Source organism: Sturnira hondurensis, unplaced genomic scaffold (assembly GCF_014824575.4).
Source record: "Sturnira hondurensis isolate 20B ecotype Veracruz unplaced genomic scaffold, ASM1482457v3 Scaffold0015793, whole genome shotgun sequence".
NCBI lineage: Eukaryota > Metazoa > Chordata > Mammalia > Chiroptera > Phyllostomidae > Sturnira > Sturnira hondurensis.
In genome coordinates, this window is record NW_028088424.1 from 3,318,501 (window position 1) to 3,437,438 (window position 118,938).

A 118,938-nucleotide genomic window follows, 5' to 3' on the forward strand; every position below is an offset into this window, starting at 1 on the left:
TTTAAAGATGTCCTGGAGGTTCCTAAGCCTCTCCTCATTTTTTTGAATTCTCATTTCTTCATTCCTTTCTGGTGGGATGTTTTGTTCTTCCTTCTGGTCCATTCCATTGATTTGAGTCCCAGTTTCCTTTCCATCGCTATTGGTTTCCTGGACATCTCCCTTCATTTCAATTAGTTTAGCCTTCATATGTTCCTCTAATTTGTGACTATGTTCCTCTAATTTGTGACTATGTTCCTCTAATTTGTGACTATAATCTACCAGTTCTGTGAGCATCCTGATAAATAGTGTCTTGAATTGTGCTTCTGAGAGGCTGGCAATTTCTTGGTCTCTTAGAGTTATTGGCTCTGGGACTTTGAGTTCTTCTTGCACCATCTTTGGGGTTGTTCGTGCCTGTTCCATAGCAGGATCAGAGCCCTAAAGTGTTCACTAGAGCAGGGCAACTAAGTCGCTGGGTTGTGACGTTGTATGTGGGGGCGGGGTCAAAGAGGGACAATGGCTTCCCGTCTGCCGCCTGCCCCCGCGACCCCGGCGCCGCAGCCACCACCATCACCAGGCCCACACGTTTTGTTCCACTGCACGCGAGTGTGCCACCGCCATCAGCCCTCCACCACTGGGTTCGCCCCCTGGGGCCTGTGTGGTCCATCTGTACGCGAATGTGTGACTGTGGTCAGTCTGCCCCACACCCTGACTGGTTCTGGGCTGCCTGCACACCTAGGTCGGGGGATCTGTCCTGCCCGACCCAGCTCTGCTGCTGGCTCTGCCTCTCTTACCGTCCCGTTGAAAGGTTCGTAGTTGTCGGACTTCCGTATAATTCCGTTTTCTGGTCTTTGGGTGTGTCCTAGTTCTCCAAACCTTTGTTGTGTTCAAACTTGGTTGTGGGAGAAGGCACAGTGTTTCCATCTATGCCTCCATCTTGGCGGAAGTCAGTTCTGTGTTTTTCTAGATGCTCCAAACTTGAAAAAAGTTTTCTTCAGAAAAATGCAACAGTACCCTGAAGGTACTGTTAACCTTACAGTCCACAGATAAGGTCCTCCAAAATCAGTCCCAGATTTCACTGTAACCCTAATGGCCATTCTAAAAGGTAAAGGACATAGAGTTTACCAGCTCTACACCCTGATTGGAAAGGAGGGAAGTATCCCCAAAATACAAAGGCAATTCTCAAATATCAAATGTCACCCTTTTTGATGAGAGGCTATTTCTAATGTTATACAAAGGAATATCTGTTCTGAGGGCTTATAGTGGCTACTCTGGGAGCATGACCTTTTTAATTTAAAATCCAGTGTACATTCTTGTTAACATACTTAGATTTTTTCTTTTTAAAGCAAGGTGGTAAGCTCCATGAAGGCAAGGATTTTTGCTTGTTTTGTTCACTGCCCTACCCATGTCCATACTGAAGCTCAAAAGTTCGTTGAATGAGTAAATGGGCTGACTTTGCTAAAGTAATTAAGTGAGTTACAGAAATTATAAAAATAAATATGTTTTGGCCACAAGCACTCTTAATGCAACCCCAATAATAAAAAAATAGGTTTGAAATATACCATCCTATTTTAGGGAGTTCAAGAGCTTAAAAGGAAGAGGTTGGGGTGGGAAGACTCGCACCCCAGCTTTTCGATATTGGATATTATACGCTTTCTCTAAGATCACATCAGTCTGGCAGCCACAACAGAGACCCACTTACATCCAATACTTTGTAGACCTGTATTTTCTGTGTACCTTTTAACTCCTTCCCTCAAACTCCTTCCCTTGCTTTTGAGTAATTTTTAGATACTTCACCTTATTAATTCACTGTATTGAAATTGGAAGGCAACTGAGTCTGGGGCTCATGCTGCTTGTCACTGTTCAATCAAAAAGCAGAGACAGAGATTGGACTATAATTATACTGTTATTAATACCAGAGGCCAGCAATCTGAGAAGGTGGTGGGTAAAACCCTAACACCCACCTTCATCTTGAGCTTTAAGAAGCAAGTTTATATAGAGGACACATGGGAATTCTGGAGGGAGAAATTTCTAAGGGGAGCAGACTTGTCCTTTCTCTTGGAAGTAAGGGGAGGAGGAGCTGGAAGAGGAGTCCTGCAGCTTCTTCCCAAGTTCTCTCCCTCTGTTCCGGTGTTGTCTCTCCGTTGGCAGCAGCATTCCTCTCCTTCCAGCACACCTGTGGTTTGTGGCCAGCATCTGTAAGAAGTATCAAAGGAAGCTGTCAGACCAGGGTGGTTTAAGCCATGTATCTCTGGTTAGGCCAGCTTTCAAATGTCCTAGATTAGGGGACATAAGGTCTTGAAATTCATCAGTTGGCCACGAGTTACTCAAACTGCTCAGTCTTGTTTAATTTTCTTGTCTCAGTTCCCCATTCCATTTGCCCAGGAATTTTCCTAGCTTGTTACCATCCTATCACATTATCATTTGTATCATATTAAACCTTGGCCTACCCTTAAAATGTTAAAGGAAAGACATTACTGTAGTTCTCAATGAACACACTAAACCTTTCTGTATAAATATTTTAATTCAGCTCCCGTAAAGCCAGCAGATGTTTGAAAAAAGTTATTGAATATGAATCAAAGAGTCTAGTTTTAAGAAGTTAGCAATGAATAGGTAAGACTATTAACCATTTAACATATTCCCCAAATGAGTAACGAATGTGTAAGACAAAAGGAAGGTCCCTTAGAGTTTGAAATTCTTCTGTTACACCAACCTGTCTGTGTCCTTTGGTCAAGAAGTTGTAGTCATTTTCAGAAAACAGTCCAGGAGCCAGCTTCTCAATGCAGGTGTCAAGTAATCCACCAAGGTCACAGGTACAGGAACAGGAGAAACACCACCCCTACTCCTACACTCCTACACTCCAGTAGGAGTGTAGAGCAGCCAGTCCACCAGGGACAGAGACCACACCTGATGGTCTGACTTGCAGGTTGCCTCTGCCTTGCAGCTCCCAAGGGCGCCCTGGCTGCCTGCAATGCCCCCACCTCCCCCTGCCCGCCCCCCCCGCCCCGGCGGGCTGCACACTTCTGCCTTCCCCAGGCCAGAAAGCCAGAGTTTAGGCTTTTATATGACAGCGTTTCCCCACAATTTTCACTGGTTCTGGGCATTAGTCCTGCTAGGACACTCTCAAAACATAATTTTAACAATATGTATCTTAAACTAAATGAGGCCTTTTTTAAGAATAAAAAATTCACTGATAAAGTACCAGTAGAATTCATTTTCTGTTTATAAATACTTAAAATATAAACGTATGTGATATTTTTCAAAAATTTATTGAGAATCAGTTTCATAAGTTTTTTTAAAAAACTGCTTTTAAACTTTTAGTCAGCAAGCACTGTATTGAGCTTCTTTTATGAGTTAATCAAGAACAAAGTACCTACATACCTTTTAACTCAATATCTCACTACTTTAACCTTCTCTTATCACCACAGGACAGAGAGAAAACCTCACGAGATTAGATGTGGTCTTCTGTCAGCCTCTCTGTGGAGAAGTGAACTAACCAAAGGGAGGCTCTGACGGAGGAGAGGCTGTAGAGACGGTCTTAAGTTAAGTAAGACCCGAGGGAGAGAGCGGAGATGAAAATTCATTAAAAAAATCATACTTATCTGGCAGGGGAGGCATCATGATCACGAAGGTGGTTTTCCCAGGGCGAGGCTTATCCGTTGCACTCTGGATGTGCTGACACCTGTGAATTCCCCAAATGTGGGAAACTCGACTGCATGATTTGTGGTAGTAGGGGGCTGCATTCATGTTCTCCCCTGGAAAAAAAAGAAAACTTTATAAATCACAATTTAAGGTCTGTCTGTAGACAAAGAATGATACAGATTGAACAGCAGGGATTCAGGAGCTGCAGCACTCAATGCCTATATCAAAATACTGTATTTTGCTGTGTAAAATGCACACCCATGTTTTTGGCCCAAATTTTCAGAAAAAAAAATTCTTGATTTAATTTTTAAATTCAATTATTTATTTACTTATATTTAAAAGCAAAACCAGTTATATTCCAGGGTATTATTTTGTATACAGAGATCATTATTGCTTTCTAGAGTTATACTTTTAATGCATAAACATAAAGAGAGAATTTAAAACATTTATATAGATATGGAATTAGAACTGCCCAATATAATGCATAGCTTTATTTTTCTCCAAAAACTTAGGCAAAAAGTGCACATTATACACAGCAGCATATGAATATGTCCAAGCCTTGCTATTTATTCTCAACTTGTCAAAGGGAGATGAAAGTGAAAAAAACTTTTTTTCTTCATTGAATATTTCCTTATTGGATGCAAATTACTATATTTTGCCATGTATAATGTCCACCCATGTTTTTGGCCCAAACTTTCAGGAAAAAAATCTTTAATTTTAATTTTTAAATTCAATTTTTTATTTACTCATATTTAGACACTATTTTTTGTATTTTGCAACAAAACTTTAGCATGTATTTTTAAACATATTATGGTATAATAAATTGTGTATAACAAAGAATTACAAAACATAAGAACAGATACAAGATATTTCAGGTATTACCCATGTATAATGCACATCCTTATTTTTCCATAAAAAATTTGAGCAAAAAATATGCATTATACACAGCAAAATATGGGTAATTGATATATTGACAGTCTCTCAGATGTAGAAATAAAGTGATTCCATTTGAAAAATAATTCATATTCTGTATTATGTTATTTTTAATCTAGAATATTTTATAATTCTTTTAATAATTAAGATTTTTTATCCTTTTTTTCTTGCCACTTGTGCTTACTTGAAAATAACTAGTACAATAGCTATTGAAGTGTTATGGGCAATGGGTGTTGAGAAGTTATCACAGGCTAGCAATGTAAAGATCGATTTTAGCATTAGGGAAAGCATTTTTCTCCAAGAACTTTGAAGGCATAGCATGAACTTATTGGAACCTTACTTCTAAAAGTGACTAAAAATACCAAAAGTGAGTATGGAAAAATGTGGCCTGACTTTAGAAATATATCACAATATGTTTGCCTTTATAAATATATTATGATATAGATATATATTACAAGAAAAGAATTTGAGCAAGATTTAGCTGGTTTTCACGTAGTAATCAAAGATAACAGAGTTTAAAGGTGACAGCCTTCCAAATATGGAATAGTAAACTTCATCTGAATAAAAGGATTATTACTTAAAGAGACTGAAGAACCCAGAAAACAGGAAGCCTCAAAGTTATGAATTAGCTGTCAGATTGAGAGTGTTATCCCACAAAATCCTATGTTTTTATGAGTTTAGGATAGATGCTAGTAATTTGTGTGTGTGAGAGAGAGATAAAGGCAATGAATAAAAAATTAAATAAAACCTATTTTAGAATTATATACAGAAAAGAAAAATCAAAACTTTGAATGTAGTTGCTGACATACAAGGCTTAAGAAAAGCAAAGATATTGCAAGCTTACCAAATTATTGTGGGAGTTACATTACCAAATGCATCACAAACCAGGAAGAAAAGCAACTCTTCAGTGAGCTTTAACATAGAATTGAACCAGCACATAGCTCTGCGTGCCACAAAAAAGACATACTTCTGAACATCCATACTTCTTGCCATCCACTTCCGAAGTGATCAGGTAGGATAAATGCCTAAGAAAGTATGTCTTATAGATGAACTTCTCATTGCCTTAAGTCCACTCCTTGTGTGCTGGGCCTCATCTCTTCTCACTTATGGGTACATTCCAGTTAGTTATTTCTTCTGCATTGTTAAAATTTCTTCTTTACTGTATTATTGCTATTAGCCCAAAACATGATTATCCCTCATTAAATAAATATGTACAAGAATATATACATATATTTAAAATAACTTACTGTTTCCATATTTCTGTGGAATATATCTTGTTTCTGTCAGCATTATATGAAAAATTATTTGTATAGACAATGGTCTATGATCATCATACCTTTCATTTTGTTTCCTTCTGCACTCATCTGAATCCATCCACTTCAATCGGAATTTTACCCCCAATACTATTGGAAAAATAACTTTCTTCAAAGTTTCAAATGACTTCTATGTTGCTAAATCCAATAGGCAGTTCTCAGCTCTCATTGCACTTGTGAAGACTTTGGCCCTCAGCATTTGTCATAGGTGCTCATTGTTCCTCCTCTACTTTCTTCCCTTTGCTCCTAAGATACCTTTCTCACTTACTTGCCTGGCTTCTGTCTTTTACATTCCCCTCTGCTCTTGCTTCCTGACCTCCTGGCCCCTATTCCTGGAATGCCCATACCTCAGTCCTCAGATGTCTCTTCCCTCTCAGTGTGTTCTCAACTTAAGCCATGGCTTTAACCTTGCTTGTTTCTCTCCCTTCAGCTCCAGATTTGTGTGTTATTTTTAGTTTGGCTTTTGCAAATAACATGGCTGTGAATAAACTTGTATATACTTTCTCATACAGAGTACAAGAGAATCTATAGATTTAAGAGTAGAATGACTGATTCAATGTACACAGAAAATGCAAGTGTTCCAATTTATTCCAACTAATTTAGCTTTAGTTATGTAAAGCTAAATGCCCACTTGACATATCACTTGCGTGCTTAATATGTTTTTAAAAACTAAATCAAATTTCTTATTTCCATAATTGGTCATTCTTATTTTGATCCAGAAAAATACAACTAGGGTTTTTGGGGTTTTTTTTTAGCTTTTCTTGGCACAACTCCACAATTTTCTTTTACTCATGCCATCTTTCCTACCTTAAATCCAAACCTTCAGGAGTGGCACATAAGCCTAAGGAAAGAAGCTCAACCTCACTTAAATCAGAAAAATACAAATTCAAACCATGAGACCATTTTATACCCAACAGATGTCAAAAATTAACATCCTTGAAAATATCAAGTGTTGAATATGTCCAATATAGAGACATTATGCATTATAAATCATTCATTACACATTGTTGATGGTGTTGCAAAGTGGTGTGACCCTTGAGAAAACAATTAGCTTTACATAAATTGGAATAAATTGGAACAATCGCATTTTCTGTGTACACTAAATCAGCCATTCTACTCTTAAATCTGATAGATTCTCTTGTAAACTGAACTGGAAAACATATACAAGTTTATTCACAGCCATATCATTTGTAAAAGCCAAACTAAAAATAATCCTAGTAAGTATACTTTAGAAAATAGACAAGTAATGTGCATTGCATTTATAATTTAAGTATAATATATGCATAGATTGAATAAAGATGAATGAAATGAATTACAGCAATGTGCCACAACATGGATGACTCCTAGAAACTTTATGTTGAGTTAAAAAACCAAGTCCCAGAAACTGTTATAACATTATAATACATGCCCTGGCTGGTGTGGCTCAGTGAATTGAGTGCTGGCCTGAGAACCAGAGGATCACTGGTTTGATTCCAAGTCAGGACACATGCCTGGGTTGCAGGCCAGGTCCCCAGGAGGGGGCACTCAAGAGGCAACCACACATTGACGTTTCTCTCCCTTTCTTCTTCCCTCCTTCCCCCTGTCTAAAAATAAATAAATAAACTCTTTAAAAAACAGTACAATATAAATTGTACAAATCTTACAAATAAATAAGCAAAATTAAACTTTTTGTTGTTTGGAGATATATTCGTATCTCCATGATACAGGAATGGAGATGGCCACAATATAGGAATATTTGTTGCTGGTGAGAAATCAGAGTAAGGCCAGGGATAGAGAGAAAATAAGTACTGGCATTCTCCTTGTTAAATGATAGGGTGATTGGTGCTCATTTTAATATAATGTTTCATAGACATTTTTATCCTCACCAAGGACATGCTTATTGACCTTAGAGGGGGAGAAAGAGAGAGAAGGAGAGAAACATTTGTGTAAGAGAACATCAATTGGTTGCCTCTCCTCCATACCCCAATAGGACACCAAACCCACGGCCTAGGCATGTGCTTTGACTGGAAATCAAACTGGCAACCTTTCTGTTACAAGACTATGCTCCAACCAACTGAGCCACACCAGCCAGGGCTATAACTTTGCAGCATAAAATTTGCGAAGCATTGCCCACACCAGTGTGTGGCTTAGTTGGTTGGAGCATCATCCTATAAAACCAAGTGTTGTGGTTTTGATTCCCAGTCTGGGCACATGCCTAGGCTGTGGGTTCTGTCCCAGGTCTGGGTGCACATGACTCCCAGTCTTGAAAGCAAGCAATTGATACTTCTCTCCTGTATTGAGGTTTCTCTCTCCTTTTCTCTCTTCCTTTCTCTATCTCTAAAAAGCAGTAAAAAAAAAGTGTCCTTGGATTAAGACCAAAAAAAAGTTACATATACAAAAAATGTTTTCAAGGAGTGAGGAAAATATAAGAAATTCATGGGAAATATAATTGACAAATCAAGTGATGAATTAGAACCAGTATCCAAACAGATCTTGTGAGAAGGTAGTTATGTTAACACTACTTTTCCATTTGGTTGAGTATTTTTCAACAAACCTGTCTCACCCAGAAGTAACTTGACTTTTGTAATTAGAAAACACTTTTAAAAAAGAATGAACAGGGTTGCTGTAATTTATTCATGCATTTTCTAATTACCACAAATATATTGGTAGCTGCTGTTGCAAGTTTACATATTCTACACATTTTTTAGCCCTTTTATCCACCAAGCAGTGTGTCATATGCATAGCAGGATTCTGAAATTGTTTCATTATCTTCATATACCTTTAAAAAGCAATTTTTAAAGAAACATAATATAAATATAATATGTTGAATTTAATGTAGTTTCAAGATTTCATTTATTTATTTTTGGAGAAAAGGGAAGGGAGGGAGAAAGGGAGAGAAACACCAGTGTGTGGTTGCCTGTTGCACGTCCCCTACTGGAAACCTGGCCCGCAACCCGGACATGTGCCTGACTGTGAACCTAACCTGCGACTGTTCGATTGGTCATAACGGTCAGAATGTTGCAGATTGGCACTCAATCCACTGAACCACACCAGCCAGGACTCAAGATAATAATATTTTGTGTTTAGATTTTGCCACTGATTTTGTAAAGTCCTTATGGTTAGTTGTATGTATGTGTACAACATTTATGATAAAACTTTTATTTTCCAAGATTAATGTTTTTAAATCTGCATTTAGTGAAGAAGATTATGTAGAAAATCATTAAATAGGACTTCCACCAAGATGGAGGCATAGGTGGAAACACTGTGCCTTCTCCCACAACCAAGTTTGGATACAACAAAAGTTTTGGAGAACTAAGACACACCCAGAGACCAGAAAACCGAATTATATGGAAGTCCGACAGCTACGAACCGTTCAACGGGGACGGTAAGAGGTGGAGCCAGCAGCGGAGCAGGGTCGGGAAGGACAGACCTAGGAGCGCAGGCAGCCCGGACCTAGTCGGGGTGCGGGGCAGACTGACCAAGGTCGCACATTCGCGCGCAGTGAGACGAACCACGCAGGCCCCAGGGGGCGAACCCAGTGGTGGAGGGCTGACAGCGGTGGCACACTCGTGTGCAGTGGAGTGGGGCGCGTGGCCCTGATGATGGTGGTGGCTGCGGTGTTGGTGGGGGTCGAGGCTTCGGGCGCCGGAGGGAAGCCATTGCCCCTTTCTGACCCCGCCCCCACATACAACGTCACAACCCAGCGACTGAGTTGCCCTTCGGCACCGGTGAGGGCTGGGGTGGCAGGCGGCAGACCGGACGCCAGAGTCCCTCTTTGACCCCGCCCCCACATACAACGTCACAACCCAGCGACTTAGTTGCCCTGCTCTAGTGAACACTTTAGGGCTCTGATCCTGCTATGGAACAGGCACGAACAACCCAAAAGATGGTGCAAGAAGAACTCAAAGTCCCAGAGCCAATAACTCTAAGCGACCAAGAAATTGCCAGCCTCTCAGAAGCACAATTCAAGACACTATTTATCAGGATGCTCACAGAACTGGTAGATTATAGTCACAAATTAGAGGAACAAAGTCACAAATTAGAGGAACATATGAAGGCTAAACTAATTGAAATGAAGGGAGATGCACAGGAAACCAATAGTGATGGAAAGGAAACTGGGACTCAAATCAATGGAATGGACCAGAAGGAAGAACAAAACATCCCACCAGAAAGGAATGAAGAAATGAGAATTCAAAAAAATGAGGAGAGGCTTAGGAACCTCCAGGACATCTTTAAACGTTCCAACATCCGAATTATAGGGGTACCAGAAGGGGGAAAGAAACAGCCACGAGTGGAAAACGTATTTGAACAAATAATAAAGGAGAACTTCCCCAGTCTGGCAAAGGAAATAGACTTCCAGGAAATCCAGGAAGCTCAGAGAGTGCCAAAGAAGTTGGACCCAAGAAGGAACACACCAAGGCACATCATAATTACATTAGCCAAGACCAAAATGAAGGAGAGAATCCTAGAAGCAGCAAGGGATAAGGGGACAGTCACCTACAAAGGAGTACCCATCAGACTGTCAGCGGATTTCTCAAAAGAGACCTTACAGGCAAGAAGGGGCTGGAAAGAAGTATTCCAAGTCATGAAATCCAAAGACCTACAGCCAAGATTGCTTTATCCAGCAAAACTTTCATTTAGAATGGAAGGACAGATAAAGTGCTTCTCAGATAAGGTCAAGTTCAAGGAGTTCATCATCACCAAGCCCTTATTATATGAAATGCTAAAGGGACTTATATAAGAAAGAGATGATGAAAAATATTAACAGTGGAAGGACAGCAAACACACAGTTATTAACAACCACACCTAAAACAAAAGCAAACCAAGAGGACAGCTAGATCAGGAGTGGAACCATAGAAATGAAGAACACATGGAGGGTTAGAAACAGGGGGGTGGGAGGAGGAGAAGGGGGGAGAAGGCACAGAAAATAGCATAGATGGTAGGTAGAAAATGGATAGGGGGGAGGTCGAGAATAGTGGGGGAAATATAGAATCTAAAGAAGTTGAGACACGTGGTTATAAACTAAGGGGGGAGAAGGGTGGGGGAGGGAGTGTGCGGGTGGAGGGGAATGAAGGGGGGAATAGAACAACTGTAATGGTATAATCAATAAAATATATTTTTTAAAAAAAGAAAATCATTAAATAAGTTTCTTGAATACTTTATTTTTGTCTTTCAAATGTTAGCCCAGTTAGTATTATAATCATTTATAAAATTAATGTAAATTAGAAATTTTAAATGCCAGTTTTGAATTTATATATACTTGTGAATATTTTCTATGCAATACCATTGAAATGTGTTCAATATTTCTAAAAAGGCAATCTGTGTATTTTGTTTACTGAACCAGAGTGGGGGTTTGGTTGCCCACCATCACCAATAGGCAATTCTAGAGGCAGAGGCTGTTGAGAAAGGAAAGAGGTTTTCAGTGAATGCTGCATGATCTGGGAGAATGGCAGAGTCTTGTCTCAAAGCCCATCCCCTCCAGGAAACCCAGGGGAAAGCCCAGCCTGTCCTCCGCCAGCCAAAACCAAAGGTAGCATCCAGAGTTTCTTCTCCCATTTAAGGTACCATCCTTCAGGAAACACAGGCAGCTGCGGAGTGGCTATCTGACACAGACACCAGCCCGCAATGTCTGTGGCATTGTGGATGAGACATGAGACAAATTCACACAGGCTACCAAGTCCTGTGGAAGAAAAGGGAAGGCAGGGCTCCTCCCTCAAGGGGAGAGTGCGCTGACCCTTTCCTAGACAGACTTTTATTGGGTTTAATTCACACGGGAATACAGGTACAGCTCATTAATCATTGTCAGACAGTGAGCATCAAACAGTAGATAGCATACAAAGAACTATTAGGGCTTCTTCTGAGTCAGGGTCTATCAGCTAAAAGGCTACAACACTTTGGGAAACAAACTCATTTCCTGCTGAGCCTTTATCATTTAACTAAGAGCATTCTTAGCAAAGCAGACTTCACAGGATTTTACATATCCTTTCTTAGGCCTGATCACTTGGGGAGCCCACCCTTTCAAGCACAGGGCTGCACCATCCTCTGTTATTTTTTCAGGCTTAAGTCAGGCAGGGGAGGCAGATAGCCAAGGAATTAGTAGAAATGAGGACTCAGGCTTCATCCATCACCTCCTTTCTCCATAGCCCCTCCAAGTCCTTCCCTGGGGCCTCCACATAATCGTGCCGGTCTTAGGTGGTTCCCCCCTTGGGGAATCTTACCCGTCATTGGCTAACTGATCAAGCATTGAGGGCCAGTTATGAAAAAAAGGAGCAGAAGTAGCATTCCTGCCAGGGAGATAAGCTTTGTCTCCTTAGTGGCTTATGGTCCAAAGGTCACTCACTCAGCCTTAGCCATGGGGAGTTTACAGCTCCTGAAACCAGCCAGGGTGGTTCCCAACAGCCATCCAGGCAGCTCAGCTCACTCCCAGTCACTATCTGGCTCCAGGCTTCATCCAGGAACTTGTGTCTGGGGCAGGCACCACCTTTGGCCATGCAGCTCCCAGGACCAGAATTTCAGTAGGTCTGACAGGTGGGTCAGAGCCTGTCACTTCCTTCCCATGGGGCCATACTGACTGCCTTGGTGCATGTGCCTGCCTTCCCCTGATCCCACTCCTAATCAGATACACTAATGGGAAAGGAGGGCTTTCCCTACCCGATTATCTTGGAGCCTTGTTTGTGCTCAATGCAATACTTCCTCCTGCTGCCTTCTTGCCTGTGGGCAGAAAATCTGCAGAGGGAAAAGGATGCTTCCCACAGGGGGAGCAGTGGGGGTGGGGCATTCACTGGGTTACCCTGACACCCATGGTTTTGCCCGCTGCCCCCAGGGATTCACGATCTCCTTCAGGGGCACCTCCCCTCCTCTGCCCTCCACCTGCTCCCAGTGGCCTGGCCAGACTATTGGTATCATGACTGAACTTAATCATTACATATTTTGATACATTTAGTTCTTTTAATATGTGGCCTTGATAATTTCTAGGTATCTCAAGAATATCAAACTTTAAGCATTTATGAAATAATAGTTTTTATGTAATTATTTTTATGACACAAATATGCTTTTGGATCTCTGTTATGTGATAATAGCAAATAGGTTATTTTCCTGAAAAGTGGACTCTGATATAAATATGTGTCCTTTAATATTCTTGACATTTAATTTAGAATTAGTAAAATGACTTTATAAAATAGTAAATAAAAATTATCTGATTCCATTTAAAGTATCTAGTCTATCACTCCCAAAATTTAATACTTTAAAAATGTAAATAAATATAACTAATTAAATGTGCTCTGAGATATTTAGATTTAAACTTATTCTCTTAAAAACCTAATTTTGTGATCTTGGAGAAGTTATGAATATTTCTGAAAATTTAATATTTTCATCTGTGTAACAAGAGTATTGGAAACAATATCTAAAATGATGTTATGAGAATTGTATATAAATGACATACAGTGTGTTTTTAGAAAATGTTAGTTTTTAACCAATAACAGAGTACTTATAGCGTCTCTTAGAATATCTTATACCAACAAATCTAAAAGAATTTACAAAGAGTTAATTCTGTAATGTCTAACCTAAACTTCATATTCAGATGTTGAGATTGCTATATGAAATTTTTTGTTGTTAAAAACATTTATATTTGTGAGAAAAAAATTGCCCTAAGATAATCAAATAGGTATTTTGATTATGTCATTCTACTGTTGGAAAAAGTGAATATTTATGGAGAGTAAGTGACTTGCAGAAAAATCTCTAGTGGTTTATTAACACCATTGTAGTTTGCTTTTAGAATATTAATGCTCTTTTATTGAAAGCAGAGTAACAGTAAATGTTTCACAAATTTGCAATAAAAGATTAAATAATTATTATTCATGGAACAAAGCATTTGTACTTGCTTGTTGGCATCTTTTGTTTTACGTTTTAAACTGTTTTAATACTTCAGTCTGCTTCAGTAAAAGCCATCTCAATTTTTTTTCTGGCAACATGCCTAGTACAAATAAATGGTTATGTATAATCTTAAATCCTTGCCTTACTCAGAGTTCAACTGCCTCAGCATTCCTGTAATGATGATGTATTACTCTCTAGGTGGACTTTCATGTCAGGCTGATGTGTGTGTACCTTTTAAAGAGATTGTAGAAACATAGCAGAGTTGTAACAGATTTGTGTATCACCAGGGATTGTGGCAGACTCCAGCCAGCAGAGTCGGCCTGTTGTGGCTGACGGCAAGAATGAATGCACAGGCGACAACAATCCTGTGTGGAAAAGGGGAACAGGCACGACTACTCTCTCAAGGGGACAGTGCCTATGGTGTCTCGGCCACTCCTCAAGAGGGGAGTGCCCCAACCCTTGCCTAGACAGGCTTTTATTGTTTTCCTTGGGTCTTACATTAGAGAAAAAATTATTATCTGTTACATAGAATATTATTGTCTACATTTTAGGTACAATCAAGAAAATGAAAATAACATGCAGAGGGGAATAGCAGCGAGTTGATTAGCTCTGCCCTTGAAAAAATTCACACAGGCTTTGGATTGTACCTTGAAGATAGACAATACACATCTGTTGTTTTAGACCAGGGTGATGGAGTTTTAGCAAGAGCAAGCCATAACAATCTGTATGCATTTTCTAGGCCTGATTCCCACAAGAAAACTCAGTTTGAAGATCTGGCTCCTGCCCACCACCTTGCTTCTGTAGGTTTTCCATACAGAGCTGAGTCACATTTGCCAGACTAAAAGAAACCGGTCCCCCACAAGGGATGGAGAAAATTTTCAGAAATTGAGAACTTTTTATTTCACAAGAATTTCAATATTTTATTCTAGAAATGATTTATACTAATAACTTGTTATCAAGTTATTTCACTGTATCAATTTTCATAATATTTTTATATTCTCTACTCCCTTGAAATATAAATAATTCATATTTTCATATAAAACAGCTTTTGTCTTAAAATGTAATGGAATGTATAATGATGTTGCATATTATGTAGCTCTTTATCGTCCTATAGGACGAATATATAGGAGGGGCACCCTCCAAAACTGGAATTATCTTCGGGAGGGCAGGTTCCTTATAGTACAGGCTCCCCCTGCAGGTGAGTGTTCTAGGAACCCATGTGTATCAGTATATGAGCTAGCATTGTTGTGAGAGGCTGCATTCAATTTCAGTGAAGTTTTCTGAAGACTCTTTCAACACATTTGCCCACTTCATGATGGGTGATTTACAGGCACACCTACTCATACCACACTGAGTGTTGATCAATTTTTGACCTGAAAAGGCATAACCCTCAAGCCCCGCCTTCCCGGTTCACCCTATCTTACCCTAAGTGACTTTTTTTGTTTCCTGGGATGAAAAAAGTCCTCAAAGGGAAACATTTTATCAATGTGGAAGAGATGAAACAAAAAAGGCAGGAGCACTAAAAGGCATCAGAATCAGTGAGTTCAAAAACTGTTTTGCACAGTGGGAAGAAGTCTCGATAGGTGTGTTGCATCAAATGGAGAGTACTTTGAAGCTAACTGAAGTTTAAACATGTAATAATAAATACACAATTTTTAAAATTTATTTATCTTTAGAGGGGAAAGGAAAGAGAGAAGGAGAGAAATATCAATGTATGGCTGCCTCTCATGCATTCCCTGGTGAGAACTGGCCTGCAACCCAGGCATGTGCCCTGACTGGGAATCGAACCGCGATCGTGTGGTTCGCAGGCCCGCGCTCAATCCACTGAGCCACACCAGCCAGGGCTAAATACACAATTTTTACATATAAATTCTGTTTTGGGGGTCTCCCTTTACAACTCATGTTGATGTTTACTGTATTTACAGGGTTGTGTAGCCATCACCACAATATATTTTAGGACATCTGTATCACGTCTCAATATAGATGCTTCTTTCATATAATTGCAGCCAGGAAATTCATGGTCTTGTGTTACTATTTTACTGTTTCACTGTATTCTTAGTTGTTTTTGAGGTCCATCCATGCTATGACATGGACCAGTAATTCATTTCTTTATTAGTAAGTCACAATCCATTGTATAGACATACCAGATTCTGTAGTTCCATTCATCCCACAGTGAACAGTTGGGTTAGTTATCATCTTGTGTGTATTATGCATAACTCTACTAGGAACATTTGTGTAAACATCTTTGTTTTCTTTTTTCTTTTTTGTAGAATCATGTTTTAATTTGGGGGAAACATATAGGAAGGCAATTGCTGAGTCATATGGAAACTTTATATTGTGTTATTAGAGGAACTGTCAGATGTTTTCCAATATGGCTGCACTGGTTTATATTTCTACAATATATGAAGGTTCTAAGTTCTTCTCATCTTCACAAACAGACATTATTCTCTCTCATTTTTTTAAAAATATATTTTATTTATTTATCTTTGGAGGGGAAAGGAAGGAGAGAGGAAGGAAACATCAATGTATGGTTGCTTCTCGTGCGTCCCCTGCTGGGAGTGGGCCTGCAGGGAACCGGCCTGCAACCCAGGCATGCGCCCTGACTGGGAATCCAACCGCGATTGTCTGGTTCACAGGCCTGCGCTCAATCCACTGAGCTACACCAGCCAGGGCTATTCTCTCTCATTTTTATCCCAGCCCTTCTAGTTTGGGTGAAGCTGTATCTCATTGCAATTTTGAGTTCCATTTCCCTAGAGATCAATGAAGTTGAACATCTTTTCATTGCTGTATTGCTTTTTCCAAGTTGTAAGCAGCTCTCACCATTGACTTTAAGAAATTGTAGACCTAGCTATTGCTGAAATAACACACTCAACTTTCTCAACTTCAAAACAGCATAATATCCTTGTTCAGGAAGAGAACTTTTCTCAGAGATAACGAACGGACAGCATGAAGCCAATCTAATCATGTGAGGACCGTAAGACAGGAAAGTCCTGTGGATTCAGCCTGTGACAGGGACTGCAGCCTCAAGGCTCACTGGCTATTTTCCGGGATAGTGTCCTTGTGAGCACGTCTCTACCTCAGTCACCAATTTATACAATACCAGGCTCAGCCTGTGTCTTGTGACCCCTTAGCCAAGGCCACTTCCCTGGGAACCAGGAGGTGGGTGGGGCCTGACTGTAGCGCCCTCCACTGCAGTGCGTCTTCACTAACCGCACAGCCCACATGGACTCCTGACGACCACATGACAAAGAAGGCAAGTGGACGTTTTAGGACAGAATAAAAATTCCTGCAAAGGGGAAAAAACAAACCCAAATAAATGTAGAAATAGAAGTGTTGATGCAGAAGACTGATTAATATCCAAAAAAGTCTGACAATTTTCTTATTTGTCAATATTAAAAGTTTATTTTAACTAAAGCCAGTCAGAATTTTTGGGAAATATGGTATTTTTTCAAATATTTAAATTGAAAATTTTATATCTGGGAGTACTGGTTGCAAATACATTTTGCATATGAACAAAATGGAAGTAAAAATATATAACATATTGAGATATATTTTAACACAAAAACAAATTAAAGGTGTTGTGACTGTTTCAGAAACCAAACAGAACAACCAACCAAAAAGTCCCATGTACAGTGAATGACAGTCATAGTATCAAGGAGTCAGACCATAGGTGTATGAATAGAGACAGCAGAAAACTGAGCTTCCAGAGTTTAGGACCCAGGAAAATGTGTGCCCTGTGACCCCTAGGGGGCACTGTGGGAATAGCCTTCAGTTCCTACATAGGTGCACAGTGAGGATTTTTCTTTCATTCAAAGGCGTCTGGGCCTGGGGGCTGGGCCAGGTGCCCATAAACGAGGACTCACTAGATGTGTCTTCTCTAGCCTAGCAGAGCTCCTTGAGCAGATTCTTCCTCCCACAACTCTCCCCAGGGGTAAAGCTGACCTCCATCCTCCTCAGTTTGGGTGCTAGCTGAGCTCCAGCACCAGGGCTCAGGGAGGAGCTCAGCAGTCCCTGGAGGGACACGTATTTGCATGGACAGCCCTTCCTCTGGCAGAGACCTGGGACAGCCCAGCCCAGCCCAGCTGTCAGACTCAGGGGCTGTGCATCCCATGGTCTGGGCTCTGCTCCACCTCATGCTTCTCTCTCACTGCATAGATAGGGACAGGCCTCAGGGACAAGGTATTAATTCTCAATTTTATTCCTTACATGCTTAGTTTCCTAAGAAAGTTTACCCTGGTTCCTGCTCCACCTCTGACAAGTGTCTTTGTTGGCAGTTTCCTCTCTCAGTCTATGCTGACTCTGTCCCCCTTTCCCTCTGTATCTAGGGGAGCAACGGCCAGACTCACATGCACCATGAACACCAGTATCAGTGTTGGTGACTTTGCTGAAAGGCAGTTTAAGCAGAAGCCTGGGAGCCCTTCCCAGTGTCTTCTGTCATTTAAAGCAGACTGAGATAAGCACTGGGTCTCCAGGGTCCCTAGCCAATTCTCTGGATCCAAAGACACCTCAACTAACTCAGGTGTTCTGCATATAACTGGGCTGCAGGCTGAGGATGAGGCTGACTATTATTTTGATATACGGATTGGTAACTTTTAAGACACAGTGTTCTAGATCCACAGAAAAGTGAGACCCAACCTCCTCTCTGCCCATCGTTTCTTGGGCAGGTGTGCTTGGTTGGGGCTCTGACCAAGTCAAGCTCAGCAGTGACTTGCGTTGTCAAGACCTTCATTCAGGATCTGCTTTTTGTTGGGCCAGCAAGTCCTGACAATGTGACAGCCTTCACTTTAGTCCAACTTTTAGGTTGATTTATTACTCATATATTGTCACTTTGCTCATGTTTGCTCAGGCAAAATTTTTTTGCTCAGAGAAAACAAATTTCCAATGGAGACATTGTATTTGAAGAAGTCAAAGCAGCTTGATTCAGGAATACCCACTCTGACTTTTTTTAAAGATTTTATTTATTTATCTTTAGAGAGGAAGGGAAGGAGAGAAGGAGAGAAATATCAATGTATGGTTGCTTCTGGTGAGTCCCTTGCTGGGAACCGACCTGCAACCCAGGCATGTGGCCTGACTGGGAATCGAACCGCAATCCTGTGGTTTGCAGGCCCGCACTCAATCCATTGAACTACACCAGCCAGGGCAACTCTCTGATTTTTATTACTTCTTTTCTTTTACTCACTCTGGGCTGTTTGTTCTTCTAAATCCATTAGGTATAAGGTTAAATTGTTTATTTGAGATTTTTCTTATTTCTGAGGTGTGCCTGTATTTCTATGAATTTCCCTCTTAGGACTGCTTATGCTGTGTCCCATTGACTTTTGGGTTGTGTTTTCATTTTCATTTGTCTTGAGGTATTTTTTATTTGTTCTTTGATCTCATTGTTAACCCATTCATTGTTTAGTGACAGCTTATTTAGCCTCCATGTGTTTGTGTGTTTCTCAGTGTTCTTATAACTGATTCCTACTTTCATGTCTTCATGGTCAGAGAAGATGCTTGATATGATTTCAATCTTCTTAAATTTATTGTGACTTGTTTTATGGCCTAACATGTGGTCCATCCTAGAAAATGTTCCATGTGCACTTGAAAAAAATGTATATTGTGCTGCTTTGTAAGGAACTGCTCTAAAAACATCAATTAAATGACTCTAATGAGTCATTTAATGCCACTGTTTCCCTACTGGTTTCTGTCTGGAAGATCTATCCATTGATATCAATGGGGTATTAAAGTCCCCTACTATGACTGCATTACTATCTATCTCTCCCTTTATATCAACCAATATTTGCTTTATATATTTAGGTACTCCTATGTTGGGTACATACATTTTACAGGGGTTATATCCTCTTGTTGGATTGATCCCTTTATCATTATGTAATGTCCTTGTTCGTCTCTTATTATAGCTTTTGTCTTAAAGGCTATTTTGTCAAGCACTGTTATCTCAGTTTTTTTTTAAATTTGTTTCCACTTGCATGAAATATCTTTTTTATTGAATTTATTGGGGTGACATTCACACCACCATACAGATTTCAAGTGCAGAACTCAACAAAACATCATCTGCAGACCGCATTATGCATCCGTCACCCTGCATTTCTGTCCCCATTTATGTCCCCTTTGCCCACCTCCACTTCCCCCCACCCTGTTTCCCTCTGGCTATCACCACCCTGTTGTGTCTATGTAGTAAATATATGTGGGGTTTTTTTGTGTAATCTCTACACCTTCTTTCATCCAACCCCTTAACCTCCTCCCCTCTGATAGCTGTCAGTCCGTCCCGTGAACCCATGCCTGTTTCTATTTTGTCAGTTTATTTTGTTCATTAGATTCTACATAAACTGAGATTATATGGTATTTGTCTTTCTCTAACTGGCTTCCTTTTGAACCAGCAATCCTACTTCTGGGAATTTACCTGAAGAAACTCAAAACATTATCTCAGAGTATATACATGAAATATATTTATCTTTTTGCATCCCTTTACTTTCGAAGTGTTTCTTGTAGTCAGCATATGTATGGACTGTTTACTTATACACTCAGCTACCCTGTGTCTTTTGACTAGAGCATAATGCATTTATATTTAAAGTGATTGTTGATAGGTACATAGTTATTGCCATTTTATTATTCATATTTCCCTTTTTTCCTTTTAAAGAATTCCCTCTAACATTTGTTATAATACTGCTTTCATGGTGGTGAACTGCCAATTTTTTCTTGTTTGGGAAACTGTTTACCCTTTGATTCTAAGTAATAGATTTGTTGGGTTATCTTGGCTGTAGGTCCTTGCTTTTCACCATTTTGAATATTTTGTGTCAATCCCTTCAGGCCTGCAAAAGCTTCTGTTGAGAAATCAGCTGACAGTCTTATGGGAGCTCCCTTGTTGGTAACTTTCTCTTGATGCTCTTAAGATTCTTTCTCTTTAAATTTTGCTATCTTAATCATGGTGTCTTGGCAAGGGCCACTCTGGGTTTATCTTGTTTAGGACTCTCTGTGCTTTCTGGACTTTTATTGTAGGTCTATTTCCTTTGCCAGGTTGGGAAGTTTTATTCAAAGAGGTTCTCAATCTCTCTTTCTTCTTCTGGTTACCCTATGACATGAATGTTGTTATGCTTGATGTTGTTCTAGAGTTCCCTAAACTAACCTTATTAGTGATGCTGACCATCTTTTCATATATTGGCCATCTGTATGTACTCTTTGGAGAAGTGTCTATTCAAATACTCTGCCCATTTTTAAAATAGTATTGTTTGTTCTTTTGGTGTTGAATTGTATTAATTTTAAAACATAAATTTGGATATTAACCCCTTATCAAATGTGTCATTGGCAAGTATCTTCCCCCAATCAGTAGGTTGTCTTTGCATTTTGTTGATAGTTCAGGGAAAAGTAATGTTAATGACTGAATAGCTGAGAAGTTGAGCTGTGAGCAAACTTTAGGAAAATGTTGTATTTATGGAAATTAAAGGAAAGGTTAATTATACAAAAATATTTTTCTATACTTTATCAAAGTTGATTTTAACATGAGCCATGTGTCAAAGATAAAACATTAATTCAGAGAGCATGGAAGCCTGTAAACTATTATTGAAGAAGGTTCTACAGTCTTTTAATAAAACCACAGAATTCAGTGTGTTGATGACAATGTAAAAGCCACTTTCTTAGTAGGCATAAAAGTTCTGTGAAGTAGTTTCAGTCCTGACTATCAGAATCATCGTGATGCTTCCTAAGCATGAAAGCACCAGCGCCCCAGCCCAAACCTAACAAGGCCATCACAACTGTTTTTTAAAAGGGATAGAGCTGATTCTGGATTGGTGGCCCAGGTTAAGAATCACTGAGGTGCTTTGAATTAAAACAGGTGGGGAAAATAAAAACCGAGGATAACGAACATAGCTCTTTGAAAACACCAACTAAGGCCCTGGCTGGTGTAGCTCAGTGGATTGAGCGCGGGCCTGTGAAGCTAAAGGATCAAGGTTCGATTCCCAGTCAGGGCACATGCCTGGGTTGCAGGCCAGTTCCCAGTGGTGGACACATGAGAGGCAACCACACATTGATATTTCTCTCCCTCTCTCCTTCCCTTCCTCTCTTTCTGAAAATAAATAAAATATTTTTTAAAAAAAGAAAACACCAACTAAAACCATTCCTACAAAACACACAAACAATTCTAGGTGCAGATGGCTTCAATGCTGAATTCTTCCAGACATAAGGAAGAAATAGCTATACCTTATCTAAACTCTTTCAGAGAACAGAAAATGGGAGAGCAGTTCCCAAATCAGTAAGGCCAGAATAATCCTGAGGACAATATAAGAAAAAAAATTAAAGGCCAATCTTTCATGAATATACACACAAAAATTATAGACATGAAAAATAAATCCCACATACATATAAATTATATCATGATCAAATTAACTCTGGCAATGCACAGTTTAACATTTAAAATTAATAAATGTAATTCACACATGAACAGAAGGAAAAGGTCCATGTAATCATTTCAAGATAGAAAGAACATCTGATAAATTTCAACATCCATTTATAATTTTAAAACCCTTTGAAAACTAGGAATAGGAACAATTAGTCTTTATCTAATAAATGGAATTTATGAAAAGTCTATGGTATACTTATTAGTAAAATATTGAAAACTTTTAGTCTGATATTAGGAGATGAGGAAGCCCACTATTACCACCTCTATTCAGCATTTTATAGTAAATATGACTATGCAAGAAAAATGAATGTTGTAAGAACTTTAAAGAAATAAATAAAAGTAATTCACAAATAACATGATTGGGTACATAGAAAATCTAAAAAATACTACTGATGAACTATTATAATTCATAAGTGAACTCATTAGTCTTTAAATACAGAGTTGATATAAAAACATCACTTTGTTTTTAGATACCAGCAGCAAAAACTAAAATGGAACTTTAAAAGTGACATTTACAATAGTTTGAGAACATCCAGAAATAAATTTTATGGAAGGTGTAGACAACTTTTAACAGAAGTTAAAGAAAATCTAAATAAATAGAATATACCATGTTTATAAATTAGAGAATGTTGATTCTCTCCAAATTATCTATAGTCATGTAAATCTAGTAAGAATCTCTGGAGATTTGTGTGTGCATATATGAAGCTGACAAACTGATTCTAGAATTTATATGGAAATACAAAAGACAAAGACTAGACAAGATGATCTAGATGTTCAAAACTTGATTCATTTATTGTACGGGAAATCAAGACTCACAAAGCTGCTCTAGTTAAGACACTGTGACATCAGTACACACAGACCAATGGGCCCATGGAACAGACATGCAGACATGACAGCCCAGGAACAGACGCCTCCACAGACGCTTGATTTGTGCCAAAGGCAGAGCACTGGGAACTGGACAATGTTTTCAATACATTGTGCAGGTCAACTAGCTAATTGTGAAATGTAAAATAGCAAAACTTGTGGAAGATAACACAGGTAATCTTCATGGCCTTGGTAATTATTTCCTCAATGGGGCATAGTCGGCACTATGAAGGAAAGTACTGATAAATTGGACTACATTAACAATAAAAATTTGTTTTCATCAAAATATATCAAAAGTAAAAAACCAGAGCTGGAGAAGATATACACAATGCATATAACCAAAAGTTTACATAACCAGAATATATTTTTTACTCCTATTAATCAGTAAGGCAGTAAATCCAACAAAAAAGTGGGCAAAAGATTTAGACACAGCCAAAGGACACTTAGTATAAAAAGAGATGCTCAGCATCACTAGCACCTGGGAAGTACAAATTAAAACAATACCATCACATGTTTACCAGAAAGATAAGTTTAAAAATATGGACAAAAGACTTCTGGTCAAGATGGAGGCATGGGTAAGCATGCCTCTTGTCTCCTCATACAACTATAGCAAAAATTACTACTAGACTATAAAATATGTATCGTCCAAAATTGTCAGAAAAGTGAGCTGTATGAAAGTCTGATGACCAAGGATTTAAAGAAGCCACATTCATCCAAATAGGTAGGAGGGGTGAAGCAGAGAGGCACAGAGACAAGGATTAGGCAGTCCCACATCCACATGTAGTAGATAAAAAAAGGGAGGGATAGTTGGAGAGTGAGGGATCCCAGCCACAGACCAGACTACCCCTCAGGATTCCAGCCCAAGAAGATAAGTGCCCATAACTTACGGCTGTAAAAACCAGCGAGGGTCAGGGTGGCAAAAGAAACTGCAGTATTCTGAAGAGATTCCTCTTCAAGGGCCCACAATGGACTTGGGACTCACGCAAAGCCACCCCCTCTGGGGATTCAGCACCAGGGCAACAGCTGGAAGGGCACCAGTGGTATGTGAGGAGAAATGCCACTTTAAGTGACTGGCAACAGGGTAAGTGTTGAGAGATAGCTTCCTCCAGAGGTCAGGCATTGGCACTGTCCTCTCTCTGAGCTCTCCCCCATATAAAGCCACAGAGCAGTGACACAATGCACCCCACCCTGGTGATTACCTAAGGCTCGACCCCATACAACTTACAGGTGCACTTTCCTATAGTAGGCCACACTACTAAGACAGGGAGTAAAAGCCACTCTACCTAGTACACAGAAACAAACAGAGGGAGGCTGCCAAAATGAGGAGACAAAGAAGTATGGCCTAAAAGAAAGAACAAAACAAGAGAGAAAGAACTACAAAAATGGAGATAACCTATCAGATGCAGAGTTCAAAACACTGGTTACCAAGATGCTCTAGGAACTCATTGAGTACTTTAAAACATAAAAAAGACCCAGGCAGAAATTAAGGTTACACTAAGTGAAATGAAAAATTTACATGCAACCAACCGTGGACGGGATGAAGCCAAGAATCAAATCAACAATTTGGAACACAAGGAAGAAAAAGCATTCAATCAGAGCAGTAAGAAGAAAAGATAATCCCAAATAAACAAGGATAGGCTAAGGAGCCTCTGGGACATCTCTAAATGTACCAACATCCGAACCATAGGGGTGCCAGAAAAAGAGGAAGAGCAAGAAATTGAAAAAACAATGAAAGAAAACTTCCCTAATTTGGTGAAGGAAATAGACATGCAAGCCCAGGAAGCACGGAGAGTCCCAAACAAGATGGATGCAAAGAGGCCCACACCAAGACACATCATAATTAAAATGCCAAAAACTAAAGACAGAATCTTTAAAGCAGCAAGAGAAAAACAGAGTTACCTACAAAAGAGTTCTCATAAAATTGTCAGCTGACTTCTCAAAAGAAACTTTGTGAGCTAGAAGGGACCAGCAAGAAGTATTCAAAGTGATGAAAAGCAAGGACCTACAACCTAGATTACTCTATCAGCAAAGCTATCATTTAGAATAGAAGGGCAGATACAGTGCTTCCCAGATAAGGTAAACTAAAGGAGTTCCTCATCACTGAGCCATGATTATATGGAATCCTAAAGGGAATTATGTAAGAAAAAGATCAAAATGATGAGCACTAAAATGAAAATAAATTCACAACTATCAACAATTGAATCTAAATAACTAAGCAAACAAGCAGAATAAGAACAGAATCATAGAATACAGAGATCATTTGGAGAGTTATCAGGGGAGAAGGGGGAGTCTGGGGGCAAAGGTGCAGGGATTAAAAATTATAAATGGTAGGTACAAAGTAGAAAGGGAGAGGTTAAGAACAGTACAGGAAATGGAGAAGCCAAAGAACTTATATGCACGACCCATGGATGTGAACTAAGGTGGGGGGCTGCTGCAGGGAGTGGGGGTGCTGGGTGGAGGTGACAAAGGGGGGAAATTGGGACAACTATAATAGCATATCAATAAAATATTTTTTAAATAACATAAAAATGTTGACAAAACAAATCTTGACAAGAATATGGACAACTGGGACTCATAAACCATTGGTGGGAGTTTAAATTGGTATAAGTGCTTTGGAAAACTGTTTGGCAGTAGCCAATAAAGATATATCTATCTATTCCCATGACCCCATAATTTCACTCACAGAAAATGCATTCCTGTGTGCCTGAAAAGACAGATACATACGTAAATGTTCCTGGTAGGGGTGTGGGTAGTAGCCCAAAACTGGAAACAACTCAAACAACTAGTGAATAAATTCTGAGGTTATCCATACAATAAAATACAATAAACTGAGCAGTGAAAATGATAAACTATAGCTACAACTAATTGCCCTTCCTGTCCTAGCCCTGCTATGTCCCAGCCCTTCGTTCAACACTAGCCTCCAGATCACTTGTTAAATTGTTCTATGTATCCACTTCACACCTTTCTGTAAGTGGGTAGGGTAAAAACGCGCTTATATGCCTCGTAGTTAAAAGAGGACTGCAATTCTAGTTACGCACAGCGTCTAAACCCAGTCTCAGGAGAATTTATTCAAAGGTCAAGTACCCTGCCCAAACTCTTTAATCATTTTAGGTAATTGTCACTAGGGTTTCTCCTCCCTCCCCTTCCGTCTCCAGCCCTCATTCTTTTTACACCCTTTAAACAGGTAAAAGCCATTCTTAGCCTGAGGCAGTATGGGAACTCAAGTGTAAAAACCCAGACTGAACCTAAGGCAGTCAGCTGAGATGAGGAAAAAAAATTACTTCTCAGCACTCCCCCTGGTGGTTTCAGTGAATCTCAACCTTAGAAGCTACTTGGCACTGAACACTCGATGCCCATCTGTTCCTTTCTTGGCCAACTGTACATTCCCAGGAGGTGACCAGGAGATAACGAATGTGGAAAGGCACAAAGCAAAAGACTTTACGAGACTATCAAGTACAGGAGGGCAGTTGGTAAAAGCACAAGTGAGACCACCAAGGGTTAGTGTCCTGGCTCCACTACTTAGGACACATACGACCTTGTACAAACCACAGTCCTCATCATCTCAGCAGTGTTGCAATAAGTAAAATAATATTAACTGTGCACAGCACTCAATAATGACAGGGATTTAGAAGAGACAATTGGTCTAAAATTTTAAACAGTAAAAGGTAAAATGGGTAAGAAAATTGACCGATTTCCCATGAAACGAATAGCTGCAGAAACTTTAAAACACAAAAGATACTTCTGAATATGTGGAAAAGATGACCAAACCATTAATGGAACCAAAACACAAAAAATTTAGTTAAATTTTTTTTTGCCTTCTAAATTTGACAGATTACACAGTGGTTCCATGCAATACAACTAGCAAATGAGATAAAAAGGAATTGGTCCCCTCTAGGTACCACTCAAGGACTGCCCGGTGCTGCTCTCACTCCATCCCTCCCCATGAAGCTCCTCGCCCTTTAATCTAACCCCTGTTTCTTTAAAAAAAGAAAAACTGAAACATGGCAAACGCTTACCGAGTTCATTCATTTCCAAAATAAAAAGGTGTATTTAAATAAAGGCCATACTCCACACCAAAGGTAAAACAAATACTTTTATTGCACATTTATAAAATCTGCATAGTTGTATCAAGTGTTCTTCCCTCCCACACTTTCCTCATTCATTGTAAAATTTCGTTAAAACACCCAAGCTGGAGCCAAAAAGGGTCAATGGGACATTCCTCTCTCTACACATATGTAGAAGGTTTTTCCCTCTTTTTACAAACCCATATCCCTTCTTCTTTCGAAACAAAAAGGGTAAGGGCAACAAAATTTTCTTTCGGGCTAGCAACAGCCTTAGATATGTTTCCGACAATTTTCACACCCTAGAAAATTTTACCCAAATGATTAATGACAAAATGCTGCATCATTAACCATAACTTTGATCTCTGTTTCTATGAGTCTGTTTCTGTTTTGTTTAGTTGGGTGGTAGTGGGAGGGATGGGTGAAGAAGGAAAAGGGAAATACAGTCAACAACGTTGGGATAAGTTTGTACGGTGACAAATGGGTACTAGGCTTAGTATGGCGATCACTTCGTAAGGTACAAAAATGCCAAATCACTGTATTGTACACCTGAAACGAATATAATATTATACACCAACTAAACTTAAATTAAAAAATAAAGGCTCCCCCACGAAAAAAAAAATACTACCTTTAGTCAAGTTTCACAATGTTATTCCATCTAAAGTCCTTAATGCTTTTCTTTCTTTCACTGAGGACTGAGCATGAGGTTTTCTGGTTTATTTTAAAATATAAAATGAAAGAGAAAGAAGAAAGAAAGGAGAGGCAGCTTTCATTTGACTTTTCAGCATTTTACTGCTACCTAACTTTACAGTCTCCCCAATGCAAAGGGCAGCGGTGTATCAGCATCCTGGTCTGTTGTCTCCTGCCCAGGGCCAGGCAAGGTTTACATTTTTCATCTCTTGCAGTTAAGAATTTTCAAATGTCATCTGTATTAACTAGTAGCTATTCATCTGGTTCAGGTTCTGATGAATCACCCTTCTACTCTGCTGTCAAAAGTATTTGTGCCTGAAGGATAATTTAAAACGTGGTAAAAGGCTTAGAAAAGCCTGAGCATTCTCATAGGTACAAGAGGACATTTCAGGTCTTCTGTATAACTCAACACTTTCATACATTGGCTCCTGCCTTTTTCAGTAAAATTGCTTTAGTTATTCTGTTCCTAAAAAGTGCAATTTTATTTTCAGTCCTTTGTTACACACACACACACACAGCATGGCTGGGGTCTAGATCTGAATCTTACTTTTTCACCTAATTCCTTCCCCAAGGTAAACAGCATGATTAACAGACTTCTGTCCAACAGGGAGGCAATCAAAGGACCAGGACGGGCCTTGAACATGTGACGGCTCATTTCACTGTCACAGTCGAAATCCCTTGAATTGACTCCATGACAGCGGCAAACCGGCTGCAAAGGTCATAGGGAGAATTGGGTCGAATAGTCGGAGGCTCCTTCAAGACAATGATTTCTGCAGAAGGGTCCAGAAGCCTGGGTAGAAACTCCCCTAAGCACAGCTGCAGATTTTCTGTGGAGAGACAACGGATGGTTACATCTCAGGCAGCTCAACAGACGTCTGAGTGAAAACTAAGTGTACAACTGTATGGGAAAGCCCTGCGTACGGCTTACTATCCAACCTCAGAGCATTAGTCTGGCCAGCTAACAAGTGGTGATTCCTTCAGACCAAACTGGGAGCAAAGACCTACTTGCCAAATACACCAAAGCTTTATTTTAGGCCACTGCTTTAAGCCATCTGACATCCGACAGACTAACACTATATATTGACTTCAGTACGAACACATCTTCCAATCAACCATCCTTTTAAACTTTGAGAAGTAGATATAAAGCTCTGTGTCATAAATATAATGGAGCTATGTTCTTTCAAATGATTAAAATACAGTGTGTACACAGAGCATTAAGTAAATCTATATACCACACATGGTCTAAATAAAAACTGAAGACATTAAAAGGAAATTCATACCTACTAATTATAGTAGAATTTTTAAATAACTATAAACTTGAACACTTGAACAAGTCAATGGGATATCTTTACATCAGTGAGACACTGATGAAAAAATCATATTAGAATATACACCAACTTTCTAAGTCTACCAAACTCACTTAAAAATTACTAGTTTTAGGCTCTCCCCCTAAAATATGTTGGACAAGCAACAATGTTCCATTTACTAATTTATTCATCTCAAAGGCATCATAGTTCATATGACTGTCTTGCTACTTCATACCTGAGGAAAATTTAGTGATGGCACCATAATCAAGCTGCCTAAACAGATTTTGATTATCTTTTTTTATCCTTGCCTGAGGACATGCTTATTGATCTTTAGAGAGAGAGGAAGGCAATGAGAGAGAAACGGAGAGAAAAATCAGTTGGTTGCTTCCAGTACGCACTCCAACCAGGGATGAACCTACAACCCAGACATGTACCCTGGCTGGGCATCAAACTCAGGACCTTTCAATTCACAGGATAATGCCATACCGCCCAGGGCTTAGATTTCAGATTCTGGAAAACGGAATTCCTGGAGAGCAGTGGTGCTTTCCAACAGGGTTTCCTGGTCTTCTGTGAAGATGCGTCAGCAGCCACCAAAGAGGTAAGGGGTGGAGGCAGTGGGGAAGAGGAACAGAGGCCCGGGCCCCTAGCCTTTGTTTTAATAGAGCAGATCCCCTTTTAACTCACTTATATCCCAGGGGGTTCCAATAATCCCTTCAAAAATCTTGGCAACCAGTGCTATAAAGTGCTGTAATTCTCAGAAGCCTTCAACAATTATACCTGCAATATCCTGCCCAAGGTAAGAGCACCAATGCTTTCTCATGATCTCAATGGCATCCAGGTCATCCTTGGAGATGTCATTATTGATGATAAGGTGAATACAGGGAATGATCAACTCATTCATGACATTAATACCCTCTGTTACAGAGTGGTCATCATTCGTTTCAAAGAGAGAAGCTGCTTTGGCATTCAGCTCCTACAAATAAAAGGAAAAAAAGAGTCTGAGAAAGGTAAGTGTCTATTTTAGAAGATCCTAGCAAGTGCTGCCAAACTTTACTGCACATTCGAGTTGCCTAGGGAATGTCTCTAAAAATCACTTTGTACCCGGGTCCCACTCCATATGCTGATGTAACTGGAATGCAGGGGACCTGAGCACTTGGATTTTTTCCAAAGCTCCCAAGGTGACTCTCGTGCAGCTGAGCCTCTGACCCAATGGCCTAAACTTACAAGATTGTGCCTAACACCTGCTTCCACTAAAAGGCCTGTTCAATGGTTCTCAATCTCCACTAAGCATCAGAATCACCTGCAGAAGACACTCAGCTGCCCAGGAGCCAGTTTACCGGCCTGGGGAGGGTCTGTGCATCATCTTCACGTGGATGTTCCCTAGGGGATTCTGACCCGCACTGAGGGTAGAGAACAAGCCATGGAAATAACCTAAATCACTACTGCTGCCTACCTGTGGAAACTGAGCAGGATGGTTCACAAGTATTCTGCATTTGGTGATTTAAAAAATAAAAGTATGACTCTAATAAAATTCAGGTCCATCAAATATACAAGCCCCTTTTCTTCAGCTTCAAAATGCCCCGCCACACCTTAACTAACACAGAAATCAAGCATAAATCAGAAAATGAAGCTCTTGAGGTCACTATACGTTATGACTTCATCTGCTCCATTCGGTGTCCACAGGGCAGAAACACTGGCCGGACTGCCCCTGTGAGGGCCCCACTGCTGGGGTCAGGGAAGATGAACACGAGCACACCCCGAGGGCAAGCCCCCTCTTCAGTTTTCAGAAGGACAAGCGCCTCTTTAAATCCGTAGGTCGGCAGAGGGGATACTGGTCTGCTCTCCTATGTGGCTGTCAAATGCAAAACAGGCCAGGAGGCCTCCAGTGATGGCAACGATAACAACAGAATGGCCAGACCAATTCTTGTGGTTCATACTTTTAAAAAAAACTGGAGTGTCTTTAGAAGTCACTAAAACTCTCATCCACTAGCAAGAACACAGAAAAAATACTGCACTCCTCCTACACACATTTATTTATTACATGCTTACTATCTTTCAGACACAGAAAACAGCTAAGAAAACTTGTGCTCCAGGAACTCACAATCTAGTAGAAAACCAATGTGATGAAATGCAGGCATACATAAAGGGCACAGAAAAAGGGACAACATTCACATCCTGACTTCTATCAGGGATTGAAGAAGAATGATATTCACTTAAGTAATTTAAAATCATCTGTTTCCAATGTTAATATCCTCTTGAGAGTTTGGAAAAATCTAAAACCTGCTGCAGATTTTCAAGTTATATTTCTTCATGGCTTCAAGGAGCAGAGGTAAAGACAAAACCATAAAGATAGCAAGGCTTTACAAACAGTACAAACCAGAAGGCATTTTCTCCGGTACAAAGCAATGACAGACTCCTTCACCCCCCGGCGGGGCCCCTTCATCAGCAGAGTCGTGTTGCTCTGGTAGGCGTACACCAAGTAGGAAAGGGCCTCTTGGTACCTTAGAAAATGGCAGATAAATGACAGCTGACTGCTCCTTCTCCAGAATCCAAGCCCAGACGTCACTGTTCCCCAAGACAAGCATTCATGTGGCTGCAGTTCTGGGAAAGTCTTAAAGGTGGAGGTGGTGCTGGGAAAAGCCTGGGGGCCTAAAAAACTGCAGCCAGTCTCAGCTCTTCTACAAATTGGCCCAAAGCCCAAAACAAAGATAAAATCTCCCCGGGCTTCAGTTTTTCTTAACTCTAAAACAAAGACGTTGACCAGATGCTCACTAACTCTAAAATTGATTTTCTGAGCTCATTGTCATTTATCACAAAGAAAATCTGGCCATTATCTCTCTCTACTAATAAATCTATCCTTAGGTAAAGGATGAAAAAACAAGTGTGACATCCAGAGCAAAACTAAGTGCAACTCTGGGAAAAGTAGAGGCACACTAACATGCAATCAGGGGGCGGGGGGGGGGGGGGGCGCACACCTGTGGTTCTCAGTACTCCTTGGTGGGTATCAACAAATAACAGGGCCCCCACCCCTGACCTCACTGGCATAAAGGCCAACATACTTTCCTTTCTGGTAGAGTTCCAGGCCTGTTAGGAGGTACACAGACACCTTTCGAAACAAACTATAATCTTCATGCCACTTCTGGAAAGGAATAACTACTATTAGTGATTATGACCACAATAAACTATTTATCTACTTTCCACCACAGTACGTTTTAAACTCTGTACAAATATTTATCGAGCAGATATGGCCTGGCACAAAAGCAAAACAACACAAAAACTTTCAGTTAAAAGCATATTCAACATTTAGAGTAAGTCTAATATTGACCTCAACTTTTAATGTCCTCCTGTTCCTTCATATTTATTCTTACATATTTCAACTTCAGTCATCTTCAAAGAACTCTCCATTTGATGCAGTACAATCCTTGGGACATTTTTTTCTATTGCTCAAAACAGTAGAAGAATTATGCATTTTAGTGCTTTTGCTATTTCGTGTTTCACCTTTTCCATGTTGGCAAAACATTTCCCTTTCAGGATTTTTTTCATCCAAGTAAGCCCCAAAAAGTCACTCAGGGCAAGATTGGGTGAATAGGGAGGGCAGGGCATGGAGGTCATATTGTTTTTCATCAAAAACTGCTGAACACTCAGAGCGGTGTGGGCAAGTGCACTCATAAATCACCCATCATGAACTGGGCAAACACGCTGAGTCTTCCAAAAACTTCACTGAGGCCTAACACAGCCTCTCATAACAACACCAGCTGGTACACTGACAAAGATGGGTTCCTACAACATTCACCTGGTTGGAAGAAGTCTGTACTACGAGGGGCCTGCCCTTTAGAAGATAATTCCAGTTTTGGGGGATTTTCCCCTCATATGTATTTCACATGAACTTTAGAATTTATCATCCAAATTGGCAACACCCATGTCAAAGTCATTGGGCTCTGGTGTAAATGGATGACCTCTCCAGTTCTGATGGAACCACCCAGATGTGAGGAAGACAGAAGGTCAAGGCCGCCCCAATCATGCAGGACCACACTCAAACTCAGTAAGTGTGGTGGGCACCCCTTGGGTGGTAGGTAACACTGTTTTATATACAACATGTGCTTTTAAAAAAACTGTGTAGTTATATATGCATTTTAATGGAGAGAAACTTAATCTCCAATAGACACATTAGAAAACTATATTATTTAAAATAAACCTAAACCATGAATTAAGAGTTTTGTTGCCTAGAATCAGGCTAAAGCACATATTTAAGAAAATGAAGTTTTGATTCACTCTCACAGAAGAACGGAATGAAGGAACCTGCTACTCTGAAGGTAAGAAAAGATCATTTGTACATTGTACCCAGTTTTTGGGGGGTGGGGTGGGGGAGGAGTTACAGAATGGTCAGTTTTGCCTCAGAAATTAATGTTTGTGGCTTTGAGGATTTAAAGGAAAGACGTCACCTTGTACTCCTCCATATTCATGTCATCTGGACCGATCTCCTTCAGTTTGGCTTGGGCCACCTTCATGATGCTGATGGATCTGCGGGGCCAAGTTCAGGAAGCAATGAAAGGACACAGTGTGCGGCTTCCCCACCAGGGTGTGAGTCGAGCCGGACCCAGGAGTGGGCGTCCCTCCGGGGAATCCCTTCTCACCTTTCATCATAGCTAAGGTTTTTATCTGCAAACTGTTCCAAGAGGGTCCGCTCCACTACCCTTTTGGGAGCTTCATTTTGGAAAAAGTAGACCAGCACATGCTGTAGTCGAGGATCACTGTGCGGGGTGGGGCTCTCTTTGGCAAGCTGGTAGAGCCTGGAGTATTCCTCGTGGAATGCCTGTCAGAGACAACTGGTAGTTAGAAGAGGGTGCGCTCTGGGCTTCTGCGAACAGAAACTGATCCCTGCGGGCTACAGAGGTTTTTATAACTCTAAAAAGACCTCTAAGAAATCCTCAGTAAGAGATTACAGAGGCAACTATGGCGTGTGTAAGGTCCGCACATCATCAGGGACAAAATTCCTCCAGCATTCCGGCACCAAAGACATACTACAGTCATAAGAAACATTTTTCCATAACGTTCTCAGAAAAAAAACCAAACACCGTGTTTTCATTATTTCAGGCAATCCTTGAGTCCCATGGACCCAAATTTTTAAATCCACATAAATACAATTTATGCATGCACCTTGAATTTTATTCAAGTACCTTAAAAAACAAGGCCTACTTTCTTATATTACAGCTCCAAATTACAAAGGCAACGTCTCAATAACGGCTTTATTAACAGACATTCCCGAAGAACAACAGGCCCTCCAGTGGGGGTGCGACGAGGGACCACACCACTCCTCAGGCCCATTGGCACTGGCCGGGGAGGTGCGGTCACGTGATGGGGCATCTTATTCATCGGTTGGGCAGGAAAGGGAGTTTTACTTCAGTGAAGGACATTTTTAATCCTATTGTTTAGCATCTAATAAAATTATTGCCTCACTATTATGACACCTGTGGTATAAAAATGAGAAATTAGAAAACAGCCTGGCTGGTGTAGCTCAGTGCATTGAGTGCCAGCCTGAGAACCAAAGGGTCACTGGTACAATTCCTAGTCAGGGCACATGCTTGGGTTGCAGGTGAGGCCCCTAGTTGGGGGTGTGTGAGAGGCAACCACACATTGATGTTTCTCTCCCTCTCGTTCCCCCTCCCTTTTCCTTTCTCTAAAAATAAATAAATAAAATCTTTAAAAAACAAACAAACAAACAAAAAAACCACTCCACTCAGAAATACCTTTATAAGCCCTGCTTCAGACCCATCTCGGTCAAAGGTCTGACGGGCTTTAGCTATGGCCAGGATGACCCCCTGCATGGCAGGGCTCAGCATCACCTACCACAGGAGGGCACAAAACACAGAGAAAAGGAGAGAAAAGGTTCAAAAGAAGAGTGTATGACAGATAAGTGAGCAGACTGTTAAAGGGAAGCATGGCTACGCTGCAAGTCAGGTTTCACACACTCATTCCTACACACTCCAACACTCCCACACGCACCCACGCCTACACACACTTGCAATCCTGCCCTCAACACAATGCCCCAGACCAGCTATTTCTATACAGGCCCCGTAAATTAGCAGATGGAAAACTATGTAGGTCTAAAAATATCTATTCTGGCACTGCTAAAGAATCAAGTAAATTAGAACTCTCAGTGGGGAAGTCTCCGAGGTGAGAATTCCAATTTAGTTCTATAATTTGGGAGTATAGTCTCAACATATAATTATTTTAGACGTTTACTAGGACAAATAATACATTTAAAAGAGTCTGGAGCTAGGGAATGCACAAATATAACTTCACAAAAATGAAAGCCTTTCAATGATTTAAAAAATATCTCGCGGCCAAAGTTAGAAATCTGAAGGACTAGACTCATAACTGGTTGCGTGTGGTGACAAGTGTAAAGAGGATATACACCAACCTGGGCTCTGCAGCTTCTTAAGCATTAGAATTAAAACAAGTCCACTTTACATTTCCTTTGCTCATTAGACACCTGAAAATTTTACACTTCTTGTAAAAGCATTAACTAATACTACCGAAGACAAAGACTCCTAATGTAAAAGGCAATTTTTTTGTTCCTAACACCAGAAAAGGAATTAAATTCTCTTTCTGAGCCATGTAAACTCTGAGGTGGCCCCCATAAATATAAGCCTGGGTAGATGCACACTGGGAGCAGTATACAGTGGGAACAAGTTATCTTTTTAAACACAGTAACTAAAGCCAAACCAGATAGGCTCTCTTGTCCATCACCTGTTTCAGTAAGAAAATATTAACCATTGCCAAACACCTTGAAGTACACCAAGCGACAAGGGAAGGGAATGTAAGGCTGACAACAAACAACTAACCCCTGCACTCATCTCTGTACCTCCTCATCATATCCATCTGCATCAGATCTAACCAGAATCCTTCCCACACTGGGAATCTCGACTTCAGAGACCTCAGAATTAGGCTGGGCTGCAGACTCTGCATCATTAGCCTTTTGGGGCTGTTCTGACTGCTCTGCAAGGTTTGCTTCCGGGGGCATGGGCTTCTTGGTTTCAGGTTCCTTAAGCTGTGGCAGCAGAAGGGAGAGAAAGAGTAAGAAAAAAATAGGAGAAATAAAGGGGGATTGGGTTTAATGCAGCAGAAACAGAATAATATCGAAAGGTGAGAAAACTGGAAACCACTGCTGAAAGCCTGCCCCTCTGGGATGTGGGCTCCTTCAGTCACGCTCACCTCACTCAGGGCTGCTTCCACACCACTCTTCTCATAGGCACGCGCGGTGTTTGCAATGGCCTGGGCAGTCTGCTCCTTGACGATCACGGCGTGCTCAGACGACAAGCAGCGAACCCCATGAGAAGCGGCTACTGAAGGCTCTGATAAAGAATTGTACACAGGAATTAGCATCTGATGATAATTAACTTTGCAAAAGGTGAGCAGGATTGACACGCAGTTTAATATACAACCTTTCTAACAAACCTTTTAAAAAAATCTATGGAAGTTTCCCCTAGAAACTGTGACTAGAATAAATGGCTACTTTAGCAAAGCCCCAATGATGACCCCATAAAATTTAATGCACTCCCAACTTTGTCATATTCCTTTATGCCAAGAAGGCTTCCCACATACAACCAACTGTTAGGAAGATAACCCTTTTTAAAAAAATTCATATATATATGTATACACACACATTTTAAAGTTCCTGAGCTTTGACACATTCACACATAGCATTACAATTAATGATGTTATAAATTCTTTTTAAATTAAATTTATCAGGGTATCATCCGTTAATAACATTATAAAATTTTCAGGTGTACAGGATTATAATTTGACATCTGTGTACTCTATTGTGTGCTCCCCACTCAAAGTCAAGTTTCCTTCCATTACCATGTATTTGACCTGGTGAAGGTCACTTTTGGAGAACTGTTTTCATAAATTCTACCTATTAATCCTAGCATAATTTCTCTTACAACCTGGGAAATAAGCAAAACTAACCAGAGTAAAAGTAAAGAGGATACACAACAACCTCTAGTAGCTAGCTAGTCCTTCTGCCAGTACTTCTACTCATCAGAAATCACATTCGGAAGCCATGAGCTATTCCATCAGGTCGTGCAACACCAGCTACATGGGGCGACGCTGCGGCTGCACACTGCGCCGGTTCTCCCCAGCTGATGCGCACTGTGCTGGCTGACAAAGTGCAGCGTGACTACCGCTGGATCACTGGCATACTGCCCTTCTCCAGTACCTTGGGATGTAGAGAAATCCTGTGACACTGAGTTGGTAGAAGATTCCATTTGAGGAATTTTACAAGACTGCTCTTCTTCCCACTCTTCTACTTCCTGTTCAAATCTCCAGTTATCTTCCTGAATGTAATGCTTAAGTTCAACAGATAAGGCTTCCAATTCTCCTAACATCTGGTCTGATTCACTTGGGGCTGCTGCCTCTGAGAAAGAACAAAGGTAGAGAAATCAAAAGGTCCTTCCCAATGAAAAATACATAATCAATCAGAAGTATTGATAATATAAGGCCAACAGAGCACATCAATAATGGTGCCTAGCGTTTGTAGGTAGGCACACACTTAATATCTGTTAAATGAATATAAGAATGTAGAAATTTAGAATAGATGTCAATCACTGGCAAAATAATAACAGACCAAATATTTCTGGGATAAATTAGGAAAACTATTATATCCAAAGACAATTTCAAGTGAAACGGTTTTGTCAGTGTAACCACTGCTTCTATGATTGAAAAGAATACCTACCTCAAGACGGTTAGAGTTGAATTCCAAGACACTTATACTGTGTCAAGTTTATGTGATTAAGTGAGATTACAAAGCAATCTGATACAACATTTAAATGGCCAATAAGACCTGGTTCATTAAAAGCTATGATGAAAAACAGCAGGATATGAAGCACATACTAACTTTCATTCCTAACCCTTTTCTGCTGTGACCAACGCAAAACAAACAAACAAAAAACACCCTACAGCAGGACAACACATCCACTTACTGGTTGCCATTAACTAGTCTTTTCACTAAGCAAATGGCAGTTTCCATTTTTGTGTTTCTATAATACAAAAATGATTCAAAGAGTTAAAATCTCTCCTCAAACTAGTCCAAAAAATTCAAGAGCAGGGAAGACTCCAAGCTCATTTTATGAGCCAGCATGATCATAATTCAAAAACCAGATAAAGACACTAGAAAGAAAGAAAATCATAGGGTCAATATCCCCGATGAACTTGGTAAAATCCTCAACAAAATATTAGGAGACCAGATCCAGCAATATATTAAGAAGATCATATGCCCTACTAGAGTGAGATTTATTCTCAGGATGCAAAGTTGGTACAATATCCACAAATCAATGAACATGACACACCACATAAACAAAACAAAGGATAAAAACTACATGATCATATCAGTAAAGGCAGAAAAAGCACTTGATAAAATCCAGCAGAATGACAGAGGGAACATATCTCAATAGAATAAAGACCGTATGTGACAGCCACAGCTAACCTTACACTCATACTCAATGGTCAAAAACTACAAGTGTTTCCCTTAAGATCAGGAACAAGACAAAAATGTCTGCTTTCATCTCTCTTACTCAACACAGTACTAGACATCCTAGCCACAGCAATCAGATAAGAAAATAAATAGAAGGCATCCAAATAGAAAAAGAAGTAAAACTGCCTTTATTTGCAGATGACATGATACTGTGTACAGGGAACCCTAAAGCTTCCACCTAAAAATTAATAAATAAATTGATATTAATTGACTGATAAATAAATTCAGTAAAGTAGCAGGATACAAAGTAAATATTCAAAAATAACCAATAATGAACTATCAAAAAGAAAAAATAACAAAACAATTCCATTCACAATTGCTTTAAAAAAAGTTAGCAATAAATTTAAACTAGGATGTAAAAGAACTGTACTCAGAAAATTATGACACTGAATAAAGAAACTGAAAAAGGTACAAATAAGTGGAAGCTTATACTGTATACATGAATACGAAGAATCAGCATCACGAAAATGTTCATACTACCCAAAGCAATCGACAGATTTGACACAATTTCTATCAAGATACCAACGGCATATTTTACAGAACTAGAATATTCCAAAAACTTACATGGAACCACAAAAGACCCCAAATAGGCACAGCAGGCTTGAGAAAGAAAAACAAAGGTGGAAGAATCACAGTAACTGATATCAAACTACACTGCAAGTCTATGGTAATCAAAAAAGCTTGCTACTGGCATAAAAACAGACATATAGATCAATGGAACAGAATAGAGAGCACAGGAAAAAACACATGCCTTCACAGTCAATTAATATTTGGCAAAGGATGTAAAAACATAACATGGGGTAAAGACAATCTAGTCAATAAATGGTGTTGAGGAAATTGGACAGATATGTGAAAAAAAGTGAAACTAGACCACCTTCTTACACCATAAACAATAAATTCAACATGGATCAAAGACTTAAATGTTAGACTCAAAACCATACAAGTCCTAGAAGAAAACATACACAGCAAAATCTCAGACACTGCTAGTAAAAGTATTTTTTCTGATATAGCTCTTCCAGCAAGAGAAACAAAAAAAATAAACAAATGAAATTACATCAAAGTAAAAAGTTTTGCATAGCAAAGGAAATCATCAACAAAATGGAAAACTCACCAGAGTTCCAGCAAGATGGAGGCATAGGCGGAAATACTTCACTCCCTCGCACAACCAAAAAAAGGACAACCAATTTAAAAACAATAAACCAGAACTGCCAGAAAATGAAACTGCATGGAACTCCGACAATCAAGGAATTTAAGAAACATTCACCCAGACCGGTAGGAGGGACAGAGATGTGAGAGGGCAACCTAGCGGAGAGCACAGCTGGCAAGGCAGCAGGCCACATGGGCAAGGCGGGGCTGGGTAAACCAAAAACTCAAAGCTAGCTGTAAAATACTGCAGGGGTTGCCACAGTGGGAGAAACTCCCAGTCTCACAGGAGAGTCAGTTGGAAAGCAGGGCTAGCGTGGAGCAAGTCAGCCGCATTGTTCCCGCTCTGATCCCTCTCCCACAGACAGTGTCAAAATGCAGCAAACAGGGTTGCCCCGCCCTGGAAAATATCTAAGGCTCCTCCTCTTACAACAGAACAGATCAAAACTCCAGAAAAAGAGCTAAGTGACGAGGAGATAGCCAACGTGTCTGATGCAGAGTTCAAAACACTGGTAATCAGGATGCCCACAGAACAGATTGAGGTCAGTTGCGAAATAAAAGAAGAAATGAAGGCTACCCAAAGTGAAATAAAGCAAAATATACAGGGAACCAACAGTGAAGGGAAGGAAACCAGGACCCAAATCTACAAGTTGGAACAAAATGAAGAAATAAATATCCAACCAGAACAGAATGAAGAAATAAGAATTCAAAAAATTGAGGAGAGGCTTAGGAACCTGTGGGACAGCTTTACATGCTCAAACATTCAAATCATAGGGGTGTCAGAAGAAGAACAAGAGCAATAAATTAAAAACTTATTTGAACAAACAATGAAGGAAAACTTCCCCATTCTGGTGAAGGAAGTAAGACTTCCAGGAAGTCCAGGAAGCTCAGAGAGTCCCAAAGAAATTGGACCTAAGGAAGCACACACCAAGGCATACGCTCATTAAGTTACCCAAGATTAAAGATAAGGAAAGAATCTTAAAAGCAGCAAGAGAAAAAGAGACAGTTGCCTACAAAGGAGCTCCTGTAAGTCTAGCAGCTGATTTCTCAAAAGAAACCTTACAGGCAAGAAGGGGCTGGAAAGAAGTATTCAAAGTCATGAAATCCAAAAACCTACATCCAAGATGAGTCTATTCAGCAAAGCTTTCATTTAGAATGGAAGGGCAGACAAAGTGCTTCCCAGATAAGGTCAAGTTAAAGGAGTTCATCATCACCAAGCTCTTATTATATAAAATGTTAAAGGGACTTATCTAAGAAATAGAAGATCAAAAACTATGAGCAGTAAGATGACAACAAACTCATAACTATTAGCAACTGAACCTAAAAAACAAAAACAAAAACTAAGCGAACAACTAGCACAGGAATGGAACTAGAGAAATGGAGATTACATGGAGGGTTTTCAGTGGGAAGGGGCAGGAGAAGGCACAGGGAATAAGAAGCATAACTGGTAGGCATAAAAAAGATGGGGAAGAGGTTAAGAATAGTATGGGAAACGGAGAGGCCAAAGAACTTATATGTACAATTCATGGACATGAACTAAGGTGGGGGAGAGGTTAATGCTGGAGGGTGAGGGGTACACGGTGGAGGGGAGATAAAGGGGAGAAAAAATGGGGACAACTGTAATGGCATAATCAATAAAATATACTTAAAAAAAGAAATCTACTAAATGAGAGAACATATTTGCCAATGACAGATCTAAAATTTATAAAGAACTTACAAAACTACAACAAAAAAACAAAATAATCCACTTAAAGGATCTTAATAGACACTTCTCCAAAGAGGATATACAGGTAGTTGACCAACAGACATATGAAAAGATGCTCGAAGTCACTAATTATCAGAAAAATGCAAATTAAAATTTCATGCCTGTTAGAATGGCTATCATCAATAAATCAACAAACAAGTACTGGCAAGGATGTGAAGGAAAGGGAACCCTTGTGTACTGTTGGTAGGAATACAGAGTGGTGTAGCCACTGCAGAAAACAGTACAGAAAACCTCAGGAAACTAAAAATGGAACTGCCTTATGATCCAGCGATTCCACCTCTTGGAATATATCTGAAGACACGTGAAAGGCTAATTCAAAAGAACGTATACACCCTCATGTTCACAGCAGCCTTATCTACCACAGCTAAAATTTGGAAGCAGTCCAAGTGCCCATCAGTAGATGAATGGATAAAAAACTGTAGACATTACACAATGGAATACTACTCAGCCATAAAAGAGGAAATTCTACTCTTTGAAACAGCATGGATGGACCTGAGGAGCACTATGCTGAGTGAAGTAAGCCAGTCAAAGAAAGACAAGTGCCATGTGATTTCACTTATATGTAGAATCTAACAAAATACACTAACAAAATAGAAACAGACTCACAGATGGAGAAGAGAGGGGAGCCAGGTTGCAGAACTGAGTAGAAAAGGTGAAGGAATTAAGCAAAAACAAAACAAAACCCCAAACAAATAAATAAGAACCCCAACAAAACAAAACAAAAACAAACAAAAACCAAATTCATAGACACAGACAACCATATGGTGATTAAAAAATACAAAAGAGCCCTGGCTGGTGTGGTTAAGTGGATTGAGTGTCGGCCTGAAAACAGAAAGGTCACTGGTTCGATTCCCAGTCAGGGCACATGCCTGGGCTGTGGGCCAGGTCCCCAGTTGGGGCATGCAAGAGGTAACCAGCTAATGTTTCTCTCACACATCAATGTTTCTTTCCCTTTCTTTCTCCCTCACACCCCTCTCTAAAAACAAATAAATATTTTTATAAAATAAATAAAAATGAGCCCTACATGTAATATCAAGGCTCTCATACACTACCAACAGCCAGTACCACTATTTGTAGAGAAACACCCACAAGCAGCTGTTCCTACTTTCCCACTGCAACTATGAAATTATGAAGATCGATTACCGTTAGGTGACCACTCCTTCACCTCCCCGCCCTCCCACCCTAACACTCTCATTACTGACTCAGAAAGACAACATGCTGCCTGGGCAAAAGGCCTCACCCGTCTTCTTGCCTATCAAACACAGTCAAGTTTGAGTACTGAAAGAAAAGCCTTCTATGATCTTAGATGTGAAACGCTGGCCGTAAGACCTCTCAGAGAAGATGTGAAAGGAAGAGAGAATCATGTATATGGAAAACAGTACAGAATTTGGAGTCAGAACTGGATTTGAATCATTTGCCTGCTATTTACTTTTTGGACAGCTAGAGAATCTTATCTGAAAAAGGTGGATAATAAGAATTTCCACCCTGCCTATCTCCCTTTTAGAGTTATAAGTTATTAGAAAATTAAAAATTGAAAGCATGCAGTAAAGAGTAAAGTACCAATATAAATATGAGTGCTCTTAACATTAATAATAGTATTATGAGAAGTATAAAATTATTTAGGCAAATCAACTTGTAAAATGTAGCTATTTTTCAAAGCATACAAAACTATGCATACAAAAATGTCACTAAAAAAGAAAAAAACTAGACAATTTAAAATTTTATTAATGGAAAGTTGGTTTAACAAACTAGATATAGTTCCCATTCAATGGAATTATTATGGAGTTGTTAAAAAGAATGCGTCAATTTTATTTATGGAAATACAGGTCACCAGGACACACAATTAATGAAAAGGATGCAGACCAAAATGGAAAAATACCCCGTGTGGGGAAGAACATGGCGGGGGTGGGGGGGAGATGTCAATGACTAAAGAAAGTGTCTGCAGAAAGTGTATCTGGACACCACATGAGAAACCTGACAGCGGGTACTCGTTGGGAGCTAGGACAGAAGCTGGAGAGCAAACCTGCTCTTCCTATTTATTCTCTTTTGTACTGTATTTTTAAAAATGCATTATTACCTTATAATAAACTTTAGGTTAAAATTGTTTTAACTCTTTCCCCTTTCCTGATTAGTACATATTTGCCCTATCTTTGGTATCTGCTAACATGTTTTTACCTGTATTAAAGTGGGGGAGCTTGTCGTTAATGTACATCAGACAATAAGCACTAACATTTCTCAGGCCTCCATATGAATCTCTTTCAAGTTCTTCCCAGGAAGATTCAGTAACAGAGATGTCATTGTACTTGAGCCAGACTTGCCGGGGTTGATTATACACATAGGCCCAGTAGTGTCCGGCATTTGCTTGTCCTTCATGAACAAGAACTGCGTGCAAGCGATAAGGCACCTGCAAATCAGAAAGCATATTTGAGTTAGATTAAGCAAAGTAATCTGACAAAGTTCAGCTTACTAAAATAAAAGTTTATGCCCAACTATCAGACATAAAAAAGCTAACTATACATGTATTTGTTACAGGGCTCACATTGAAACATCTTGGTGATACATAGCCTTGGAACTTACCAACTAGGTCTCAGTTCCCAAATCTTTAAAACCAGAGAGCTGAACTAGGTAACCTCCTCTGAGACCTCGCTCAACTCTCAACTGTCATGGTTACAGATCTAAAACCAAAGATAACCCAGACTTACCCCACAATCCCAAACTCAATTCATGTAAAAGCAGAAGCACCCTGACCACTTTTGCTGAGAAATGCTTATCACACTGGGACCTACAGCAAGATTAGTGGCTGTAGGTCCCACTATCTTGTTCTGTGCCTATTTTATTTTTGGCACAGAACCAACATTTAAGTTAGCATATTTCATTATGAATCAGTCACACAGTTCTTACATTTCTTCTTGGAATTGTACACCTATCTGAGGTGAAGACCCTTTTAGCTACATACTTGTTTGTCTCAACATTTGAAAAGCATTTCTTGTCACAATTAAGCAGAAAATAAAGCAATACTTAAGTGTCAAGTAACTACTGGTGGAAAAAAGGAAAGTCAGCCATAGAATCAAGTTAAACTTACATTTCCTCAGCACCTTGACATGACTTTACTAGTGGAGAGAGGTCTGATATACTCAAAAGAAAAAATGGGGAAAAGCTAGACTGACGTGACGCACTCCTGCCCTGCAACCCTGGGAACAGAGCTCTTGTCCTCCCGCCAGGTCCGGAGGGCCACTAAGAGGTCGCCCTGGACTGGAACCTCCTTCCCTCCACACCCAGACTGCTACTCTAAGCAAAAATCTGTGGGGATACTTAGAATTTCTACCCTGCCTACCTCCCTTTGACAGTCTTCACATAAAGAACCTTGAAGGCAGGCTGGTAAACAAAGGGTCGTGGGACTTTGGAAATGACAGGTAACCGATCCCTAGTTTACATTTCCCCACTGTACTACTTAAATTACCATTATATGAGAAAGTTTTATTAATATTTGAGGGCAAACCTATTTAATATATCAAAAAATAACATGGCAGAATCAAAACAAATATATTTTGGTTTCTACTGATGGCAGAAGATATACCACTTTTTTTTAGCCTAAAATAAAAAAACAGAATACTAACAATTTTCCCCCTAAGTTTGTATCTTATATTTCAGGGAGGTTCCCATCCACTTTCAAAGAAAACCCCCAATTTTCTTTTTGTATCTACCATTAGCACCACTAGACTACTCTGTAGCTACTTTCCCTTGATTTCATTCTACCTGACAAAGGAGAGGATCACAGTACATCTGCTCAATAGTCTGGGTAGTGCTTGCAATACAATTCTTTAAATCTGTTTAAAAAAAAAAAAGGATACTTAGTTAAAACAATTCCATTCCATGTCATGGCCCCAACTAAACAAATAGTATGCTTATCTGTACCCCAGGGATCCGGTGATTTTAACCTCACTCTATAAACCACACAGTTAGTGCTTTAGGTTCTAAAGGCTTTTAATTTAATTACATTAAGATTTTAAAAAATTATCTCATCACTGGCACCAAAATTTCTTAAAGAAAAAAACATCTACTTAGAAAAAGACTGTAATGCGTCACTTGGGTATAAAATAAGTGTCCCAGAGACAAGCCCTGAAAGAAGTTGGCAGAGCAGGGCAGAGGTAAGTTTCTGTGACTAAGAACCTGGCACAAATCTGACTGACTTTATTTTTAGCTCCCCAGATAAAAGGATAAAGTAAGGGGAGGGAGGAGAAAAGTGAGCACCAGGGCTATGACTGTACAGAAAAGCCCTAGCCAAAGGTGATCACGAGTGTCTAGGCCACCCCAGAACCCCCAGAAATGCGTAGGAGGGAATCCAAGAAGGATCTTTCCATGGCTGTGTAACGGGTGTGTGACCCAACAGGAAACCTGTAGGGAACTGAAGAAGGAAGTGATCATCTCCGGGACCAAATTCCACAGTATATATGGCAATGCAGCAAGTGTGCCCATGGTGCATAACTTCCAAATAGTCAAAGACAGGAGGCCAAAGAATAGCTGTTTGACAAGTTTTAAAGAGCCAACCTTGTATATCTTGTTCTATCTCACTCCTCCACCTCTGAAGACAGGTCTTAACAAAGTTCATTTCCTCATCTGTGACTGTTCGAGGAGCTGGGTGTGCAGGCATTTCCATAGGAGACCGGGAAGATGTAAGGGGCTTATCCACTGTTGTAGGCTTGTGGAGACAATCTTCAGGAAAGGTACTTTCAACATCCTGAGAAGAGCTTTCTTTACTTGTTCTGAAGGAAGACAAATCATGCTTGTATGATAGTTTCCAAAATATACTTGGCCTAAATTAATATGCTTTGTAAAGTAAGCTGCTATGTGGAAAAGTACAACTGTAAGTTGGTATTTACTCTGTACATGTACTGAGCCAAATCTTTCCTTTATATGCAATATCTCATTTAATACAACTTGCTTATATGACAGATACTATTACTACAGAGATACTCTCTCTCTTAACCAATTACAAACCTAAGGTTTAGAAAAATTAAGAAACTTGGACCCAAGTTCACCTAGCTTGTAAGCGGTGGAGAGGTATCAGACCCAGGTCTGCCTGAGTCTCTGGCTCATGCTCTCTCACCACTTGTTATAAGGCCTTCTTGTGCAGGGAGAAGGAGGGAACCCGGAAAAGGAGGGAGAAGAGGGAACCCGGAAAAAGGAAGAATTGAGGTATCAACTGACAAGTTTCCAAGATGCAACCTACCAAAGCGGGATGGACAGGTGAGTACAGGAACAAAATACACAGAGCGAGAAAAACGAAGTACCCGCCGAACATCTGACTGACAGGAACACAAGCCAGGTGGTGCTGTGGGAGGGCAGCAGAGGGCTGGGCAATCCCAGATCTGCCGCTGTAGCCACACTACTCCCAAGGGAGCCTCTGGTAAGTTTCTAACACTCAGCTCTAAATCTAAACGTTAACTTCTGTACTGCGCCACTGTCCTAAACGAACTGAGAACAAAGTATGTGAAAGTAAAAGTTTACTGCCATCGTCAAACAAACTGCACACAGATAAATCAGCAGGAATAGAAATGAAGTTTCTAACTGTACTTAGGTTTCTGTTTCTCATTAAAACTGAGTAACCAAAGACACTGAAATAGAGAACGGGCTGACAGGGACCAGAGGAGAGAGGGGAGGGAATTTCAGGGGAAAAGGGGAAGGGTTTACAGGAACAGGTATAAAGGACACATGGACAAAAACTAGGGGGGCGGGGAACGGGAGGGAGGGTGGAGGGCTGGGTGGGTCAGCGGGGATGGGAGTAAAAAACAGAAAACTGTACCTGAACAACAATTAAAATAAAAAAGGAAAAGAAAAAGAAAAAAACAACAAAAACCCCCCTGAGTAACATAAACTTCCTTCAGCTTTGACTTACAAGAAACTCAGAGATACGATGGGTATGTTCTATCCAGATGTGCACTAATATGCATACACAGTTATTAATATGGGGAAATGGTAAGCTTCTAACCATCAAAACCTAACCTTTTTTAGTCAGTAACCAGGAGGCCACAGAGCGGGGCTGGAGCTTCTGGGAATGCCATGGCCTGGATTACTGCCCGTGCAACCCCACCCCACCTGCCCCAACCGCTGCAGTTCCCCTGCTTCCTAAGCAGGCGTCACATGACTCTCCTTGGGAGCTGCTGTATTCGTGGACATGCTCTCGGTGGTGGAGAGTGGAACGGATCCCCAGGCTGCCACCCTGGTCAGTCATCAAGAAGCAGCTAGCAGGATCCATGGAGGCGCTGCAGGTACAGTCCATGTCCTTGGACACAGTGATCACTACCAAAGACGAAGATGCCACACTGCGCAGCACCCTAGAGGCCATTTCTGCAGGGCCTGATGCCGAGCACGTTCGAGCAGAGGCCGGGGGTAGGGGGTAGGAGAAGCGCATACCAGAAACCTCTGTCTTCTGGCCCCTCTTGAAAGCTGTCACCCAACAAACTCAGGATTGGAGCACCTGGTCTTTGCCAGCAGGAACAATGGCCCAATAAAGGGCTACCTGAAGCTGCTCTTCCAGGAGCAGGCTTACCTGTGTGAGTACTAGCAGCCCACTTCTCTGCTTTGGACGCTGAGGAGAGTGAGCTTCTCAGCTTCCCATAGGGACTAACATTCTTATCCCGCGATCTCTCCTGTAAGTCTGCCCTCTTAAACACGCAGATGCTCACCCCACTGGCCCTCACCTGGCTGTGCCCACTCTCTGAGCTCAACCCGGTAACTACCTCTGGTAAAGAACTACAGTGGATGGAGTATCTGGATTCTGCTTCCCGTTCCTCGGGCTCAGAGGACATCGAGTTCAGCACTCGGGGGGCCATAAGACCTGATGGAACAGGAAGCACACTGCCTCCTCCCTCAGCCTGGACATGGCCAAGTTCATCCCAGCTGTCCATCCTAAAGCTTAATCTCCGAGAGCTCCCTACTTCAAGAGAATGGATCCAAGAGTCCAGGTCATTCTGAGGAGCCCACATTATACAACTCAGACCTGGGGACAGCAAATGCTCATGACTCAGACCCATCGCTGCAGGTGGTGGTGTCAGAGTTCAGCAACACCCAGGTAAACTCTGTGCCAACCAACGGACTGAGCGGGGAATGAAGATTCCCATACTGCAGTCTTCACCCTCGCTCCACGGCCTCTGCCTCCACACCAGCAGGCGCCTGCACTTTGATGTGCCTGCAAAGCCCCTCCCTGCCCCGCAGTCTCTGGGACTCAAGGTGGTGCACACAAGCAGGAGCCACATTCCAAGTCACCTGGCACTACGGGCTTGCCAGCATCTGGGCCCTGCCTAAGCTGTCAGTTTGGGGAGCACTTCGGACGAGCATTCTAATCCCATGAGAGCAGTCAGCCGAGGGAGCCTTCGGTGGATGATGGAGCTAGACTGAGCCTCGTGGTTTCCTCACCCACCAGTTTGGAAATGAAGAGCTGGGTCTCAGAACATGACTTCTCCTGGCTTCTGCAGGAACAGCCACGCCCCAGAGAGTCCTTCAGATCACTCTGTAGCTTCTTCCAGAGGTACTCCAGAGTCCAGGCCTGGTCTCCTTAGGCATTTTTTCTCAGGACCAAGAAAAAGCTCCTCCACGGGGGCCTTAGACAAAGCTTGTGTGTCTTCTCCAGGAAGCAGGAAAAGCAAGGCAACTACAGCACAGGAGCATTAAGAACTTCCGAGTGGTGCCCTACAGGCAGACGGGCAGGTACCTGCAGAGTTCCAGGCAGCACCACTGCTGGCGCACTGCCTTTCAGAGCGCAGTTCTGAAGTTGTCTTTTCCATTTCCAATTGGGTGATGTCTTCTTACAAGAAAAACCCTCATCCCAGAACGTAATAAGGAGTACCCTTGCTGAGTAATTCAAGAAAGCATTGCAGGAAAAGTATTATATTTTAACATGTAATGTTAATAAAGCAATGCCCCAAACTGCCTACAGAGTACATAAATACTGATTCCCCAACACTGCTTTATACATCTTGTGATACGGCACTCTTGACTCTGTCTGTAGCCCAGTGCAAGCCCTGCCTCTTGAAGGTCTGGAAGTTCCCAGTGCTCCTTCCCAAGGCCTCGGTCTCAGATGGTTTATTTATCAGCTGCTTGCTTAGTGTCCTCCACGTGCCATTTCCAATGAGGCCTGCTTGACCCCTCCCCACCACCCTGTGAAATGCAAAAGGAGTTAAATAACCATCTCCAAATTTTTCTGTAATTCTCATACATGAGTTTCCACTTTCAAACAAACAAAAAATATGCCCTAGAGTTGGTCTCTTTCTCTCATTCTCTGTTTGCAGTGACCCAGCAGAGAATTCTGGTCAGGTTCCTGAGCCCTGGTTAGGCAGTGTGGGTTTTTCTGTCAGTCCATGTGATGGCTATAACCATGGTGGAGAAGGTGTCCTTTGTTGGGTCCCGGCTGGTCCAGGCCAAGAGAGAGAGAATTGTATGGCCTTTGGATGTCCTAGTTGGTGGCAGACCCCTGGGGGCGGGGGGCAATGGGCAGTGTGTGGCACACCGTGTACTCACATGCTCACTCACTGACTCACTCAGCAAATATTTACTGAGCACCTGTGATGTCTCAGGCACTACTCTAGGTTCTAGGGACACAGAAGAAAACAAAGCCAAATCCCTATCTTCATTAGATTTATATTCTAGTGGAGAGACAGGAAATAAGAAAATTAACAAGAAAAAACACGGGGTTATAGGCAGGTAACTGTAATGGCTATGGATAACCCGGAGGGTGTTAAGGTGGGGGTGTACTGTCTCACACAGGGAGACAAGGGAGCCCCACAGATCAGGAGACATCTGAGGAGATGTAAAGGGAGGGAGAGAGGAAGGCATAATGCAAAGTCTGTGGTTCAAGCAGGAAGATCAAAGGCAAGGACCCTGCGAAGGGAACATCCTTGAAGCATCCAGGAAAGAGCTGAGACCAGAGTTGCTAGAAGACAGGAGTGGAGAGGAGGCAGCTGGAGATGAGGCCACAGTGATGGGGGGCCTGGGGGCTACAGAAGGGACACTGAATTGTGGTTTGAGGGAAACAGCAGCCAATGCAGGGTTTCAGGCACAGGGACAGGATCTGACATATTTTAAATGCAGGAGTCATTCTGGCTCATATGGTGAAGGACTAGAGGGGGCAACTGCCATAACCCAGGCCAGGGACATCAGTGGGCTGAGCCCGTGAGGTGGTGAAGGTGGGGAGAGGTGGAAGATTCTGGATATGCCAACAGCATATGCTGACAGATGTGATGTGCAGTGTGAAAGAAAGAAAACCCAGGACAGCTCCTTATCCCCGTCCTACCCCCCCCCCCACCCCGGCAGCATTAATGCTCCACCACAAACACAGCCCAGATTATCCCAGATCCCCGAGAAGGCAGGAGCTCAGCCGGGGGTAGGCAGTACAGCCTGAACCTGACCCTGTTTTCCTGAGGCCTGTGAATATAGTCCATGTTCCAGAAGGTGCTCTAGGAGGCAGGAGGAGTGAGGCCCTAGAGGGGCTTGCTTCAGTCCACCAACCCCAGCTCTCTCAGAGGTTAGGAGCATTAGAGCTGGCCCTCTCCCCATCATCAAAAGCTGCTGATGCTTTCAGATGAGCTGACTTCACCCCTTATCTCCACTGGAAAGCTGATGCGAACCCCGGTACTGGCCATAATATCTTTTAACCATCATATCACGCGAGAAACTGTTTGCAATGTGGGTCCCTGGCCCTGAGAAGTGCTTTGCAATGTACTGAAGGAAGTACTGCTGTTGATTGAACAATTCTGCAGTTAAGACTTGATCTTTTTTTTTAATTCCCACCTGAGCATATGTTTATTGATTTTAGAGAGAGATGGAGGGAGAGAGAGAAAAACATTAATGTGACAGAGAAACATCATTCAAGTGCCTTCTGTACGCACCCCAACTGAGGATCATACTTGCAACCTAGGTTATGTGCCCGGACCAGGAATCAAATCTGTGCCCTTTTGGTGTATGGGATGACGCTCCAACCAACTGAGCCACCTGGCCGCGGCAAGATGCTCTTTCTTAACTCCCCCCCCAAAAAAAAAACCAAAAAACCTAACCTTTTAATAAATAGGTTCTAGTGTTTTTTGTTTGTTTGATTTTTAAATGAGGACATACACATCAAATCTAATGCAAGCTGACCCTCCAGGCTACGGAGGGTGCCCACTGTGCCTCAGCCAGAGCAGAACCAGAGGGCTCACAAGACTTCGCTTCCCTGCTTCTCCCCTGGATAATCTCCCTAGGCCGTCCTCTTCAATTGCTAGCCAGTTCTTTCCACGTTCTAATTTTCTATTTGTGAAGAAGCCTCCCTTTCCTTGAGGAAAGGAAAGGGAGGCTTTCCTTTTGTGCACACTTCACTCAGTTTACTTAGTCATGCACACTTTCAGTAGGAAGAATAAGATGTTTAGAAGAGCAAGAGCTGAGGTCTCCTCTCATTCCAGATAACTCAGGGAGCATCTGAACCCCAACCGTCCTGTGGGCAAGGTGAGTGCCTGGTGGAAATTTGCACAGTCTCCCAAGCGACAGTCGGCAAAACCCTTTCTTTGAAGACAGAACGCTCACAGACCTTGAGCTCATATGGGGTGAGTGTTAATCAGCTGGAAAGATGGTGCACAGTTCAAATTAAACACAACAATATGTATATATTATTAAAGAATTCATTACCTTTCCTTGGATGTCAGGTCAGAGACGGGGCAGTGCACTGGAGAAAGTGGTAATGTCATGCTTGTGTCACTTTGAGACACAGAGCTCTCCGAGCACGGTTTTGTACTAGCAAATTCAATCACGTACTTCAGCATGTCCGGGAGTGGGAACCGAGCTGGGCCTGAGCCATACTTCACATACCTAAGAGGCAAAGACAATGGTACTCTAGTGGCCGTGTCTGTCTTATATTTCGAGGCCGACAAGAGATCTGTTATTGTGTGAAGAGTCAATGGAAAAGCTATTGCTAAAGCCTACACAATATTTAATACATTACTCAAAAAATCTATAGGGCAAAAGAAAATCTCTAACTACAAAAGTAAAAATTCTTAACCTAAATTTCTATACCTGGCAGAAAACATTTCAAATGGGCTCCTAATCAAAGTCATGCCAGTTATTCTTTCTCCTACTATCATATCCCATTTAGGCTCCAATCCTAAAAGTAAATGCTATTTCTTAAGGGAAAATAGAAATATTGCCAGTACTCAAATCTGAAAATTATGCGGGTGAACTAGTACCCAAGAGTTTTCTTCGCCGTCCTGTACATCAACCACTTCGCAATTATTAGGGAAAAAAGGAAAGAAAGCTGGAGAGGGGAAGTGGGCATTGATAAAGGTTGAAGTTTGAGAAAACTAGCAAATCTTTCTTTTGCAGAGCCCTGAGTTCCCTGTTATTCACACACTAGACAGCACAGACCAGGCATGAGATGTTCAAGATTTCTTTGGGATTAGTAACTCATAAATATCTGAAGTGTGTAGCCAAAATAGCTAGCAAATTTTAATAATACCTAATATTCTGCCATTATGAGCCCATTTTAGACTCAGTAAAGAAATTTACTTTGATGAATTCTACAGTTCACTGGAGTAGACAGAGTTTAAATGGTACAATAATTAAGTTGACCAACTGGTACAAGTAAAGTCTGTAATTCTGAGAGTCTATCTACATAGAGTCACTCCACATTTTTCTTCTCTGAATAAAGCGAAAAAAAGAAAACAGCTCTAGAACTAGGAAGAAGGAAAAGTGCCTGTTTCTGTATCAAAAAAAAAAACCACTATGAAATGAAAACACCAGTGGAAAATAAGTACAGTGCAACTCAAAGTCAACCACATGTTAGAGGATACAGAGCAAATACACTTTGTCTTCACTAACAGAGGAGAAACGGAATGACTGCTGCTGTGGATCCGGATACTGCAGAGAGTTCCAAGTTTCATTAAAAAAGGATATTGAATATGCAAAGCTAAAGGAACCTCAAAGAACTGTTCTATTCCTCGGATATATTTCCTTGCCTTAATTTCTATTATCAGCTTATCTAAACGCTTTCTTTCAAGATCTACTTTCTCCATGAAATCTTTCCCAATATGTCATCCTCCCAATGCTGGAAAAAACATCTTTTGTCTCTGAACTCCTATAGTATACAAATCAAACTTCTAATCTACCCAATAATGTATCTTCTTAAGCCCTAAGTGTTTGCTGAATTAATTAACACACTACTGTCCTGGACCAAAGGAAACATTTTCTTACTAGCAATGCAATATTAATAATCTGCCACAGGATTTTAAACCATCATTTTATATGTGATTCTGCAGGTCTGCTGTATTTTAATATGATACTCATATAAAATTTCAGGAAAAAATTTTCTCTAAGAAACATCTCTTCACCCCTGGCTGGTGTGGCTCAGTGGCTGAGTGCTGGACTGCGAAACAAAGGACTGTCAGTTTGATTCCCAGTCAGGGCACATGCCTGGGTCATGGGCCAGGTCCCCAGTAGGGGGCACACAAGAGGTAAACACAACACACTGATGTTTTTCTCCCTCTCTTTCTCCGTCCTTTCCCCTTGCTTTAAAAATAAATACAATTTTTTAAAAAAGAAAAGAAACTTATCTTCAATTTTATGACATTATTTTCCTGTTTTTTAATTGAATTCCGTCATATCAACTACTTCATACAATGCAGCATCTGCATTAATTTAGTAAAGTTGGAGCAAAGGTTGTTTTAAAAAAGATACCTACACTGTATGTTTAAAAAATCTTATTTTTAATTTAAATTTTTAAAAAATATTTTATTTATTTATTTTTAGAGAATGGAAGGGAAGGAGAAAGAGAGAGAGAGAAACATCAATGTGTGGTTGCCTCTTGTACACCCCCTACAAGGGGAATCAAACCAGCAACCCTTTTGTTTGCAGGCCAAAATGCAATTCATTGAACCACACCAGCCAGGGCTTATTTTTAATTTTATATCAAGGTTATCTTAGAGAAGAAATGGTGAACTTGTTTTTTAATAATAAAAAACCACCTAGAAAGAAAATTCAAATACAAAATAGTGTAAAAGAAACCACAGTCCTGGCTGGTGTAGCTCGGTGGATTGAGCACAGGCCTGCGAACCAGAAGATCGCGGTTCGATTCCCAGTCAGGGCACATGCCTGGGTTGCAGGCCGGTTCCCTGCAGGCCAACTCCCTGCAGGGGACGCATGAAAGGCAACCATACATTGATGTTTCTCTCCCTCTCTCCTTCCCCTCTAAATATAAATAAATAAATAAAATCTTAAAAAAAAAAAAAGAAACCATAAAAGTCACCCACCTCCATCTCAGTCCCACTACCTAATGGTATTCATGAACAGTGTCTTGTATATTTATTTTCCCAGGAGTATGTCACACATAAACAAGCACTTTTTTAAAAAAAAGATTTTATTTATTTCTAGAGAGAGGAAGGGAGGAAGAGAGGGAGAGAAACATCAATGTATGGTTGCCTTTCATGCGTGCCCTGCTGGGAGTTGGCCTGCAGGGAACTGGCCTGCAACCCAGGCATGTGCCCTAACTGGGAATCGAACCGCAATCCTCTGGTTCGCAGGCCTGTGCTCAATCCACAGAGCTACGCCAGCCAGGGCCAAACAAGCACTTAAAAAAAATTACCCAAGTTAAATTATCTGAAATTTAAAACTCATTTTATTTATAAAAGACCAATATCATACTACAGAAAATGCTCTGATACACTGTTTTAAAATCTAAATAAACCTGAATGTCTTGTGGGTTACTGGTAAACTGAATATTTTGAGCTATAATACATCAGGCATATTTCATTCTATAAAAACAATTAAAACTTTCCGGTCTTAAAAAGTATCATTAAAACTTTAAAAGTGGCCCTGGCTGGTGTGGCTCAGTGGATTGAGCGCGAGCCTGCGAACCAGACGATTGATCGCTGTTCGATTCCCAGTCAGGGCACATGCCTGGGTTGCAGGCCAGTTCCCAGCGGGGGACACCCGAGAGGCAACTGTACATTGATATTTCTCTCCCTCTCTCCTTCCCTTCCCCTCTAAAGGTAAATAAATAAAATCTTAAAAAAAAACCTTAAAAGTGAAATACTGTTGCAAGGAGAATTCTGTAAATCATTCTCAGGACAAAATTTGAGAAATCAATCCTCAGCTTAAACACTAAGACAAAGAGATGATCCATCACAGTTGTTTTGGGTAAGTCCTCCCTAAGTGAGAGAGGGAGCTGGGAGCAGAGGGAACTACAGGTACTAGGTCTATCACAGACTGGTATGCAAAGCACTGCCTTTCAGAAAAATTAATGACTGAGCAATGAAGTTGGGTAGAGGTGGGGTGATGACAGCGGCAAAACTGTTAAGCAGATAAAGGGGAAAAAAATACTGACAGTGTATGAGATTCCTTCCTAAATGCTAAATCAATCAAATCTGTCTTGACTAGAAAATTACATTGGCTCCTCCCTTAGGAAATCATAGGGGTAATGCCACAGAAAAAGTGTAAAATAAACAAACAAAAGGGAGTGATTTCTCTATAAGACAAAAAACTTGGTATGTATCAGAAATATTAACCCTTTTAATCAGTTAGCACTGCTCTGGGTAGAACAGCACTTTTATTTGTTTGTTTTGCTTTTCGCCTTTCCCAGACACTTCAGAAACTGCTTTCCCAAGACAAAGGGAGAGAAGTACTATGACAACTACCTCCCTCATGCTTGTGAAAAGGTGGCAAGGCGGGAGGCAAAAGCAAAGGGCTATGAAATCAGAAGGTGCGCCCCCTGCGACGCACTGCCAGCAACTGACTACGTGGCTCAGGGTCGCTTAAGTCCCTGGGTACGTGAAGACTGCTTGCACACTTGGAAAAAATTTTTCTTACTTTATAATACACTAGCTAAGACTCAAACTCTGAATTAATTTTACGAACAAATTATCTGAATTTAATGTTCCACTCCTATACCTCTAAGCACAGGGGTCCTTGATTTACCTTTCCAATTTTTGCTGTAGGACTTTTACTTCCTCCTTCAACTTCCGAATACACTCTCTCTTACTTCGAACAAGCTCTTTGTTCCTGTACATGTACCTAAAAAAAAAAGGCCCCAAACACAATTTACATTTAAAAACATTGATAACACTAAGTCTCAGCAAACTAGGATACAAGGAAACCCTCAATTAGACTAAGGGCATCTATGAAGACATAGTTAACATCATATTTAAAGGTGAAAAATGTAAGGTTTCCCCTGGAGGCACAGCCTGGAGCTAATGAGGTTAAAAAAACCAATTACAATAAAATTAAACATGAATTTAAGGATAAACAATTAAATATGTGCAAGAACTGTACAATAAAAACCACAAAACAGTGAGAGAAATTCACAAAGCATTAAAGAAATGAAGCTGTCCTACATTAATGGATTAAAGGACTAAAACTTGTTAAATCAATGTCCCCAAATTGATCTACAGATTCAATGCAATCCAATCAAAATCTCAATTGCTATCAGGTTGAAATTGACAAGCTGATTCTAACTTTACACAGAAATGCAAAGGACCCGGGTAACCAAAGCAATTTTGAAAAACAGAAAACAAACTTGGAGAATTTATACTGAGGTCAAGATACGTAATAAAACCACAGTAATCAAGACAATGTGGCACTGACATAAGATGAGACCACACACAGAGACCCCAGAAACAGACCCACAAATATAAGTTGAATTAATTGTGACGAAAGTCCCAAAGTAATTCAACAGGGGACGGGAGAGTCTGTTCGACAACCGGTGCGAGAATAACTGGACGGCCAAAGGCTGCCTTCCCCTCTCCTGGAAAAAAAAGAAAATCCCTTTACCTCCCACTGCATACGAATATAAACTCTGAAAGGGTCACAGACATGAATCTAAGAGTTAAAATTACAAAACTTTTAGAAAAAAATGGAAGAAAATCTGTGTGATCTTGGTTTGGCAAAGATTTCTTAGTGAGAAGATAAAAAGCACAAACTGTAAAAGAAAAACTGGTATATTTCACTTCATCAAAACTCAAACTCCTGCTCTTTAAATACACTGGGAAAAAAACAGAAGAGACAAGCATACAGGATACATCTGAATTTGTATCTAAAACACATTTTAAAAAAAACTCTTAAAACTCAATAGGAATAAAACAAATCCAGATAAAGAAGTGGACAAACTACTTGAACAGACACTTCCCCAAATAAAATATACAAATGACCATTAATTACATACACACAAAGTATGTAATTACATACTAACACCATTAGTTATCAGGGAAGTATAAATAAAAAATAAGACAGTCCTATAAACCCATTATAATGGCTAACGCTAAAAAGACTGATAATTCCCCGTACCAGCAAGAATTTGGAGCAAACGGAGCTTTCATACACTGCTGGTAGAAATACAAAATTATGCAGCCACTTTAGAAAACAGTTTGGGAATTTCTTATGAACATGTACTTTTCATACAACCCAGCAATCTCACTCCTGGGTATTGTACCCAGAAGCACTAAAACCCATACCAAGACTTTTATGCAAATATTTACAGCAACTTTACTCATAATAGCCTAAAAGTGGATACATCCAAAATGTCCACCAACTGGTGAATGGAAAAAATACTGTGGAACATCCATGCAAAGGAACATTACTCAGTAATCGTAAGGAACAAATCACTGATACAGGCAACGACATGGATGAATCTCAAAATCATAATCATAAACGAAAGAAGATAGCCACACCAAGGTATACACTAAATATTAATGTTCTTAATTATAACATTATAGAAATGCATACCTAAAGGGCTAGAAAACGCGGGGTGGAGCCAAGGGATGGACTGCGAAGGGCACACATAACCTTTTGGGTGATGGAAACGCTCTGTATCTTGACAGTGATGGCAGTTACCGGGCTACATACATTTGTCAAAACTCATTGGCTGTATACCTAAAAGTGGTAACTTTTTTCAAATGGAAACTATACATCAATAAACCAGACTAGAAAGAGACTGTGGGTACTCCACATACTGTTCTTCACTCTCAAATTGCAGGTCTTCACCTAAAACCTAGCTCCCCAAATTGTGGTACAGAGATAAGCAGCAGCATTACCAGCACCCTGAGAGCTCCTCAGAAATGCAAATGCTTATTCTATCCTGGTGGCTCAGTTGCAATTGACTGGAGCACCATCCCATATACCAAAAAGGTCTCAGGTTTGATTCCCAGTCAGGGCACATACCTAGCTTGCAGGTTCCATCCCCTGTCAGGACACATATGGGAAGCCACCAACCTATATTTCTCTCTCTCACTGATGTTTCTCTTTCTCTCTTCCTTCCTCTCTCTCTAAAATCAATAAACAAAACTTATTCTCAGATAAGGATTAAAAAATGATTTATGGCCCTGGCTGGTGTAGCTCAGTGGATTGAGCTCGGGTCTACGAACCAAGTCAGGGCACGTGCCTGGGTTGCAGGCGAGTTCCCAGCAGTGGACCCAAGAGAGGCAACCATACATTGATATTTCTCTCCTTCTCTTCCCCTCTAAGGATAAATAAATAAAAAAATTAAAAAAAGATGACCTATCTGAATTTTTTTTAAAGATTTTATTTATTTATTTATTTATTTATAGAGGGGAAGGAGAGAGGTAGAAAACATCAATGTATGGTTGTCTTTTGTGCATCCCCTGCTGGTAGTTGGCCTGCAAGGAACCGGTTTGCAACCCAGGCATGTGCCCTGACTGGGAATCGAACCGCGATCGTCTGGTTCTCAGGCCCGCGCTCAATCCACTGAGCTACGCCAGCCAGGTTGAATTTTTTAAAAAATGATTTATATGCATAATATACTTAGTATGGGCTCACTTCTGCTGCAATGTATCAAGAAGACACACTTCCAGCCAAAATGGAAGCATAGGTAGACACACTGTGCCTCCTTCACACAACCAAAAGAAGGACAACAATTTAAAAGCAAAAAAACCCCAGAACTGACAGAAAATCGAACTGTATGGAGGTCTGACAACCAAGGAGTTAAAGAAGACACATTCATCCAGACCAGTAGGAGGGGTGGAGACCAGCAGCCGGGTAGAGAGAACTCGCAGCAAGGCGACAGCTGGAGGATGGGGGCAAGTAAGTCTGCCCCTCACAGACCCAGCCAGGCAGCAGATTGGGGACTGGGCAGTCCCACATTCACATGCAGATAAACTGGGAGGAACAACTGGGGAATGAGACAGACGTGCTATCCAGGGTTCCAGCCCAGGGAAATAAAGCCTCAAACTTCTAATTGAAAACCCCTGTGGGGGTTGAGGCAGCAGCAGGAGAAACTCCCAGCCTCACAAGAGAGTTCATTGGAGAGACCCACAGGGTCCTGGAATGTACACAGCCCACCTACCTGGGAATCAGCACCAGAAGGGCCTACTTTGATTGTGGGTAGTGGGGGAAGTGACTGAAAACCAGCAGAAAGCAGAGCAAGTGGCACTGTTCCCTCTTGGCCCCTTCCCCACATACAGCGTCACAACACAGCAACATGGGTTGCCCTGTCCTGGTGAATACCTAAGGCTCACCCCTTACTACATAACAGGTGTGCTGGAACAAAAAATATGGCCCAAATGGAAGAACAGATCAAAGCTTCAGAAAAAATACAACTAAGTGATGAAGAGATACCCAACCTATCAGAAGCACAGTTCAAAACACTGGTAATCAGGATGCTCACAGAACTGGTTGAATATGGTTACATGAAAAAATGAAGGCTATGCTAATTCAAATAAAGGAGAATGTACAGGGAACCAACAGTGACAGGAAGGAAACTGGGACTCAAATCAATAAGTTGGAACAAAAGGAAGAAAGAAACATTCAACCAGAACAGAATGAAGAAACAAGAATTCAAAAAAATGAGAGGCTTAGGAACCTCCAGGACATCTTTAAACAATCCAACATCCAAATCACAGGGGTACCAGAATAAGAAGAGGAAGAGCAAGAAATTGAAGACTTACTTGAACAAATAATGAAAGAGAATTTCCCCAATCTGGTAAAGGAAATAGTCTTCCAGGAAGCCCAGGAAGCTGATAGTCCCAAAGAAGTAGGACACAAGGAGGCACACACCAAGGCACATCATAATTATGTTACCCAAGATTAAAGATAAGAAGAGAATCTTAAAAGCAGCAAGAGAAAAGGAGACAGTTGCCTACAAAGGAGTTCCCATAAGACTGTCAGCTGATTTCTCAAAAGAAACCTTGCAGGCAAGAAGGGGCTGGAAAGAAGTGTTTGAAGTCATGAAAGGCAAGGACCTACATCCAAGATGACTCTACCCAACAAAGCTATCATTTAGAATGGATGGGCAGATAAAGTGCTTCTCAGATAAGGTCAAGTTAAAGGAGTTCATCATCACCAAGGCCTTATTATGTGAGGGTGTAAGTCCCTTTAACATCCCCTCTATGTAAGTTAACATTCTGAAATGTTAAAGGGACTTATCTAAGAAAAAGAAAATGATAAAAAATATGAACAGTAAAATGACAACAAACTCACAATTAACAACCAAATCTAAAACAAAAACAAACTAAGCAAACAACTAGAACAGGAACAGAACTAGAGAAATGGAGATCACATGGAGGGTTATCAGCAGGGGAGTGGGAGAGAGAGAGGGGGGGAAAAGGTATAGGGAATAAGTAGCATAGATGGTAGGTAGAAAATAGGGGGAGGATAAGAATAGAACAGGAAATGTAGAAGCCAAAGTCATATATATTACCTATGGACATGAAGTAAAGTGAGGAGCATGTGCAGGGCAGAGGGGAATAAAGGGGGGAAATGGGACAACTATAATAGCATAATCAATAAAATATATATATTTTTAAAAACTAAATAAATAAATAAAATCTTTTCAAAAAATCAGTTTGTCAAATTCTGAATAAAAGCCTGTTGAAATTTGGGGGGAAAAAAGAAGACAATCCATCAGCAGCACTCACCTGTCCATGTAAATGATCTGAGGAAATTCCAGTTTATTGTGAATTTTCTCTGGCTGACCAAGGGATTGATTGAACTCGAATCTTGAGAGTTCAAAGGTCAATACTGGAGGTAGTTTTGTAAACCAACACTATGTCAGGAGTAGAAATGTGGGAGAAAGAAGTTATTTTTAGGAAATGGCAACAGCCAGATTTAAAATACCCCTCATCAAATTTGTTCTTTTGGTATAGAATTTACATTCAAAATAAACTCACACTAGAGCTTTTGTTCAATCTCATATCCTAAGGGAAATGACGACTCAGAATCATGCCCTCACTGGGAATATGGTTGAGCGTTCCTCTATACTCCAACTCCACTATCATCCTCAGAAATGACCATCCTTAAATAAGTGAACTGCACCAAGCACCTATAACTCACTCATTAAGCCATCAGTACTCAGGAGATTGAAAACCTGAAGAAAATGGCTAGTCTAACCAAAGAATTAGAAATTATGATCTAAATAGCATGTAAATAAGGAGATAACTATCTCTGTGAATCAGCTAAAAAGACTAATATGTGTACATATATTACAAACTATTTATTTATAGTCTATTAACCATAATTTGAATCCTCTTTATGTCTAAAGAAGATTCAAAATGAAACCTGAAATAGCCTCATGATTATGAGTTCTCAACTTTCTGAGAAAACTTCTCCATTCCAACAATACAGCCTTCTTCTAAGAGACTCCAACAAATGAACCCACAATGTTGCCTTGAATTTCAAGAAAAGAAAGCCCTAACTTATAAAAAGATCTCAACTGTCACTCCTCATAGACGAGGAACAGCTAAACCAGGAAAGGCACTTCTGTTCAATTCACCTGTATGCCGGAGGTCTTTATGAACAGCTTTAAACTGCCCCTTCACCAAAGGTACAGACGGCCGCACTCCCTTCACATACCCTTGTCGGCACGAGGTGAACCCGATGGCCTGAGCCCAGAGGGCCAAGCCCAAGCAGGCACAATGATTTCATATATATTTACCTATTTAAAGAGTCCACACCCTTGAATAAAGGTCTGCAGAGGGCTGAGTAGCTAATAAACACGCCCCATTTTGTAAGCACATTCATCACAGAGCTCCGCTCAGCTCTGCCAATCAGGACTTAGAACATGTTAGGCTCCCTACTTTAATGCAAAAAAGCTTTTCTTTCTCCTATAGTAATTATTGAATTGAACTCATCAAATAAGCTGCAATTTTGTCTCAAAATGTATGATGAAAAGAGAATAATCCAAGCTGTGTGGTGTTGACACCACTGCGGCAAATGCAACTCACTCGTTCTTCACCCAGCTGGAATTTTGAGATATTAATCACCCTTGTTCTCCCTTCAATATCCCTTTTTCTTTCCAACCCACAAAAATAAATAAACGAATACAAAATATTAAGGCAAAGGCAGAAGTTACAATCGAAAACAGTAAATACTATAATAGGGAAAATATTCTAAATGGCATACCATAGGAGTTAATCACTGTACTTTTACCCTCCGAAAATATGGAGGCAGTGGGTTCTCCCTACTCAGGTACAGGTAGGCTTCAACAGAAAGAGAGAAACTTGATCATACTTGAAACATCAGAAGCAGCATGCAACCTTTATACGATTAACTCAAATTCCAAGTTCATACTTTGGTAAATAATTTATTTGTCAAATAGTTAAGACTCAGTAACTCATATCAACTCATGACAAACTTCAGACTAGTTCAAGTTCTGTTAAGTGTAAAGTTATTTGACATGTGACTGGAAAACGAATGGCCCAAACAGTCAGTCCTAGTGCACTGGCTTTGTCTTTGGCAAACCAAATAAAAATAAGCAACTCACCTCTTGTCCATACTTCACTGAATGATCAGAAGGAAGCAGCTCGACATCACCCTCCACCATGGCCCCTTCCAAACATTCGTCTAAGTTGCGATAGCCATTTACCTGAAGGGGATACTGGCCGAAGGTCTCATTGTTACAAAAGGACTTTCCTAAACAAAGAAACAGATTGCTTTTTAAAAGACATCACTACCATAGCACTATCTAAAGCCTTTTTTTCTGGTACCACAGGGACATTATCTTCTTAATTCAACAACAATCTGCAAACTGATGTAAAGTGCAACCTGTATGAACCAGTGAATCCAGGCACTGATCATTAACAACAGCTAACATTGCAAAAACAAGGGCAACCAGACATTAAATGCCTCCAGGTCAAGACTATCCCACCACCTGTAAATTTCGCTTGCCTAAAAAAGCCTTACCTGAATCCAGTTTCTAGATCCAACTACTAATTTATGACAAGAGGAGTAGAGAAGAACATGTTAAGCTATATCACAGGTATGCAAGCGGCAAAATTTCAGAATGTGGGGATATAAATACTAGAGAACAAACAACCCAATTTCTTTAAAAAAATTCAAGGAAAAAAGACTGACAGATGAGGGAGAGGCTATAGATGTTGAAAAGATATTTAAGCATATCAGCCAATCATAAATGAACCACATTTGGATCCTAATTAAAAAAAACTGTACCCTGGCCAGGTGGCTCAGTTGGTTGGAGCATCATTCCACACACCAAAAGGCTGAGGCTTCAATACCTCGTCAGGGCACATACCTAGGCTGCAGGTTTGATTCCTGGTCAGAGCACGTATGGCAGGCAACTGATCAATGTTTCTCTCTCTCTCTCTCTCTCTAAAAGCAATGAAAAAATGTCCTCGGGTGAGGATTAAAAGAAAAAGAAACTAAAAAAAACACCACTCACATTCTCCCTCCATATATAATTATACAACAAATTAACAATTTGAATACTGACATTTCATGTAAGAAATGCTATTTTCTTTGGAGTGACAGTTTTGTTTTATTTTTTTTAAAGAATATCAGAAGGGTAAGAGCAGGCAGGGGTTACATGGGGAATGACTGGCCATGGGCTGACAGCTGCTGAGTTAATGGAAGCTTTTATACTAGTCTATCCATATGTATTCAAAAATCTCTACAGTCGGAAAACAAAAAAAGCCTCATGTGCCCACCAAGTGGCTTCTTTAGTAGACAAACATTTTTGGCAGCCTAACATAATAAAACCTTTTGAGATTAAATATTACATTGGAAAAAGCCAACAGAGAAAACTGAGTTACATCACCGTGTGTCTAAAATTAATACTAGATTTGAGCAATGCTAATGTTACACAATTTAATGTAACAACACTGAGATAACGATCAGGCCCATCTTATAGGTGAAGAGATCAAGGATCCAGGAGCTCACACAATCTGTCCATGACAAACACAGTATATATACTAAGAGGCAGAGCCAACATCCAGACCTGTGTTTGTCAGATTCTCAAGCTTTTTCACTACACTGCCTTCCCAAATTGATACAGTCATACAGAGTTGGTCACAGGACTAGCATCAACATTTAGAGCAGAGAATTTACCTTCACGAACCCCTTCAGTGAGGAAAGTACCGTAGAATAACTGCACCATTGGATTTTCAGATTTGTTCCTGGGATTGCTGCTTTTAAAAAAGGAGACAACTTGGTATCATTTGGATTAGGTAAGCACTACACTAAACCCAACCATCACTCAAAAGCAAAAATAGGACATGTTCATTAAACTCCAAAGAGCCATGTACTGTCTAAAATAAGTAATGAATTATTTCAATCCAAACATTCATTGAACAAGTATATGCTAAAATCTGAAAACACAAAGATAACAAGGCATGATCCCTGACCTTAAGGAGCTTAAAGTCTAATACATGTATTTGTATACATTCCATATATATCTCTCTCTCCAAGGTAGACAAGGTATAGAAGTAGTACATAGATAAGGAGGAACCCTCTTGTGCAGATCGGCAAATACACAGAAAAAAGTTTTCCCAGTGGCATAATAGTAATGGAATGAAAACACAGTTGACCCTTGAACAATAAGGAGGTTAGGGGGAAAGGTGAAAATCCATGTATACTGCCCTGACTGGTGTGGCTCAATGGACTGGGCATCATCCTGCAAACCACAAGGTTGCCGGTTCGATGCCCAGTCAGGGCACATGCCTGGGTTGTGGTCCAGGTCCCCAGCTGGGGGCATGTGAGAGTCAAGTAATCAATGCTTCTTTTGCACATTGATGTTTCTCTCCCTTCTTTCTTTCTCCCTCTCCCTCTCTCTAAAAATAAACGAATAAAATCTTTTAAAAAATCTATGTGTAACTTTGATGCCCCGGAAACTTAACTACTAATAACCTACTGCTGACCTGAAGCCTTACTGACAAAATACACAGTTGATTAGCACATATTTTGGATGTTATGTATTATATGCTTTATTCTTACAGAAAACTAGAGAAATTATTAAAAATCATAAAATACATATATATTTTCTGCACTCATGACATACCTAAGTTTTTCTTAAACTTCAAAAATAAATCTAAAATGTGGTTCATCTCTAAGTTTTCTCAAACTATCACAAATCTCCAAAAAGCTTTTCTAATATATTCAATGAAAAAAAATTAATGTGTATATGGACCTACACAGTTCAAATCCATGTTGTTCTAGGGTCAACTATAGTTTATATCTATAAGCCCATCTTAGATTGTTATTAACTATGTATGTTTCTACATACACAGCTGTCTTATAATATACTTTCTTCTACATAGAGTTCTAGCAATTCAGAAAATAAATTTCCCAGCACCTGTAATGGGGGAGGGATACCTGTATCTTTGTACTGAATTTCACTTCTTTCAGTGACTGATATGACTAAACACTATTCTCTAACAGTCTACATAGATTTCAAAAGTTGTCTTAGATTAAATTTTATGTATCTATATTAGACCACCATGTTACATGACAAGACACATAAAATGTGTCACATCCACACATTTTATAGCACAGGCTATGACTTTGACAAAGTTAATGTTTTGGTAAAAAAAAATATATACATATACATGAGTTGACATGATTACCTATATCTTCAAAAAGAAAAGCCAAAGGCAATGGGATACACAAGGACAAATATATGAGTGGTTACCCATGAAGTTTTGTAAAAACCAGCAGTCTCTACTTGAGATGAGTAATCTTCCCCCTTATCATAATTCTCACTGGACCACTGTGAGTAAGTAGGAGGTACAAACAAATCCTTGACACTCACTTAGTAGCAACAGCTAGCTGGAATGCATCCTCTAGCCAATCCAGAAGCTTGTGTGTGAATTCACTGACATCTTGCTATAAGAGAGGAAATAAAAATTTGCATTTGAGTTAGTCTCAAGACTACACTTAGGGAAACAAACATTTACTCTTACCTCACCACTGACTAAGATTCTATTACCATAAAAGCATTTCTATTTTAGGGCCAGATATCATAAAGATACAAGCAATACTGGAACCCAACTACTACAGATAAAACAGAAGGTGTGTTAGGCAGTCTCTAAGATGTGGCTAGAAGGAAACTAGAATTTTGCTACTTCCAGCCACATCTTGTAACAAACTAACAAAATCTTCCAGTTAGGCCTTTAAAAAAAAAAAGGTCGAAAGAACACACCGTACTCCTGTAGAATTTGTGTGAGATCTGAACAGAGACAGGACACTTGTGAAATATTTTGAGATCTTGTAGAACTGTAGGACCTTTAGAGAAAAAAATTAATTCTATGAGGAAGAAGCCATTCTAATAGTGAGAGCTTTGTTTTTTAACAGGAGGCGGTGCAAAGAAAGTACTAACATTTAGAGGAATGCTAAGAAAAGCTGCTGAACTCAGGTTCAGATAGTTTGACAGATAAGATTTTTATCTGCACCATCCCCAAAGGGGATGTCTACAGAGGTGGAGACAAAGGACTTTCCTTTTCTCAGTGACCTTTTGCTAGGATTCACAGAGACGTTTTCCAGTCTCCTACTTCCGGAGCCTCTGTATAATTCTATCCTGTCTACTACTACTTCTTCCCTTCAGATTCCTTTGTAGAACTACCAGCCTACCTGCGCCCCCAACACACACTCTCTCCTTCTCTCCCTCTACCACCACCTGTTCCTGAAACACAAAGGGCAAAGGCAGGCTCCCACAGACCTGTTCAGTCATGTTCACAGTTTATTATACAGTTAAAATAAAGCAACATTACAGTATTATTAGTTATGATTTTGAATGCTTCAAAGTTTAAGGGAAAACATGCAAACAGCCTTACGCACCTGCTGTTCCTCAGGTGATCGGAATGCTCCCTTTAAGAGATCCAGGGCTGCTGAAGGGTCTACAAATTTGCGATTTGATCCCATCATCAGAGCAAACAAATACTGAAGCTCTTGCATAAACATGATATTCCTCTTTTCCTGTAAAAAAAATACAGCAATGTTCACTCTTACAACCTCTTACTTGGAAAATTAACACATACAAAGAGAAAAGTTGTCAGTGATCACTCCCTAATTTATATTTACCTAGATCTAGACCAGGGGCAGGTCTCAAACTATGTTACAAGTGCTCTGATTTAGTCCCTGTTGGAGACCACCCTAAACTGAAAGAACATCAATGTAGAAGCAATAGAGAAAACAGTGTCAGAAAAGCAAACATGTTTGTTTTCTGAAGCTGTTGTCCTCCCTCCTGTCACCCAAGTGAAATACTGGGAAGGGATAGATCACTGGCAAGAGGCTTCATCCTTTGGCAAGAAACTATGAAAGCCTCTTCTAGGAAGGTCCTGACCGCCAGCATCTGGTCACCTTTTCTGCGTCACTGGGTCTGAGTGGCTACGTGAACTGGAGGCAGTGCAAAGAAAGTATTCACATTTAGAAGAGCGCTAAGAAAAGCTGCTGAACGCAGGTGAAAGAGGGCCACGGTGAAGAGGCCACGTTGAAGAGGCCACGGTGAAGAGGCCACAGTGAAGAGGCCACAGTGGAGAGGCCACGGACAGAACAGGGATCTCTGCATCTCCCAGACGCTGAGACCAGCAGGATGACACATAATTTTCTTGGAGCCATTTTTCTAATTTTATTGCTACTTAACTTTATCTTTGTGCAAATCCTTATTTTCTTGTCACAAAGAAGGAAAAAGAACCATTTGAAGTGAAAATAACACTAGCACAAGCCAAAAAGCATCATAGTTATTAGCTTTAGCAAAAAAATGAAAAGCTTTGGGGGCAAACGGGACTGAACAACAGTGAAGATTCCTCAACAGCAACTTACTGTGTGACTTGGACAACTTTCAAGGACATTCTGTGGCAGACTATAGCTGAGAACAAGTCTTCGAAATTCAGGCAACTGAAAGAGAGACTGAAATAAAGAAAGAAAGGAATTCATAGCATTTCTTCTAAATAACTCACAGCAAAAAATACTGTCAACATAGTAATTCCACTTCTATTATGTCAAAGGAAATAATAATGGCTATGCATTAAAACTGAGCTGAAGGAATGTCAATTCCTTTAGTAAAAACCTAAAAAGAACCTAACGACTAACAAGAGGAATAGATTAAATAAACTACAGCACATTTATACAATAGACTACTATGCAGTCATTAAAATAATTTTGTAGAAAACATGTTTTCATAAAATGGACTGCTAGAAAACAGTGAAAATGAATTGGTTAAGAGCTACAAGAATCAACATGGATTTCAGACACATGAACTGTGTGAAAAAAATTACAGAAAAATAGTATTTTTATATTAATAGAGTGTACTATTTATATTAAGTATCATTATATACAAAACTATATTACATACTGTTCAGGACTCATACATATGTGATTATATCTGAGTGGAGGGAGGACAGGACTGGGGATGGGAACACAGAGATTCAATAGAACAGAGACCTGTCACATTTATTTCTAAAGCTGGGTAGCAAGTATAGAGAGAGAAGCATTCTTTCCATTGTTTTGTAAATCATACATTTTTCTACTACGAATATCTTCAGAGGTAATGTTCTTGAAGTTCCTTATACGACTGACTATAACTCCTTATCACAAACCACCCCTTAAATGAAAACCCCTGAAGCCTGCATACTGGAACTTTTTTTTTGCCAAATGTTCTTCTTAAATTTTCATGTATTTTTTAAAATTGTTGTTCAAGTATAGTTTTCTGCCTTTTCCCCCTGACCCCAGCCCACCTGCCCAGCCCTCCCCACTGCCCCATTATTGTCCATGTGTCCTTTATACTTCTTCCTGCAAACCCTTCCCCTTTTCCCCTGAAATCCCCTCCCCTCTGGTCACTGTCAGCCTGCTCTCTATTTCAGTGTCTTTGGTTGTATTTTGCTTGTTTTTTTTTTTTTGTTTTGTTGATTAGGTTCCTGTTAAATGTTTCATTTTTTAAATGTAGAAACAGATCCTACATTGAGTTTTACCAAAAAAAAAAAAAAGTATGGCTTCCAAACAGCATTCAATGTAATGGGGTGTAAGAGTGACAATTACTACAATTCAACTGCTTTGACCTAAACACTTACTGCTTAAGAACATCCTACAATAGAGCTTGAGAAAAGCTAAAAGCTGTTTAACAGTTACAGTTCACTCAACTTAGTTACATCCTAGATAAATATTTGTGTTCAAAAATACTGAACCTTAAGTCTTTAAAACAGTCCTGACTTCTACTTAAAGCATAAATCGCAAGCTCATATTACAAAACTGTTAAACTTGCTTTGTAAAAATAACGTTGACCAAGAGTCAGTGATAAGCATCAGTTACATTCCCCATCCACCACTCATACTGGACATGCTAGACAGCCCTTCCATTCCATTCGCTCCCACGGATGCACGGCTTCCACTAATGTAGTAGCTGCTGTTCACTGCTCCTTGGCTGCCTAGGCAGCATCCTGGGTAGACAACTGGTCTCCAGCTTCCCTCACTGGATCACAAGGCCTAACGGGATCCAACCACTAGGGTGAGTGTATAACTGGACTGGGACTATCAGCTCACTGTCTTCTCCTTCCACCTCAACTGTCTACCTAACCCATCTCCATTCCTCTCAGTTACATTCCCACTCTACTTACCACCCTGTAATTTTCCAGGATTTCAGTTCTACCATGAGAAAAATGGCTTTCCATTTTCAGTCATGTCACTCCATCTCCTCACATTCACCAAAGTCAAGCTTTCCCAAAAAACACCGTTCTTAAAACCCACCAAAGGGTACTCCCATTTCCCAATCCAATATCTACATGATCCTCCAGCATCGTGGCTTCTCCTGTATTCTCTGTATCACTTCATCACATCCTTTCTCCAGTTATCAAAGTCAGACATTCACAGTTATCTTTGAATCCTTCCCCTTTCTTAACCATCCACATCTAATAAGGAAGAAGGCCCTGGGGCTCATCCTCGGGGTGCTACAACCACCTCCCCCTATCAACTGCTCTAACTGAACGCCCATCACTGTTCACCTGGATCACTGCACATGGTCACCCTACCTCCAGAAACCCCCCTGTACCATTTACTTGCCATGCAGGTTCTTCTTTCTAAAATGATCAAACAATGAAGATCATTACCTAGTAATAGTTCTTATGGTTAACCCCCAGTCCTGTCATCCTTCTAGGAAGCGTCAGTCAACATTCAATCCATGGGGCATCCTGTTGGCTCTACCTCCACAATAAATCAAGAATCCAGCCTCTTCTCTATTTCCACAGCAACCCACCTGGTCCAGGCCACCATCACATCTCATGGAGATGACTGGAATAGCCTCCTCAACAGGTCTTTCCACTTGTACCTTTGCTCACAGTAGCCAGAGTAGGCTTTTAAAACTCAGGTCAGAGTTCATCATTCTTCTGTTCAGAGCCCTCACTGACTCCCCATCTCTCACAGAAGAAAGACATTACCTCTTCAATGACTCTCCCTCCACTCTTAGCATTCCTGCCACTTGGGACTCTCAGATGTCCTGTGGACATTCGTGTGCACTGGGACCCCCGGTTTCCCCTACTTGGAATGTTCTTCCTTCACAGCCACCTGGCTCACTTCTTGTCCTCCTGCATAGCTGGCATTCGTTCCTGTCTCATCTCCTCAGCCTAACATCATGGTTTTACATTGCAATCTGCTCCCATCTCTCTTGCAGCAAGTACAATCACCCCTACCCTGATCTTTTTTCTATCACACTGATTGTTGAGAACCGCTCTCCCTGGTTTTAGGAGTTGTAACTACCCCCCATGGCTAAGGCTGAGTGAGCAACCTCTGGAATGCAAGCCACAAGGAGACAAAGCTTGTCTCTGGTAGCAAACGCTGCCTCTGCTTCCTCCCCCTGCCCCCAATGCTTGGTTGATGGTCGATGATGGGTAAGACTCCTCAGAAGAGGGGCAACCTAAGCCAGACACAGTCACTTGGGAGGCCATCATGGAAGGACTCCGGGGGCTGCAACAAAGAGGGAATGATGGACCTTTGCCCCTTGGCTATTCTGACATAGCCCGAGCCCCCATGTCCCCTGGGAGAAGCTCTTCTTGGCTCTAATCCATTTAAGCCTGAAAACCAATGATGGGGGATGCGGTGCAGTCCTCTGCCAGCTAGAGTGGGATCTGTGGTAACCTGGTATAAGAAAGAACCCCAAAAGTCCTGTGAAACCTGCTTTGCTGAGGAGGAAATGAGTATGTCTCCCAAAGTTTTTGCAACCCCCTTTCCTGACAGACTCTGACTCAGACTCTGAAGCCCTCAGATTTCTTTGATATGTTATCTCCTGTTTGATTCTTGTCACCTGTATTCCTGTGTATTACAACCCAATAAAAGCCCCTGGAGGAAGGGGCTCCTGGCCTTTTTCCTCTGAAAAATTGGCCACTTCTCCTTCCCAAGCAGATCATGTCTTTATAGTGTTACTTTCATCCGTGGCGGATGGGGGACTTGCAGGGAAAGTCACCCCCACAACTGATCACAGTGTAACATATTATATAAACGTATTTAAATGTTAATTCCATAAGGGTAAGGCTCTGTCATGGTGTTGTTCTCTTCTGGATCTCAAGGGCCTAGAACAGTTCTAGACACACAGTAGGTGTTGACCTTATTAGCACATATTCATCCCTTCAGGCTAGTGACCCTCTGTCCTCCTGAGCATCCTCTCTCTAGTAACATATTCCTCCACTCCTTCTCTAAACCCAGACCCAAAGCCAAACCCGGGATATGTCCATGCCTGAAAAACTGCCAATTCTCAGATCACAAATTCAGAAAGTTCCACTCTAGAACCATAACCTGTCTTATAGCTCATTTGTTCAACTACCCACAGGATGCTTGTCCTTCGATTTCATCAGGCCCCTGAGCAAACTGACCTCTCCTTTTCCCCATTAGTTCTTTCCTGTCTTCATTTTTGCCCTTCTAGTTTTGATTCTGTGGTCTGTAACCACCCCTCATTAAATTCGCTAACTGCCCTATGTTTTTCATCATACTCAGCAAGTCCTCCAACCTAAATGAATTTAATTTTCCACTTAAGAGTTTCAGAGCACTGCTAAAAAGAAGTTCCAATAAAAACAGGACATATTGATATCACCATATGTTCAAGGTCAACAACCTCAAGTAGACTTTCAAATTTTTGGAAATTTGTTTCCAAATTGTTTGTTTGGAAACAATTTTGGAAATGTTGGAAATTTGTTTCCAAATTCTATTGTTTCCAATAGACTTTCAAATTGTTGGAAATCTGGTGCCAACTGGTTTCCCACTGCCGGCAACACCTCTTTTAAATTTTCCACTCCACTTAAAATCTGACTGTAGGACTTCTGGCCAAGATGGAGGCAGAGGTGGAAACACTGTGCCTCCTCACACAACCAAGTTGAAAGACAACAAAGTTTTAGTAACAAAAACGCAACCAAAACAGAAAATTGAACTGTACAGAAGTCTGACAACAATGAGCCATTCATCCAGACTGGTAAGAGGGGCAGAGTCAGCGGCTGGTGGAGAGGGATCCCGGCAGAAAAAAGCGGCCTGTCCGACCCAGGCACGCAGGTGGTAGTTGGCAGACCCCAGGTGTGGGGTGGCAAAGGGCGGACCCAGTGAGGGCATAAGGCGGCTGGCTGACCGTGGTCACATATTCACATTCAGATAAATCAGGTGAAGGAGCGAGCAGTGAGATAGACTGCGCAGGCTAGGGCCCCAGTGACAGGAATTAAAGCCTAAAAGCACCAATTGGAAAAACTTTCAGGGGCAAGGTACCAGGAGAAGCTCCCAGGCTCACAGAGAGATCGTTGGAGAGACCCACAGGGTCCTGGAGGGTGTACAGGCCCACACACCCGGGAGCCAGCACCAGAGGGGGCCAGTTTGCTTGCGGGAAGCAGCAGAGGGGACTGAGGTCTGAGAGAAAGCGGAACAAATGCCATTGCCCCTCTCTGACCTCCCCCCCACATACAGGTCACAACCTAGTGACTGGGTTGCCCCGCCCTGTTGAACACCTAAGGCTCCACCCCTCATGTGTAACAGGTGCTAACAGACCAAAACATTATTGCTCAAGAACAGCTCAAAGCCCCAGAGTCAATACTTCTAAGCGACCAAGAAACAGCTAAACTATCAGATGCACAGTTCAAAATACTGGTGATTAGGATGCTCACAGAACTGGCTGATTTTAGTCACATATCAGAGGAACAAATGAAGGCTAAACTAACTGAAATGAAGGGAAATGCACAGCAAACCAATAGTGATGGAAAGGAAACTGGGACTCAAATCAAGGGAGTGGACCAGAAGGAAGAAAAAAATGACCAAACAAAAAAGAATGAAGAAACAAGAATTCAAAAAAATGAGGAGAGGCTTAGGAACCTCCAGAACATCTTTAAACGTTCCAACATCCGGATTACAGGGGTACCAGAACGGGGAAAGAAAGAGCCACGAGTGGAAAACTTATTTGAACAAATAATAAAGTAGCAAAGGCAATAGACTTCCAGGAAGTCCAGGAAGCTCAGAGAGTCCCAAAGAAGTTGGACCCAAGAAGGAACACACCAGGCACATCATAATTACATTAGCCAAGATGAAAATGAAGGAGAGAATCCTAGAAGCAGCAAGAGGTAAGGGGACAGTCACCCACAAAGGAGTGCCCATCAGACTGTCAGCAGATTTCTCAAAAGAGACCTTACAGGCAAAAAGGGGCTGGAAAGAAGTATTCTAAGTCATGAAATCCAAAGACCTACACCCAAGATTGCTCTATCCAGCAAAGCTTTCATTTAGAACGGAAGGGCAGATAAAGTGCTTCTCAGATAAGGTCAAATTCAAGGAGTTCATCATCACCAAGTCCTTATTATATGAAATGTCAGAGGGACTCATCTAAGAAAAAGAAGATGAAAAATATGAACAGTAAAAGGACAGCAAAGATCAGGAGTGGAACCATAGAAATGAAGATCACATGGAGGGTTAGCAACAGGGGAGTGGGAGGAGGAGAAGGGGGGAGACGGTACAGACAATAAGTAGCATAGGTGGTAGGTAGAAAACAGACAGGGGGGAGGGCAAGAATAGTATGGAAAATATAGAATCTGAAGAACTTGTGACACATGGACATAAACTAAAGTGGGGGAAATGGTGGAGGAGGGGTGCAGGGTGGAGGGGAATGAAGGGGGGAAATGGGACAACTGTAATGGCATAATCAATAAAATATATTTTTTAAGACTCTATCACTTCTCCACCCTATCTCCAAAAAAAAAAACTGGCTGCTTATTTCACAGGAACAAATGATTATTAAAAACGATATCAACTTTAATTGGCAGTCATCATTTCTTTCCTCTCCTTTCCCCTACCACTCTCTTGCCCTTTTCCTATTCCCTCCCTATGTGACCTCTGATGCTTTCTCAGAAAGCTCACTTCCTTATCCCTCTATCTGCTGGTTCTTTTCGGCATCTCTCACAGGAGGGAAGGTTGAAGGGATGTCAATACAGGAAGAGTCCTTAATCCCTGTTTCTAAGAACTGACTGATGTCCTTAATTCTACATTACCTTCCAAATTCTATTCTCAGCCAGATTCCAGCGATCCTCTTAAAATGGAAGTAGGACCACATTGCTTCTTTGCCCCAAAGTTTCCAACACTTTCCCATGTCATATATAATCCTAAATCCTCACCATGACCTAAGATCCCCACCCCACCTCCACCTTTCTGACTTCATTGCATCTGTCCCCCTCTCCCCATCACTCAGTTCTAGCCTTTTCCCCTATTTCTCAATCCCTTAAGGAAGCTCCTGAACCTGGGTCTTTGACTTGGCTTTTCCCTCTGTCTACAATGTGTTTATGTAATTACATGAAATATTCTTTATGTGATTATATGGCTCATTCTCTTGCTTAATGCAGGCCTCTGCTCACATGTCCACCTCATCAAAAAGGTCATACCTAACCACCCTCTATAAATAACAGCCCTCCCTCTGTAGCCGAACCCTTTCTGGGCCCCTGTTACCCTCACTCACTTGTCTGTAGAGCACTTATTACCACCGGATACATATTTAGTTTACTGTGTTTCCCACTCTTTTCAAAGTAAACTCCATGAGAGTAAGGGTTGTTCAATTCACTGCTGTTTCCCTAGTGCTAAAACAGTGCCTGGCACATGAATGCATGTGCCTTGGGTTTTGTGTGGAAAGGGAGGGTTCGTTCCTGGCTGAGTCACGCTCGATGATGGAGTACACTGCAGGGGTAGGATCAAGTGCTGCCGCGTGGCCACGTGAGGTGTGAGATGTCTCAAGACAATTCTAGAGAGGTGACTCTCTTTCTCGGGGACTTCATCTCTAGGGTGTCCAATCTGCCGCAGGCTGCATGTGGCCCAGGGTGGCTGTGAGTGCAGCCCAACACAACATCATCAATTTCCTTTAAACACAGATTTTTTGGTGATTATGTGTTGCAATGTATTTAATAGGTGACCCAAGACAATTCTTCTTCCAGTGTGGCCCAGACACCAAAGGCTGGATACCCCTAAGGAACCCTTGGCGTTATTACCGCGCATGGTACTGATTCCCAGAATGTATCTGCAGCCCAGATCTTTTTACTGAACTACAGACTTATATGTATATATACATATTTAACTCCCAAGATACCTTCATATGGCACCTCAAACTCAGCATGTATACAACTGAACTGATCCCTGAGGCCTGCCCTCACAAGAATCAGTGTTTTGAGGTGCAGAATTGTCAGTACCATCCCAATAGCAGAGTGCCCTTGTCACAGCAGCACTTGGGCCACGTGACTGGGTTTGGGACTGGAGGCCATGACCACCCTGCAAACCCTCCTAGCTCCATTCTGTCAGGAGGCAGGTGGTTCCAGGAATGCAATGGCAGTAGACACTAGGGTGATGGGGACAACTGAGCACACACCAGCAGCCCTGTGGGGAATATGCTATTGGCTAGCTTTTCAAATGGAGCTGGAAGGGTCAACAGGGCTGCTCTGTGCCTTCTTACTGGGTTTAGTTAAAGCTGGAAGACTACTGATAAATTAATCCTAAAAGTCACTTTGCAAAGTAATTCCAGATTGTCCCACAGGAGCAGGAAGGTGGGGGAGGAGTCTGGCCCTCTCTGTAGACTCCTAGGAGGAAAATCTGCACCTGCGTATCAGGGAAGATGGGAAACCCAGTCACGTCATCAAGAGAAAAACTCAGCTGTTCACCTAGGAAGCTCAGTGAAAGGGGGACAGGCAAGGCCATCCACCTGCAGGGACAGCAGCCCATATGTGAGTGCTCCCGTCACTGCAGTAAGAGGAGGATTGGGCCAAGTCCACCCACTTCTCACATGAGGGACTCCAAGGCCATGTGGGGCCACAAGTAAAACCAGCCCTGGAGCATCATTGACTTCTCAAGTCTTCCTCAACAAGCCTGCTTTGTTCTCTTAATCCCTCTGTATCACAGAGTATGTGACACATTTTCCTTCACCCACTCAATTCACTCACTCATTCATCTATTCAAGAATCCCTGAGAGGTGAATTATACACTGGTTCTGCCTTCAGGGAGCCCATGGTCTAGAATGTGATTCTTTTAAGTATTTAGAAGTATTTTTAATGAAAAGAGGATTATCCGTGGATTCAGAAAACATAAAAAGTTAAAATGAGGAGTCTGGACCAGGGTAGCTTAAAGGTTCCTCTCTCATCTACAGTCCATGATTCTTTAAGTGACAACCTATCTTATTTTTCTTGCATATCTTGGCTCTGCGCCTAATAAATATTAGAGGAAAACCGAACTGAAATCTCATTCCTAATATGCACCCAAATTAGCCCTCCTGAAGTGTCAAATGGCATTATCATCCACCTGGTGATTCAAGCTAGAAAACTTGGGAGTCTCTCCCAGCAATCTCCTGCAGAGACCCTGAATCTGATCACTTCCCAAATCCTTTACATCTGGTCTCCTAAAGGCATCTGGAATGACTTTACTTCTCCTCCTCCACAGCTTATGCCACCTCTCTATTCCAGACTAGCTGCCTGACACTCAACTTCTCTTCATTAAAATCTGTTGCTCTGCTATAACCAAATTTTCAGTAAATGCTGATCCAAAGCACCCATTCAACACATTTATAACCACAGAAGACTTTGTTTTTTAGTACTGCCCAATTCAGACACCAGAGCATATGAATCCCAAAACACAAGAAAGCAACCAAACACAACAGTGCCATGGGGAAACCTCCCCATTTTATATATGTGTTTCCATGTTTTTAAAGCTAGGTTTCTCATATTTCAGTTTAATAAATTACAATTTGTTTCCAGAAGACACCATTGTTTCTTAAAAAAAACCAAACCATACCTGAATAACAGCACTAAACCAACATGTATTGCCAACATTTTTCAGCCCAACCGGCCAACCATCAGCTCGCCTCCAGTCATTGGGATTGGGGTTTTCTCCCCAGACTTCACAGCGTTTTCTCTTTGAGCGTTTAGATTCTGCAGCGGTTACCTCGTGCATCCTACATTGTACCAACATACCACACATCAAAAAAGGAAAAAGTTAAAGAATAGTTACTATATGCAGGATGTTGATAACCTTTCAGAGGTTGTTCAAAATGCCAGATAAACTTTTTTGGGGTAATCAATGGCTACAGAGTAATTATAAGATTATAACCTGCCCTGGCGGGGGTAGTTCAGTGGATTGAGCATCGGCCTGCGAACCAGAGGATCGCGATTCACCAGTCAGGGCACATGCCTGGGTTGCAAGCCAGTTCCCAGCAGGGGACGCACAAGAGGCAACCACACACTGATATATTTCTTTCCCTTTCTCCTTCTCTTCCCCTCCAAAGATAAATACATAAAATCTTTAAAAAAAGATTATAACCTAACTGAAATGTAAGGTTTAAACATCAAGATGTTAATCCTTCCATAACAGAGATTATTATTAATAAGGTCCCTGATAGAACTGACTTAAGACTCAAAACTATTTCTGGCTATCATATGAAAACTTTTACATTTCAATAACAGTGCCTTATCTCAGACCACTGCCATTGAAAGAGGCAAGAGAGACACTCTGCTAAAGAGCCCCAAACTGTCTAGTACACAAACCATGATCCTTTGTTTCCCTAAAAGAAACAACTCAACACTGAGGGAATAAACACATCTGGAAACTGACAGTCTACCCCACCAGAACTGGTTATTTGTGGAAAATTCCAAACAATCACCAAATTAGTACCAATTAGTACCAAAAGATATATTCCCTGTTCATTTCTGAGACAAGGTAGTTGAGTCACAATTTCATTTTCAAATAGTCAACATAACCCTCAAAGTTTACAAAGGCTCAAAGTTTATAAAGGACACACATATTTATTGGATAGTTGTACTAGGATTGGTCCCCCCCCATCAATCAGCAATTATGAACTACAACACTTGCAGTCTTCCACTCAGACCACAGGCTGCAATGGGATACTTATCATAACTGGCTTTTAAAAAAGTGAACCAGAGTAAGTAAGCTAATGTGAAATTTAAATTTCCTCCTAAACATTTTTAATTCAGGTGCAATTAAAGGAGCATGGCAGAATTGTTCTTGAATGACACAAGAGCTATAGCATTTGACCTACACACTAACGTGGAGAGCAGAGATTATAAATTAAATCAATTACCTGTTAAGATCTTGTCCTTCAGCTTTAACTTTGGGGGACTCCAGTAGACTCAAAGCAATGGCAGCCTGAAGATCATCTTTGTTCTCATGAGTAAGGTCTATTACTTCTGTAAGATACATTGGAAGTTAATTAGTCTACATGCAGAAAACACTGTTATGTCTGTATTGCAGAAAAAATGTAAAAGCATTCATAAAACTAGATATACTCCAACTCACATGTGATTACAAATGCAAAAAACCTAAACAAAACATTAGTGAACAGAATCCTGCCTATGTACAAAAAAAGATTGTATATTAAGGCCAGGTTGGGTTCACTGTAAGAAACATTGAGTTAACATTAGAAAATAGACCAGTAAAATTTACTATCTTAACAGTTAAAGGAAAAAATGATAAGCTCAATAGATAAAAGTAGTTGACAACATTCAACCTCTATTCAAGAATAAAAACTCCAAGCTACCTAGAAAGAGAAGAGAATACTCTCAGGCTGAGAAAGAGAACACATGAAAAGCCTACCGCAAACTTTATACTTAATGGTGAATGAAATGTTAAACACACTTTCTTTAAAACCAAGACTAAGACAAACAGGTCTACTATCAAGGCTTTTATTCACTATGGTTCTGAAAGTTCTGATTAGGTACTAAGAAAATAAAATAAAAAATAAAATTTATAAAAATATAAGAATTAGGAAATAAGAAACAAAGCTGTCATAATTCACAAATGATGATCACCTACAAGGGAAACCCAAAATAATTTACAGAAAATAGTTATTATTAATAAAATGTGGTTAGATAAAAGATCAATGTACAAAAGTTAAGTGAATTTCTATACATCGGCAATGAAGAACATTTACTTTAAAAAGAAAAAAACCACAAAACTGTAGTAGTCATGACTGTGGGCTACTGGCATAAGGAAAAACATACGGACCAATGGAACAGAAATAGACCCTAATATTTATGGTCAATTGGTTTTCATCGCTGGTTCCAAGACAATCCAAAACAGAAAATACCTTTCCAAAAGATGGTGCTGAGACAACTAGACAGGCACATGCCAAGGAGTGACTTTTATACCCCTACCTCACACCAGTTACAAAATGAACTTACAGAGGATTGTGTCCTCATGATAACAGCTAAAATTACAGAACTCTAAGAACACTGTAAATCTTTGTGACCTTGCATTAAGCAATGGCACCTTGGAGATAACATCCAAAGCACAAACAAGCAAAGAAAAAAATAGATAAATTTGAGACCAAATTAAAAACAGTAACAACGACAACAAAAACTTTTGGGCTTCACCATCAAGAAAGTGAAAAGAGAACCCACAGAATGGGAAAAAAATTATAAATCATGTATCCAGTAAAGGGCCTATATACAGACTATCTAAAGAGTTCCTCAGACTAAATAATAAAAAAGACAAATAGCCCAACTTTTAAAATGGGCAAAGATTTTGGACAGGTATTTTTCCAAAGAAGATACACAAGCGGCCAGTAAGTACATGAAAAGATGTTCAACATCATTAGCTATGCAAAGTAATATAAATCAAAATAGCTCACAGTAGCCTTGTAACAGCAAAAAAATGTGAAACAACCCCAAAGTCAATAAATACATAAACTATGGTATATTCAGACCACGAAATACTACAAACCAATGGAAATAAATGAACTAAAATTATAACCTTCAACATGGATGAGTTTTCCAAAATACTGATTGAAAAAGTCACTGTGTGTTCCATAGACACAAGAATATTTATATCAGCATCACTCAGAAGCGCTCAAAACTACAAAGGAACCAAATATCCCTTAACACTATCCAACCCAGCTGACGGCCTTCCCCTGGAAGCCTCCTTGGCTTCCAAAGGACCACTCCCTCGGTTCTTCTGGTCCTCCTTCAACCTCCCTGGATATTCCTTATCTCCCAGGCCACCCGACATCGAGAATGCCCAACGCTTAGTCGCTAAACCCTTTCTGTTTTCTATACATACTCCTTTGGAGAATTCATCAATTTCATAACTTTACAAATCACTTACAGGTTTATGATCCCAAGTTTTATCTATCTCCAGCCCAGATCTCTCCCCTCCACCTGAATTAACACTCCGCCTGATGTCTAATAGACACCCCAAATTTAATATCGCCAAAACCAATCGCTTCATCTTCCACCCCAAATTCGCTACATCTGCAGTCATTTCCATGTTAGTTAAGCGCAACTCCATCCTTTCAGCTGCTTGCAGGGGGGCGGGGGGGGACCCTGAGTCACTTTTAACTCTTCTTTCACAAACCTTATCTCCTCTGGCACCAAATCCTATAAAACAAGCACTTCTCACCCCTCCACCACTACATCCTACCCCACCCAACAGCATCTGCAATAACCTCCTGACTGGTCCTTGGCTCCCTGCTCTGACCCAAGTTCACTAGCCACTCCTCCACATTGTTTCCAACATAGATGTCAGAATGATGTTAGAAAACAAAAACAATCTGGATCATCCCCCTGCTCCAAATTCTCCATTGGCTAAGGCTCTAACTCAGAATAAAAGCCAAGTACCTACAAAGGCTCTACATGACCTACCTCCTGTTCGCTCTATGGCCTCCCCTCTCACTGCCCTCCTCATTCACTAAGTCTCAGCTCTGGCTTCCTTGCAGCTCCTGAAGCAAACCAATGTGTATATTCCCATCTTAAGGCATCACATGACTCACTCACTCACCCCTTCTCAAAAAGGCCCATCCTATTTCAAATCTAATCCTCAGAAATCTTTTTTTCCTTCCATCCTTTACTTTTTCTCTATAGTACTTATCATGTTCTAATATGCTATATAAATTGTTCATCTCCCCTTGAAAAAATAAGTGATATGAAGGCAGGGATTCCTGTTTATTTTGTTCATCTCCAGTGCCTGAGTAAGAATGCCTGGCACAGAGCAGGTGCTCATGAAATAAGTGGTGAATGACTAATCCATGTAAGTGCTTAGAAGTATGCCTGGCACATAGTAATGGTTTAACAATTAGCTATCATTACCATTATTTCCAAAGGGTTGATGTGATTAATAGGAAACATACAAACTCATCTCTTATTTTTGGCTAGTCTGGAGCAGGACTAAAACACGGCATACTCACTTGCTAATACTTCTTTGTTGGTGGTGATCCCCTCTCCTTTAGGTGATTCTATAGCAATAGTGTCTTGACTGGGCTCCTTAACTCTTTCATCAGTAAGAAGACTAACTGCCAGAGTGATGTCACCATTACTGGCCTAAAGAGAGAAAAAAAATAAAAACTTAAAAAGTAAAGCATCAGCCCTGACCTACATAGTTCGGTTGGCTGGGCATCGTTCCAAAAAGCAAAAGGTCACTGGTTCAAGTCCCAGGCAGGGCACATGCCAGGGGTGCCTGCCAGCCAGTCCTTGGTCTGGGACATGCAAGAGGCAACCGACTGATGTTTTTCTCCCTCTCTTTCTCTGTCTCTTCCCCTCTCTCTAAGAATGAATAAATAAAATCTTAAAAAAATGAAAAAGTAAAGCATCACAGCATTTAAAATAAGTAGTGAGTTAGTTTTTTGTTTATAACTTCTTACTACCCTGATGACACCCTGAGTAAGTCTAGGCATATGTCTAGGGTAGAAAGCAGGGGGAAAAAAGTATAGTAGAGAATAGTAAGATACTGTGCTTAAAACATGTATCAAATTCCTATTTATAGGAAAGGAGCTGCTATGCTATGATTGATCATAACATGCAAAACTGAAATATTGCTGATTATTTGTTCTCCCCAGTTTGAATGCGACAATACTACTCCTGATTTCACAGATACAGCATAATGTATCAAAAAGGGGGTTGGCAATTAACACAGAGATTCTAAATGAAGTCAGCCCCTACAATAAAAACTCCAAGCAGTTACCATATTCTGTAGTGGTGACCATACTTGTATTTGTTTTCAAATTTTTATTAGGAAACATTCTAACATTTACAACAGTGGAGGGAACATATAACTGAACACCATGTACCCATTGCTCAGTGTCAACAATTATCAAGGTGGTCAATCTTGTTTGACCTATTCTGCCCTCTCCCCAGATATTCTAGAGCATCTTGAGCATCTTAAGTTCCTTGAGCATCTTAAATCCTAAGCATCTTGTCAGTTCATGAGTCAACACTTCAGAACACATCTTTTTAAAAATATAACCCACAATGCTATCATCACACCTTAAGAGTAAATGGCAAGTTTTTAAATAACAACCATTTCAAACTTCCCTGATGCAAATATTTTTTAGTTTGTTTGTTTGAGTCAGGATCCATAAACTCTATACCATTCAACCGGTTGATATTCCATAAATTTCTTTTACCCAGTAGGGTGCTCCCCTTACCCCCACTTTCAGTCTCCCCCTTCCAAAACTTTCCTATACTTCTAATTTGCATGTTGAAGATACTGGGTTATTTGACCTGTACAGCTTCTCTCCCTAAATACATTTTCATTCCGGCATTAAAATAGCTTGTACTGACATAACTATGATATGGACAACTGTTTTAAAGCCCACTAACAGAAGCCTTCAAACTAACCTTCAGAGCTTCATGAAGGAAAGAAGGGTCTTGAATGCCCGTGATTTCTCTCAGCTGATTTAACAGCATTTGGCAGCTCTATATTTGAGAAACAAACAAAACCACAGACATATGTCAGTCAGAACATATACTTGAACACATTTAAATACAAGCATTTTGAATAAAAAGGCCTGAGACTTGCATTTTTCACTGTTGTGGGGGAAGGATCTCCTGGAATGTGCCACCTGCCATGCAGAATATTTTGAGCTGAAAACAAAGCATTAACAAAATAGGAGAAGTTACCTCCCCCTTTCCCACTGAAAGAGATTCAGACAGAAAAACCTGCTTCAGGAAGGGGACCGTAGCATAATCCCTTAGCATATTCACTTTGGCACATGTGAATGAAGTGTGCCCCATTATTTCTGAGTCACCTAGCATGAATTCACTGGCCACTTTGTCTTCTACCTGTAAATCGCCTATTTCCCCTTGGGAATCCCACGTTTTTCTTTCTTGCCCAGACGGACATATCTATCTCACACAGCCTCAGTCTTATGTGAATTCTCTGTGACACACTATTAAAATATGATTTTCTCTTGTTAACCTGCTGTTTGTCATCTGAATTATTCAATCAGACAGAAGAACTGAAGGAGCAAGGGAACAGAGTCCCCAGCCCCAACACTGTCCAGACACATCATGAATGTGTAATGTGCATTTACTCGCAAATGCTTTGGCACTTGTGGAAGAAACAGAAGTAAACAGTAAAACTATGAGCATACAAAACATTTAAATGTAATGTTCTAGCCTTAAGGGATGCTTCGAGTGCCTCAGGCCTTTCTTTCTGTGAGCAGTAGGTGAGTGAGTAGGTTCTATCTGGGACCCAGGGAGCGTGAAGGGATACGAAGCTGGGCTATGTTAAGTTTCACTGCACATACCATTTCTATGTGTCATTTTTCACTGATAGTTTCCAATCATGTAATTAACAAATGATTATCACCAACATTATAGTTAAAACTTTAGGTTTAATTGCTTAAAATGAAGTATAGATAAAGCCAGAATTTTATGAATTATCAATAAAATTCCAGGGGGAATACACTATGGAATGCTTTCTCTTCATTGATCTGAATCATGGAAAAACCTATCTTGTACCACAAGATCAGTTTATAACCCTTTCCAGCCAGCACATCTTCACTGGAATGTTTTATCCTGTTTGCATGAAGACAAAAGTTAACACAAAACAACTACTTATAAGTAAGCTCATTTTAAACAATTGGCTGTCCAAATGAAGACAGTAACTATTTAGATGAACACTGAAAATGAAGTAGTTCAAATTTAATTCAGTGAGAAGAAATCTAATTTATACTATTCCTAAGGTTACCCAAGAATTAAGCCTGGATTCAATACTTGATGGCTCACCATTAGCTATTTTTCAGTTAGTACCATGTCCTCAAGAGGCACTGCACACTCACCAGAAACAACAGAAACAGTACCGCATGTTCTTCAACAGCTGACGGTCTGGTGCAACATTTAAGTATCACACAACTAGAAATAACTAAATGAAACATCCCTGTAGTCAGTCTTTCTGTTCTAATCACAGGCCACAGTTGCAAGCTAGAAATGGAATCTGACCCTGCTGAGGCCAGCAGTCTTTGAGGCTATGAGTCTTGTCAAAGGAAGTCACTGCCTGTGTCTTGGGAAAGTGACAGACAAGCAGGTGTCCTGATTTAGGCTTGGCAGATGCTGAAAACACAAAGCATGTGACTTTTAGAAAAATAAAATATTAAAAAGTTTTCTCCAAGCTAATTCTAATTCCATTTGATTTTATTGGGTATGTGAACCTATACATCTCAATCATACACAATTTTCTAAGAAATCAATATACCCCCAAAAGAGGTAGAAAGAATAGTTAGAAGAGGGAAATGAGTAGCATATGACATGTAAACAGGAGCCAAAAAGGTAACAATAGGATAGATAATTACATCTTCACCTCAAATTACTCTGTATGTGAACTGATACCTAAGACTGACACAAAATAATCCCAGTAAAAAAACAGTAAGTAACACAGGCTGCTTACTTTTAGCCAGGCATTCTTCTAAACACTTCACGTGTATTAACTAATTTAACCCTCACCACAAACCTGAGAGAGACATGATAACCATTTGACAAAAAAACTGACACAGAGAGGTGAAATAACTTACACAAAGTTACTGTTAGTAAGGGGTGGGGCTGAGATTTGACCCCAAGCTTCCCAACTGAGTCTGTACTCTAACCTCTACGCTGTGCAGTATCTGAAAAAAACAAAACAGGCAACAGATCCTCTATGAGGCAGAAACAATGCAAATATGTTACTCTTGTATTATGACTTTGACCTTTGCATCTTAACAAGTTTCCTATTTCTTTTGTCTACCTTCAAATAATCACAACTTTGATTACTTAAAAGTACAGTATGTTCAAACAAGCTATCATCGGGAAAATACTGTATTTGAAGTAAATACTATCTTTGATTGAATCTAAGCTGCCATCAGTTATAAAAAGGTATTTTATGCACCACTAAGGAGAAAAATTGTTTCCACTTAATCTATGACACAATGCCTTCATGACAGTCCTAGGAGACACACTGATTGGCCACACCAGCTTCTTGCAGCTCTAAAATTTTATTCATGTTGAGAAATATAGCAATTTCCCCTGCTTTCAGGTGCATAGCCTGGCCTGTGTTAGGCGATTCTTTTTACATGCTTTTCAATAACAAAACTTAATATACCTATGGCATCATCCTTCCTTAAATCCCATAAAGCACTTGATTGTAGCTTTGCAAGAAAATATGAAACTGCAGTCGTTTTGTTTCACATAAAATCAAATTGTATCCTGTGGTTCTGTTTCTATGCCTTTCTTTTTTTTATTGATTGATTTTTTTTTTGAGAAAGACAGAGAAACATGGGTTGTTATTCTATTTGTTTATGCATTCAGTGGTTGAGTCCTGTGTGTGCCCTGACTGGGATGGAACCTGCAGCCTTGGCACACTGGACGACACTCCAACCAATGGAGCCACTGGATGCTACGCCTTTCCTCATACACTCTTTTGTGTAGAAAGCAGTGTATGAAGAAATGTAGAATCATAGTGTGATTCTCCATAGTGTGATTCTACATTCCCCACTTAAATGTAGAATCATAGTGTGACCTTTTTAAAGACACTTTAAATGGCAAGTAAATTAACTGTGCAGTACCCACAGTCATGTAAGTCAACTGCTGAGACAGTGATGGCAGGAACCGCTACGACCAAGCCCACACACGTGCAGACAATGACGACCACACTCCACCTGGATGACAGGAAATGGGAAGAGCATCTCAGCTTCAGAGACTTCAAAATGCCAAGTAAACACGAATCAATGAAGTATGGGATGCAAATACTACACAATTCGCTGATCATTACATCTGGCCATGGATTAAAGCCCCATTCCCCTTTCTCTACTTCATAATAGGTAGCAGTGAACATCAATTCATCTAGAATAATACACTCAGGAAAGGAAAATACTTTTAGTTTCCCCTTTTAAAGCTATTTGGCAGAGACAACTTTGTAAAATCATTTTTTAAAATTTATTTTTAGAGAGAGGGGAAGGGAAGGAGAAAGAGAGAGAGAAACATCAATGTGTGATTGCTTCTCACGTGGCCCCCACTGGGGACCTGGCCTGCAACCCAGGCGTATGCCCTGACTGGGAATCGAACTGGTGACCCTTTGGTTCACAGCCCGCGCTCAGTCCACTGAGATATACCAGCCAGGACTTTGTAAAATCATTTGTACAGCTCTAAGAACAGTGTTCTAAATGTTCATTCAAATCCAAATTCCTCACCTTTCTATTATTCAAACACCATTACCCAATTCTACCCTTACCCTGCTCAACCCTTTCTACGACACTATTCCCTACCTCACAAACTCACCTACCCTACACCCTCTCATGCCTTTGAAGTGTTACTTCCATTATGTCTAGTGGATTAACCATGGCACACCAGCCCACCGGAAAGGGTATATTCATCTTGCCTCTCCCTTAAAATCATTCCCAGGAACTCTGGTCCCTACTACTCTCTCCCCTTTCTAACTCCTGTTGAGGGAACAGAGGAGCCTGTGAACGAATGAGACTGTGTTTACTGGGCATTTCTCATCATTTGGTTGTCCCACTGTTTTAAATATGAAATGGGAATTATAAAACATACTACCTAATTTGAATCCTCCGTAGGACAGTGCCCACAACAATGGTAACTAACATTACTGAGCACCTTCTCTGTGTCAGCAACCTTAGGGGCTTCACATACATGTAATCCTTAAAATAACCCTTAAAGGTAAGAATCATTATCTTCACTGTAGGAATTAAAACTAAAGTTTACAAAACCTACTCTGTCATCAAATGTCTTGAATTAAAAAGTAAATCAAAGATAGCTATTAAGAGTTTGAATAAGATCAAAAACTGTGAATGGTAAAATGATAACAAACTCACAACTATCAACAAATGAACCTAAAAAACAAAAACAAAGACTACACAAACTAGAATAGGAACAGAGTCACAGAAATGGAGATCACATGTAGGGTTTTCAGTGGGGAGGGGGAGAGGAAGACGTGGGAGGGAGTACAGGGAATAAGCAGCATAATTGGTGAGCACAAAATAGATGGGGAGAGGTTAAGGAGAGTGTAGGGAACAGAGAAACCAAAGAACTTATATGTACAACCCACAGACATGAACTAAGGGGCAGGGGGGAGGGGAGATAAAGGGGAGAAAAAAATTGGGACAATTGTAATAGCATAATCAATAAAATATACTTAAAAAGAGTTTGAATAACAAAGGATTAAGCTATGCTGTTGACACAAACAACTGCTATTACATGATTCAATCTTCATAAATATTCAGTAAACTAAGCCTCAAATAGTACCCACAACTAAAATCCTAGTAAGTACTAGATACTGAACGTTAATTTTACAGTAACAGACAAACTAAGATAACTAGGATCCTACGTATTACTAATCCGTAGTGTCTTCTGGAACTCCACAGGAAGCTGACTTAAATATTACCTTCACCACTGAGACGCTGCCATATACAAATTATACACCCAACATGAGACAAGACAAAGCCTGCGCTCCAGTCATAGTCACGTCCAATAACCGGCAAGAGCCAACAGGTTTGCTTTCCCTCAGCTGAATTCACATTGTTTTCATTAAACAGAAAGTACTCTCTTTCCTTGCCCAGAGGCAGTGAAGACAGACAGGCGGGCACAAGAAAGAAGGAACTCAAGCTTTCTGGCCTCAGGTACTAGCTGGTCTTGGCATAATTCAGTTCACTTCTCAGGACAGAGGTTCACTTACAGCAAAGACTCATAATAAGCAGTAAACAGGATTATTCAGACAATAAAAGCATTAAGTTATCAAGTTTTTGTAATAAACAGTAACTGGACTAATCCTACTGAAATTAATTAAAACTCTCTTTGGCCAGAGGAGGCAAACTTGTGAGATTACTAAAAGTTTTACTTTTAAAATCTCCAGTTCAGTATTTGGACAAGGAGCTACCTGGGTTATCTCATTCTTCCAAACAGGGATGCTGTTCTCATCACTCTGATGCACAGGTTTCCTGATCTCAATGGTCTATTCTTACAAAACATCTCTCTACTTAAAACTAAGTAAATACTGATAAATGTTCCTTTACACCAAAGAACTTCCAAGGTGTGACTAATAAAATTCCCTCAAAAATTAAAGATCTGGTTTTCCAATTTTAAAATAAAACTTAAGTACCCAAGAAAGGCAAAACAATAACTTTAGGAGTCAAAGAAAATACACAGCCGCCACTGCAGAAAGCCAGTCTGGAGAACAGGGTTTCAATGCATTCTGAGACTGCCGCTACCCTTCCAACTTGCACAAGACAAGAACAGTCCTCAAGAGCCCTGGTGCTTTTTCAGTTTTTCTTCCAGCAACAACCCTGTGTTGGGCCAATTTACCCATAGAGCAAAAACCTAACATACTGACAAGAAAAGAATTCTAAGATAATCTAAACGAAAATCACAGGGGATAGAGAATGAGAGAAAAAGACAGAACACTAAGCCTGATAAAATACCTGGGGACCAGCTCTGCCAAAAAACTGCTCACATTCCACTGTATCTGTTGGAATTTAGTATTAATTTCCAGGTGGCTGTTTCTAAAAGAGAGAATAAGCAGGTGCCGCAGAATCCCAGGAAACTTGGCTTCCTATTTATCCATGAAATTCCAATCTGCTGCCCATGGCTAATCCACAGGACTGGACACTTACAGACTCGGTTGCACCTATCCCAGAACTAGTCCCATTTCACCATCTCCCATCCCCTTTGTCTATAGCTAACACAAATTCTTTCAGAACAGCTTTCATCTTTCTCTCCCCTCCCCCTTGACATATAAAAAGGCTTGCAAACATCCTGGATGATGGACATGTCGTTTTTCTGATCTAGCCATGCTGCTGTGGTTGGTTTAGACAGATTTCATACCCTAAGACTTGCCTTCCTTCCTTCTCTTTTCTTCTCCCTTTTTCTTTTCTTTCCTTTTGGGGCTAGCAATGGCCTGGTAAACTCTTTCATTCATAAAGACTTTCAGCAGTGGGAGTTACAATTTTTGTTTGGCAGTGCCGATCTGTTGTTCCACTTGCTTATGCGTGCACTGCCTGCTTCTGGTACGTGCCCCGACTGGAGGTCCAGCTCACAGCCCAATCAGTTAAGCTACCCACGCCAGGGCCAAGAGAACGCCATTTCTAGCAATATACATATTACTAAGGTTAATTGAGAAACAAGGAAAGTATGGGGAAAGATTTCAGAAATCAGGTTTACATAGTTTTAGAAATCTAACAGTAAAAGTTTAAGTTCTTATTAGGTGAACCCCGGTGTGCAGCTTCTATTTTTGATGTGAGATTAAATTAGAAAGGGTTCTAAATGTCAGAATGAGTTTAGACTTGACCTGATGAACAATGGAAAACAAATCCAAGTTCCTCAGCAGGGAAGAAATATGAGGGGGAAAAGGCACTTTATGATTGTACCACACTGTCATGATTATTGTAGCTTTGTAGTAATATCTGAAATCAAGAAGTGTGAGTTCTTCAACATTGTTCTTTTTTCTGTATTGTTTGACTATTCAGGGTCCATCCAAATTCCATATGCATTTGAGGATCAGCTTTGTCACTTCTGCAAAAAAAGGCTGTTGGAATTTTGATAAAGATTGCATTGAATTTATAGGTCACTTTGGGGAGTATTGCTGTCTTAACAATGCTAAGTCTGTGTGATGTTCAATTTTATGTTTTAGCTTGACTGGGCCATGAGGTGCCCAGGCAGTCAGTCGACCAGTATTCTGTGTGTGAGAGTCCTCCTGGATGAGATTAACGTTGGTGTCTGGAGACTGAATAAAGCAGGTTGTCCTCCCTAATGTTTGTGGGCCTCATCTATTCAACTGAGGACCTAAATAACAAACAGGCTGATTAAGAGGAAACCTCACTTGACTGCTGGGCTAGAGCATCCGTTTTCTTCTGCCCTCAGTCTGGAACTTACTCCATCAGCTTTCCTGGTTCTCAGGCTTTTAACTCAGACTGGAACTACATCACTTGCTCTCCTAGGTTTGCTAACTGTAGGTCTTGGAACTTCTCAGTCTCCATAATCACAAAAGCCAATTCTGTGTAATAAATTAATTTACTCCCCTACCCGCGGTGGGAAACTGGCAATGGTAGGGTTCCTTTACACATACACACTACATCCCCTGTTGGTTCTGACTCTTTGGAGAAACTTGACTAATTTAGTTTTGAAGTCCTGGATATCTTTCCATTTATTTAGGTTTCCTTTAATTTCATTCCTAGTGCTTTGTACTCTCCAGTGTACAAGCCTTTCACCTCCTTGTTTAAATTTATTCCTAAGTATTTTGTTCTTTTGGATATTGTTATAAATGGAATTATTTTTCTTAATTTTCTTTTCAGATTGTTCATTACTGCTTTATAAAAACACAACTGATTATCATGTGTTGATTTTGCTTCCTGAAAAATTGCTGAGTTTGTTTATTAGCTCTAGTACTTTTTGTGTGGATTCTTTGGGGTTTTATATGTCATATCATCTGTGAATAGAGATAGTTTTATGGTTTGCAATTTTTCTTACCTAATTGCTCTGAGGCTAGTGCTTCCAGTACAGGGTTCAGTGGGGTGGGTGAAAGTGGGCATCCTTGTCTTGTTCCTGAGTTTAGTAGGAAAGCTTTCAGTCTTTCACCAGTAAGTATGACATCAGCTGTGAGGGTTTGTTTTTTTTTAAAGTAAATGCCCTTTATTATGTTGATGAAATAATTTTCCGATTGTTTTTTTCTAATTGGTTTTGTCAATCAGAATGATCACTTTTTCTATGTCAATCAAGATGCTCAAATTGAACAACAAAATAATTATTAAAAAAGATGATCATGTGTTTTCCCACCTTCATTCTATTAGTGTGGTATTATATTGATTGAATTTCTTTTTTTTCTGAATGCCACCATTTTTATTGTCCAGATTATTGACATTTATCTGTTGCAATGATATTTTTTTCTTTGTGCATTTCCAATTGAACAAAAAATGCACAGTTGAATTGGACTGGATATTTAAACCTTTTTTAAAAAAACATTGCTTAATTGTTGTTCAATTAGAGTTGTCCCCATTTTCCCCCCATTATTTCTTCTGGCCCTGCCCATCTCCCCCATTCAATCCTCCCTGACATCTTGTCCTTGTCCATGGGTCCTTTATACATGTTCCTTGACTCGACTCTTCCCCTTCATTGGTTGGTTTTCATCCTGCTTTTATTTTATGTCATTGGAAATGGCATTATCTTAGGCATCCATTTTAAAATATCTGATTAATATTTGAAGTGTTCAGAGTATATCCTACCTTTCCTTTCTCCAACCAGCATTCTACCAGCTGTATCACACCTGGCATATTCACCTGCAACTCGAGTTAAGCTTTCTTTCCTGGTCTCATCCCACTTTTTACTGGTTGTTCACATGTGCTCAATTAATTCCCTTAAGAGTTCTGAGAAACCCATACATCTGTGGTTAACTGATTTTTGATAGGGGTACCAAGACCACCTGATGGGACAAAATAGTCCCTTCAAAATACGACGCTAGGATAACAAGATATCCACGTGCAAAAGAATGAAGTTGGACCCCCCACCTCACACAAAAACTAACTCAAAATGGATCAACGACCTAAATATAAGAGCTAATATTATGAAGCTCTTAGAAGAAAATATAGGTGTAAATCTTCATGATCTTGGATATCTGGCAATAGATTCTTAGATATGATACCAAAGGTATGAGCTACAAAAGAAAAATAAATAAATAAGCAGGATTTTATCAAAACTAAAAAATTGTGCATCAAAGGCATTACTAACAAAGTGAAATGACAACATATAGGCTGGGCAAAAATATTTTCAAATCATAAGTCTGCTAAGGGTCTAGTATCTAGATTATATTAAAACTCTTATAATTCAAACAACCAAAGACAAACAAAGCCAATTCAAAAATGGGCGAAGGACCGCCCTTCTACTTCCGCAGCAGCCACGGAGGAGGGCAGCTGTGGCTCTGCACTGCCCCAGCGCTACTGACCTCAACGAGCGCCACAAGGTGACCAGGAACATGAGCACACACGCCACGGCCACTATACCAGCTGCCTCCCCAAGCACACCAAGTTCACATGGAACATGATCTGAGAGGGGTGTGGCTTTGCCCTCTATCAACAATGTGCCGTGGAGGAACAAGTGGACACTGAAGTTCACTAGGGAAGGCGTGAAGCCCTGGTCAGGTGGCTCAGTTGGTTGTAGAATCATCATGTCCACCAAAAGGTTGTGGGTTCAAGTCCCTGTCAGGGCACAGACCTAGGTTGTGGGTTTGAGCCTCAGTGGGGGAACATATGGGAGGCAACCAACTGAGGTCTGTCCCTCCTCCTTCCTCTTTCTCTAAAATCAATAAAAACGTATCCTTGAGTGAGAATTTTAAAAAAGATGAAAAGGGTGCAGACACACATTCACGCCAAGAGGAAGAGAGGATCTGACAATGTCCTTACAACTATGAGGAATGCAGCAGCCAAGAAGGTGTGAGTCCCGGCCCCTGTGTGTGTCATAAAACCTGTCCAGAAACTTGGATTTCCTGTGGTAGCACTGGGAAGGGAGGTCACATCAGGTCCATTACCTGTGAGACAGCCCCTTCTGAAGCACAGCGATGTGGGGCAGCGGGGAATGGTGGTGGGCATGGAAAGAAGCAACAGACAGGTAGCACTGGAAATGGTTTTTAATCATAATTAATTAATTCGTGTGTGCCAGAAAAAGAGAAGGGCAAAGGACCTGAATAGATATTTTTCCAAAAAAGATACACAAATGGCCAATAAGCATATGAAAAGATATTTAACAACATTGTTAGCCATTAGGAAAATGAAAATCAAAACTACAATGAGATACCACTTCTCTCTCTCTCTCTCTCACACACACACACAGACACACACAGACACACACATACCGCGATAATGGTTATTATAAAACAAAACAAAAAATGAAAAATAACAAGTGTTGGGTAAGGATCTGGGGAAATTAGAACCCTTGTGCATTACTGGCAAGATTATAAAATGGTACAGCTCTTGTGGAAAGTAGCTTGGCAGTTCCTGGTACAAAAAGTTACACAGAGTTACTATATGACCCAGCAATTCTACATCTAGGTATATACCCAAAAGAATCAGAAATAGGTACTCAAACATTGTACATGAGCCCTGACTGGTGTGGCTCAGCTGGTTAGGCGCTGTCCAGAAAAGCAAAAGGTCCTCAGTTGGATTCCCAGACAGGGCACATGACTGGGCTGCAGGTTTCGTCCAAGGTCAGGGTGCATATGAGAGGCAACCAATTGATGTTTATCTTCCTTCTTTCTCCCTCCCTACCCCTATCTCTAAAAACAAATTAATAAAATCTTTAAAACAATAGTTGTGCATGAATGTTCATAGCAGCACTATTCATATAACAGCCAAAAGGTTAAAAGATCAAATGTCCACCAACAGAAAACTGGGTAAACTATAATAGATACACAGAGTGGAATATTAGTCATTAAAAGTAATAAAGTACTGATACATGCTACAACTTGGATGAATCTCAAAAACATTATACTAAGTAAAAACAGCCAGACACAAAAAGTTACATAGTGTATGACTGTATTTATATGAACTATCCAGAAGAGGTAAATGCAGAAACAGAAACAGATCAGTACGGCCAGGGGCTGAAGGAATGGGGGGGGGGGGGTGACTGCTTAGTGGTNAGTTACATAGTGTATGACTGTATTTATATGAACTATCCAGAAGAGGTAAATGCAGAAACAGAAACAGATCAGTACGGCCAGGGGCTGAAGGAATGGGGGGGGGGGGTGACTGCTTAGTGGTTATGGGCTCTCTTTTGGGGGTGATGAAAATGTGTTGGAACTAAACAGAGGTGGTGGTTGCACAACACTGTGAATACACTAAATGGCACTGAATCATATGCTTCAGTTAATTTTATGTGACTTTCTCAATTGAATAAATATCAAGAGAAATCTGTTTGCTAATGGGTATTTGCTAATGTGCACACTCACGCACGCACACACACCAAAAAAGAAAAAGAACACCGGGAAAGTACTAACTTGACCAGTAACACCGGAAACAGGAAATACTTGTTTAGGACATCTCCAGTTTAAACTGACTACCAGACATCACGCAGCATACTGCTGGCACCTACTCCGGCAGACCTTTAACATGGCTTTGTGTGTCTAGTATTCTGACCTCCCCTTTTATTTAGAATGCCTATATAATGGAAATAGCACACACTAACTTCTAAGCAACTCTCAACTTTTCTAAGCATCAATTTCCACATCTGTAAGATAAAGTATAGCATCAGCTCTGACCACACTGGTGTTATTATAAATGAAATAATGCATAAAAATTGTTAATAAATTAAAATGCTATATAAATAGAAAATATAGTAATCTGCCCATCCAATGAAATTCTTCTAGAGGTTGTAGGAAAATTACTGATGTTCTAGGAGACAATTAACTGGGTTATGAGTTTGGTTTCATCACTTATTAGGTGTCCCACTTTTTTTTATTTAATTCTCATTCAAGTACAGTTTTCTGTTTTATATTCCCTGCCCTGCCCCCACCCAGTGCTCCCCACCTCCCTCCCATTTCCGCCCCCCACCTTAATTATTGTTCATGTGTCCTTTATACACTAGGTGTCCCACTTTGCAAATTCCATTCCCAGTCACACTAAATATTTCTTTATGGGGTTGCCATATCAGTTCAATGATAACATATGCTAAGTGCTTCATAAATTTCAAGCGGTAGTCAAAATCTTGCTTTTAGAAAGGTGTGTACGGCAGTGGGGGAAGCTGGATGGCTTTAAGTCCTAGTTCTGCTACTTAAAATTTAATCTTGAGTAAGAGTAAGCCACACTTCTCATCTGTGATATGGAAGCAAAGAGACTGTGGTTTAAAATCTCATATTAGGCCCTTATAAGCTATATTAAATCTGAGCCTGAGTTTCCTCATCAGTAATAAAACATAATTATTTATACCTTGCAGAGGTTTTGTAAGTAGTAGAAATGCACAGAAAAATGCTTATGGCAATAACTGGCATAAGGCCAAGGCTATTACTATTAGTATATATTGCCATGCATATTATAATAAGTGTGGGAAAAGCAGCTATGCAGCAAATACTTTCAGCCAAGGAGGCTGATATGCAAGTAGAAATGTTCAACAAGCATCTGCAAATAGAGTGGTTAGCAATGCAGATCCCACTGTGGAGATTACCAGTGCAGACAGGGAAGTGATTAATAACAGGACAGTAAGAGCCAAGAAAGCAAACAGTTTAGCCCATAGTGGAAAAGATAGAACCAGAATACAGGACCCAAAGTCCAAAGGAGGAGGGCTCAGGAAATCAGTAGCTGAAGCACTGAGGGTACTAATCAGACACTGAACTGAAACCCGAGGCCAGGCCTTAAACTGCATGACCAGAGTAAATCAACTGCCCAAACCCGCTACTACATTATCAAGATGAAGAAGACTGTATTAGATAAATTACGACATCTTTTTGTAGGGCCAATTTTCTTAAGAAAACAGTAAATTAGGTAGCCAATTCAGAAATGAGAGCTAACACGGTACTTCTGTCTGTGATGAAACTATGGCAAATCATAAAAATACACACGGAAAATTTTCAGAGAAAAAGTAGAACAGTTGATAATACGTAGCAACAAAATCAAATACCCAAATAAACATCAACAAAAATGGTCAATAAGGAATTATTCTCTTATAAATAAAAGCATGAGAATGGGCCTTGTAGGTTACCTGAATTACTGAGGGAAAATAGTAAAAACTATTTTACTATTTTACTAAAAACTATTTTACTATTTTACTACTACTTCCGGCCAAGATAGAGGCATAGGTAGCCACACTGTGCCTCCTCGCACAATCTAAAGAAGGACAACAACAAATTTAGAAACAAAAAACAACCAGAACTGACAGAAAATCAAACTGTATGGAAGTCCGACAATCAAGGAGTTAAAGAAGAAACATTCATCCAGACCAGCAGGAGGGGCAGAGATGGGCCACTGGGTGGGGAGGACTTGCGGCAAGGCAGCAACTGGAGGACTGGAGGTCCCACACTCACATGTAGATAAGCCAGGAGGAACAACTGGGGAGCAAGGCAGACCTGCAAACCAGGGTCCCAGCTCTGGGAAATAAAGCCTCAAACCTCTGATTGAAAACACCTGTGGGGTTCTTTTTCCGTGCTAAAATAAACAGTTTCTAAAAAAAAAAAAAACACCTGTGGGGGTTGAGGCGGCAGCAGGAGACACTACCAGCCTCACAGGAGAGTTCATTGGAGAGACTCACAGGGTCCTAGAATGTACACAAGCCCACCTACCTGGGAATCAGCACCAGAAGGGCCTACTTTGATTGTGGGTAGTGGGGGAAGTGACTGAAAACCTGCAGAAAGCAGAGCAAGTGGCACTGTTCCCTCTTGGCTCCTTCCTCACATACAGCGAGAAAACGCAGCAACGTGGGTTGCCCTGCCCTGGTGAACACCTAAGGCTCCACCCCTTACTATGTAAGGTGCACCTGGAGACCCAAAAAAAGGTAAAAAGGTCCCAATGGAAGAACAGATCAAAGCTTCAAAAAAATATAGCTAAATGATGAAGAGATAGCCAACTATCAGATGTACAGTTCAAAACACTGGTCATCAGGATGCTTACGGAATTGGTTGAATATTGTCACGAATTAGATGAAAAAATGAAGGCTTACACTAAGGGAAATAAAGGAAAATGTATAGGGAACCAATAGTGGTGGGAAGGAAACTGGGACTCAGACCAACTGTGTGGACCAGAAGAAAGGAACATTCAACCAGAACAGAATGAAAAAACAAGAATTCAAAAAAATGAGGAGAGGCTTAGGAACCTCTGGAACAACTTTAAACATTCCAACATCTGAATCATAGGGGTGCCACAAGGGGAAGAGGAAGAGCAAGAAATTGAAAACTTATTTGAACAAACAATGAAGGAGAACTTCCCCAATCTGGGGAAGGAAATAGACTTCCAGGAAGTCCAGGAAGCTCAAGAGAGTCCCAAGGAAGTTGGACCCAAGGAAGCACACACCAAGGCACATCATAATTACATTAGCCAAGATTAAAGATAAGGAGAGAATGTTAAAAGCAGCAAGAGAAAAGGAGACAGTTGCATACAACGGAGTGTCCATAAGTCTAGCAGTTGATTTGTCAAAAGAAACCTTGCCGGCAAGAAGGAGTTGGAAAGAAGTGTTCCAAGTCTTGAAAGGCAAGGACCTACAACCAAGATGACTCTATCCAGCAAAGCTATCATTTAGAATGGATGGGCAGATAAAGTGTTTCTCAGATAAGGTCGTTAAAGGAGTTCATCATCACCAAGCCCTTATTATATGAAATGTTAAAGGGATTTACCTAAGAAAAAGAAGATTAAAAATATGAACAGTAAAATGACAACAAACTCAGTTATTAACAACCACACCTAAAACAAAAACTAAGCAAACAGCTAGAACAGGAACAGAATCACAGAAATGGAGATCAGATGGAGGGTTATCAGCAGGGAAGTGGGAAGAGGATGGGGAGGCGGGGAAAGGTACAGAGAATAAGTAGTATAAATGGTAGGTAGAAAATAGACAGGGGGAGGTTAAGAATAATATAGGAAATATAGAAGCCAAAGGGGGGGCGTGTGGGTGGGAGGGGAGGTGCAGAGCGGAGGGGAATAAAGGGGGGGAAATGGGACAACTGTAATAGCATAATCAATAAAATATATTAAAATAAATAAATAAATAAATAAATACTACTGAAAGGCCACTGATTTGATCAGAAGTGGTCAGTTGCTGGTCACTTTCAAAAGATCTGGTTTCATTTGCTAGTGACAAATACTAAAAGCCTCCAATTGGCAAGGCTCTCCCTGGGCAACCTGGAGGATGCTGATCAGATAAAACTACTCATTGCCCTACAATCTAACCTTCTGCTGCCTGGTCTCTCTGAGCAATCAGCTCTCTTCTTGCCTGGAGCATTTGCAGAACCTGTTGCTGCCACCTTAAACTGTCGTGGAATCTGGGAACCTCAGCCTAGGGGTTGTGCCTCCCGTCAGCCAAGATCTAATCTTGTTGCATCTTTGTTTCCCAAGTTTTCTACAGTGAACTGGAATTACACTGTAATTGGAAAAACACTCTAAAAAAGAAACAAGGAAATTTAGAAGCTGTTCAAAAAGTAAATACAATTAAAGAAAGGAGGTAAAGCAACAGCTGAATAGGACAAAAGAGGATTTTGTGTTCATAGCTTAATGGAAAGTGGGAATTCTGTGGAGTAGGACAGAGCTTCTCAAAGTTTATCACCAGGGATCTTGTCAAAAGGCAGATGGTGATTCTATAGGTCTAGGGCAGAAGCCCAAACAGTGGTGTGATGATCTGTAGAGCTTGCTTATTTCCTATGGCAAGTTCAAGCTACCCACATGAGTTTACTAAACAGCTGGGAAGATAAGTACACAATCAGCTGGAGAGGTTGTAAAAGCTTCAGCATATCCAAGTTTCTACATTTCTAACAAACTCCTCGGTGATGCAGATGCTGCTCATCCATGAACCACATTCTGAGTCTCATGGGAGAAGACAACAGTAAATGTGTCTAGGCATTAGTCTAGGACAAAAGAGATGTGCGATATTTTAGGAGAATAAGGAAAGACACCTAGGTCAGGGTTTCTCAGGCTCAGCATTACTGATACATTGGGCCAGACAACTCTGTTTTAGGGGCTGTCCCATATACTACAAGATGTTTAGCGGCACCCCTGGCTTTCACCCACAGATGCCAGGAGCATCCCCTGCAACAGTGACAATAAAAAAGGTGTCCAAACACCAGTGATGTAGATTCATCTCTAAGAAATGAAGGAAGACATGATGGGTACCTCTTCCACTGAGAAAAGAGATGCTGAAGAGGGGACAAAACAAACATGCGACAAAGAACTCTCTTTAGATGTCAGCAAACTAAGCTAGGTAGAGAAAAAGATTATCTATTTAGAAAGAGAGCAAGGAGGACTGAAAGTTTAAAATAATAGGAAAGTGCTGGAGCATAATGGAAAGGTTCTAACCCACAACAATGGATGGATCTACTGACGAAGAAGTAGGATCAGGGACATCTCTGGCTCTTGGAGTCAGAACTGCCTGGGTTCAATTCTGGCTGTACCACTTACTAGCTGGGTGACCTTAAGCAAATTATTTAACAAGTATAAGCTTTTTCACATGAAAACTTTATAGAGTAGTCGTAAGTGCTGAGATAACACTCATACATGTTAATTTCTGAACATAGAGTCTGGTATACAGTTACATGCTCAATGTTAACTACTTTTATTATCAACATCATCATTTTCCTTGAAATATATCTGCTTCACTTGGCTATTGCTTTAAATTTCTTTGATGAAACAAAACACATGGCAAGATCTTGCCTGATGAGGTCTTTTTTGTCCAAATGCCTTATAAATATTGTACTGTGTAGCTGAGGAGGCAGGAGAGTTGTAGAAGGCAACCAAGCACTCACTTGCTGATACTCCAAAAATCACAATTCATGAGACAAGGTAAATGAGAATGAAAAGCCAATAAATCGAGGGAAAACAAAAAGGACATTAAATTTTCATTGAAGCTGGCAGGTTTTCACAGGGTTTCAGTGAGCAGAAAGAATGTGTGATGAACCCTGGTACCACTGCCAAGGCCAACAGGTTTCTAAGAATCAACCTGACTTCAAGTTGTTTATCCCACAGTAACAGTAATGTTACTACTGTTTTTTTTTTTAATCAAAGTGTAAAGCTGATTAAAATATAGGACCTCTCTGTAATTTCTTTAGATACTCAATCATCATTCTGCAGTCTGGGGGATTTAGTATCACCACAAGGTATCCTCCTCCTTTAGGTTCCAATAGGTACTGAAAACTACTATTTCAAAAGTAGTACATTTCTCCCTCAGTAAAAACCTTGGGAGACTATAGAGGGTTCTGTCTGTCCCATGTACAACTGATCAATAAGGGAAGGGAACATTCTAGGTTTTAAATAGCCTCTTGGTGTCTAGGGAGGAGAGGTCTCCTCAACAAGACCAACTGAAGATCCTCTAAGAGAAATGTAGAATGCTACAGAGAATTCAAAACAGAGTCCATCTTAACACAAAAGTTATCAAATGAGGGAGAAGTTGATAAAATCTCTCTTCTGAGATGTGAGTTACTTTCTGCACACAAGACTCCTTCACTCTGGCCTGTCCACTTCAAGCATTTTTACATTAGCAGAAACTAAAGGGCAAACACTATCGAACATACCAAGCTTATCATCTGTCTGTGTGGAGTGAATCACTGGAAAGAACAGTTAATGTCATCACTCTACAGGAAGCCAGGAATCGGTTACTCCAGCCAACCACTGCCACTGGACTTCCAAGCTTTCCAAAAATAGCTATGACTTACATACAGTGCTCATCAAACACCTCACATACAAAAGTCGCAAATAGATAGTGATGGACAGGGGTCACTACCCAAACTGTAGCAAAGGGAAATGAAGTTGCAGCTGATTAACGGGCACATGGTCTCAACTGATGGTCCTGACAAATTTAAATGACTTGCTCTCCCTTAAAATGGTCTCTTCTCTAAATCAACATAACTGTCTCAGAACTAAGACTTTTCCCACCTGTTTTTAGTTACCGTCCTAAAAACTAATAGAACTGATCTCTGAAACCAGAGAAAATCCTAAGATTCTAGTAGGTATTGGTGAACACCTAACAATGCAATTTCCCTTAGGAATTAGCACATACTTTCATTTCCAGGCCCCTGACCTGGAGGTTATTTTACTACAGGAGTTTTAAAAGGAAGTGTGCTCACTTTATATACTATTGTCCTCCTGAGTGCATGAAAACAGTAAAAAAGTATAAAGGGTTTCTCACGTGAAGCTATGTGACAGCTTTGTATTGTAAATATTTTATGGCATTCCTCACTTCCAAACTCAAATTTGAATACCTGGCACAAGTTTCCCATTTTGTATTGAGAAAGTGCAGTGTTTGAGGGGTGATGAGGTAGTGTGAGGTTGTAACATTCCAAAGTAACATTAAAGGACGGGCTCCAATTGCCCACTTCCCAAGATTCTCCACACAAACGTTAGCCTTTAGATTTTCTCCCAAACCAGTTGTTTTTACTCTCACCATCTTACCTCTGAAACCCTCATACTGATTTCAATCAGTTAATATAATAGGAAAACATTATCCGCATACCTTCTATTCATCACGTTGCTCCTTCTCCCTTCTTAAAAAACCTAGAGTGATGAATGCTACTATAACAATCACTACCGGGGCGGCTGCTCTCTGTTTACAAATAAAAAAGCGGCGGTGGGAGGTAGGGGAAGATAGGAAGTCGTAGCTAGGGCCCCTGGTCTTTCACAAGGTGTTGATAAATCCTCACTTTAAGTTAGATAACTTCTCTCTGCGTGAGGCTCTTTAAAGCAACACTGCCATAAAACGGATTTAAAAACAAAAAACACCCAAGTCAACCCTTTGGAAGTTTCTCAAACCTAATCGCGGCCGAGAAGCGCTCTCCTTAGGGATCTCTGATGCAGAAAATCCCACGACCAGCCCTTATATTTCTTTTTTCCAAAACATCTAATCACCTCTAACTTCAGCGACCCGAAATCAATCCTCGCAACCCAAGCCTTGCAAAGTCTTCGACCTCCTCCCAATCCCCGTTCTTCAACCTCGAGGACGCACCGCCTGGACGCCCTCTGCAGCCCCACCCCCCCAAAGCCCAGCGTCGGCAGGGCCAGCCCGCCCGCGACCCGCGCCACTCTCGCTAGAGACCCGCACCCCCTCCTCACACTGGAGTCGAAGTCCGCCCGCCCCCGCCCCGTAGCCTCCACAGGGCCCACCGAGTCGTGGCGATCTGCTGCTCCGGCCGCGTCGTCCTGCTGGAGCTCCGCAGTCATGGCAGAGACAACCCTCCACGGTTCACCAAGCTCCCGCCACCAGCCAAGCCTAGCAGGGGTACTAGGCGGAGGAGGAGGCCCCGCCCTCGTCCTCCATCCCACTCCGACCCCGCCCCCAAGCTCGCCCAAGGTTCAGCCCACACGCCCCGCCTACGGAAGTGCGCGCAGCCGAGGGCCGAGCAGCTCTGCGCGCTCTCGTGCACGCCGGGTTCCGACCCGACGTCGGCCATGTGACCCCAGGCCCGCCCCCAGCTAATCCATAGCGTAGACTCCTGGGGCTGCTACTGTTCTCTTTGTCCAGGAAATGGCTTGCTGGACTGCAGTCCCTGGGTCTCTGAGGCTCGTTCTTCGTGTTCTGCTTTCCAAATCTACTTATTTCTGGGGCTCACCACTGGCTTAGTCTTCTCCCTCGGACGAGTTAAAGCTGTTCTCCATTTTGGGACCCTGTCTAGTGACAGTGTAAATAGAGGGTCTCTCATGTGGTCGTGTTGCTATTTCAAAGTCCAGTAACAAGTAAAATTATTAATCATCTTTTAATAAGGAGAGGCAGAAGTTGAATGGAGTGTGGTCTTTCTAAACTTAACAGACCTCTGTTCACTGATGCCAAACGTGATCCCCTAACACCGACCTGGGCATAGGGAGTGCAGACAGTATCCACTAGGTGTTTTGTCACCAAAAAGGATTAGGGGGTAGGCTGAGACAGAAAGGGTTGCAACTCAGTGCATACAGTCTCGGCAAGCCTCGTGCACACACTGCACTGCTGCCAAGATGGAGGGGTATTTTAGTAAAGGGGAGAAAGGAATTTAAGGAGCGGGGCATTTACAACCATAGAGCTTTGTTGTAAGCATAAAGTTCTGCCAGTAGGGTTATTTTGATGACGGAGTTCGAGAACTTCTCCCATAAACGCTAGTTTCTCCCACAGGCCCTTCCACTGTTCTTGCCAAAATCTTTATCAGGATCAAGAAGGCATTTGGGGTCAAGTCCACAAAAACCCTACTGAGACCAAGATCCACTCTGTTTGTGTCCCTATGTTGTTTCAGGTATTGTATTTAAGTCTTTATTTCATTTTGAGTTAATTTTTGTATACAGTGTCAGCAGTATAGTTGCATTCTTCTGCATGTGGCCTTCCAGTTTTATTTATTAAAGGCACTTTAATAAACAAAACCATTTATTAAAGGCACTTTTCTTTCTCCATTGCATGCATCTGGCTCCTTTGTCAAAAATTAGTTGCCCGCATATACAGGTTTATTTCTGGGCTCTCAATTCTATCTCGTTGGTCTGTGTATCTTTCTGCTAATGCCATACAGTTCTGCTTATTGTAGTTCTGTAGTACAGTTTCAAGTAAGGGCATGTAACACCTCCAGCTTTGTACTTTTTTTTCTCAGGGTTGCTTTGGCTATTTGGAGTCTTTTGTGGTTCCACATAAATTTTGGAATTACTTGTTCTAGTTAGGTGAAAAATTGAGATTTTTATAGGGATTGCATTAAACGTGTATATTGCTTTAGGTAATATGGCCATTTTAACAATGTTTATTCTTTCAATCCATGAACACAGAATACCTTGAGAGTATTATGTTAAGTGAAATAGATCAGACAAAAAATACAAGAACTGTATGGCTACATTTATATGTGGGATATTTTATTTTATTTTTTTAAAATATTTTATTTTTATTTATCTTTTAGAGAGGAAGGGAAAGAGAGGAGAGAAATATCAATGTATGGTTGCCTCTCATGGGTCCCCTGCTGGGAACTGGCCTGCAACCCAGGCATGCGCCCTGACTGGGAATCAAACCGAGATCGTGTGGTTCGCAGGCCTGTGCTCAATCCACTGAGCTATACCAGCCAGGGCATATGTGGGATATTTTAAAAACCACAAATGAGCAAATAAACATTTCTTTTAAAAACCTGGATACAATAGAATGGTGGTTAACAGAAGAGAAAGGTCATGGGGGAAAGACAAAAGGGTAAAGGGGGTCAAATATATGGTGGAGATTGGGCTTTGAGTGGTGGATACATGATAGAGTATACAGATGTCATATTATGACACTGTACACCTGAAATTTATATGTTACTAACCAATGTTACCCCAATAAATTAAAAAATAATAAAATAAAAAATTGTTAGGTTGCCCCATCTTAGATTTTCTGAAGTTCAAACTAAATTTGGTAGTATTTTGTTAAGTTTAAGCCAGATGCTTATAGCATATTAAGGCTAAGGTGCTCCCAGTTAAGTTGTATTTTCAACAATTTGGTGAAAATTATAACTATTCACATTCATATGAATCACCAGCAATCCACTTGCACACTTTTGGCTATCCTGAATCTATCTGGATTTGAGGTATGGAAGGACCTTTTTCGGCGTTACTGCTTTTACCATTGCCTCGGCCTAGTCCTCAACAGCACCTTTGTTGTGAATTTTGTCTGGATGGTGGCCTTCCTGTGCTCCAGGCATTGTTGTCCATGCCATTGTGAGGTTTCACCTCATAGGTCTTTCTGATCTGCATGTGACTAGAGCTTGTGGCATAAGTCATAGGTACAGATCAAGTGCAGCTCCTATAAGAGACCTGATTACTCTCAGGAGCCTGAACTGTGACTAGGGATAGATACTTCCTTCACCTGGAGATACAGGAGTCTCCTTTCCCTGGCAGGTAACTTTTGAAGAATCTTCCACATTCAACAAGTTGACTGTGTTTGTGTCTAATGGTTGTAGGACTACTTTTTGTGCCTTTGCCTTTTTTTTCATGAGTAACCAAAACCTGTGTTCATGGCCTCAAACTGGAGTGTCATGGTAAAAAGAAATAGATTTCTTAGCTTAGTTTATTTGCAGCATTACATACTTGTATATTGCTAGAAAGCTCTATATCTTTGTGTCTTTGCTGTGTCTCTGGAGCAACTCTTGTTTCATCTTTGCAAATTCATTTAAGGAAATTGCTTATTTAATGTGTGTAAGTGGGAGGAAACCTATTACCCTCATTTATGAAAACTTCCTTAAAAGACAACCAGAAACTGTCTATAGCCATGTTTCTGAAAGAGGTATGTACAGACCATTTGGTTAATACAGGCCCCTGAGTTTTGATTAAGTGGCTTTCTGATGCATGGTTCTAAACAGTACTCCAGATTAATCAATTCAACCTAATCAATTTGACAGCCATAGCCACATTGGGTTTAACTGCCACCTGTTTTTGGACATGGTAATCAGCTAGAGATACCCTGTCCAACCAGTGTATTTAATGAACACTCTACATCAGTTGGCAAGCTTCATGGTAATCAAATAACAAAACTGGGTATCATGGAATATACACTGTCATCACAGAAAATCCCCTCTCATTCCTCCTTAAAACCCATGCTCAAAGGCTCCAGAATAATTACAGTATCAACTGATAATCATTTTAAGAGTATTCAAGAAAAATAACAATATGGAGCAATAAGTAGTTAACATGCTAAAAGGGGGAATCATTTCCAGAGTATTTTCTCAAAGAAGAAATTGAATTATTTTCCTTTCCTAGAAAACTTTTTGTCCCAATGCTAGGTTATTTTTCTGTGTCAATGGATTTATATTTCTACTTCTGAATTACCTCAAACCTCAAATATAGTTTATCCCATTTCAATACAATTGAACATGTATATAGAGCTTGTGTGGGATAAATGTGAAGGAATGGAAGGTGTTAGGATAAGAAAAGAGAAAATGTATACTTGTATTTCATCTGGACTTTACTCTATAAATAGTTTTTGCCATTGGCTCCAGAGCAACTGGATTTGAAAGCTGATGGTTGTGGCTGATTGACAGGTGTGGCTGTGTTTTGAGCCTAGGATCCTTTCCAAGAATGATCTAGTCAGAAATATCCTTAAGGGCTGGCTTCTCAACACTTAGGAAAATGACCTGTCTTAATAGAGGAAAGAGTATGGCCATTTCTGTTTTCACCACTAAATTAGAGATTTGGGTGATATATAAGGTTAAACTATAGGAGTTGATAAAATGTTTCAGAAAAGGCTTTCTCTTTTGCCAGTTGAAAAATAAATGGGGCCTTGGGAAGGTATGTCAGTTTGTAGAGTGTCATCCTGATATGTAAACGTTATAGGCTCGATCTCCAGTCAGGTCACATACAAGAAACAACCAATGAATGCATAAATAAGTGGAACAGCAAGTCAGTGTCTCTCTCTCTCTCTCTCTGTCTCTCTCTCTCTGTGTCTCTCTCCCCACCTTGTTCTCTAAAATCAATAAACACAAAAATATATATAAATGGGTTTTCAACCTTCCTGAAATTTGTACAGTATACAAATGTGGTTTGTGGAGAACTGAAACAATGTTTAATAAATAAATTTAATGAGTTCATTTTTATTTTAGAAGTATTTGGCCTTAGTATTTAAAATAACAAACTCATGTCTTCTTCCTTTTGTTTCTCTAGAAAATAAAGAAACAGTAAGAGAAAAAACTCTTAAAATCGTGAGCTCTGAAGAATTCGTGAAAAACTTAAACACTTGCGATCCAATTTTCCTTTTACAGAAAAGTGAAATAGCCTTAGCCTCCAGATAAAAAGGTAATAATAACAATTGGCCTGGGAGTTAATCCCTCCCATTGACATGCCAAAAGTTATCAAGGTTCAACTACAACAGAAGAGTGCACACGGCCTACATGTGTATGTGTGGAGGGTGCACCCAGAGTGCCCAGCTTGGGTGACCAATGAGGTTGCACCGCTGGGCCCTATAGCATGACAGCTACTCTGCCAAGACTGGGAGATATGGCATACCTATCTAGTACCTAGAAACAAACACAGGGAGGCAGTCAGAATGAGGAAACAAAGAAACATGTGCAAAATGAAAGAACAGGAGACATTTTCCAGAACAAGAACCAGATAAATGGAGTCAAAGAAATGACCAAATACCAAGTTCAAAATAATGGTTATAAGATTGCTCAAGGAACAATCAATAAGGGAAGGGAACGTTCTAGGTTTTAAATAGTTTCTTGGTGTAAAACACCGTCTGCCTTCTTCTTTATTCAGTGTAAAACAGCTCTATTGTGATACAATAGCATGGCTATGAGGTGATCCTGGGGACAGGCCACTCTGTAGCCAGACTGCTGTGCTCTGCTCTATTCTGTCTACCTTGCACTGTGTTTTTCTGCTCTCCTCTGTTCTGGTGAGACATCTTCAGTGTTCCAATTCAGCCAGGGAGACAAAGTCTTCAATCTTCAGTGGAAAGTGCACTCTCTGAGCCAGAGAAGAGCTGGCCTATATAGACAGAAGTCCCTGCCCCCGGTCCCTGATTGGTCTTTCCACACGCAATTGAGGACTCCCAAATCCTCACTGTTTGATTGGTCCAAACTGCATGTTTTGATTGGTTAGAATAAACCACTCTGATTGGTCGGAGTTGTGCAGCTCTGATTGAATGTGGAAAGCCTCAGTCCTGTTGGTTGAAATAGATTCCAGGAACTCCTTATAAAGGACTGGCTTGGATGGCAGAAACACAGTGCAGGCGACTGACTGTAGAAGTAGGCAGTCCAGCACCAGCTTTTCCATGAAGTGCAGTTTTTGTGGGAGATCCCTGGGCAGAAATGGCTTGTAGGCTCTGTTTCCTAAAAATTTGAGCCTAGTTAGCCACCAGGGGCCCTTCTTAGTAGGTGTATTTTTTCCCTCAGGGTTCACAAAGGTTAGAGACAAAGAAAGAATCTTAAAAGTAGCAAGAGAAAGGCAGTTAGCTGCCTACAAGGGAGCTCCCATAAGAATTTCAGCTGATTTCTCAACAGAAATTTTGCAGGCCAGAGGGGACTGGCATGAAATATTCAAAGTCATGAGAAACATGGACTTATAATCAAGAATACACTACCCATAAAGCCATCATTTAGAATCAAAGGACAGATAAAGAGCTTCCCTGACAAGAAAAAGCTAAGGAAGTGTATCACCACCAAACATGTATTACAAGAATGCTATGTGTCTCCTTTAAGAAGAAAAAAATAAAAAATATGAATAATAAAATGGCAACAGATACAAATCTGTCAACAATTACTTTAAATGCAAATGAACTAAATGCTCCAACCAAAAGACAAAGGGTGGCTGAATGGATAATATAACAAGACCTTTACATGTGCTGCCCACAAGAGATTGAATTCAAATGAAAAGACACACACAGACTGAAAGTAAAGGATACAAAAATATAATTCATAAAAATGAAAAAAAACCTGGAGTAGCAATACTTATATCAGACAAAATAGACTTTAAAACAAAGGCTACAACAAGAGACAAAGAAAGGCCCACCAATTCCACTTCTTGATATTTATCCAAAGAAACCCAAAACACTAAGTTGAAAAGACAAATACATCCATATATTTATTGCAACATTATTTACAATAGCAAAGATATGGAAGCAACCTAAGTGGCACTCAGTAGATGAATGGATAATGAAGTAGTGCATATATGTAAGGGAATATGATTCATCCATAAAAAAGAATGAAATCTTGCCTCTGCAACAACATAGATGGAACTGAAGGGTACTATACTGAATGAAATAAGCCAGACGGGGAAAGACAAATACCATTTGATTTCACCTATCTTCTTCAGAATCTTAAAAATGAAATAAATGAACAAGCAGAATTAAAGGAGACTCATAGAGACACAGAACATTTTGATGATTTCCAAATGGGAAGGGAATTGGGGGGATGGGTGAAAAAGGTGAAGGAATTAAGAAGTTTAAATTGGTAGTTATAGGAATTCCAGCCAGGATGGAGGCATAGGCAGAAACCCTTCACTTCCTTGCACAACTAAAAGAAAGATAACAACCAATCTAAAATCAATAAACAACCAGAAGTGCCAGAAAAATCAAACTGCATGGAACTCTGGCAACCACGAAATTTTAAAAAAAAAAAAGTCAAACAGAACAACCAGACCTGTAAAGCTGTGGATAAAGAGAAACCATGGTAAGGCGGCAGACTGTGAGGTTGGGGTGGGCTGTGGCAAGGTGGCAGGATGTTGGGGAGGGGCTAACTCAAAGGGAAACTGAGACTCAGAGGTGGCTGTGGGCTACAGCAGTTGCCATGGAGGGAGATACTCCCAGTCTCACATGAGAGTTCATTGAAAACAGCTCTAGAGACCAGCAGGTGAGCTGCATTGTTCCCTCTCTGGCCTCTCCCCAACAGGCAGCACAGCAGTGCAGCAAGAAGGGTGGCCCTGCTGGGTGAATACCTAAGGCCCCACCCCCTTATAACGTAACAGGGGCCCTGAACAAAGAAATAGGGCCAAAATGAAAGAACAGAGCAAAACCTCAGAAAGAGAGCTAAACGATGAGGATATAGCCAGCCTATCTGATGGAGAATTTAAAGCCCTGCTAATCAAAGTGCTCACACAACTTATTGAGCTTTGTCAAAAAGTGAAAGAACAAATGAAAGATACCAAAAATGAAACAAAGCAAAATATCCAGGGAACCAACAGTGACAGGAAGGAATCCTGGACTCAAATTAACGGCTTGTAACAAAAGGAAGAAATAAACATTCAACTGAAACAGAATGAAGAAACAAGAATTCAAAAAAGTGAAGAGAGTCTTACAAACTTCTGGGACAATCTGAAATGTCCTGATATTCAAAATATAGGGGCACCAGAAGGAGAAGAACAACAGCAAGAAATTGAAAACTTATTTGAACAAATAATGAAGAAAAACTTTTCTAATCTGGTGAAGGAAATAGACTTCCAGGAAGGCCAGGAGAGCCAGAGAATCCCAAAGAAGTTGGACCCAAAGAGGAACACACTGAGGTACATCATAATTAAGTTACCCAAGATTAAAGACGAAGAGAGAATCTTAAAAGCAGCAAGAGGAAAGGAGAGAGTTACCTAAAAAGGAGTACCCATAAGACTATCAGCTGATTCCTCAAAAGAAACCTTACAGGCAAGAAGGGGCTGGAAAGAAGCATTTGAAGTCATGAAAGGCAAGGACCTATATCCAAGATGACTCTATCCAGCAAAGCTATCATTTAGAATCAAAGGGCAGACAAAGTGCTTCCCAGATAAGGTAAAGTTAAAGGAGTTCATCATCACCAAGCCCTTATTATATGAAATGTTAAGGGGACTTATCTAAGAAAAGAAAGATTATGAACAGTAAAATGAAAACAAACTCACAACTATCAACAAATGAACCTAAAAATAAGAAAGAAAAACAACAAAAACAAGAACTAAGCAAACAACCAGAACAGGAACAGAATCAGAAAAATGGATATCACATGGAAGGTTTTCAGTGGGGATGGGGAGGGGAGGAATAGGGGGGATAAGGTACAGGGAAGAAAAAGCATAATTGGTAGGCAGTAAATAGATGGGTAGAAGTAAGAAATGGTGTAGGAAACAGAGAACTTAAATATACAACCCATGGACATGAACTGAGGCAAGGGGATGCTGGAGGGTTGGGGGGTGCAGTAAGGAGGGGGGATAAAGAAAGAAAATTGAGAAAACTGTAATAACATAAAATATACTTTAAAAATAAATAATTGGTAGATATAGAATAGTCACAGGAATGTAAAGCATAGCATAGGGAATGTAGCCAATAATGTTGCAATAATTATATATGGTGATGGATGCGTGCTGGATTTATTGAGGTGATGACTTCATAGGTTATATAAATGTCTAATCACTAGGTTGGACACCTGAAACTAACGTAATATTCTACATCAACTTTAATTGAACAATAAAAAGGTATTTTTAAAAAGGTAATAATAAAGTAGAGAACTAGAAATAAAACCATTTTGCAATCTTGATTTTTAACAGAGGAGTATTGAAGACCAGTGGGGATGAGGATGGACTTTTAGTAAGTGGTGTTCAGAATGGTAGTTATCCACATAAATGTTAATTTTGGATTCTTACCTTACATCATAAACAGAAATCAATTTTATGCATATTAAAGACTTAAATGCATAAGAAAGCAGTGTAAAAAACTTGTGAAACATCTTTGGAGAATCCTATGCTTTGGGGTAAGGGATCTTTCTTAAACCAGACACAAAAAGCACACTCCATAAAAAAATAGATTGATAATCTCAATTATGTTAAAGTTAGGAATTTCTCTTCATTAAAAGATACCATAAGAAAAATAAAACTATCCAGACACTGGGAAAAAGTTTGTAACACACATAACTGATAATATTAGTATCTAGAACACTTTCTCAACTTTGGTATTAACAACTTGTTGGACCAGATAATTTTTTGTTTTGGTGCCTATCCTTTGTATTGTAGGATGTTTTAGCATCACCTCTGGCCTTTACCTTTGAGATGCCAGTAGTTCTCTCCTACCCAGTTGTGACCATCAAAAATATCTCCAGACATTGTCAGATATTTTGTAAGAGGCAAAGTACCCACCTGTTGAGAACCACCGATTTAAAGTAGGTGAAACACTCTTAAAAACTAAAAGAAAAACACAATGCAATTAAAAAAATGGCCAAAGACTTAAGCAGGCACTTCACAGAAAAGAATCCAGAAGTGTATGAAAAGATGCTAAACACACTGGTAATTAGAAACACCTGAATCAAAACCACAATAATAGCATTTTATGCATACAATTTGCAAACTTTAAAAAATATTTTATTTCTTAAAAAAAATTTTTTTTACAGAGAGGGGAAGGGAAGAAGAAAGAGAGTGAGAGAAACATCAATGTGTGGTTGCCTCTCATGTGCCCCCAGTGGGAACCTGGCCTGCAACCCAGGCATATGTCCTGACTGGGAATGGAACAACCCTTTGGTTCACAGCCTACACTCAATCCACTGAGCTACACCAGCTAGGGCTGCAAACTTTTTTAAATACCACAATAACATGTTGGTGAGAATGTGGAGTAACAGGAGGACACACACACTGTTTGGTAGTATAAATTAGCACAACCACTTTAGAAAACAATTAATGTAACTACTAAAATTTGAAGTTGTACATGCTTCATGGCCAACAATTCCTCTCTGAAATAGTATCCTAGAATTTTTTTACCAGGATATATATATATACATTTATACATATAAATGTTCATTAACACTTTTTTAAAATATAATTTTTCTCAGGTTTCTCCTGAATTCAGGAGCCAGAATCTTTTTTTAAAGATTTTGTTTATTTATTTATCTTTAGAGGGGAAGGGAAGGAGAGAAGAAGAGGAATATCAATGTATGGTTGCCTCTCGTGAGTCCCCTGCTGGGAACTGGCCTGCAACCCGGGCATGTGCCCTGGCTGGGAATTGAACCGAGATCGTGTGGTTTGCAGGCCCGCACTCAATCCACTGAGCTACACCAGCCAGGGCTCATTAACACTTTTAAGAGCAGACAAAATGGGAAAGAAACTAAATCTATCAACAATGAAATAGATCAATTTTTTGGTGTAGTCATTTAATAAAACATTATACAGCAGTGAAATGAATTACAGCTGTGCAATACTATGGACAATTCTCAGGAACACAGTGTTGTGGGATAAAAAGCAAACCACAGAACATAATATATAACATGATTCCTCAATAAAAATTACAAAAACAGTATTAAATAATACATTGTTTAGGGAGATAAATGTATGGTTAAACTACAAATAAAAGCAAGAACGTTATAAACACAAAATTCTGAGGGAAGGGAAGGAATGGGGAAAGGGCATATAGGAATTCACAGTTATTGGTAATATCCTATTTTCATAAATCAGGTGGTAGATACATAAGGGTGTGTTATATCCTTTTACGTAGACGTTAAAACTACTTAATAAAACAAAAGATCAAAATGACACTTCTAATAACACAGATTAAAAATATACCATCTTCACGCCAATATTTTTGTACCCACAAGAGATACGGAGAAGTATAGTTTCTTCAGTTTACAGAAGGTAACTCTTTTATGCCAGCTGATACACTAGGTAAAGATTTAACATTCTCTCCTAATAGGAAGAAATTATGATTTTACCGTCTTCAAGATAAAGCAAATGAAAAATATTACCATTCCATTTTATGCAGTGTGACAAAAACCCATATTTTAGATGATGTGCAAGGAGTTTCTGAAGTCTATTTTGCAGAATATTTCTCTTTTAGCTCCCATAATTTAGGAAAAGATTTCTATAGAAGCCTCCTACAGAAACCAAAAACATGACTTTGGATGAAAACCAGAAAGCTACCCAAAAAAGCAAATAAAAACTTATATAATGCTGCAAGTACTGGAACATAAATTGGGACACCAGGTGATTTAATTTTTTCACCCAGGACAGCTTAGAAGTAAAAAATCTTCCTCCTCAAAATTTGAAAGAATAGATGAAGCAAAAAAATAAATAAAATAAAAATAAAAAGCTACCATATTTTTAGTACTATTTTTAGGATGTACCCCCATCTTCCTCCCAAATTTGGGGGGGGGAAGGTGGGTCTTATAGTATGAGAAATATGGTAATACAAACTTGCCTTTAGAAATACAAATGTTTTTACTGAGGTTTTATATATTCTGATACTTAAATCTAGAAAAAACCAGGGAACTTTTGGAGAATGTAATAGCTAACATTACTGAGCAGTTAGCGGCTAAGTAGTGTTCTGGGTGCTTTTCACGTATGAACTAATTTTGTCCTCACAGTAAACTGGGAAGTGATAAAATCTATGGCTGAGACCTTAGTCTGATCATAATCAATTAGGGACACTGTAAAAGGAGATCGTTTGCCCTATGTCTGGAAAAGCTTTATGTATAGGAATAAGTCTGTGTTTACAACAGAACTCTGTCACCACGGCAGCCCCTTCCCTTACACTTCTCGTTCCCTCTATGAAGCACCTTCTCCTTCCTTATCCCACAGTGGCTCACCCTGGCTGAGGACACTGGATTGCGATCTTTTCTAGTTCCTAAATAAATTAATTTTGGTAATGCAATATCTAATTAATTCCCTTTTATGGTCAACAAAAGTAAGTGCTGTTATTATAAACAGCTGCTTTGCAAATGAGTAAATGACCACAGACAGGTTAAGTAACTTGCCTAAGGTCTTTCTACTATAAAGGTAGAGCCACGTTTCTAAGCCAAGCGGTCTGGCTCTATCTCTAGTTTGAGATACAAGATAAGAAGATTCTGGTTTAGAGAAACTCTCACTGGGAAAGATGAATAATCAGAGAAGGAGCCTGTAATGACTATTCTGAGATGCCACTTGCACTGTGTGGAGAAAGACAAGGAAAGCTAAGAGGAAGACAATGGGAGTCTTGGTGTTACAGAACAGATGGGGGGTGTGGTGAATGATATACTCTTACTGAAAGGACCCCCCTTTTCTCTGGGGGTTCCCCCACACCGTAGTAGGTTCGCTTTGCCCACTGCCAGAGGAAAGACATCTCTTAATGCCAGAGATTGGTGAAAAGGAAAGGAATCATTTATTTAAAAGTTATACACACTTAGAGTAGTGACTTAATGTCTTCATTAAAACACTAAAGTTCTTTAGAATACCCACAAGCGCACACAGTCCTTCCTTCTCCCCGTTACCCACTCCAGGGTACTTTATCTCAGGAAAAGAAATAGAAGTCCATGATTCAGGCTCCCAGCACCATCAGCTATATCACTGCCACGATCTCCAGTTAATCCAAAGCCATGTGGCACCTTCTCAAGGGCCATCAGCAAGGGTTTTCACCCTTTTTATTCCAGGCAAAGTCTCTCCTGCTTCCTAAGCCCTGTGGCAAAAGGGAGCACCCCAGAGCCTCGTGGTCCTAACTCCTCCAAAGCCACAGGGTCCTGACCTCTGCCTAAGCCATGTGGTGATTCCAGTCATGGCGGCCACATCTGGGTTTAAATCCCTATGCCAGTCTTCCTCTGCAGACCCATTTCCAAATGTTCCTACAATCAGTTGCACCTGCCAGAATTCCTGTACCCTTCCAGCCTTACTGGGCAGCCATAGTAAGTCCCAGCAGGCATGGCCCCAAGACATGGAGCCAATCATCTCCAAGCTCTCACGCAGGGCCGTAACCAAAAAGTATTACCTCCTAGTTACATCCTGGGTTGACGTAACACCCACCCCCTGGGTCAAAGCGTGGCCACAGCTATTCAACATCTATGAAACCACTTAAAGGTTATATATATGTTAAATGACCATGCCAGAGGTTAGCTGCAAAGCTGTTGTTGTATAAAACAGCTCTCAATGGCCCTGCTCCATCTCCCAGCTCAGACTGGTGGGGATGAGGACATCATATATATATTTTTCTCTAATATTTCCTGGATACCCTGAGTCCTGGACCCCATTACAAAGCCCTATTTGGGCACCCCCCCGCCACTCCCACCCACTTGGCTGCATCCTGTTACAGTGGCACTCAGTAAGACTAATTGTACTCAGAATAGTCACAGGTCCCAAATTGCCTGCAGCAATTCTTGTTTATCCCTGTTTTTCCAGTGCCATTATTAGTAGCTCCTCCTTTTCCAAACTTGCAGGTTTAGATTGTACATTATATGGCCACCCTACTTACAGAGTAGTTCATCTTGAATTTAAGAAAGATTTCTAATTTCCCAAAGTCTTTCAGGTACAAATAAAATGCAGACCCCCCCCCAGCCAAATTTGATAAGCATCCATTATTAAAAAATTGGTTAATCTGTTTCTAAAAACACAGAGGTAATATTACCGAACAGGGGTCCAAGGGGGCAATATTTGGCCCACCCAGGGATGCAAAAAAAAAAAAAAAAAAAAACGAAAAACAACTTACAGAACAGATACACTGGCCCGGACTCCAGAGGATGGCATACTAATACCGTCTGGACCCTGACCTGGGCCCGATCATCTGCCGCCAATTGGAAAGACATCTCTCAATGCCAGAGATTTGTGAAAAGGAAACAAAATGTTTATTTAATGCTATTCAGACTTAATGTCTTCATTCAAATATTTAAATCCTTTAGGATATCTACCTAAGCACATAGCGCTCCCTTCTCCCCCTGTCCTAACTCCAGGTACCGTAAATCAGGAAAAGACTACACGTCTGTTTATCCAGGCCACTGGTATCGTCAGCTGTGTTGACGTCCAGGCAGGATCTCTAATTAATCCAAAGTCATGTAGTACCTTCTCAAGGTCCACTGACAAGAGTTCTTTGTACCCATTTTTCCAGGCAAAGTCTCTCCTGCTTTCCAGGCCACGCAGCCAAGGGGAGCACCCCAAAGCCACGTGGGCCTCTTCTACCCAAGCTGCAGGGGCCAGCACTCTGAGTAAAAATGCACTGTTCTTTCTCGACCTGGCTGCAGAGAGGGTAGGGTCACCACTCTGGCAAAGCCGAATGGTAGTTCTCTGCTAAAGCCGAATGGTGATTCTTTCTCACATGGCTGTGGGAGTCCCCATTCTGGCCAAAAGCGCGTGGTTCTTCCTTCACCTGGGCAAGAGGAGGGTCAGCACTCTGCCAAAACCTAGTGGCTCTCTCCTCAATGGCTGCTGCATTTGTGTTTAAATTCCCACACCAGTCATCTTTTGCAGCTCCATTTCCGACTCCTCCCACAATCTGCTACACCTGCCAGGACTCCAGTATCATCCCAGCTTTACTGGGCTGCCATCGTGAGTCTGGGCAGGTGTGGCCCCATGGTGTGGAGCCAATCAACTCCAAGCTCTCACGCAGACACTGTAACTCAGGGGACCAGCCCCCAGTTACATCCTGGGTAGAAGTCACTCCCTTCTCCCTGGCTCAAAGCATGGCCACAGCTATTTAACATATTTATGAAACCAGTTAAAGGGTATAGATATGTTAAATGACCATTCCAGAGGTTATCTGCAAAACTGTTGCTATACAAAACAGCTCTCAATGGCCCTGCTCCAATTGTCCCTTCCTCCAACTGACACCTGGCGGGGGGAGGGGGGGGCATGACATTTTAATATTTCCTGGACACCTTGAGTTCTGGACCCCATTCCAAATTCTTTTTGGGGGCCCCCCTCCTGGCTTCACCCTGTTACAGTAATAAAAGGAACCCATTGAAAGTGAGTGGTATTGCTGCCTTCAGTCTCATGCCTTTAAGAACTGTAGCTTTTTCAATTTTTTAAGCCAACTTTTATTGTCATTTAAGACTCAGGTGCCTCAGGGCAATTTTTGAAGAGACAGGGACCCTGTGGAGTTAGAAGGAAGGAGAATAGTTGATGGTCTCTTCCAGAGGAGTAAAATACTCTTCCAGAGGAGTAAAAACTAAAGCCGGAAGAGAATGGAGCTTTCTGTCCCCATTGGAGAAAGAGTATTTAGAATTTTGAAAGGTTTTCTTAGGCTCCGCCGAGAAAGAAATGCCAATCAGCCATAAAATAGGCAATAAAGAGCTTTATTGGGGTTTGTGCACCCGGGTGAGATTCTCCCAGTTTGCAGGATGAGGCCGGGAGAAGTCACACCCGAGCAGGGACTGTAGTGGGGTTTTATTTGCGTTGGCTCCCTGTGGGAGCTGGGGATTGGTGCCCTCTGAACAAAGAAGCAATACAGCATTGGTGGTCTCTTCCTGGGACTCAGGTTACTGTGAGGATGTCCGTCTTGACCGGAGCTTCCTCCCATCCCTGCCCACCCTAACAAATTTCAGATTTGGAGTGGCAAAGGTACAAACTCTGAGGTAGTAAAACAGTAATATTTATTGTCTCTTATACATCTCCAAATTATCCATAGCAAGCAACTTAAAATCAAAGGTGCTAATCGACTGTCAGGACTCCTCAGCCATTTTTGTGAAGAACTGAAATCCTACAACACCATTCAGTTGCTCTAAGAAGAACAAGCGAAACACTGCCTTCCTGGGGCCAGCAGATCAGAGGGTTGGTCTGTGTGAATCAAGGAGATCTAGGACCAAGGAGAAA

The 118,938-nt window shown here is 40.6% G+C and overlaps 1 protein-coding gene, 1 non-coding gene and 1 pseudogene across 8 annotated transcripts; 2 read left to right on the forward strand and 1 right to left on the reverse strand.

The window, feature by feature from the left end:
- The first annotated feature begins 3,570 nt into the window (after positions 1-3,570).
- LOC119000604 (U1 spliceosomal RNA) lies at positions 3,571-3,734 on the forward strand. Its single transcript, XR_005069361.1, has one exon. It is a non-coding gene; the product is annotated as a U1 spliceosomal RNA (small nuclear RNA).
- A 23,309-nt stretch (positions 3,735-27,043) lies between these two features.
- USP28 (ubiquitin specific peptidase 28) lies at positions 27,044-103,306 on the reverse strand. 7 transcript variants are annotated; one of them, XM_037065642.1, is made up of 26 exons: positions 103,165-103,306; positions 83,750-83,827; positions 82,321-82,453; positions 79,222-79,327; positions 77,919-78,078; positions 68,479-68,553; positions 67,495-67,632; positions 66,470-66,543; positions 64,771-64,850; positions 63,191-63,339; positions 61,347-61,474; positions 56,398-56,493; positions 52,123-52,302; positions 46,018-46,232; positions 45,226-45,296; positions 43,645-43,873; positions 37,248-37,445; positions 36,242-36,381; positions 35,892-36,077; positions 34,774-34,869; positions 33,661-33,839; positions 33,469-33,547; positions 32,086-32,165; positions 31,404-31,527; positions 29,804-29,999; positions 27,044-28,546 (listed from the first exon to the last, which is right to left on the reverse strand). In XM_037065642.1, exons 1-26 carry the CDS (start codon positions 103,219-103,221, stop codon positions 28,371-28,373), a joined length of 3,423 nt encoding a protein of 1,140 aa, XP_036921537.1. In that variant the 5' UTR covers positions 103,222-103,306; the 3' UTR covers positions 27,044-28,370. The 7 variants fall into 7 exon arrangements, with proteins under 7 accessions (XP_036921537.1, XP_036921536.1, XP_036921535.1 ...); XM_037065641.1 differs by having other exon boundaries at positions 64,771-64,847; positions 68,479-68,565; XM_037065640.1 differs by having other exon boundaries at positions 68,479-68,565.
- On the forward strand, positions 47,645-49,267 carry LOC119000564 (pleckstrin homology domain-containing family M member 1-like; annotated as a pseudogene).
- Positions 103,307-118,938: the final 15,632 nt, after the last annotated feature.

Coding starts and splice junctions, on each gene's coding strand:
- USP28 (XM_037065640.1), bottom strand. CDS start 103,221: ATGACTGCGGAGCTCCAGCAGGACGACGCGGCCGGAGCAGCAGATCGC. Junction 83,828..103,164: donor CAGCAGATCGCCACGACTCG/GTGGGCCCTGTG, acceptor TCTCAAATATAG/AGCTGCCAAATGCTGTTAAA. Junction 28,547..29,803: donor CCTTGGGCAGGATATTGCAG/GTATAATTGTTG, acceptor GTCTCTCCACAG/AAAATCTGCAGCTGTGCTTA.